This window comes from Cordyceps fumosorosea, assembly GCF_001636725.1.
Source record: "Cordyceps fumosorosea ARSEF 2679 chromosome Unknown scaffold_13, whole genome shotgun sequence".
NCBI lineage: Eukaryota > Fungi > Ascomycota > Sordariomycetes > Hypocreales > Cordycipitaceae > Cordyceps > Cordyceps fumosorosea.
Window position 1 is genome coordinate 413393 of NW_017387313.1, and position 135285 is coordinate 548677.

Below are 135285 nucleotides of genomic sequence, written 5' to 3' on the forward strand. Positions count from 1 at the left end.
GGAGGTCTGGGCAATCGGGAGAAGCGAGGTCTCTGGTGGGACTCCGAATTCCATACAGCCTTCCCCTGCGCAAGTACAGTAGTGGGGAGACGCCGTGGGTGGCAACAATGTCGCACGAAAAGAAAGATTGCTTGGGACAGAGTTGGATTATGTAGGCAGCATCGTGGCTTGCGGGGAAGGCATAGAACAGCCGTGCCCGAGCTCAGTACGGGGTGCCCGTACAGATTCGGGAGTACACAGCGGCAAGTTCAACTCCCGCTGTTGTATGGACACAGGCCAGAGAAAGTGTATAAAACAAGATCCTCAGGCCGGATCATAAGACCAAGACTGTGTCCCAGGGACTAGTCTACGATCAACACTTCACGACAACGTGCAAGGAAAATAGAATCACGAATCTTTGATAGTATTCAGATGAGTCAAGGTACACTTTGCAAATTCTTCTCGGTGCTGCTCCATCCCATCCTCTTGCCCCTAGAAGAATTTCCAGCACTCACGCCGACCGAGCCTGCCCCCAGCGCAGAAGCCGCCCGGACATGCATGCTTAATCACGGAATCCGCGGCGAAAAAATGCCTTCGACCCTCACAGTTGCTCGTGGACCTCGTCGTTCTCTTGACCGTCGGCGTCCCCTTGAACGATGTGGCGCGGAAGGCAGTAAGGCGAGCCGTTTTGCTTGTTGAACAAGCACACGGTTCCCGGCGGGCAGCGACCCGCAAACTACCGAGATTGTCAGCAAGAGGTTTGATCGTGCCGTCAACAAGATACCTACAACCCAGTCGCCGCTGGTATTGCACACGTCCCAGGCTTGCCGACTACTCTCGCAGCGATAGGTAGCGGGCTTGCACTTGTGATCGGCGGACGCTGCAGCGACAGACGTGGCGAGGACGAAGACGGAGAGGAGCTTCATGTTGGCTGATTCTGGAAAATTTGCGGGCGACTGAAGGTAGAAAGTCGATAAAACGGAGTCACGGCGTCGTTCTCTTCAGTAGACTTGTGGAAGCAAGCAATCCTGCCACGCAACCATGGAGAGGGAAGCTGGGTCCTATATACGTCAGCCGCCTTTCAACCCCGCGCGAAGCACTGTCAACCGTTTTCGGAGCTGAAAAGTCAGAGCTGAGTCCTTCTTCTTTGATCTGGGCTGCGTGGCGAGGTTGGGCAGGGCGCGTTGGCTGCAACCGGCATGCCAATGTCTCTTTCAGCTGAGGTTTAACAACGCCACCGAGGCATGCCGTAACAAAATCCTCGCCATGCTACTGCATCCGTCAAATCATCATTCCAGTGTCAAATGGGCTGACCAACACCCCGCCAGCATCGACCCAAATATTCACCTTTGCAGCAAAACGAGGGACGGCTGTGCTACTCATCCACGGTGGGCGAGTGGCCAGCACATCTCACAGCTAGCCCTCATCAGCCAGCCGAACAAGAAGGCGTGCCCGTATCTATGAAGCACATAGTGCCTTCCCGGCATGACATCAGCATCTACCAGAAACCTTTCGTTAGCAAGATATGTTGGACGGCGGAAACACTTCAGTGAGGTTCCCTTACCTGCCACCTCTCCTGGCGGCATATGCAACCGCCTCGCTTGTCGGCCGCGCATCCCAGGGTGTTCTCCGCACAGTCGCACGACAGGGCAAAGTCTTAGGGAACTAGAATTAAAAAGTTTATGTATAGGGTAATGTATTTAAAAAAAAAAAAAAAAAGAATAAGAGAGTAAACCCCTACTTCCTATAGAAACCTGCGGTAGTATCTGTTGTAGCACTCACAGTATATTAAATAATAAGCAGCGTTAGGGCGGATAAATAAGGACACTACGCTGCAGTGCCTAACTCTACTAGTTACTAATTAACCAGAGGCTCTATAGTAAGACAAGTCGCCAGTGTCTAGCTAAAAAGACAGGAGATGGGGACTTTATGGCATTAAAGAGCACATGAGAGCTACCTACATACATGGTATGTACTATTAAATTCGCTATAGTTAGTAGGCTGGGTTTATGCCTGCGTAGAATATAGAGGACAGTCCACCCTGCACGGAAGAGATGCTCAATGCCCTTGTGTCTGGTATGTTTTTTTTTTTTTGGCAAGTTTCCGAGTCAAATAAATTATGAGTCTTTGCCGAGACCAGTAACACCGATTGGGCAGTGTTGCACGTGTGGCGACGGTGTAGGCCGACAAGGCGGCAATGGTTGGGCGACACAATAGAAAAGAAGGGGTTGAGTGAGGTCCGCGGGCACCGATGTCCGTAGCTGGGAACTGTCTGGGGCGAAGAACTACCGATCAGGCTGTCACGCCGATGTGCATCCAAGACTTTCATGGCTGCTGATTTATTAAATTTTGCATACATTTCCCCAGCCAAATGGACCTAACTACTCCCAAGTGACCTAAACGATCCCTAACTAGTGCTTGCCTTGGAGGTAGGCTGGCATGTCGACGGCTGATGTTTTTTTTTTCTCGCTTCGTCCCGTCTATCCCTGTCCCTCCCCTTGCCTGTAACTGTAAACCTTGTTTTTGGAAAAAATCTTCTCTTCCTTTTTTTTTTCCTTGTCCATATATTCCGATCCCTTTGCCACGGCCACCATCGCTCTACATTTCGGGCTCGATAATGCCAACTTTTTCTTCGTCTTTTTACCTTGGGAAGCCTAGTGCAGACCAACACCGACTTCTTTAGTCAGCGCCTTCCTTGTTATTCGTCCCCGCCAAGCCAACTGGGCTTGTTTTGTTTCCGAACCCAAATCCAGACTTTTCCAAATTCAACGTCATCACTACCTGTTAAACACCCGGGGCGCCCCAGCTCCCCCAATTTCATTTTGGATTCCTTGCTTTGCCTACCGATGACCTCCTTTTGGAGTTTTGGATACAATTGGCGCCGAACATCGTGAACCACCCGCTATTACATCCATCCATCATGAGTCTTCCCAGGTCTACCGGCACCGCTAACCGGATCAGCGGTGGTGGCCTTTCCGCCTCGTTTCGAGCTTCTTCCCCGCTCGCCGAAGCTCTCGCCCGCGACATTGCAGAGTGCTCAGATGACGACGTCGAGCAGAATGCCGTCGAAGAAGGTGTCGTCGGCAGCTACGACCACACTTATGGCAGCCGCAGTAATACCATGTATCGCCGCCCCTCCGGTGTTGCCTACGGCGCGTCTCGTCCCGTCTTCGATCACCGTAGCACCGACGAGCCCGCCATGACCCCGCTAGAGCGCAAGCAATCTCGCCATGCCGAACGCAGTCTCCTCCGCGACAACCATATCCTACCACCCAAACACCAGCGTCACAGCCACGGGTTCCTCGCCCGCTTATACCGTCGACTGTTCAGCACCAAGATAGACGCCGATGGGGAGCATCCCAACGGCCCAATCGCCAGGCGCCCTGGTCAAGATGAGACCGCGCCTCTGCTACATGACCATCGTGGCGATATCACACCTACCGACAGCGACAGCGGCGACGTGGAGCAGCAATGGATAGACGCTGTTGCCAGCGGCCGCATCCGCACCACTTGGCAACGCGAGACCCAGACCGTCATAACCTACTGTATCCCCCTCATCACAACATTTGTTCTGCAGTACTCGATCAACGTTGCTAGTATCTTTGCAGTCGGCCGAATCGGCAAGATGGAGCTCGGCGCTGTTTCTTGTAAGCCTCAGCAACCCAACAGTCCCCCCCTCCCTGTCTAATGCGATAACTTGCCTGGCCCCCTTCCAGGGCTTGGCAACAAGTCTCGACACCCTCTGCGCCCAAGCTTATGGTTCTGGCCACAAGCACCTCGTCGGCCTCCAGTGCCAGCGCATGGCTCTCTTCTTGCTCTCCTTGTCCGCCCCGGTCATTGTAATCTGGTGCTTCTCAGAGGAAATCTTGGTGCACCTCGTCCCAGAAGCCGAGACGGCTCGCCTAGCTTCCCTGTATCTCAAAGTCTGTATTGCTAGCATACCCGGTGTGATCCTATTCGAGTGCGGGAAGCGCTTTACTCAGGCACAGGGGCTATTCCGTGCCACGACCTATGTCCTCCTCATCGCTGCGCCTTTCAACATCTTTATTAACTGGCTGCTCGTCTGGAAGCTGGAATATGGCTTCATTGGTGCCCCAATTGCTGTGGCCATCACGGAGAATCTACTCCCTGTGCTGCTCTTCCTCTATATACGCTTCGTGGACGGTCGTCAGTGCTGGGGTGGTTTCAGCCGTCGAGCACTTTCCAACTGGGGGGTCATGATCAAGCTTGCCCTGCCCGGCATGATTATGATTGAGGCCGAATGGCTGGCTTTTGAATTCATGACACTCTTTGCCAGTCGCTTTGGATCGGAATACCTGGCCGCTCAGAGCGTCCTCGGCACCCTCACAACCATCTCGTATCAAATCCCTTTCCCCATGTCCATTGCCGCCTCGACCCGCGTGGCCAACCTCATTGGTGCCGGCCTCGTCGACGCCGCCAAAATCACTGCTAAAGTCACGTTCTGGCTCGCCGCCTCCATTAGCATCTTCAACTTTTCCGTATTTGTTGTCTTCCGCTATCACCTCCCCCTACTCTTCACCAACGACGAAGATGTCATTGCGCTAGTTGCTCAGGTCATACCCGCAGTGGCCGTCATGCAAGTCTTTGACGGCCTCAGCGCGGGTGCCCACGGATTGCTACGCGGTATCGGTAAGCAGGCCATAGGAGGCCCCATTAACCTTGTCGCGTACTACCTCGTCTCCCTGCCGCTGTCCATTGGCCTGGCCTTTGGCGCCGGTCTAAAGCTGGAGGGTCTGTGGATCGGTGTCACCGCTGGCCTGATGATTGTCTCCTCCATTGAGTACGTCTACCTCTGGAAGACAGACTGGAGCAAGGCCGCCGATGAGGCCGCGGACAGAAACGCCACCGGGTAATGACGTACACGCAACGTCCAAAACAAGAGAATGAACCGCCCTTACGAAGCGGGAAAGTCTGCAAACAAAGAATATGAAATTCATCGCCATCATGAAGCGATTTGTTTGCCGCAAAAGCGCCCCCATAGAAGGGCGACTAATTGCATTGCACGGATACCCGTTTAATGTTGATCTTCGCTTCGACAGATCAATCCGTCATCTACTCACGACCTATCTACATCGCATGCATATACGTATCTACAGCGGATTTATTTTGGGAAACGTCACTTTTTGGTATTTTGAGAATTGAAAAGTCGGAATCAGCGGAATTGTCTAGATACACACTATTCATCGTCCATACCGACGAGGTCCTGTTACATTTGATTTTGTATTCATACAACAGTACCCTGAAACTAAAAATCTTAAAAAGAAAATATTCATAACTTCAGCAAACAGATTCCACCAGCGATTTCCGTTGTTCATAAACAGATAAAGACTAGAAGCTCCTAGAAAAGAAGCATGGAGGCATCTCTTTTATTTGGTCCAAACTCCCACTCCACAAGGCAAGACGCCGTTCCTTCTGCTCGAAAAAGCGATAGTTGTATCCATCATTCCCGCCACTGAGCCCTCACTGTATCAACCCATACGCCGCTCTAACCGAGCATGGAGTGAGTGCGGATACCCTTGGGGCCGAGATCACTGGTTTTCACGAGTTAGTCTTCGGGAACACAGGCATCCAAGGGGGTTGAGAGGGGGGGGAGAAAACTTACTTGTAGTCGACGCGACTGAGACTCATCGTGCGCTGGGCCTCGATAGATTGCGCGTCCATGTTGGAGTGCAGGCAGAAAGCGATGCGGGCGGCGACCTGCGCGCCGAGGAACATGGACTCCTCGAAGCCGGCCTTCGTCCATTCGCTAAGGTAGTTGGGCATGGCCGCGAGCTTGATCGACGTCGGCGTCTGGCTGTGGAAGTGGTGGTGGCTGGTGGGGCCGCCCGCCTCGGAGGAGCCCGGCTGCGGTGTACCGCCGAGCAGACCGGCCTGGTGCTGGTTCAGACCGGCCGTGGTGGCCGCCTGGAGCAGCGGGTTGACGCCGCCCGCGCCGGACTGCAGCTGGTGCGGGGGGGCCCCGTTAAACGAGCTCGTGGGCGTTTGGGCGCCGGTGCCTGTGGGCGTCGCCATGTTGGAGGGCAGCTCGGAGGTGAATATTGTCGCCGTGGACGGGGAGACAATATGTCGGGCGTGGAGCGTAGCTAGAATGTTCTCCTTAAGGCCACGCAGGCGTGAGCCGTTGCCAACAAATACAATGTTGTCCCAACAAGGCGGACGCATGTACATGTCGTCAATACCTTGGACTGTGCGGTAAACGGCCGTGACTATGCGGTCAATCTCGGAGCGATCAGCAAACGTAAATCGCTCCAGACCCACTTCGATATCCTTCTTGACGCGCTTCGGCCGGTATTGAGGTGCATAGTCAGACGAGTCGTTGGGCGCGGCATCCTCGCTAGGCTTGGGGGCATCTCCGTTCGTATCTGACACCTTCGGCTCCTCGGGCTTGGGCTCCTCTGGCTTAGACTCTTCCTTTACCTCGGCTGGCGCTGCGCTATCTGGAATCGCAACATTAGGAGTAGCTGTGCTTTCTGTTGTTGCGGAGGCAGCGGGCGCTGCAGGCTCTGTCGTAGCCGTCCCCTCGGCAGGCTTCGGGTCGGTACCGGCCTCACCCTCCTTGGGTGCGTTCTTGGGTAATTTCTGGGGCTCAGGAACAACCAGTTCCTGGACGATTTCCTCGTAGAAGAATGTGTTGTGGGTTCTCTTGCTGTTGGGAAGACGTGCAGGTCTGGGGGGGGCTTCCTCCTGTTGCGCCTTAGGCTTTCGTCCCGGTTTGCCCTTTCCCTCCTTTTCTTTGCGTGCCAGGAATTCTTTTGTTTGTCCACTTGTCACAATAGCAGCCACGTCCAATACACCGTCATCCTCATTTTTCTTCTCATCGCTGCCCTCCTCGTCGTTCACGGTAACATCAGGCTTTGGGGCCTCGGGCGCAGCAACGGGGGCGAGCGGCCTGTTCGCAGAAGATGCGCCGGGCGGTGCGCCAGCTGAGTTTACCACCGGAAGCTCAAAGAGTTTGTCCGCGGTTGCTACGTATGGCAGCACTTCGCAGATGGTGCTCTTCTTCAATTGCTCAGCCATGTCGTATGTGAAATTCTTTGAAGCCAGAAGCGCCTTGAGCCTTTGCGTGAAGGCTTCGCCTCCAGAAAGCTGGTCGTCTGCGATGGAGGCACCGACATCCATGTGGTTGACAACGCGACCATCGTGGATGGCGGTAACGTCAACCTTTTGATAGCCGATATCAATGACCGTCATGTTCGGCCACTTCAGTCCGTATTGGGTGGCAATACCACTGTGAATGATGCATAGTGCAGGCGTTCTTGTCTTCTCGAAGACGTACCGCACAATTGCCTCGGCGTCAGGCCTCGTCCATTGCGGCGATGCCATCAGCATAATAGGTGTGTTGTGGTATGTCGTCGTGAGGAGGCCGTGGACGTGCTCGAGGAAGGCGAGGAAGGCATCCATGTCGACAATGTGGCCGGCTGCAATGATTCCATGTTAGTATTTGCTCTGCGCCTCGCCGGCCCGCACCAATTGAAGTCGCGAGCGATAGATGGGTGACCTACCTCGGATTGGGTACACGGCGCCCTCGTCCGAGTCGACGTCCTCGACCCATTCCTCCTCCTCGACGCCGTCGACAATCTTTTTGCGGCTGTGCGTGTGATACGGGCGCCACTCGTCGCCGTCCTTGAACATGCGCGTGGGAATGCGGTGCGTCGGCAGCGTCAGCTCACTGCAACCGAGTTGCGCGAGCGTCGTTTGGCTGCCGGGGCAGATGATCAGGATCTGCTCCTCGCGCCATTTGCCCGAGCTCGACATGGTGCAATTCAGAAGCGGGGGACACTGGCTCGTCCTCCTCTCAAGTTCAGAAGGGAATTGGCGTCAGGCGCTCGATGGAGGGGGTGGACGGTCGGCAATTAAACGGTCGCTGTTTGGCGTGCGGGTTGGAAGGTGCCGCGCTTGCGTCGCGAGAAAGCAAGTCCACCAAGCAATCGCGAGGCTAGTAGGAGCAAGCTCTGACCAATGGTGGCTGTGGCTGCAAGGAGAGGTTTGTGGCGCAGGGAATATGCTACAAGTCACGTGATTCATCTCGGTACTCTGATAATCTCAACGAAACTGTACCTTCAAGCCATTCAATAAACTTGCTCGCGAAGGATTCATTATATTCACTGCTTTTAGTGAAATCTAAATACGTTGTAGTAATAGTGTGTAATCGTAGACAGCATGATATCCCCCATCCCAGCAAACAAATAACCCTTTCCATCTTTTTCCACCAAGATTTGACACGCCGATGCAGAAACGCATACAAACCCAATAAGACCCTGATATACGTCAACTAGATCATTAAAATTGTAAGCACATTCCAGCCAACAAAAGCAGGATAGCTTCTAAGAAACCAAGCGCAAAATGTGACTCGGCACATTCAAAGATGCGCCATCACCTCCAGTGATGAATGAAATGAAAAGATGATGCAAATGGAAAAAAGAACGCCGATGTATCAACATGAAAAAAAAAAGAGGTAGTTGTCCCAGAACGCCCAGGCACGGCAGAAGAAAGCCGCCAAATAGTTGTTGTTCGCCGCTCTTTTTTTAATCCGTCATTCATCATACCCAATCATATTATAGTAATACAGCTCCTAGAGCAGCGATGCAGTGGATCAGTCGGGATGTTACCATCCTGAAAATCAGCATCGGCACTTTATAAAACAGTGACCGCTGTGGGTGTAACATCTCCGTTGTGGCTGTCGACAGGCTCCAGTGGTTCGATGTGGTCAACAGGCTCCAGCTCCTTCGTTTTTCTGTGCTTCTTAGGGGTCCCTTCATCAGTGAGCCCACCTGACATTGAGCTTTGGCGGTCTGAGGTGGGTGTTGTCGGCGTGGACCCATCGTAGCTCCAGCGGTCATCGGTAGCGCCAGTGTAAATAGAGGAGCTGTGTTTCTTCTTGATGGAGGCAGAGTCGGAAGCATCCGTATGCTCGTGGTGGGGAGTGCTGGGGTGGCTATCACTGTCATCGATCTGGACCAGATTGTTGAAGGCCATCATGGCGGCGTTGAGCTGGTCGTCGGCAGATGACATGCGAGATTCGCTCGCCTTGTTATTATTGCCAGAGAAAATCTCGCGCGATCTACGGATCTCAAGTTTTTGAAGTTTTGAGTCGCTGGTGGCTGAGATTTGGGAGAGACGCATGGTTCGAACAGTAGTAGGCTCCATTATGGCAGCGTCCAGAAGCTCAGAGTCTGAAATATCAGAGACGTCTTCTTCATCACCATCCATGGCTGCGTCACTATCGTCGACAACAGCAACGGTCGGGTGTAGCTTTTTGGGGATGCTGATCTCATTTTCCTTTGCGGCAGCCGTAGCTGAAGGAGAAGGGGACTGAGACTCGGGGGCAGGAAGACGGCTTTCCAGGTCAAGAGCCGCAACAGTAGTAGCATCCACGGAAGCATTACCAGAGTCGCTAACACTCGGGCCATTTTCAACTTCCGGGTGAATGCTCTTGCGCTCGACATCAACAGCAATAGCCTCATCAACATGAGTGTCAACAGGGCGATCCTCGTCCTTGCCATGGGCGTCTTGTGAAATCTGACCCAGATCAGAAGCACGTCTCAGTCTAGATTCTTCGACATCGCTCGTGGACTTGGCCTCATCGGTGACAATATGGGCGGAGTTGTCGATAGCTTCATCACGCAAATCGGCTTCGCTGAACGCCTGGCGCAGAGGGCTCTTAACGCTAAGAGTATCGGCGGTGGTCTCACCCTTAATGAGTCGGGAGACACGCGCCGGACTTCTGCGAGGCAGAGGCGGAGGCACACGCTTAGCAATGGTCACGACGTTGCCCCTGGCCTGAATCATGCGTGAAGCAACAGCCTGGGTTCGCGCAGGCTGAACGGCGGCAACTTCGAAAACAACAGGCTCCTCGTCATCCTCATCCATGTCTTCATCGTCGAATTCTTCCTGATCGTCCTCAGGTGAGGGGGACTGTGACTTGGAGGATGTAGCAGACTTGACATCATCCTGAGGCACAGGGGTCTCCTCGAGTTCCTCGGACTCCTCGGCAATCACAGGCGTCTTGACATATTCCTGGCTAATGTGTGAGAGCGCAGACATGTCGACAGCTGTGTAGTCAACAGCCTGCTTGTCCAGCGACGGACGTTCACTTCTCTCGTCACTGTCGCGCGGAGCAGGACTGGAGGACCGGGTATTCGTTTGAGTCGCGACGTCGGTGAGCTGGCTCTTGATGGTACGATTAGACATGTACGAAGCACGGTTGCTGCGAGCCATGGATTCGATGCTCTGGCGGCTAAACTTGGAAAAGCCCGGGCTCATGGGGCCGTTTCCAAATTCGACCTGGCTACTTGACGGGCGGGGCCGGCTGCCCGCTTCTCGGATTTCGAGGCCGGCCATTTCCAGGGCCAGAATTCCAAAAGGATCGGGATCGTCGGCTTTGGGGACGCCAAATCGGGGAGATGACGGGGTAGCGGACCTTGGTGTTTCTATCACAGCGTCGCCAGGAGCAGGCTGCAAATCAGTCCGCTGGATGACGGCGGGGTCAAAGTCGGTTCTTCCCTCGGCCATCTTGATGACCTCAAAAAGCGGTTCGGTCTCTTGGACATGGCGTGAGACGTTGCCGGCGAGAACGTCCATTTGAGTAACTGGGGCGTTGTAGAAACGCTCGTTCTCGTTGGCTCTCTCAGTTAGAATGCAGCCATTCAGGTTGACGGATTGGTGCTGGCCGCGAGCTTTCATGTAAGCCAGAACGGTGTTGTCAAGATCTTTCCAGCTGATGCGCTTCTCCTGCGATTCGAGAGGTACAGAGGGGCCGTTGATGAGACTGACATCTTCACCGAGGGTAACGCGGGTGCGGGTGATGGTTTCGAGGGCGGCCAAGTTGCTAACCACGAGGACACAGTCATAAATGTCAACACCAATGATAAAACTGAGGGTAGGAGTGTGAAGCATAATGCCGGAGGGGGGAGACCAAGTGCCGTCTGACTTTCGAGCGATGAGGATGCCAGAGCCGCCAGATCCGGTCATCCAAAGGCCGCTTCGCATGCATGTAAATACTGCAATGCCAGCAGCATTCTGTATTACTCGCTTCGGGATTTTCTGAATGGCTTTGGCGGGAGAGGAGGGAGGCTCTGAGGGATCGGATGGCGGTTCGGGGGCATCGGGATCGACGGGGTGAAGGTAGCCGTCGACTAGAGGCAGGGTAAGGGTTAGCATTCAAGGGTATACTTATTGCTGGTCAGGGGTATGGCTGGGGAGGAAGCGCACCACAGAAGGACTTTAGTATTCGAGCGGCCTTGTCGCATTCCTGGTCGAGCGTGGCGGGCCAGAAGGCCTCGCGCTGAATGCGGCCATTTGCCTTGGCCGTGTTGATGGCGGCCAAGGGCTTGGAGGACGCGGGGCTCGAGACGGACCTGTTGCCCCAGCCAAAGAGTCCGCTACCTGTCCTTGGAGCACCCGAGGATGCCCTCTTGTCCCACGAGGGCAGGAAGGAAGAGACGCGCTGCATGGCGGCAGCGCAAGTAAGGGGCGTCTCTCTCTGCTGTCAGGGAGAGGCGGCGCAAACGAAGACAGTGACGAGTCTGACGTGGTGTTGAGGGGACGGTTTGTTCAAACTTGATGGGTCGACCGAGTTGTTAAAAACGAAGGACAATTTGGTTTTGAGTGCGAGAGTCGAGAAGCTGGAACGACGGGAGCAAGTGGGAGGCACGGCGATTGGGAACCATATACGGGCTCCAAGGATAAATTGCATGCGGCGAGTCGCTGGGATTCGCTGAGGGTTAGGCCATTCATACGCCCCCCTTGGCGCATGAACAGAAAAGGCGACAACAGGATATGTTGGAGAGGAAGGAAAACGAGTGATGAAGATGGTTGGTCGGAGGGGGAAAGGGGAGAGGAAGGTGGAAGTAGTTGGAAAGAATGAAGGCTTGGGGAGAGGGGAGAGCAGGGCGTGAAGCAAAAGAAATGGGTGCAGATGTCATTGAAAAGCGCGAGACTTTGCTTAATTTACTAGAGGTTCCTCTCAGCAGGCTAACTATGTATGTACCTAGTACAGGTAGCGAGGTGGTTAGCAAGTTGCTTGGGTTGGGCTGGGAAGAACCGAAGCTTGCGGGCTCTGGTCGAGAAAGGGCGACGCCACAGGCAACTATTCTCGACGCTACCAAGGAGGTAGTACATACTGTACGTACAGTACACACTGTACCTGAGCGGTTAGGTTGTTACGTTAGTACTGGTGGCAGGCCGCTACTCTGAGTGCTGTAACACGGCAATATCAGCTGCACGGGGTATTCATTATTACAAGGTGCTTTAGATATGCAGAGCCATGCCCCCGGGTTCCCTGGAAGAAGGAACGGCAGTCGAGAAGGGATCCATGGCGACAAATCTATCAGTTTCCGCAGTCCATGGCACTAGAAATAGGTACGGATACAGAGGGTATCAAGCAAGGTGGGAGCCGGGGGATTCGGGAGGCTGATTTCATGGTTCGGTGTGGCGCGGCCTCGCCGGATTTGGTAATAAATGATGGTACCAAAAAAAAAAAAAAAAAAAGAATAAAAGGATAATACTATTGCTCATATCAAGCTTATTGACTTTTTTATTTTTGTTTATAATATTCCCAGGCATCAACTGGTATTATACTGGTAGGTGACGGAGGGGACCTGGCAGTTGACGCTCACTCCAGCAGGCTCCAGCGCCACATTCGCCTGGCTCAATCCCCCTTGCAGCCTCAAGTCCCCTGTAGCCTGTAGTAGCCTGTACATACATAGTAAAAACTGCGAATTCGGCCCTCTGGCTCAATTGTTGGCACTGGTCTCAGAGACTATTCCAGACATGCACCATACACGCACACACACACACATACATAATGCTGCTAGTAATCTGCAGGTTGTTTGTTTGTTTGCCTCATTTCAATCTCCCACAATGCTCTGTCAGCCCATGGTACGGCTAGACGTCCTCACTCACCTTGATTGACCCTTATCCGCGTACCATACATTCCCGTCTCCCCTTCATACCAATTCACTTCTCCCGGCATCTCTTCCAGCACGTTAACAATGCCCGGGTTGGGGCGTGGCGGACCCTTGGCCGGGCCTTCATTTCAAGTTAGAACCAGGAACATCGGTCGCATTCCATACAGCTCTGTCGCCATCCCAGTCAGCCCGCCAAACATCTTGCACACACGCATCCCAGCCTCGCCTCGTATACCTCCATCTCTTCTCCATATCCGGTAGCTATTCATAGCTGGTTACCGGTATACTACCAGCATAGCCTCGCGGGTTCTTGCTTCATGTATAATGACGTGGGCTGGTCGTATCGATTCCGGCCCAGCCCATGCAGAGAATAACAACCAAGCAAACCATTATCATGGCTTTCCCAGTGTCTGAAATGATTTTCTCTCGATCCGCTTTTGACGTTCGAGCAACCAACCCAAACCGGTTAAATTTCGACATTAAGTTTGCGCAACCCCCCAGGCCGAACAAATGGACGCCACGTCTCCGCCTTCGAGTACCAGTATGTGGTGTGTATAGATGGGACCCTTCGAGTATGAATTTAAATGGGAACAAGAACTTGAACAAAGCCAAGAGGCGGTTGTCACCAGCTTTTGCCCACATTCTCACTGGAGGTCCATTAAACAGGAAATGCCAATTGACGCGCGTAGCTGGAATGGACCAGCGCGAGTTCCAACGTCTCTCATACCAATACGTCTATCCCACTGCCACGTTGCTGCATTATTCACCTCCCGTTTCTTGCGCCTCACGGCCCATCTAATCTACCTTTCGCATTCCTCCCGCCCACTTGTCCTTGACGAATCGCGGTGCGTTAGTACCTGACACAGCGGTCCCTTGTCCGTGTCCCATTGTAACCTACGTGATGACTTCCCTCCCTCTGAAGTGGGGAGGGAGGGGAATAAAAAAGTCCATACTCGTACGAGCGAGGCAGCACCTCCCAGCTTGGCTATTTAGATGATTTCCAGTTCATCGCAACCTCTGGCCTGGCCAGCCCTTCCCCGACTGGCTCGGCTCTGCGCCGCCTTCCAATCACGCCACAACGTGCCGCCGGGACATTTTCATTTTATTCTTCTGCGTTAGCTTCGCAAATGAACAGAGAGGGAGCTGGCGAAAACGAAAGCCCTTGGACTCGAGCCAAGGCACCAACAAAGACCAAGAGCCCGGACCAGCTGAAACAGTTTCTTCTTTGCCGTTTTCGGCCATGATCGCAGAAGCAAAAACCCGGCAGAAAAAGAAAGCAGCCAACCCCAGTTCATCTTTTAAATTTTTCTCACAATTCACATCTGCAAGCTTGTTCCCAGTCTCTGTGTCAGTGTTGGCATCCAATCAACCATCCTTCCTGGTATCCGCCTCCGTACAACTTGACCGAGATACCCTCAGACTACTCAGCACACACAAAAAGAAGCCCCCCCAAAAAGCCAACTTGTCCCCTTGTCATCTCCCAAGAAGCTTCATACCCCTGCAGTCTGCCAACCCTGCACGTCCCACCATGATCTTATTCCTGCAGCCTGAGATGGAGAGGCCCGTGCCTCGAACATCATCCTTTGCCCACGGCCGGATCGACCGCCAATCTTGGGGCCAGCGGGAAAATCAAACAAGTGCCTGCCTCGTTTTTTTTTCAAGGTCATCATGCCGCCTTTTGTGGTGGTAATGGTTTCAAGCAACCGCCCTTGTTTCCTGCACGGGTCGGATCAACTCAACATCGGGTTATTCTTCCCCCAATACTTTTAACTGTAGCTTCTGTCTGTTACTCTTGTTATGTCTCTTCTTTTTGCCCGACCTCATTAGACAACAACGGCACGATCCTCTCACCAAATGACGGAAGTGCCATCTGCATACTGGTAATCCCCGGCCAGCCAACCAGCCTTGAACCAGCCCCCTGAAGCTACCCAAGCCGCTAACTAGCCATGGGTCTTCCCCCAAACTTGACAAGATTTGCATGCCCTCTTCTACTCTCATCAAGGGTCTTTTCTCGGCAAGGGCCATGGTTCTCAGCCTGCCTGGAAGCATGTTCCGCTTTCCATCCCATAGCTCTGGTTTGGCCCCCATCACCACATGTTGCTTTGTGAACTCTATATCCGTAACGGGCAATCAGCTTTTTTTTCTTGGCAATATACAATATCACATTTCTGGAGCCTCGATTCTCTCCAGGCCGATAACTCTCGTCATTTTTGGCATCAGGTTCGAGTCCGTGCCATTGCGCCGTTGTCCAAGTCAGCAGCCGCCCTCCCATCATATATCCCTTGCAGCTTGTCCCTATTCCGCGTCAACTGCCCAATTCTGATTTAAACTTTTGCCTTGCAGCTTTCCAATTTGTCAATTTCAAGTACACCGCCTCCCTGCTTCTGCGCGTTTTCCCCGGTACTTTCTTTTCCTCTCCATGATGCTGCAACCACCCCCTGTCACTCTTTGCATGGCCACTGTGCGGCGTTGAGTGCTTGCATATTCGTACACACAACGGCCCCTCGAACACAACGAGGTTCATCCCGTGAAACCTCCCTTTTGCCGCCAGGTAGCAGCAGATTCGCAAGCGAGCCGGTCGTGGGGCTTTCGTCTCATATGTATGCAACCGCCAAGAGTTGAAACGGGCAAGTGTTGCAGCCTTCCCCTTGTCACCGTCCGCACGACATCGGTCACGATTATTTTTGATTTGCAAAGATGATCGCGAATGTGCGGCTGATAGCCCAACAGATGGAAGCGAAATTATGATTGCATGTTATAGTACGATGCCGGCTAACATGAGCAATGCAGCCCGGCTTCACACAAACGCTGCTTTGGTGCGGGGAGGATGACTCCGACTGATAACGCAAAGAATCATTCTCAAAGCTAGATCATCGAGAGGATCGCACTGATTGGGATGTTTGGGATGGTGTAGATGTTGGAACTGCGTCACGGGGGCTCCTGGGGGCGAGACAGCACACTCTCCAAGGCCAAGATGCGATACATCTTAACCTTCACACATCCAAACAGAAATTAAATATTTGCGCATAGACATTGCACAAGTGCCTAACTATATAGCGTGGTCGAACGTAATTAACTCATTGGATGAAGATGGGCCAGCATGCCTTCCATGCTCGCAATTTCGATGCAGAGCAGATATGAGATGGAGGACATTGTCCAGAATATCGCATCAGCAATGCAAAATAAACGCACAATGCACCAACTCGCCATGCAACACTCAAGCAGTAAACGACGACAACATAGTCGCCACCAACGTGGCATTCTCACCCCAACATGTGCCCCTTCCACTCCAGCATCGGGCACTCGCCGGCCACAGCGAATACTTCTGCAGCGGGCTCCGAGTCCACGGCCGGCTTGGCCAGCCGCTCGCTCCCCTTCCTCCTCATACTCTCCCCAGCGATGCTTTAGGCACCTCCAGCGAGCGAGCAGAGCAAGCAAATTATCCGCGGCATTTGTGAGCGGCTCGCCAGATACATCGTCCTCCAGGAGTGGCCTCGAGCAATTCGTAGATTCGAGAAACGAAGATTTTCGAAAGACTGTAACGAGATTCAGGCTGCTCTGAATGTTTGCAAGTTACCAACTACAGCACATAGCAGCGGTTACTTATCGAAACGACCGGCGGCAACTTCATTTTATCGCCAGTGAGCGCGCCGTCGAAGGCCCAGCGGCAAGGAGCTGGGAGCATCTGTTACCGCACTAACAGAGTTCGCCGGCCTGCTGCCGCAAACATGTTAGCAAAGGACCCGCTCCGTAAGCGCCCGCAGTGAAATTTCGACCCCGAGCCGCGAGGGGCGAAAGCTGGTTGCCGACGAAGGGTCCTCTCTTGTCTCCCTCACGTCAACGGCTGACAAAGGCCCATCATCATCACCATGCTCAAGTACGTCATTCCCGCACCCTCCGCTTCACCCCAGCCGCTAACTCTCGCCTCAGGGCGTACAAGAACCTCTCGCCCAACGCCAGGCTCGGCGTCGGCGTCGCCATCCTCGCCTGGGGCGCGGCCGGCCTGTACCTCTCGGACCGCGCCGAGGAGCGCTTCGGCCTCACACCGACGGACAGGGACCGGGAGGCGCTGCGACAGATGACGCCGCACATCGTCGCGGTCGACAGGGAGGAGAAGTGAGGGCATTCCGCAGGAAGGGAGGCGAGTTGGCCACTTGGAGCTGCGTGTCACGACAGCGCAAAGGTGACACGTCGCCGTGTATCATCATGTATCATCATCGTCATCGTACTGATTCACATCATTTCATTTATGTAATTGCCAGTGGCACAACAGATTATGTTATCAACTTTTTTTGCGTCTTTGTATTTGAATAACTGAAAATAAACTAGCATTCATTCCACTCAAAAACCAAAGCTTTTTTTGGTTGTGCAAAAGAAGCCAAGTATACTTGAACACGTTCCTCTTCTCCCTCGTAACGGTTTTTTGTCCCTCTTCTTTTTTTTTCATTCACATAAATACCACAAACAACCTCAGTGTCCTCGAACGACCAAAAGCCATATAAGCAAGCAGAGAGGTAGTAACAAAAACCAGTAAAAGTATCAATGAGCCGCCCCAAGTCACGACAGTCGCGACAGATTACCGGGAACCTTTTGCGGTCACATAAACCCTTCCCCGTCTCTATCGTGATCAAAAGAGAGCAAAAAAACAGAACAATAATGTCTAAAAAGAATTGTCAACTCCCACCCCGTCTATCGGTAGAGAAATGCGTTGTAGAACCAAACATCAACCAGGACAGCCTTGTGAGGGGCATTCAGGAGCTAGAGGTATCAAGCCAGCACATGACTTTCCAACTTCTCTGCCTATCCGATGGATGTGAAAAAAAAGCCCAACCATGAGTCTCAAAAGACTATAATATAAATCAGTAGCACATAAGACATGGAACCAAAACAAAACCAAAACAGCAGCTCGCAACGCCTCCAAATGCATCAACCTCCACGGAGCCTTGTTTCATAGCGCGATATTCCTAAGCGACGTATCTGCATGGCCAATGATCAATTCGTTCATCGTCTTGGCCTACTTCGTTTGTTTGCTCGTGATCCTGCTTCGTCGCATCGAGTTTTTGCGCCAAGTCGTACACGCTTGTCGACAGACCGCAACAGCAGTCTCTACACCGAATGACTGTAAGCTGTCCTGAGCCCGAGGCTGAGGCTTAATAGAGCCAGAGCCTGGAGGCGTGCCGCAGCAAGCTCAAACAGTGGTCGCCCAAGCTTAAGAGCGGTTTTGCGCGCCGGCGCCGGGAGGGAACATCTGAGCCCAGTCAAGGCTGGACTGAGGGGCGTTATTGGAGGAGCCATACATGGGCATGCCACTCTGGCCGGGAGGGACATTGTAGCCGTGCATGCTCTGTCCATTCATGGGGTTGACATCGCCTCCATAAGGCTGAGAACCACCCATGACAGGAGGAGCCATGCCACGACGATCGCCGTTAGCGGGGTTGTCCATACGTCCCATGCTAGAGGAGCGGGAGAGCTGGTGTTGGTGGTCGCCAGGCATGCCATTCATGCCATCCTGTACAGGAACCATGCCGAAAGGATGAACCATGCCATCACCCGGCATACCATTCATCTGGCCCATGTCGCCCTCGGGCATACCAGCAGCCTTCTGAGCCTGGGCATTCTTCTTGACATGCGCCTGAGGATGGGAAAGGTGCGAGGCTCCGGTCGGGTTACCGCGACGGATGGAGCACTTCTGGAAGTGGCGCTTGAGAATATCACTGCGAGAAAAGGTGTCGCGGCAGAGAACGCACATGTACGGACGGTCACCGGTGTGGCGCAGGAGATGACGCTTCAAGTGCTTGGCGTGGAGGTAGGTCTTGGTGCAATGAGGGCACGGGAACTTTCCGTCCGCATCCTTCACCGGGATAACCGTGTTCTTTGCGGCCGAGGTGCCGGCGGCGGGAGCAGCAGGACGTCCAGGCGCGCTGGGCAGAATTCCTCTGCGGCCCTGGGAGCCAACAACGTGGGTGGGTTGCTCGTTCTCGGTGAGAACGCCATTGCCAGGCATGAGAGAGCCGGGGCCGTAAGGCGAGCCCACGGGGTTCTGGCCCATGAGGCCGCCAGGAGGCATGGGACGCAGAACAGGAGGGCCGCGGTTACCACCAGGCGGCGCAGGCGCAATGGGCTGCGGGTGAGAGGCAGCGGTGGTGGCGCCGGGCATCATGGGCTGCGAGGTGCCGTAGCCAGTGTGCGGCGGGTAGGGATTCTGAGCCATCGAGTACATGCCGGTGCGGGCGCCGGCCTGGGTGCTCTGAGGGTAGCTTGGAGGCAGGTTGTGCGCAGAGTTTGGCGTGTTAGGCGTCCCGGTGCGCGGGGTGTGCGGGTTGCTACCGTATAGGGGCTGCATGGTGGTGGTGGATGGCTGCAACGGCGGCAACGTCTGAGGCAGAGGGGAACCTGGCTGACCCTGATGAGGCGAGAAGGACGCTGGCGAAGGGTAGCTGTGAGGGTTCGAGGTTCCGTTTATACCATTCGTGGGGTAGGGAGAGTTATCCATGCTCTTGCGCGCAAAGACGCGTCGGGAAAGACGTTCTTGGGAGTTGTTTTGGGGAAAAAGGGCGACCGGTTGTCGAAGATTATCGAAGGAGAAGCTGAGTGCGACTAGCAAAAGTACGCTGACAATGGAAGACGCGCGTGGAGGAAAAAAATGCGATTGTGGTGCGACGTGTCGACGTTTGCACGGGAAAAAGGACACGATCGGTGACCTGACGAGACACGGCTCAGAGTCGATGGCGATGGTAAAAACAACCGAGTTGGAAGATCTCGAGTTTGGTTGATTTGGATCTCCACGCGGTGATGGTAAGAGAAAAAAAGCGGCGGCGTTCCAGAAGAAGTGGATGAGGCTCGTTGAGGCACCTACGAGGTTATGTTTTTGGAGGGTTCAGAGTGGAGAAAATGGGCCCCGTCGGTTTATGTACTCTTGGGAGTTTTTCTGTTGCCCTCAGGACTTGGGGGGGCAGAGCGACGAGTACCAGTAGCCGGCAAACCAGGCAAGTGAGCGATGGGAAGAGAAAAAATATTGAAAGGAAAAATTTGGTCAAGGGAAGGGGGGAGGGTGAAGGAAAAAAAAAGGGGGGTGCAATTATTGGCAACTGAACTGACTGGGAGGTGGCCGGGTGCATTGGCGAATGGCGAGCAGTAAGAAAGGTGTGTGTGCCTGCGGTGATTGTGCTGGACGATGGCGAGTTCAGTGATGTGAATTGGTCAATTTGCTACAAGTTTAGTGTGTCTGGTTTCGTTACGTACAGGCATTTGCAGCAGCTACATGAGGTACCTAGAAGCGCCTGTTTGCAGCACATCATCCACTCGTTCTAGCGACCCCAGCGCTGGCAAAACTCCCCCTCCAGCGCTACAGTCCACTGTGGACATGCCTATCGGCCCCCGGAAGAGTTGGTCCTCCCACTGTCACGTCCACTGTCGCATCCACTGTTGCGTCCACTGTCGCTCTTGCTGGCCGGCGTGGCTTGCTCTTTCAGCCCTCTGAGTGGCAAGCAATGGATGACCCACACCCGACAGCCTGGATATTTTTTTTTTTCCGTTTTTTCTTTTTCGTTCCCTTCATTTCCTTTTTACTGCAACCAGAATAGGGTTATGGTGATGCCGAGAGCAACCACCACCGCCTCGGATCTAGCTGTGTTAGGGTGGTTTCCTGCGGTATCTGTCTGGAACTAGACTAGGAAGATGGCAAAACAGAAAATGAATATCATCGTAATTATAATAATAGTGAAATCAAAAGGGCACACGCAAGCCCGGCGCAACCAACCACCGCCGCCGCCGGCCGCCGTTCGCCATTCGCCATTCGCCGGCTACCTGCTTCGTCCAAGCCTAAAACTTTTCTGGGTCCTTCACCCCCCAGCTAAGCAATGCGAGTCGCGCGGCTGGGCTGGCACGCTGCCAGCGTGTCTGGAACCAACCAACCACCACTGGCTCGGGAAACTGAGTTTGGCCATGACGAACCGAAGGGAATGTAAATTTGAGGGAGAATCGTTTGTTTAGTAATTACTTAACAAGCGAGTGCTTCTTTTTCTTAGCCTTCCGAGGTTGTTTCTTTGTGAGGTGAACCCTGGCTTCCTACTTGATAATAAGTGCGCAGTGTTCTGCCATATCTGGTAGCAGGGGAGAGTGCAAACGGCCGCCCACTGTGACAAGAGGCAACAACTTGCTGCATAGTATATCATGATATTATTGCAAAGTAATAATACACAGATTGCCCGAAAGCATTATTTACAGAAAAAGTAACTACGCATCGCTAGTAGCAAGGGCAGCAGCATGCATGTCCCAAAAGCCGAGTGACATGTCGCCTGCTACAAAGCTGTCGAACCGCGTGCGGTACGCCTGTAGGTAGGAGATACCTTGGCAATTGCACTTCTCCGACCTTCACCGGCTGCACATCCAGGCCACACCGAGGTAATTGGGCAGGGAAGGAGGTACCTCCTACCATTAGCGGTATTACTATTCATAAGAGGGAGGTATCACTGCTCATTACACCTCTTCGAGTCAATGCGCTTCTTACGTTCCGGATTCCGAAACGGAATACGGGTACATTTTCATGTTTTTTACATGGCGTCTCACCTGCGCCTGCAAGCCAGGTCACGAGAACGCATCGCTTTTTTTGTCGACATTGACTGAGTGCGTCCATCGCCACGCCAAGCTCACCACCATCACCATCGCCTATGCCTCACTTGCAGTAGTGCTTGTGGACATTTTGATCCCAGTCCCTTTTTGTCTTTTAACATTCTTTTTTTTTTGCCACTTTCGGTTTGCTGACCATGCCCTTGTGTTCACGATGACCCTAATTGTACGTATGTACAGTGTCCGATGAGAGCGAGATTGACTCCCTCTCACCACCGTAGCAGCAAACACAAAAATACGGTCAAAAAATTCTAGGAAAAATCTTGATTGCGCTGCCCGTCGCAACAATTACACTAGACCAAACGAATGGCCCAGGATATAGGCGCGGTCTGAGCTGGGTACTGGCGGTCGTCGTCGTCGTCCACCTGCCAGATCAAGGAGCCCCGCTGGTCCTCGAAGGAGGGGGTAGAAAGAGGGGGTGGCCAGACAAAAAACTTACTCGCGTCGCCTCATCGTGCGTCGTCGGTGCCTGTCTGTGGAGCGCGCGCGCCCCGAAATGAGAGCGATGAGATTGATTGGCTAGAATGCTCCAATGCAGTTGTTGCAGTACAGCAAGAGAAAAAAAAACTTACTCGTCAGAATGACGGTGAACTAGGTGAGCTGCTGGCAGTGGTGACCTGGCCGTACAGTACATTTCGGCTCAACCGGCATATACATGACAACACAAAGAGATGAACTAACTAAATCTGTACATCCCAACAAAGAAGAAAATTCAGGAAAATTTCGATCAATCCAGATACTTGGCTCTCTCTCTGCCTGCCTGCATGACAAGTCAGTCGGCGGCCGTTGTCCTCGTCTGTTCTTACTCGTGCGCAGCACTGTCGTCACGTCACGCAAACAGGGCTGCTGGTCCGTCCGCAACGTACCAGGATGGATCCATAGGAAGCTCTGCAGGGGCCTCGCTCGCCGTCTCTGTCCAACTTGATCAAGGCCCTTGAAAATCATAAATAACCAAAAATATTCCTTAACCTTTTTTCTATGGTGGGAATTTCTTGGCCGCTTTTCTTCTCCCAGGGGACGTTTTTGGAGACAAGCTCCGGGTGGTCGGAGTGCGTGGGCTCGCATGCCATTTGTCCGGTTTGACGGCAATCCAGACAACGGTTCCCCATCCCATCCGCCTCCCCAGGAAGGGAAACCCGACAGTGGAACAAGCCAGCCACAAGGAATTCGTTCAGTTTGTTGAAACAGAAGCACCGTTTGTACGCCCACTTCCCAGCCATCACAAGAGAGGGGCCGCCAGCAGAACAAAAAAGTGCGGTGGGGGACAAGACAGGTACGACACAACTTACCCAAGCCCAGTTTCCCCGTCTGGTTAGTTAGCAGAGAACACCATGTTCCGCATAGTTGGTTCAGTGGATGACTTGGCTCTGCAACTGCTACTGTCCCATGCTGGCCGGACGTCGCGGCGGTAGTTTCTTTGGAAATCTTTATTCAGCGGGGAGCTTTTGCTCGCCCTGTCTGCCCTCACTCCAGCCGTCCTTCCAGCTGGCCCCCCCCCCTCCCCTCCCCATCTCCTCCATCTCAGCTTTTGACTGATGAGGCGAAAAAAGAGGGCACTTGGCATAATAAAGACTTGGACATCTGCCCCTCCTAGATTGTCCAACTTGAACGAAAAGGCTAACCTCTGCTGTCAGTCAAATGAGAGAGGTACAGTGTGCAACTTTCCCAGTATTCACATCACCCGCCCAGAGACATGAACCAAACCAAGAAGCAATACGAAATCACGAGCAGCTAAAAAGAAACACCCGGCAAGGTGGCGGCAGGGTAAGTCCATTACCTCATCGATGTCAGGCTCTTTTTTACGTCGCCAGTATCGCCGAGAGCCCGACACCGCCAGCGTCTTTGCCCTCCTTGCTCCCCTTCTCATTTCCTCCGAATCCGTCTGCGCTAGGCCTAGTGGGATGATGTGCTCGCTGGCCATGCCATCCTGCAACAAGGGCGTCGCGGTCTGCAGCCCAGTTGTGATAGATCGCTTATTGCCAGACCAGGGGGCCCTGGTCGTAGACTGGCACGTCTCTCGCCCCAGCAGACGCCCGCGTTGAGCCAAGCAGCCTGCCTTTTTTCTCCTTCGCCCATTCATTCATTCCACAGGCAGATCTCGCGGTATCCAGTTTGGGCGCGCTATTGATCCACCGGTGGCACGTTGTGCCAGACAGGAGCGGAGCAACAGTCAACAGGCATGAACCCGGCTGGCAGACACTGAGACTCGGAACCAAAAACAGGCCAGGACGTTTGAATTCGATGACCTTGGTGCTTTCCAGTATTGACAATTGTGCTGCCTACACACCACACCAAGGACGTCCTCGATGTATCCGTCTGCAGCCCCGTCTAACTCGGAACCTCTGGGCACCTCCGCGGAGGCAAGGGTCGTCGGCCTAGTAATAAAATAAAAAGTGACAGGCTGCGTACGATACGTCGTCGAGTTCAATGGCGCTGCAGAGGTCGGAGCAAAAGCTGTTCTTCGTCAAATAATATCTGCACCCCTGGGCATTGATTACCAGTAGAGTAATACTGTGGTCGACAAGGAGAGCAATTCGTCGTCCAAAAAATCGACAACAGCAATAGCACGTCACTTGACGATTCTGTAATCTTATTATACTCTTCCTATGCCTTCAAAAGATGTCATCTCGACGGATGGATACGTCCAAGGACTATTGCAAAGTGGCGCCTCTACACCCCAGTCAGCCAAACTTGCAAGGGGGGTAAAAATTCAAACATCACCTGAGCAGCGGCAGTGGTAATAGTTGAGCGGGCATATTGCTCAAGAGTGTCAGGTTTCGGAGCTCGCCCCCAAACTGTCGTGAGCGACAAAACACCCACGACGTAAAGCAATGTCAGGGTTCTCTCTCTGCGTTTTCATCCAGATTCCAAACCGAGGATGTCAGGTACACAACCAGCCAGTGACCTCGAAATACCCACCATGGTCGCATTCCAAGGCCCATTTGCCGGTAACTATGCCGGGGGTAAGGGTGCGTGGGTGGACGTGGGTGTGGGCGGGCTTGACTGCATTCTGCAAAGAGCCCCCAGAGTCTGTCGGCTGGGGCACGACGGCGGTCCCAGGGCAGCAATACAGGATGTAAACAGCAGGGGCGCATCGCAATCATACGAATAAACCGAATTGACCGAAGTAGAGGCCGGCCGCGTCTCGCGGATGCAGTTGAAACTCAGCCCGTGGCGGTATTTAGCGTCCAGGCTCGTCAATGGTCCCAAAGGTAGTTTCAAGGGTAAGCCGGCGAATTTCGGAGCAGTCTGGCTATGATAGATCTGCAAAGCAGCATGATAGTAACGGTTGTTTAAGTCGGAGACAGAGCAGAACAATGAGATGCATCTCACACCTCTATCTCCAGAGACCATTTTTTTTTTGTCCTTCAGTCCATCTCAGTGAGTGGTTCGGTGGTGGGGAGAGGGGCCGTCTTGCTGAAGAAAAAAACCATGAGTGAAGTGTGAGTAGTGAGTGGATTTGGTGAGTGGTGAGTGGATTTCTGGTGAATAGTGAGTGGATTGAGCACACCCACTTCCCGCCACCAACCTGGCCACCAAGCCGCCAACCACCACAGTCATCTCACACTCTGCCCGCCCAATCCCTCCCATCCGTCGTGCTCGGCTACTAGCTGAATGGGCTCACAGGCGATCCAAGGACTTTAAAGCCCCCAAAAACCATCCGTCCAGGGCAGTGGGACCCCCCAGCGTCACCCAGGTCCCGCGCGCACGCGCAAGACAACCAGATGTCAGCCAGATCACGGCTCAAGGGTGACCCTCTATCCACTAACCGATGCGCTGGAGGTCTGGGTCCATCTTGCGCCTCGCCAGCATTGATGCTGTGCGGCTCTGCTCAGCGAGGGAATCCACAGTCAACTTCACGTCGTTGGAGGGGGGTCGTTTCCGCCGCCAAATCGGTGTGGTTGGTTGAAGGACGACGCGAGAGCATCAAAATGAGCCATGGGCGAAGAGAGCTGGGCCGATCGCGCTGGCCCTTTGAGCTTGGCTGATCCGGAATCGGCATTTTCAATCCGACAATGGCCGAGAGAGAACAGGAGAGAAGGAGCGACGGGCAAGAGGCATGGAGGCCGCCAGAGCTGAAAAGCGACACCATCGATTTACCCGGCGGGAGAAAGCGCGCAAACAGACCACACAGACACACAACACCCATTCGCAATTCAAGATTGGCAACTCGAAAAAGTGCCCTGACAAGTGTGCTGATATTCCTTTACTCTTCTCTATCGACGCAAGCTTGGTTCGTCGTGTGATTGGTCACTGCCAAGATTCCATTCGACTCAGCGCAAACCTTATCAGACTCGGTCAGACCGTCCAAGAGAAGAGAATGCACGAGGTTGGCAGCGGAAATTCGCGGGCAGCCCGCCGAAGAAGAAAAGTCGACGACAATGCAACAACAGCGACCATGCATCAGTTTAACCAAGCCCTCCGTATGTCGTGATCAGTCAATCAGCTCCGACAGCGGGCGCACAACAAAGAACCGCCGTCCGCCCGTTTCGTTTACACATGCAGCCTGGACAACAATGAAGATGAAAGTAGGGGAAACAAATGGCCAGCACTACACACACAACTTTTCGGTGTGGTGTGAAGCCTGCCACCTTTGGTAAAGAAGAAAAGGTGCGTCATATGATGATGGGTACCTCGCATCAGGTCAGCTAACTTGTACCTTTGACTTTGCCTGGCCTTCTGTCCTCGTCACCATACCCCTGCATGGGCGCGCGGACTCAGCACCGAGTTTTCCCCGAGGGCTGGATATTTGGCGCCAATCACCGCTGACTCTTGAATCACGAAACTCACCGCCAGAACTCAGTCCTTTCTTCTCCGCCTTCTTATTCTCTAATAATTAATATTTCATGCAGCTGCCTATTTCATGCCCAGGTCGCGGCCCTATCAGGACCGGGGTGGTCATGCTGCTTCCCAGTGCGCAATCAAAAGCGCCGACGTCGTTCCCAGGAAATTGGAAAGACAGCAAGCGAAGCGAAGCGCCACCTCGTCCATCCCAGGGTCCCTACGTTCCTTATGTACAGGTACCGGGGCTGCGGCGAGCATACAAGTACCATCTCCCCCCTTGCCAACTGATGCATGGCGTGTGCGTCGCGCGAGTCAAAAGTTAGGTTGGCAAAAGTTGTTGGCAGTCTTCAAACTATGGCGGTCAACTTGAAGAATTAAGACTGCCAATAATCATAAGTCACGAAACTCGGCCTCGTACTCGCACGGTGGTTTTAGAATCATGAAACGTTTCTATTCACTGACTTCTCTCATTACACTGCCACGATAGGCAATTTGCACCGCGGTCCTGACTAAGGAATGACATGAGGCGTGCGTCAGAAAACTCACGCCTCCGCTAGAACGCAACGGGAAACTCATATCCGTCTTCACCCATTGGGACAAAGTACCAGCTGCTGGTCCTGTTACAAAGACTTTGGCAATAGGAAGTAGCCTTGCTCACCTACAAGCTCCCATTAATCGTATTGCTCCCTCTGCTATTCATTCATGGGTAGCCCTCTGCAGTTTGGCCATTGCACGGTATACGTTCGAAAAGATCGGTTCAACTTGGTTAGAAGTTGCAGAGTGGCGTCCCTGCGTGCGTCCTCGACACGACACCACCCAACCGCCACTAACCACCATCACACCCCCTGCAACATGCCGGCCACACCATCACAAAAGTTGGCCGAGCCGGGCAGCAGCGCGACAGCGACATGCCGGCCGGCCATCGGAGAGCGCTGTCCAGCAGAGTGCGCCCTGCAGCAGCGGTGGCAGCGGTGGGTGGTGGTGGTGTCGTCGTAGCGGCTTGGAGGAAACACCAAGAATGCGCGTCGTGGCCTACATCGGTTTGGCCAATCAGCCATCTCACGCGCGTCGCAAAAAATTACTGTGCGCGGCCCTTTGAGGATCTCGCATTCACGGCTCTTGTGAAGGGGGGGTTTTGGCGTTGTTACTCCCATGCCTTAACTCCAGCCAGGTTTCCGCTTTCATCATTCATACTGGTAATTACTTGCTCTCCCTCGGTTCGCTGACCATTTCATGTAATAGGCTTGTTGACCAACATGCCTTGGCTTCTGAAAGGGTAGTGAGTGTCACCATGGACTACCCAAAGCGGAATACCGAGAGCTCGAGGCAGTAACACGCAAACCAATTACTATACATCACCTGTGATAGCATGTCGCCTTTGATAACTTGTCCTTGGCTTGTGTCAAACAGACGAGTCTAGATTACGGGAGTTGTCGAACTCTCAGCAATCCTTCATCAATATCAATGCCTGCTGCCACATGGGTTGGGTACGCCATGAAAGGCTAGTTAAGCTCCGACCTTGGCAATTGGCCAAGTCCCTCGTACCAGGGGATAGCATTGACTCCGTTCCAAGATTCTTGACGGTCCTTTTGTTCAGCGAGCCATATCTTACGAGTAGAGCGTCTCTTTCATCAGAAACGAAACACCTGCTGCGCCTTGTTGCACCAACTCGAGCAGCGTACCGCAACCAGTCAGCTCCCGTTTCTTTCATGTCATGGTTATTACGAAGCCTCGCCCTCCCTCCCTCCCTCCCTCACTCCCTCCTAGGCCTCCCCTTACACATGCAATGATGGCTGGGCAAGTCGGCAGTTGCTACTCCAGTTGATAGCCATTCAATCACGGCATCTGATAATGTCAGGCTCGATATACATATCAATCAATGGTTTCAACGACCAGTTGAAGTGTAGTGTGGTTCCTGACAGCAGGCGGGCCAGCCGGAAGAGGAGCCCTCGAGTGGGGAGTGTTCCAAAGAAGCCCGCTGATGCCGAACGCTCCATCTGCCCCATTGCACCAGATCTCGCCGTTTTGGTGTCTTATTGTCTTGATGTGTGTGCGTTTATGTGATGTCAGGGTTTTGGTAGTGGATATGGAACACGCGCGCGTTCCTGAGCAGAAGAATACATTTATGGGAGCGCGCCCTCATAAGTATGAGGTTTGACAAGAACAGCAGTGATATACGAGTAGCATCCCGCGCTATCACGACCGTTTTGCGAAGACTATCGACGTACATGGCTGCACTGCCCTGGTCGTGGCATCACATTGCATGCTTTCCGACGGAACCCCCCCCCCGGCACGACACGAGATCATCACAGCACGACGATGGCCAGAATCTACTCGGACTTTGGTTCGGTTTATTTATTACCCTAGTAGTGTCGGTGGCAGCATTTCAGGGGGGGGGGGGCGAGCACGAACGTCGAGAATAATTTTAAAAAAAAAATATCAGCGCACGAGTCATAATCGGAAGACTAGAATGCACCTCGGCGTTTACTGTTGAAAAAGGCTGGTCGTGTCTTCGGTCGAGATCCGAGTTATTTTCTTACCTTTAGACACACACCCTGCGAAAAACAGCTGATTGAAATTTTTTCATGTAATACGAATACATGTTTAAGGTCGAGGTCTTCTTGGCCAATGGCTGAGTAGGATCGCCACGAGTCGAAATTGGCATGCCATTGTCGAGCAATGCGTCCTACTTTCGCAGAAAGCTTGTTACGTATAACGAGATTTGAAGCAAGCCCCCCATTCCCCTCCTAAAGATCGAGGAAGAGGCTGCCCTGGCCCCCAGAAAGCGGTTCAACTATAGCTAACGAAAACCCACTGCCCTGAGCGCCCTCTGCAATGTGACGGTGGCCAGAGCCCACAGTAGTTTAAAAATTTGGAGATGTTTTTTTTACGATCTTCGAGCCACGGGGAAGAGGCACGAGGAAGGCAGTGAGGCTGATCTCTCGCCCTTAGCAGACAGCTCGTCTGTTCTTCGGGGAATCTATGAAAACTCAACTGTCAGGGCCTATGTCATCGCAATTTCCACGATGCAAACAGTAAAACAATTTGCCTCGTATTTCAACGCGAAGGTAAGGAAGCAGGGGAGTTCAAGTCGCCCTGTAGAATGGTAGGTAGGCAGCTGGAAAGTTCCGTTGGCTTTCTACTGGTGCGGTAAATCATGCTTTGTTAATACTAACAACTTATTAGCCTCTGCAGGGGTGTGTGGCGAGCCAGAAACGAAGTAACTCGAATCTTCTCATTTTCTTGCCCAGATGATGTGTCTTGTCCGCGGAGTTTGCTCCGCGATACGTATACACCACGACCTACATACCTAGTTATCCGTTATTTTGCCCTTGTTCTTTTATAGCCAGGGATGTGTGTTCCCACACGGCGCGCGTAATGATACCTAGGGCGAAAGAGGACAGGTTTCTCGGCTCTACTTGCCCTCTTGCTTTGCCTTGGGTTGCATTCTTGTGATGCAAACGGGAGGAACAAGGGAATGACAAGGGAAGAGAGCCGACTGAAACCATGAGCAATAACAAATACCCCGACGGGTTTTCTATATCCGATGAATAATAATCAACAATTGTCAATATCGACGCTGATGTCCGTCCATCAGTTCAAGGACGAGAAGGAGTGCCTGCCGCCTGCTAGTTTTGCATCGTAGTGCCTACGATTATTGTTCTGGACACCGAGTACGAGCAAAGGCTATCTATGTATCTGCCTGTCAACTATGACAGTATGGGCGCGTAAGTGGCGTGCGCCAATCATTCGCCAAAGAATTGTCGAATCCTTTTTTGCATTTTGCATTTCGATATTTGGAGGGGAAAAGACGCATGTCGCACATCACACATCACATCGTTGACGTGCCGTCTCTCGGCGGCGACGCCACCTTGATGGGCTCATTCATCATGTAGGGTGATAGTTAGTAACGGGCAGCGTGATGAGGGATGGAGGATCTCGGTTCAGGGAGGTTAAGGAATGATGTGGCGGTGGTGGTGATTCCTCCCTTTTGTGCACCTCACTGCACGAATACCGTCTGCGGGTTCGTTCAAAGGCATCGTGACACTGTACTTGTTCTACGCAGGCTTATCAGCAATACCTTCAGAAAAAAGCCCACCACAAACCACCCCCTGGTCGAAAATGGCTGAAGGGACGCCCAACGAGTACAAACCCTGCACCGTGCTGTGAACGCGTGACGTGAAAAAAAAAATATTACCGAGCCAGGATGACCGGACGACTGGGTATTACCAGCTCCAGCCCAAAGAGAGCAAAAGCCGGGGATTGTGTGCTCGTTGTAACGCCGCACTTTATTTTTATTTTACTTTTATTTTACTTTTTTTTTTGTGAGATTTCCTACTTGTTTTAGGCAAGGTCTTTGCTGATGCTCTGGAAATGCATCACACGATGGTGGACGACGGCGACTTGTCTCGCAGCCTTGTTCATGCCGCTCTCTTTCGACAACTGCCGTGTGGTAACTACCAAGATATTCGTATGCACGCACGTCTCTGGTGCGATCCTCGGCGCTCGGGCCAGAGGAGAAGCTAGTCCGCTGGCTGCCAACGCCGCAATGCAGGCAATCTGGCGAGCTGAAGGATCGCTGGCCAAGCACATCCCTGTTATGATAGCACCAGCTGGTGGATGTGACCTTGCCATGGCAAATGAGCCTGTGGCGGCCTGATATATTCACCTCATCCTTCCACGTAACTTGTTTGGAAGGCGTCTGCTTTCTTGAACAAGAAGAAGCCGGCGTCGGCCACTCCAGATGCTCCATCCGTCGGGGCGAAGGCAATGTACTCTGCCAATACGAAGCTATTGCTTGTTGATTCATATTAGAGTGAAACTTTCGCAAAGTTGTTCCGTATATAGTCATCGTGTTTCTACCTCGCTAGCGTCGCGTCTCATTTTCATCACGTCCACGGCACGGCCCTAGCGTAACTAGGTCAATGATGGAAATGAAATGCCTACTCAGAGACAGGTGAGCTGACATTGTATTGCCATGTCTCATCATTCTCACCCAGCCTAGTGAAGCCCGGAAGTGAAGGAGAGCAAGCCTCGGTAACTACACATATGCTATCATTGTCATGGCACCAGTGTCCGTACATGCCCGTCTTCTCTACGTGTACGTGCATGCTTGGTGTGTGCTTCATCTTTCTTCCATTGGCTACTGCCGCCTCGTCTGTCGTCTGCCGCCCAAAGACGTGCCTACTTGCTTACCTGTACTGCTGTGACGCCTCGATCATCAGCGTCCCTCCTGTCCCGTCCCGTCCCATCCCCAGCGCCAGACGTGATGCTTTGCGGCGTGGCGTCTTTTCTTGGGTGATGCATACTCTGTCAAATCCAGGCTTAAAAAAAGCTCTCATGCAAATTACACGTAGTTTGCAGCCCGTGTCGCAGGGTGAGAATGTGAGAGGTATGTGACGTGTTACCTGGGCGCGCGGGATGCGCCTGCCAAAAAAGCAAAGTAAGCATATCACAAGGGGGTGGTGGCTGGCGTATCAGTAACAAACTGAAATCCTGCACAATCTCCTTTCTTCCTTTAATGGAATTCTTCGTCTAGTCTTGCCGTGAACTTGATTGCTCTGCGTGTGTTGTTCGTTGGCGCGTGCTTTTTTCCGTCTGGAGCCCGCGCGCCGCCCGTTGTTTCAAAAGCGTTCGTTGTCGATGCGGCATTCCGGGATCCGTATCACTGTTCCTTTGTCTGCATTTCCGCTTCTCAGTGCCGGGTACCCACGACTTTGTTACCCGACCATTCGCGTGGCGCCGCCCAATGGAGGTATCACATTTGACCCTGGCAAGGTCCTTGCTGTCAGCCAGCCTCTATGCCACCACGCCCCCAGTCAGTCGTCCGTCTCTCGACAGGGCGTGTCTCGGTAGATATTCGTCTTTTCTGAATGAAAGCTGCCAACTGAAACTGCTTGCTTGCCTCGAATATGTGGTGCTCCCAGCGCGGCATTCGCAGCAGGCGGTCGGTCGGCTTACACTGTCATGTCGTCATGTCCTCGCCAACCTTGTGAATCACAGATATGTTTTCGTGTTATGCAGTCATATAATTTTATTAGCATGTCTCATCTCTCAAAGTCACCAGAATGCAGTCGCTTCGTGGATCCAACGTCAACTACCTCTGTTATGAGGCGACCTACCTACCCGCCCTCCCTCCATTAATCGCTCTCGTAGCCGATGCAGTTAGACGCGATCCGCCATAACGGAGATATCAGATCAAGATTTAGTTACCAAGTACAGAACTACTATGGAGAACACCCATCGAAATCTAGCTGCAAAAAATGGCAAGGGAAAAGCGGCACATATCCACCCGCCTCCAAATCCAACGGCCCCAACAACAAGCCCGCCCAGGCGATCAGGCGGGGAAGACTCATGGAGACTTGTGACCACAAACCAGAAACGTCAGATCAACGGTTCATGGAACGGGGTCACAAAAAAAAAGGATCCCAGAGTCCACAAGGCTGTTGGGATTCTTACCCGTCAATCTGTCCCACAGCATCCAAGAAAGAGGGACTCCAGAATGGGGGGAGGGGGGGGTTGATCCCCGCCATGGTCTTTCTTGTCTTCGAACAAATGGATCCAGGCAAAACGGCTATGACACAATGGATACAAATTCATGTACTACCAAGTACATACATAACCTGGTGCATGGCCGTCTCAAAAACAAGGGAATAAACGCAGGAGCCAGGCGTTCCCCATCAGCACCATCAGTGCTCTTGTATAAGCCGCCTTCCCGCAATTACCAGATTAGGAAATCAACCGTGATCCTGGTATCACGAAATCAGATATAAATGGTAGCTCCCGCTCCTGTATTGAACCGAAATATCTTCCCTGCATGGTCGTCATTTATATCCTTCCCAGGGGTCGGGGGAAAATCTGTGTTTCTCCGACACCCTTCCGGGCCAGGTACAATGTTCACTCATCCGTCACTTCATCAAACACGATCGCTCAAGTAATAAAGCCGTCTGTCAGTGAGCTCGATCTCAGGGACTCCTAATTTCAGATGGAAGATCCAATTCAGGTCTATGAGTACCAATTTTCTTCATTTTCCTTCTATGGGGAGAGTCCCAGCCAATCTGTGTACTCGTACGTGATGTAACTTTCCCGCACGCCTCGGCAAAGTCATGACTTCATCGTACATAATGATTGGCCCTAGGGCTCACAGTAGCCGCCCTGTTTCCAACAAATAAGATGAATAAGATGAATAAAGATAGCGACGCAGGCCCGGCTCAATCAGAGCCGTGCAATACATTACCATTGCGCTTACACACAGAGACAGTGTCCTGCACGGACCTACGTTGGACAAGGCAAAGCTGAAGGGCAGATCATCGGTTTCTTAATAATAAATTAGCCAGTGTGCCACTTCCATTGCAATCGGAGAGCTTGCGGTACTTTGCGGCATCCTTTTCGGGACGAAAGTCTTCTGTACCTGGCAGGCGTCCCGTGAGTGAGAAGCCGGGAGACGATTGTGGGAGAGACAACCACCATATCCCAGTACGGCAGGGCCGATACTTGCTTGGTGTTTCGTTACTTGTTGGCGGAACTTCGTCCTTGTCTGATGACAAATTTACCCTCGGCGGTTGGTTGTGAGGACAAATAAGTCTCAGCCACATCATGTGCATCCCCGGACTTCACTCGATAGGAGTAGTCACAGTGCTGAGCCAGTCTCCAGCCACCAATAATAACTACAGAAGAGTGTCTGTGATTCAATCGCAGTTCTAATACGAATTACCTGGATTCTCATTTTAGCTTGTTACGTATTGTATAAAGGTAGCATTGATTGGGCCTGTTAATAGTAGGTAACGCACTGCCTAGTTGGAACTGCACGGATATCAGGAGGGCGTTGTTAATGGCTGGGCAGACTTTCAGCAGGATGCATAGCGGTGTCTAAGTTATGCGAATTTCCGCCTTCATCAGCTTTACCGTCTTTTCTGTTCCGCCATCGTCGCATAACATATGCGTTTGATGAGGTGATACTGGTTGGGTTGAATAATATCTGGCTGGGCGGAAGTATCCAACCGCTGAACACTCAATGTGTTCGGCACGAACGCCCCTAACATACAAAAAAGGTAGATTAGAATTACCAAAACTAACAACTAATAATGGCTCAGCATACCCTCCAGCGGTTCGCTTGAGGTTGCTCTTCGCAGGCCTCACGAGCACCGACAAAGCCTATAGGGTAGGTGTGGGTCTGCAGGCGGCCCCTATTGGCTGAAACAGACCAAGCCCAAAATTTATCTGGGTTCTCCAGCTCAGGGACAGCATTGGAAACCTTTCGTCTCTTGCGACCAATTGCAATCACAAACACCATGTCGGGCGCACAAAAACTACGGCCGACGATAGGCTGCGCCATGCGCCTCGGGATTTCGGGCAGGGCCTCCCTCTCAGCGCCCTCGGCGATGGCGATGGCCAGCAGCAGCCGCCGCGCCGCGCCCTTCTCCACGACCGCGCCCATGTGCAAGCGCAAGACCCGGGACAGCAACAAGAAGCGCGGCGTCAGCAGCCTGTACCGCTCCGGCCCGCGCGAGCCGCTGTCCATGTCAAACGTGCCGCTGCCGCGGCCCCGCGCCGGCTACAAGCCGAGCGTGCCCGTGGACGAGGCCCACGGGCTCTGGGGCTTCTTCCCGGAGCCCAACAAGCTGATGTGGACGCCGGCGGAGATGGAGAAGCATGGGCGGGCGTGGACGGTGGAGGAGCTGCGCCGCAAGTCGTGGGAGGACCTGCACGCGCTGTGGTGGACGTGCTGTCGGGAGCGCAACATGCTAGCGACGACGAAGGCCGAGCTGGAGAGGACTAAGCTGGGCTTTGGCGAGTCGGAGATTGAGGCTCGTGAGCTCGAGGTGGGTTTGCGGCAGCAAGCAAGACATTTACACGGGGGGGAAACGTTGGGCTGACAGTGATGATCATAGGTGAACAAGACGATGAAGGCGATCAAGCACACTCTGACCGAACGACAATACACGTGGGAGGACGCGACCGGGGTGGCCGAGTCGGACCCGGAGATTGACCTTCAGGCGGAGGACGGACAGTTCTACAAGCCATCGGCGTACGAGGAGGAGACGAGCGCGCCGGATACCTGGGCCTCCGAGGCGGCGAAGCCTGACGAGGCTGGCAAAGGCGAGCCGGCAAAGGTGCCTAGCTGAGGCATCTTTCCGGCATCATCATTCGGGGCCAGGATGGAAGGGAGAACTTAGGGCCTTCAAAATGCACATGCAGCACGAGAGAACTCTTCCCGCCGACAAGGAGCGGCTGTACACCATGTAACTACAAGTTAGCATCGCTAGAAAGCAACAATGTACGATAACGGGATACGGGCAAATTTTGATTTAATTGCAGTAATCTTAGGCGGAGCTGTGGAACGGCGAACGCGGGGAACAAAGCTGTCCCTTTTCACCTGCGGCAGAAGAACGAAGCCGGGATGACGGCAATCTGAAGAGAGACAGGTTGTCTAGGATTGTATCGTAGAATTAGATTGCGAGCTCGTTCCGGGAAGCTCAACGAGCTTGTTAGTGTAACTAGGTACTGGTACTGGTTCGTGCTGGCGCTTGATCCAGCCGGGGTGGAGATGAAAGCGGACGATCCGGCTGCGAGGGTTCTTTTATTCTGTCGATATTTTTTGTGGTCAGTATTTTAAATTAACCATCCGACCTGTATTGGACGAGGCCGGATGGGAGGAGGCAAGGCTTCAGCAGAGAGATTGAGTTGCGCCGTGGCTTGGTCTGTCCGGACCGAGTGGAGGAGGTATATCAAAGTGGAATGGCCCAAGTCCCTGCTTCGCTGACAAGGGAATGATGAAATGGTGTGAATTGGGGAAATTTGATGGGGAAATTTTAATAGCTGTAATTAATCTTGCCGCAAGGAAAGGGTTTGAGTAGTGACTAAGGTAGTTAGTAGGAGTAGGAGATCCGTACAGAGTACCGGACATAGTTGGGTATACCGCATGTACCGGTCTGATGATGATAACAAGACAGCGTAAAGAGCAGGAAAAAAGTACTCCCTAAATCAATGCGCTCTCCTCTCCAATAATTTTACAGCATCCATTAATTCATAGCTCGTCTTGCTGGCAAGCACATAATGGCGGGTTGCTTTCTCGGTACCTCATCTCAGGCCTTAAATTGGCGGGCGGCGCAGGTACCTCTCTAGTTCTTCACCTCTCTTCCCTTTTATTATTAGCGGCCTCGAGGTCCATTCAACAACCCCGCCAGAGCATCCCCAAACAGACACAGCTTTCCCCTCGAACCCGTTTTCTTGCAACCTCCTCCTCAACTTGACCACCTCTCTTTCTTTCTCTGTCCCATCCGTTTTCGATATACCCTTGAAATTCAACACACACAACATTCGCCATGGACGAGATTGCCAAGGAGTACGACGTTCTTGTCCTCGGCACCGGTACGTCGCCCTGCTCTCTCTCCCCTCCGCCGCCGCCGCCGCTGCAAGCTCGTCCGCCATCGTTAGGGTCGTCCAAGCTGCCTGCCTGCCTCTGCCCCTCATGCACCACCGCCCCAAGCTACTCGCTGAAGGATTACCACTTGCAGCTGCTCAAAACACGCATTCTTGTCATCTCGAAATCCATTTCGCTAATGCTCTCCTCTCCCCACAGGCCTGACCGAGTGCATCCTGTCTGGGTATGCTGCGCGCCCGACTCCCACCGCCAATGTCCCCCCCGCCTTTTCGATCGATCATCATACATAGCCTAAGCTAACGCCACATCCTTCTACAGTGTTCTCAGTGTCAAGGGCAAGAAGGTTCTGCACATTGACAGAAACGATCACTACGGCGGGTACGTTCTGCCGCTTTCACGTCGACGACGCCTGTATACTTGCTCGGAATCGCTAACGTTGCCCCCCCTGTTTCAGCGAGGCCGCCTCCGTCAACCTTGAGACCGTAAGCCCGCACTTGATATTCATGCTTGCTATTACTATCGCCATGCTAACCACCTCCGAAAAATAGCTCTTCAAGAAGTACGGTAATGCCGCTGGCGAGAAGCCCTGGGAGAAGTATGGCCGCCTTAACGACTGGAATATCGACTTGGTCCCCAAGCTACTCATGTCCTCGGGCGAGCTGACCAACATTCTCGTCTCCACCGACGTCACCCGTTATCTCGAGTTTAAGCAGGTCACTGGCAGCTTTGTCCAGCAGGGCGCCTCCCCCAAGGCCACTGTCGCTAAGGTTCCTTCGGATGCTGGCGAGGCCCTCAAGTCTCCCCTCATGGGCATCTTCGAGAAGCGCCGCATGAAGTCCTTCATCGAGTGGGTTGGCACCTTTAAGCTCAATGACCCCGCCACTCACAAGGGTAAGCAGACGATCTGTCGCGAAACCACAACCGCTGCAGTGCCCTGGCTGACATGTCCCCCAAGGTCTCGATATGAACAAGTGCACCATGAACGACGTCTATGACAAGTTCGGTCTCGAGGCTGGCACCAAGGATTTCATCGGCCACGCCATGGCTCTGTACCTCACCGACGACTACCTTACCGCCAAGGGTGAGGCCCCCAAAGCCATCGAGCGCATCCGCCTTTACGGAAACTCGGTTGCCCGCTACGGCAAGTCGCCTTACATCTACCCTCTTTACGGTCTTGGCGAGCTCCCCCAGGGCTTTGCCCGTCTCTCCGCCATCTACGGCGGCACTTACATGCTTAACACACAAGTCAATGAGTTCATCACCGAGGGCGACAAGACCGTCGGCATCAAGGCCACTATGACTGGCGTCGAGGAGATGAAGTTCGACACGCGTGCTAAGATGATCATTGGCGACCCATCCTACTTCCCTGGCAAGACCAAGGTTGTTGGACACGTCCTTCGTGCCATTTGCATCCTCAAGCATCCTCTTGCTGGCACCAATGATAGCGATTCCTGCCAGCTCATCATCCCTCAGTCTCAAGTAGGCCGCAAGAACGGTATGTCACCTTCGTATTGCCTCTACTCGGGTGTTTTTTTCTTAACAGCATTCAGATATCTACATCGCTTGCGTTTCTTCTGCCCACAACGTCTGCCCCAAGGGCTTCTGGGTTGCCATCGTCTCGACCATTGCCGAGACCGAGGCCAACCACCACCTTGAGCTCCAGCCCGGTCTTGACCGACTCGGTGCTATCGAGGAGCAGTTCATGGTCAGTGGCTGAATGTTGTAAACTATTCCAACGTGTAACTAACGTTTGATACCATAGGGCCCTCCTATTCCCATGTACGAGCCCAACGAGGACGGCACCAAAGACAACATCTTCATCTCCAAGAGCTACGACGCTACCAGCCACTTCGAGACCACGACCGACGATGTCAAGGATATCTACCGTCGCGCCACCGGCGAGGAGCTCAAGGTCGAGGGTCTGCGAGAGGGCATCGTCGTCGCCGACGAGCAATAAGCGAGCACATATAAAATCGTACTTAGTTAACAGCGGGAAAAGGCCGTGAATTCTTTGATAGCTATGGCGGGATTTTTTATATGATTGACGCGAAGGGGCATATATCTAAAATGAAGATGAACTGCCAACAAGAGAATCTGCCGGGCGATGATTGATTCATATTGGAACTTTGTTTAGATTCCGAATATTGTTTGACACAAAGAGGAACAAAATTTTAATGCATCTTGTTATACTCCCGTCCGTTGCGCGTCTGCGCACATGTTTCTGACTTGAGCAACAACACCTTATGACGACTCATTGATTGCTAAGGCGCCATATGTTCACGGCGTGGTAATGGATCATGTTCATAATCATCAATTTTTCAGCCTGCAAACTTGTCGATCTAGAAACAACCACCTCTTCTTCAACCATGGTCTAAATGGCGTGCCTTTTTTATATCTTCTCATTCCCACCACCGCCCCTAAACTAGTAGCCGGTGCTTCTATTGACCGACGACGCGGTCAAATAAGGTCCTACTCTCGCGAACAGATGAACGCACACACGTGGAAAACAATGAAGAAAACTCCCGAAACGCCAACGAGAGCCCGGTATAGAGAAAGCTCTCCCTTCCCCCGAATAAATAATACGACTCAAAAAGGAGATAATGCCAAACATAACAAGGGGGTAATATGCCAACATGATGCAAATATATTTGGATGTCGCGGCGGTTCTTTTCCATCTTCTGTATAGAGCGCCTCTCGAACTGTTTTTTTTTCTTCGTTTATTTCCAGTCCGTCTTGCCGATACCGCGCTTTCCGGAGAAGAGGTACTTGGGCATGGCGGTGCCAATGTGTCGATCGGCTTCACCCTGGCGGGCCATTCTGTTCATGCGGCGCTGGTTAAGCTTGGAGATGCGGTCGGCCTTGGAGCGCTTCGTCTCGTCCTCGACACCGGCATCGCGGCGGCTCGACTGGGGCGCGCGGCTGGCGGGGCGGCTCTTGGAGCGGAGGCGGGCCTTGGGGTCGTCGATCTGCATGGCGTCGGCGTCCTCGGTGGCGGCGCGGTTACGGGTCATAGAGCGACCGCGCGACTTCTCGCGGGGGCGCTCCGTCATCTCGGTGGTGTCGTGGCCGAGGATGTCGAGAGCGTCGTCAAATTCGGCCACCGACTTCTTGACCATCTTGCGCGGGATGATGGCCTGGTTCTTCAGCCTCTTCTTCATGCGGGCCTCGTTGCGGATCAGCTGCTGCTTCTCGCGGATGAGCTCGGCCTTGTGCAGCACCTCGGCCTCGTCATCGTCATCAATATCCTCGTCGGAATCGTAGAAGCCTTCCTGCTCGAGCTTCTCCTCTTCTTCCTCTAGAGCGGCTAGCTTGGCTTCGATATCGGGATCAACGAAGTCAAACACGTTCTGTCCATTGAAGATTTCAGGCATCGCATCGTACTTCCACTCAGGGTTCTTGAGCAGGTAGTCGGCCTTCATGTCGAACCTGTAGACACCAGCACCACCGTTCTCGGCTTCGATATCCTTGGCGAGCTTACGGCGCTCTGGGTCCTCCTTGTCGTACTTCTTCAGATCCTTGACAGCGTCGGGAATGAAAGTCTCGAGGGTCTGGCCGCCCATGGGCTGCGCAACGTGGATACGGGCCATGACGTCGGCGAGGCGGCCGCCAATGTTGCCACTGTTTGCGGTTCCAGCCTTGAGCTTCTGGTTAACGCGCTCGGCAATGAGACGCTCGCAGGCAGCGTTCTTGACCTCCTGGACACCCTCCTGAGTGTTGCACGAAAGCTGAAGCATCTCAACCTCGCCGGCCTTAAGAATACCCTCAAGCTCAGCCTTGAGCTCGGGCTCGAGATCCTCAGGACGGGTCACATCAATCTTGTTGATGACAACAAACACTAGTTTGTTGGAGAAGAGAGGTTTGATGCTCTTGAAGAGCTGGATCTGAGCAGAGACGGAGTAGCCACACTGCTCAGACAGATCCATGAAATAGAGAATGGCAGATCGAAGATGAGCAATAGCAGTGATACTCTGCATTTCGATAGTGTTCATTTCCTCAAGAGGGTGGTCGAGAATACCCGGGGTATCGATAGCCTGGAAGCGCAGGTATTTATAGTCGAAATGCCCAACAAAGAGACTCTTGGTGGTGAAGGCATATGGCTGAACGTCGACATCGGCGCGGGTGACACTGCGGAGGAAGCTCGACTTGCCGACGTTGGGATAGCCGCAGATGAGAAGAGTGCGCGTGTTGGGGTCGATAGAGGGCAGACGACCAAGATGCTGGCGAACCTGATCGAGGTAGAGCAGAGGGTCCTTGAGGCGCTTGACCAGGGTAGCCATGCGGCCGAGGGCGGCTCTCTTCAGCTGCTTGCATTGGAAAAGAGATTGGCCATATTTGAGAAGACGGACGTAATCTCTGGAGATGGTCTCAATCAGATGCTTGGCGGTGGAAAGCTGACCGAGAGCGATGCGGAAATGGTCGGCATCGTAAAGGGTGTTGAGAAGATCCTTGTGGAATGGGTGGATGTCCTGAAGTCGGGGGAAGCTCTCGAGGATGGAGGCAAACTTTTCGGAAAAGGTCTCCTGGGTGAACTTGACCTTTCTGGTATAGAAAGCTGAGGACAACAGTCAGTCGGCGTGCGAGGAAAGATGCTGTGCAAAGTCAGGGTGTTCTTACCTCGAATTCTGCCAATTTTGAAACCGGCACGAATCTGTGTGGGCAGTTTGCGCTGGGTTCTGCTCAGGGCAATGTCCAGAAACTCCTGCTGGGTCGGTACGGGAGGAATATCCTTCCAAGTGGTCTTCATGATGGGCGATCTGGTGGTGAACGCAGGATATCGTCAGCCCAGTGTTTGGTGGTGAGAAGATGGAGAGGATTTTCCAGATGGCTGGCCCCGAGCGGCAAGGCGGTCAATTTTTTTTCGCCTTCACAAAAAAAAGTTTGGGCAGCGGGTGGAGTAGCGAAGGCCTTATCGATAGACCTATCACGGCCTCGCGTTAGTAGAAGAGGTACCCAGACACAAGAAATACGTGGGAAAATACCTCACTAAACACCCCGCTAACGATGCCCCGCCACAAGTCATGATAACCTGGAACAACTTGGCTGGCAGACTTTTCCCATGAGCTGAATGTCTTCTTTTTATTTCTTTTTTTCCCTCTTTGGGCAACTACAGTCCTTGACGCCTTTTCTTTCTTTTTCTTATAAATTTGCATTCTCTTATCGAGGGTCTGAAGTTTGACCTCCTTGGACCACACACACATACGCGCTTGAAAAAGACCGAAGTCACCACCACCACAATGTCTCACCTGGCTCAGTACAAGAAGGACTTCCTCAAGTCTTGCCACGACGGTGGCATTCTCAAGTTTGGAAGCTTCGAGCTCAAGTCCAAGAGAATCTCTCCTTACTTCTTCAATGCCGGCGACTTCCATACTGCTCGCCTAGCTGGCGCGATTGCCAAGGCTTTTGCACTCACCATCCTCGAGGCCCAGAAGAATGGTCTTGAGTTTGACATTGTCTTCGGCCCTGCCTACAAGGGTATCCCTCTTGCTACGGCTGTCACCATCAAGATTGGCGAGCTCGAGGCTGCCAACCTGGACAAGATTTCCTACTCGTTTGACCGAAAGGAGGCCAAGGACCACGGCGAGGGTGGCAACATTGTTGGCGCCAGCCTCAAGGGCAAGCGTGTGCTCATTGTTGACGACGTCGTGACGGCTGGAACGGCCAAGAGAGAAGCTATCGAGAAGATCAGAAAGGAAGGCGGAATTGTTGCCGGTATTGTCGTGGCCCTGGACCGCATGGAGAAGCTCCCCGCGGCCGACGGTGATGACTCCAAGCCCGGCCCTAGTGCCATTGGCGAGATGAAGAAGGAATATAGCATTCCTATCTTTTCCATCGTTACACTCGACGACGTTATTGATGGCATGCGTGGTCTCATCTCGGAGGAGGACATCAAGAAGACTGAGGAGTACCGCGCCAAGTACAAGGCCAGCGACTAAGTATCTGAATGTCGAACGACGGGGGAGCAGGGCGGTGGCAAAGCAAGGGAACTCAAAGAGGAAGCAAATATATAGCAGATATCGAAGGCTCAACTCTTCGTAGCATTGGCTTAATCGGGCACGTGCAATCAAGCACAAAGCTCTTCAGTTTCTAACTAGTTTATAGCGGCATCAGCGTGGTGTTTGGCGTGTTTGGCGTATTTGGCTTTAATTGACATCTTATACCAAGTATTTTATCTCATATGTGTATGTGCATATGCATGTATGTGTGTCGTGTATCGTGTATGCATAGCTATGCATTGGCCGGCGCAAACTGCTATTTCGCGACTGGCCTGCCTTATTCGCCCGGCACAGTTCACACAAACGACAGCATGGGTAGTCCATGATCAACATGAGCATAGTTGTGCCACAATAGCACCAGATGCATGTCGCTTGCCACCTTATTGAAGCAAAAGCCACAGGACAATTGCGACTATATTCCCCACTTCGGTGAAGGACTTCATGCAGGCGACGGTTCTAGGGAAGGGACCGCACGACGCTGTGTAACGAGAGAAGATACGGTGATACGCATCAGTCTCTCAATTGGGCGTGAAGGACGTCTCATTGTGCGCTGTTTTTGTTTGCCAACCTTGCATTTGTGACGGTCATGCTTGGCTGTCTCGAGTGAGGCGCTGGACGCCCACCGCCTACCTTGTGTCGTTGTGGCTGCATGCGAAGCCTTGCCTCTTCTGATGCAGTGACGATCAGAAAGTGACATGACTTCGTTGACATGCATCTAGCCACGGTCCTCGGGCTCTTCCCTTGCCGACCTGCTCTAGATTCCAAGTAACCCCTCAATACCGCTCCTGCAAGCATTTCTAGTTGAACGCTAATGGGGCGTGTCTGTCACCCCAGCATCCCGCCACCGCCAGGTCTTGAAGCAACGAGGAATCTTTCAGGCTCTGCCCAGAGCCACGTATCATGAATGAAGATGGTGAATTATGGTCATCTCTTCATGCATTGGCTAAAAGCAAGCCGATACACAGTGACAAAGCTAAGAAGCTAATTTACCCCAAGCTCCCTCCCTTGTGTTTGTGCTTGGCCCACTTCCTCTGGTTACCAGGCTGCGACCACTGACGACTAACTATTTGACTCCGTCCCATAGGCACCTCGCTGGACTTCACTTGCAAGTTACACATCACAAACCCGGGGACGAAATTTTCTGCCAGAACTTCTTCCGCTCTCTTCCCCTGTACCTACTGACACGCCCCGACACCTGCGAAACGTTACTTTCTAGCGCGATTCTGCGTGCCCGCACATCTCAACACCGGTCAACGACCCGCTCGCTCGATAGCTCCTCCGTTTGCCACCATGTAAGCTTGGAAATATGCATTTGAGGTGATGTCCGGGCAGTCGAGGCTAACTGGCCTTTCCACAATCAAGGCGTATCACGCTCAATATATGGGACCGCAAAGCGGGGGACCAGGACACCCTCCTGACGCTCGAAATCTTCCCCGACATGCCCCTCTCTACCCTCCGCGAGTCGATCCAGGCCGAGGCCGGGGTGGCGCCTGCTGCCCAGCAAATCTACCACAACGGCCGAGCTCTGACAGAGGATACCAAGACGATGGAACAGCTGCAAATCAACGATGGTGACATGCTGGCTGTTCACGTGCGAGAGAAGCGGTCGAACCCCAACCCGCAGGCGCAGGCTTCTCGACAGGCGCCGCCTCAACCCCAAGCCCAGGCCAGTGCGGGGACAAATGACCCGGAGATGATTCGTTTGCAGGTCCTCGGTGACCCGAACTTGCGGCAGCAGCTTCAGCGCCAACACCCAGAGCTGGCGGCCGCCGTGGATGACCCTGCTCGGTTTGCGGGCATACTCCGTGACAGCCAGGACCGTGAGCGGAGAGAGCGCCTGGAAAGACAACGACAGATTGAGCAACTGAATGAGGATCCATTTAATGTCGAAAATCAGAGGAGGATTGAGGAGATGATCCGCCAAGAGCGCGTCATGGAGAACTTGCAGAATGCCATGGAACATAATCCGGAAGGTGAGCACCTCCTCGTTTTGGAGTCGATTTTCGTCGACACAGAACTAATCAGCTTCCACCTATTATAGTCTTTGGAAGGGTACACATGCTGTACGTAAATGTCGAGGTCAACGGGCACAAGGTCAAGGCGTTTGTGGACTCTGGCGCGCAGGCGACGATAATGTCGCCCTCGTGCGCCGAGGCCTGCGGCATCATGCGCCTCGTCGACACGCGCTTCGCCGGCGTTGCCCGCGGCGTCGGCACGGCCAACATCATCGGCCGCGTGCACTCGGCCCAGATCAAGATTGGTGCCATGCATCTGCCCTGCAGCTTCACTGTTATGGAAGGCAAGGGAATGGACCTTCTGCTCGGCCTCGACATGCTGAAGCGGTACCAGGCCACCATCGACCTGGCCAAGGACAAGCTGGTCATCCAGGGCGAGGAGATCCCCTTCCTTGGCGAGGCTGAGATCCCCAAGGAAGAGGATGCTAGCCAGAACGAGCCCACCATTCCCGGCCCTGCGGGGACTACCATCGGGCAGAGATCCGGCGCCATCGAGCCTCCTAGTGCAGGCCCCTCTTCTGCGCCCACCGCCGGCGGCGCTGTGCCGTCAACGAGTGTCGCAACGACGGGTGCTGCCCCTGCGCCCATCGCCCCAACACCTACCGCCCCCGAGCCAACCCCGGCGGTCGCCCAGCCAACGGCTTCGGGACCGGCCATCCTGCCGCAACACATCGAGACGCTGATGGGCATGGGCGCCACGCGGGAGCAGGCGGTCCAGGCACTGCAGGCCGCCGAGGGCAACGTGGACGTCGCTGCCGGCATCATCTTCTTCTAGATGCTGAGGGCGGCGAATGGGGGAACGATTTTCTACTCTTCCCAAGATCGCATTTACGCGGGCGCGCTCAGTATTTTTATTGCGCATTGATTGGAATTGGGGCGTTGGGAGTTTCGTTTGGAGGCCAAAAAGAGAAATATATACAGGTAACGGCACGGGCGCCGAGGAGGGCTCGTGCAACGAATAAGTTATGACGTATTGCTTTTGTTAAACCCTCAATAAACACACACAGAAGACAGAATAGGATAAAATAAATAAAAACCGTTCATAATTAGCTATGCTGTATGTGGTAGACTTCTTTTGGGAAGGAAATGAAATGAACCAACGCCGAGCTCTTGTATTGTCGCGGGGGAATAAATCATCCAGCATCTATCGAATTTTGTACACGCAAGGTTTCAGGATCGCCGTTTCATCGATACCTTTATCCCCCTCGTCCGCAATCTTTGGCGCAAACGATGGCTTTTTCCCCCTGCCAGGCTCTGGCGCCTTGGCGGCGCGGCCTTTGGTCGGCGTCGCGCCCTTGATGAAGCGCATCTTGACAAACATCTTGTTGGAGAGGTCGACGGCCTCGGAGCGCTCACCGTTGAGGACGAAGCCCCGCTTCTGAAGCGCGTCGACAAAGGCGGACACGTCAGTGGCCTTGCGGTTGTCCTCGGCGCCGTCCACCTCGACGGCGAGGTCCATAGGATCAGCCGCGTCGGCACCGCCGCCGCCGCCCTTGCCCTTCTTGCCGACCTTCTTGCGGTTGCCGACGCTGTGCTCCACAGGCGCGTGCTTGTTCCGCACGGGGCCGAAGCGGCTCTTGATCTCGGCGACCCAGAGCTCGCCCTTCCAGTGGAGGATGCGGAATGCCTCCTCGATGAAGTCGATCCAGTTGGTGCCCATGAGGGCGAGGCAGAAGATGGCGACGTTGACGGAGCCCTCCTCGAGCGGCAGGTTGGCGATGTCGGCCTTGGTCACGAGCGCGTGGGGGCTCTGCAGGTCGTAGCTCTTGACGTCGATGCGCATCTTGCCCTTGTCCGCCTCGAGGGACTGCGCGAGGGCGGCGTCGCCGCAGCCCAAGTCCGCGATGGTGCAGGTGCCTCCTGTGCGAGGAAGAGGCGAGGTGGCGAGCGATGATGGGTGAGCACCGGGCTTGCCCTTGAATGGTTGGCGGATCTTGCCACGACTGCGTATGTCTTTGAGAAAGCTGTCAACAGGGTTTTCTGGCCACACCTTGACTTGACGACGGAAGCCCTCGTGATATTCGTCGAACATTTCTGGGGAATCCTGGAACAATGAGAAGGACTCCTCCGATGGTTTGGTATATAGTGTCTCATTTAGATGTCGGAAACGAGCAGAAATAAGCTTCTCTCGCATGGCTGCTTGCAGAGGCGTGAGCTTGGGTGGTGCTGGCGGCAGTTGTGTAGGGATGGCAGCCGCCTTTTGCTCCTTAGCATCGACGGCAGCTGGTGAATCGTTATCCACACATTCAGCGACATGATTCTCATGCTTGCTCTTCTTTTTCTTCTTCTGATCTCTTGCATCCTTTGCTTTCTTACTGTCACCTTGCGGCTCCTGCTTCAGCTTAGTCCCCTTCCCCCCTTCATTATCATTCGGCTGTGCATCATCCCCTGTGGCACCGTTCTTCTTTTGACGTTTGGTTGACTTGTCTTTCTTTGGCGCATTGGGGTTCTTTCCCTCCACAACGGACTCGTAGAGCTGTGTGACATTATCTGCATTGACGGCCTCGTCTCGAGGACGGCCGGCTCTCTTGCGCTTCTTGCCAGGCGCAGCCCCGTCGCTGGGGCTCGCCGTTTCAGCTTTGAGGCTGTCGGCAGATATAGACCACCCAGGAACAGCAAACATGGTTGCTGTATCCTCGTAAAATCTGTTGACGATTGTTATTGCAGCTCAGGAACTGTTAAAAAAAGTTTAGAAGAAGTTGCACAGGTTCATTTTTTTTATGGGGTTTTCGGGTCACTTCTTGGACATTGGCCCCACTAGTTGTGGTTTATCAGGAGGCTCGCTCTAAACTTACCTCAGACAGGTAACTACCTATGTACTGTATGTACATAGTGTTGGTTATTTTATACAGCTCGAGATGCTCAACGACAAAAGTGCAAGTTGGTTGGTAAGATTCTCTTAGGGCAAAATTCCGACTGAGGCTTTATTCCTTCTGTCTAGCTTCGAACCTTCGACTTTTTCTGCAAGATTGAAGACCATAGCTAGCACAGAGTGGACTTCATCAGCGTCCAAATCGAGTGGCTCTGCTTTCAACTGCCTCGAAGCTATCTAGAAGGAGAAGACATTGAATGGCAGCCGACCATTTGCTTGCTGGCCGACGAAAGGGATACGATGTGCATTGATTCTTAGAGCCTGAGAGAGTGACACAACACCAGCGCCATGACCGGAAATATGCCTGAAAATGGCAGAGGCTGCGAAGACCTATTGCCAGTTACAGGCGTGGCCTGCTGTTGTACATACATAGGTGGATGGGTCTTTGCCATACGGGAGAATCTGGTACAACCCCACGCGTGCGTCATACAGGCCTTGCACGACAGATGGGCGTACAAGGCATGTAATGTAGCATCTGGCATGCACGGTGCGTCAACTGTGCATTACAACGACACAGTTTAGCCTTGTCGTGGCAACCAAAGATTGGCCGGGCTTGGTTGCTTATAACGAGAGAGTTGGGGCCGAAGGATGTAGGAAAGCACCACGAAATTTGGCAGACATAGTGCAACCTGTACGAATTATATCTGCGCTGGATAGCGACAGATATTCGCAGCTGTACGGAGTATACCGGAACTTACATTGGGACCGCCAAAAGTGGCCAGTAATGCCATGCCGATGCGACCTGGGGTCCAGCTAAGGTGTTCGGCCGCCATTTCGGATCTTATAATTAGATCGGACGAGGCTCTGAGAAAAAGGAACACCTTCGGAATATCTTTAATGACCGACGCCTAGGTTATGCTATGGCAAGATGGTGGCGCCTAAGAACGTAGCAAGCACGTTAAGGGCGAGGCAGTCGAAGGGGGGATTCGGCACATCGGTGATGGGAATCGAAGAAGGATAGGTGCCTTGAGGTAGGGAGGGAGGGTGCTAGTGCGATTTAGGAGAGACGCCAGAGGCTGCTGAGTATCTGATCGTACCCAAAGCTAGTCAAGTGGTTAGATGGGATGAACTTTGATTCTGACGGAAGCGTTTGCTTCTGTGAAGCGTGCTTGTGTTGTGTGATGTGGCGAGGTTGTCTTTTGGCGGATTGGATTACATGCAGGCTGCAGGTACCTTGCTTGCTTTACCAACTCCTAGACTGGGGTTTTAAGCGTTGTTTATAGTGGCGCAACGGTTAGCGCGATGGTGTCGTTGGGCCCCGTTGAAGCCCACTAAAGAACTGGACTTGCGGGCCAGGGTAAAGGTGACGGCGTTGGCTAAAAGAAAGCCTAGAACGCCGTATCGTGAACTGGGGTTCGGTGGGTGTTGCAATTTATTTCGTGTTTGCCATGCACTCGAGACTTGGCGGATAGCCTGCAACGTAGATAAGGTAGAGTGCCCACGAAGTGAGGAAGGTAGACTTAGAGTATGTAGGTATGTACAGTAGGTGCCTGTGGACGTTGAACCGAAATGGTCCCGTCTTCCAAGGCCAAGCTCTGTCCTCTCAAGTTAGGTACCTGCTTGGTACCTGCTTGCAGTACCTGCCTTCCTAAGGCAGGCAGGTACCTTTCGTATGGCGACTTGGGTACCGGGTACAGGTATCCGTACGATTGCAGTACCTCCTCATCCGCCCACCCACCCACCTACCTAAAGTACCTCATTAGGTATTGAGGGGCAGCCTCCCCATCCTACCCATCTCCCCTCGGCCCTCCTGGGACTACCAGAGCCCATCCATCTCGCAGCACTCAAGCCACCACTTCAACTTCTTCACCACTGCTACACTTGCCATTGGCACGCCTTCTCGCCGTTTCCATATTCGTCACTGCAACTCACGCATCTAACGCCGCTCACGAGACTCGAATACCCTCTTGCCGCTCATTCTCCTCCTACTACCTACTTCAACGCTCTGCGAGCTGCCTTGGAAGCTCTGCCCCCACTGACACTTGCAACCACCCGATTGCTTTCTCTGCTCGCTCTTGTGTTTTTCGCAGTAGGCCAATCTCCCAACACCAGATTGCCCTTTAGGAATTCTACTTCCTCCTGGCTCCTCCTGAAATAGGGGCTTTCTCATGAAGCTTTCAGCCTTTCCCTAACCGTCAAGTCCAACCTGGCATCCCATCCCGGAGCAAGCTTTGCATCACCAGGTAGGCTCCGCCATCAGACCTGCCTTCTGCATCCTCCCGGGCCGATGCAACCTATCTTCTCGTATCTACTTACATGTGTCCTCTAGTTACACCGTTACCGTTTCACATCCTGCTGTGCTGCTTCAAGAGCAACCGGACAGTAGGACAACGCCGCCTTTTCCTCATGCACCTATCTGTCTTTGGCTTGCTCACAACCATCCCCAACCACTCCCTAACACAAATTTCGGCACAAATTTCGGATTTCAGCGCATTTTCCCCCTCTTTCATCTCGACTATATCTACTCGGGATTGCCCTTTCCCGTCTACTCTTTCGTTTCCACCCCATCTCTTCGCCATACTGTGTCGACATTCCAAAATGCCCCTTGTCAAGTGATGCAAGACTTTATTAACCACGGACGCTGCACCATCTGAGATCACGCCACCTGAACCCAACCTTACGCAGCTGCTGCCTTAACAATCGCCACAGCGTGGAGATGGAAACCACCTCGGACCTCACGGCCCCCCACGGCTTGTCCGAAGCCTCGGGCAGACAGGACAATGACCAAAATGAGCCTCACAAGAAGCCGATCGTTAGAAAGAGAACCAAGACAGGCTGTATAAGTATATACTTCTCTCTGATACACGAAAGTATTGCTGGCGGACGCTAACGTGCCTCGCAGCGTGTCGCAAGAGACGCATAAAATGTGACGAGGGCCGACCAACTTGTGCCAATTGCACAAGATCCAAACGTGTCTGTGAAGGATATCACCCTAGAGTGGTTTTCAAGGAGCCCCTTAGCGCTGCTCAAGGACCGTTCCAACCCCCAGGCTTTGCTGGAAACAATGCAGGTGACATGGGGAATATGCATGCCCAGTTTGCTCGAGCTGGCATGCGGCCCACGCTGACTCCCATTGCCCCTCGGCCGCTTCTTCGAGGGCGTTTGGGCCGACATGGGCCTATGGGCATGGCTGAAGACGTCTTCTTTACTCGGCAACCAGGTATGCCAGCAGCGCAGCCGCAGAACTTTGACTTCAACATCAGGAATGAGGCCGGACTACCGGAGCAAGCACCAATTCTCCCAAACCCTCTCATGGCGCCTCGACATGAGCACGGAATGTCGGCTATCGCCAGTTCTTCGAAATCGACACAGGGAACAAACTGGCAGGATGGGCCTAGTGCGTCTCATGGCAGGCGTACCCAGCCAATATCAGGAGTGGACCACCACCAGGTCTCACCTTATGACGACGAGGACGACGATGCCATGTCGATATCCGATGACGACGCGATACTGGCTGGAAGCTCCCATGGTGCGCACAGCGTCTCCAGAGTATGGACTGGGACCCGAATGGATGCCCGGAGTTTCGACTATTTTGCTAATAGCGGAGCTCTCTTTTCTTATATGGATTCGCCAGCAAATTCAGAGCTACGGAATCGGGGCGAAATAACAGTATTCGCCCATTTCCTCAACGTCACCAGCCCAACTATTTCCATGTATGAGCGCATGGCCGCCTCCGATCAGATGGAGAAGCAGGACTTTTCCCAATCAAAGGGGCACAATCTTTGGAGCTGTAAGTTCTTGATCGTATCGGTGCAAAGCAATAGCGCTGACCTTCGAAATTGCAGACACGCTACCAGTGATCGCATTTCACCATCCGGGATTGCTTCATGCCATGCTTGCCTTGGCCAGCTTTCAACTTGCAAAAATAAAGGGCCAGACCCACGTCGCCGCCATAAGACATTACTCGAGGGCAATCAGACGTGTTGCAAGAAATGTCAACTCTCTTTCCCGCAGAACACATATAGCTACAATTGCAGCTACCTTGCTATTGGGCTACTTCGAAGTTTGGATGGCTGATCACAAGAATTGGTGTAAGCACCTCAATGGTGCCAGCATCTTGCTCCGAGAGATCCCGTTGCAGACGCAAGCGCGCCGCTGCTTGCCGAGGCGACGACAACTAGAGCAGCAACGTTCCCTGATAGACCCGACATTTGTACCGAAGGAGCTAGAAAAGCTTGACTATGGGTTGCTTCGGACCATTTCTGGATGTCCGGTACATGCCTGCGATTACGGGCTGGTGGAAGATGAGGCAGAGACGGTGGATTTGCTCAATGTAACAAAGCAAGACATCCAGAAGTTTGAAACTCTCTCCGACTTGTTCTGGTGGTTCTGCAAAATGGACGTTTACCAGAGTGTGCTCGGTGGCACCAAACTTTTGTGAGTTACTTTGACGAGAAAATGACAAATATTCCGCTAATAATGATGCAGCATGGACTATCAAGACTGGACGCAAATCCCCCCGAGAGCGCCAATAGCACGATTCGGACAGATGTACGTCATCACTGCTCATAGAAATCCTGAGGATGCTAACAGTTTCTTTAGCTTTGGAACGTATGACCATTTGATCTTGCTACTTGGTCGTGCCGCGAATTTTGCCGCCAAGGATTTGGCAAGAAAGCGCAAAGCGTTCAAAGCTCCGCCCGGCCCTCCCTCCGGAAATACACCGCCCCAATTCCCGGGAATCATCCCCGTTCAGGGGGGTTTTCAAACGCCCATGGGGTTTAGTCCGCCGCGCCATGTCTCCCCTCAGAGCGAACAAACGGACGAGTCAGATCCTCGCTCCACGCTTGATGTGGCCCTTGAGGAGTGGGAGAGCATCCAGAAAGCTTTTGATGCTCTAAGGGATAGCTTTGGGCCAGATTTTCGGCCACTAAGTACGGAATTTTCGGATAAACGGGAGTCCCCGTTCGGACTTGCTGTCCAGTACCGTACTTATGCCATCTCCGGTGTATGGATGAACTTCTACATGGGTTTGATTCATCTGCATAGGGCCCACCCGAATATGCCACCGGCGGCTATGCAGGCAGCAGGAATGGCTGCCAGGGAGACGGAAACATACGCGAATCAAATCGGGCGTATTGCTTCTGGACTTTGGGCAGATAGCCCCAGGTCGACTCCGGATCCCCTTCTTGTGGCGGCACTGATTGAGTGCTCCTTCTGCTTATTCGTGGCTGGCGTACAGGTAAGACTAGTGTGACGATGACTTCCTCAAGAGGTGAGAGTACGGTGGTTAATGCGACTTAGTATCATGTGGACAACCAGCGACATTGGCTCATTCAGAGAATGTCTGATGTTGCTGAATATACGGGCTGGCAATCAGCAAAGCAGATTGCTACCGGCTGCGAAGCTGTGTGGAAGAAGGCAGCCCAAATGGGCCGTGGCCCCCCATATGTCAGCAGAACTCGGACTGTTGAAGACCATGCACAGTCAGTATGGCGCACTGCCAGACGCTTGGATGAGGTCTTCGAGCAAGAAGGCGACAGGCGCATTGTGCTGGCGAGAGCGGACAGGGCGCAATTTGCCCTTGGGCTGCTTGCTGCAGAGGAGGATTTGGCTCGTCTCGAGCTACGTGACGATCGCACGTAGCGGCAAGAAGAGTTGCTTGTTTTTTGTTTGTTCTTTTTTGGTTTTGGGAATCGAAAGAAACACGATACAAAGCTGGGGGCACATCTTACAATCATAGCTGATCCCGAGCAGGAAGGCGCTGCAGCTTCAAGCAAGATGCCCATGAGTATCAACATATTCTTGTCTTTATCACAGACTTATTTATGGATGGGAGATTTATCGGCAGCTATATCGAAGTGCGCTGGTTGATGTAGATTAATACAAGCGACTGATGAGCATATTTGGGTTTCATGTTGTACGAGCAAGTATTGTTGATATGCTTTAATTCTATAAAATACAGCGCAGTTTCATTTAGTTTGCTGGTAGTCGCTCAACGACGGCGGCCATTTCCTCGTCTGTGTATATTCTGAAACCCTTTTCCTTGGTGACGCTGGCAAGCTGGACGTTTTTGGAATCGAGTTTCTCCTCCATGACTTGCTTGAGAGTTTTCAAGACGAGAGTCTCGGCATCGACAATAGTCAGGGACTGAGAGGGGGAAGGGGACAGAAAATCAGCGTCAACCTTCAAGCATGGGTCAAGAATGCACAGTAGTAAGTAGGAGGACATACCTTGTGGTATTCGTTTTGAAGTTCGGCTTGGGCGCCCTCGGAGCCCGAGCCAATGGCCTTGGCATCATATCGGTAAAACGTGCCGCTGGGCTCGGCGTGGAACAGCTGGGGCCCGTTCTCGTCGTGGCCGGCGATGAGCAGAGCGACGCCAAAGGGCCTGCTCATGATGGTCTCCTCGCCGTCGGCGCCCTCGCCGAAGCGGAGGGCGAGGTCGCAGATGGCCTGGGTGGTGCTCTCGACGCCGAGGGCCTCGTTGTAGTTGAAGTGGTGGTTCTGGCACTCGACGCGGGCGTGCTCGATCATGGAGCGGGCGTCGGCCTGGAGGCCGGACATGGCGCAGCCGATGTGGCGGTCGATCTCGACGATCTTCTCGACCGACGAGGTCTCGAGGAGGGTGGAGGTGACGCGCTTCTCGACGCCGAGGATGACGCCCTCGGAGGTGGCGACGCCAATGGCCGTGGAGCCGAGCTTGATGGCCTCGAGGGAGTACTCGACCTGGAACAGGCGGCCCTCTGGAGAGAAGGTGTTGATGCCGCGGTCTGTGAGGGAACGAGGAGGAGTTCTTGTTAGCTAGATGATGGAGAAGAGGGAGAAGAGGGGGCACGTTTGCCGGGAGGGTTGATCTGCGCCCGTTTCCGGCCGAGCGTTTGCGTGGTTGCGCAGGAAAGGTGAGGGGAGGGAGAGGGAGGGCAGCTTGCCGTATTCTGATCTTGACATGAACATGTTGGGCGGTGGTTGGGGCTATCGCCACGAGATGTAGAAGAGTATTTTGTATCGGTCGAAAAGAAACGGCGTGCAGTTCGGCGATCGCTTGAAGTCGCAGATGGAGCTATCGGGGAAGAGAATTCGCGGGTTGGAAGTGTTGTGGTCGTGGGAAACGGGCCAGGCTGAAGCTCTGTGACCGCGGCGACAGGTCGAAGTGGTGAGCTAGGCAATTGAGCCTACGCAGCCTCTGGTGCTTGGTCCACTTCTGGCTAGTGCCGACGCTGCTATAGTAAGTTTGCGCAGCGAGTAACGACGCGATGGCGAAGAGGTCGTTTTATCGCCGTGTTGTTCAAAATGTGGGGCTGGATGAATAAACACCTAAAGCATGGGAATTTTATTTATTTAAATATATCTGCGAAATATGGCGAAATCAGTTCGATGGCTGGTAATGGTCGCTTCTTACCTATACCTGTACAATTTGCAAGAGCACAAAAGCAGCACCGGCTAGCTCCCACAGTCCGGGGCCTTGGTTAATCCGCACAATCGTTTTTAGACCAAGAGCTTTGGGGGTGGGGCAGCCACTGTAGCTGTAGCAGACCAACCCCCACTAACAAACGCCTAGGCGCGTCTCGCACTTGGTGGGACGTGATGCTCATACTACCAGAACCTACATACCTATACATCACAACTGCTCGCCCCAGCTTTTTCTTGTTTTCCATTTTTAGATACCCCACGCGCGTTCATGAGCATCGCAAACCGTCCCTGCGGCGCCTAGTACGCAGCCTGCCAATTACCATCCCACGGCCGACGGTACAATGTCTGGCGCACCGCGATCGTCCACCAGTCGCGCAAACGGCTACGGCGACGAGCGGCTGCGCATGACCAGCAGTAACGTCGGCGGATACGGCAGCAGCAAGCACGAGCGACAGGAGGGCCGGAATGCCCCCACGCCGTCGGGTGGCTTCCAAGCGAGTCTGGGGCATAAGCGCTCCGCCTCGGGAAACCCGCGCCCCATTAGCATGGCCGAGGAGAGGCGCTACGAGGAGCGCAAGGTTACGGAGCGCACGTACGAGGCACAGATCGAGCGCATAGTACCGCGCACGGCCAGCCCCGAGAAGATCCAGCGCCGCAGCGCGCCGGGTGAGCGCAGGCCTGCGGATGTTCCTAGGCAGAAGCCCGCAGAGTACCGGCCGCGAGACTCGAGATCTGAGGTAGCTCAAGGTATGCTTGCACCTCCACCAAGAAGGTAAGGAGCGCGGAATATAGACTGACGCCGACATTTATATAGCACCATGGAACCCCGAGGTCACGTTGCGCCCTCACACGACAGCACCCCTCGCCTCGCGAGTGTCAATCCCGCCGCTCGCTTCCACCGTACCCAACGCTCCACAACCCGTACCCTTGGCCGAACTGTCCCTCGACGTTCAAGAGGCAGTTATTGTTGAAGATCTGCTGTTTGCCTTCATGGGCTATGAAGGACAGTACATTCGATTCGCCAAGGGCTACGATCCAACAGAGGAACGAGATCGGCTATCTGGTCCTGGATTTCGCATGCTGCCCGGCCTCGATCCGAGCCTGCACGACCTCGCGACTTCGATGCTGAAAATGGCCACTTACTATTCCGCTCTTGAAGCATTTGTTGACGTCCAGAGCCGGGAGGAATTCGGCGCTGTCAACCACGCGCTCTGCGCTGCCGTCCGCAAATATTTGCACGATTACATCGTCATGATTGCTGAACTAGAAACACAGTTCCTCACCAGCGACACGTTTACAGTACATGTACTCAACATTCACACCCTTCCAACCAGCCATTTGATGCTTCAACTCTATACACTCGCCCAAAAGCTGCTACAGAAGAACGGTTTGCTTGACGACAGTGATGATGAAGACGATGACGACAGCGTTGAGGATTACGACAAGGTCATAGAGCGACTTACGGAGGGCGGGGATCTGATGCCTGGAAACATGTCGGCTAAGAAGCTTTGCAAAGGCGGTGTCGTGCTGGGCTTGGTGACGCAGCGTTTAGAGTCAATGGCCGGAGATCCCGCCGCCCGGACGCTCCTCACATCGTTGTTGCGCGACGCCAGCAAGCCGTACATGAGCATGCTCAATGAGTGGCTGCATCACGGTGCCATCCGCGACCCGCACTCCGAGTTTCTTATCAAGGAGCAGAAGAGCATAAAACGCGAGCGACTGGAGCAAGATTACACGGACGAGTACTGGGAGCGACGATACACGATTCGCGATAAGGACGTGCCGCCTCAGCTTGAAGGTGTCAAGGAAAAGGTCTTGCTAGCAGGCAAGTACCTCAACGTCGTTCGCGAGTGCGGCGGCGTAGACGTCAGCAAGGTTGTACCTGATGTGCCGACCACGTTTGATGACAGCCGATTCCTGGAAAACGTCAACAACGCGTACGCACACGCAAACCAGTCGCTCATGCAGCTCCTCCTAACAACACACGCTCTACCCGCACGCCTGCGCTCGCTCAAGCACTACTTCTTCCTCAACCCATCAGACTACTTTTCCCACTTTATGGAGCTCGGCAACCCGGAGCTGCGCAAGCCGGTCAAGTCGGTCAACGCCGGTAAGCTGCAGTACCTGCTGGACCTCATCCTGCGGCAGCCGGGCAGCGTCGTGTCGCTCGACCCCTTCAAGGAGGATGTCAAGGTGGAGATGAACGAGGTGACGCTCATCAAGTCGCTGCAGCGTGTCGTCAACATCACGGGCATTGAGCAGGGCGAGGCGCTACAGCCGCTGTCAAGCCACCAGCCGGTCGAGGTGGACAAGAACGCGACGGGCTACACGTCGCTGCAGTTTGACTACGCCGTGCCCTTCCCCGTGTCGCTCGTCGTCAGCCGCAAGACGGTCTGGCGCTATCAGGCGCTCTTCCGCTACCTCTTCTCCCTCCGCTACCTCGAGTCCCAGCTGTCGTCGGCCTGGCACGTCCACACGCGCGGTGTCAGCTGGGCCCACCGCAGCTCCAGCCGCGAGCTCGAGCGCTGGAAGCGTCGCGTGTGGACGCTTCGCGCGCGCATGCTCACCTGGGTCCAGCAGCTGCTGTACTTTTGCACCGCAGAGGTCATCGAACCCAACTGGTCCAAGTTTATGTCGCGGCTTGACGAGCGCGCTGACAACGGCGGCGCCAGCAGCGAAGAGGCGCCGTCGGGCTCCTCCTCCAGCAGGACCGTCGACGAGCTCATGCAGGACCACGTCGACTTTCTAGACACGTGCCTCAAGGAATGCATGCTAACGAATAGCAAACTACTCAAGGTAAGGATGCTGCTCTCTACCCCTACTCTCCCCCCGCGCCATGTGCAGAAGAAAAAAGAGGCGAAGAAAACGGCACACAGAAACTAACTCGGCCCGGCGTCCGTAGATCCACGCCAAGCTGATGCTCACGTGCACCATGTTCGCCAACTACACAAAGTTCCTCTCGCAGGAACTCGACAAGATCGATCCGGACCTCGCCGTCGGCAGCCCTAAGCCGCGCGGCATGACCAACGCGCAGTGGCGGCGCTTCCAAGCGGACCGCGCCGCCGCCTCGAACCGCAGCAGCAACAAGGACGGCGGGTCCGCGGCGGCAGACGTCTCCGTCCTCTCCGCGGACGACGCCGAGGCGCGCTTCCGCAACCTCAACGACCTGATCCGCAGGTGGGAGTTCAACTTTGGCCGCCACCTGCAGATCCTGCTCGACGCGCTCAACCACTACGCGGCGACCGAGACGGTGGTGCTGCTCAGCCTCTGCGCCCGCTTGAGTACCGTCAACCAGGGCACCGAGTTCACGGGGCTCAAGGCCGACGAGGACTCCATGTCAGCGATATGATCCGGGCTGCTGGGAAGAGGGAGGGGGGGTTCATCTGATCGCATTTTCTGATGGCGTTTTAATTGTTTTGATTGCCTACGGGTTCAAATACTGAACTTCTTTCGTGGCCTTCGCTAGTTAATGGAAATGAAATGACGAAATGAGCACATGCAAAAAGACTATCAAGGCCGCGCGGCATCTTTATTCCAGACGGGAGATAATGTTGCATTAAATATCGAAAGCTAGAAAAGGTCGTAAAGCTAAGCAAGATATTGCCACCATCTGTCCAACGCCATACCAAGACCCCTTTTGTCGTGAATAGGAAGAAAGAAAAACCCAAAAGAACAACAGATAAAAATATTCTCCTTGCAGAGATGCGTGGGCATGTATATGAAGATTTAATAGCAACAGGCAGCAAAAATGAGCCGAGAAAGGGAGGTGGAAAGAACCGTAACGTGTTTATCGTGGGAGTTGGGTATAGAAGTCGTCTTGTCTTGTCATCTTGTGAGTTGAATGCGTCTTGAATAACGAAGAAGCCAGTAAAAGGAATATGAAGGAAAAGGGGAAAACAAAAAGAGGTAAACAGTGCAAATAACCAATTGGATCCCGAATTGAATTCTCCAGGCTGCCAGCATGCAGATGGTCGTAAATCTTGAGCTAAAAGAGCTCATCAATGGGTGGGAAAGGGCGTAGATGGAAAAGTATAGCAATGTGTCGTCAGAAATGAGTTACTTGAAAAGGCTGCGAATGTCCATGAGCTTCTGCCTAGCCGATTCAGCCTTGTCAAGAGACCGGTTTTGGCTGTCCATGCTGAGGTTAGCAAGCTTGGTCTTTTTATCCTGTAGCTCAACCATTTTCTCTTCGAAGCTGTTGCGCATGATGTAGCGAACCGTCTTGACTGGTCGCTTTTGACCCAGACGGTGGACGCGATCGATAGCTTGCGCTTCGGCCGCCGGGTTGAACTGTGGTTCCATAACGTATACGCTGTTGCCAGAAGTCAAGTTGAGACCAAGACCACCGGCCATAATTGATACGAGAATGACGTGGATATTGTCATCCTCGCGGAACTTGTCCATGGCTGCTGTGCGAGCCACGCGGGACATGGATCCGTCGAGCCGAGTGAAGGAGATGCCAGCAGCCTTCAACGCAAGTTCAATCAAATCCAGATGCGATGTCCAGCCAGAAAACACCACGGACTTGTAAGGTGGCTCTGAGGGGTTGGCCCTGGTGGCCGCCTCCGACTTCAGAAGATCTTCGAGAAGGGCCTTTGTCTTTGTATGTGGACCGTCGTAGCCGTCAGTCTGCTTAGGGCCACGGCTTGCTTTGTGGCTAGGACCATCATGCTCAGCTTCGACGTCTTCTCGTCGCAGCTCGACAAAGTCAAAGCGAATATGACTATTGCATACGGGGCAAGGACCAGCAGTATAACCAAGGGGAACGCTAGATTTGACGCGCTCCTTGAAGCTGCGACTGCAAGCGCGACAAATGACGTGAAAACATGGTGTCATGTAACCAAGGATATCTCCCTGTGACTCATTTTCCATAGAGTCATCATTAGCTGCAAGCTTCTTGCTACACTCAATGCAAGCATCGTTATTCGTATCTTGCATGAGAGTAAACATTTCGTGCGCCTTTTGATGGGAAAGAGCCGGCCCATCCTCATCTTCATCATCAATTGTGATGGCCATCTCAGCAGACATGCCGGCAAGAGCAGTTATATCTGATTCATTCAAAAGGTCTTTGCCGTGAGCACAAAGCAGTCGCAGTCTCAGAATGGCTTTGAGGATGTGGATATAGGTGTTGCCGCCGAGTCCCTTATCACGCGTACCGGCAAGCACTCTCACGCGATCTTGGGCGTTTCGTGCAAACATTTCGTAAACGGTGCGTTCTTCTGGCGAGAAGTCAAGCTTGACGACAAGATCTTGGCGAGGAGGCAAATCGATCTTATCCTTGAGTCTCCTGAGGGTGATCGTATCGACGAGTATACGCAGCTTTGGGACAATCTCAGGATCGCAGACCTTGAAAGGCTCCACAATAAAACGATGGAATTTGCTCCTTTCATGGAATGGATGAAGGCGCAAAAAGGCAAGCAGGGCGGCAAGATCGTCCAGCCGGTTTTGCACAGGCGTACCAGTGACAGCCCACTTTCTTTCCGACTGCAGGCGACAAATGGCTTTGAACTGAACTGTGCTTTGCTCGCGAATCATATGGGCTTCATCGAGAACGATTCGAAACCAGCCGATTTCTTCCAACGGATACTGGCCCTGCTTTCCTCTCTTCCGAGAGCTCAACTCGTTCGAGACTGAGCCATAAGTAGTGATGACAACGTCAAAGGAAGCAAGCCTTGCTGCATCTCTGATGCGGCTTGGGCCGTGATAGATGTGAACGTTCAAAGCCCCTGGCTTAATGTGCTGCTTCACTTGCTCTTCCCAATTGGTGACTGTGCTTAGAGGACACACGATCAAGGTAGCTCTTGAGTTTCTAGTCACGGTTGTCAACCCAAGTAACGGTTGGTTAACGCCTAATAGATCACTTCGGGTAACAGTTTTGGGATCCACGGGAGCAGGCTGAACTGGCGGTTTCGTCTCCCAGTGCTGAGCATCCTCTGTGGTAGTTGCCAAGAGCGACAGAATACTGAGAGTTTTGCCGAGTCCCATCATGTCGGCTAGGATGCCGCCTTTGGTTTCTGGTGGGGGCAACTTTTGCTGATGGCCCGTGATGACGTTGAAATAGAGCTTCTGGCCGTTGGGTCCGAGCTTCGTCTGCCAGAAAGACACCAGACCCCGCCTATTTTCACCTTCAGTGTCGGAGGCCTCGCGCGTCATCATGAAGTAAAGGCCCTGCCTCTGATGCCTCAGCAGCGGCGTGGTAATAATGTCGCTCGGGTCCATAATAGGTAAGTCTTCGCTCTTTGTCATTGAGTCGAAAACACCCAGCACTTCGGATCGTACTTCCTCGACAGTACGCATCGACAGGGTACTGGGGAGCGCTTGTGCATTGGCGCCGGACGAAGAATATGTTCGGGGAGCGGGTGGTCTATACTCGCTCACATGAGGATTCGAGACACGAATTCCTTTTTGGACCATGTGAGGTGCCACGAGCTGCTGGTTACTTCTCTTGAGGTGAACTCCGATGTTCTTTGCATATTTCAGCGGACCGTAGAGAACAATCTCAAAACTATATGCCCGTGATGTTGGAGCACCCGATTCCTCACCAGGCTTGCGAGGTTGGGATGGAATGCGACATTCAGTTCGGAGCCGCAGGTTGCTATCCAGTAGTGGACTCAGAGCACCAGCAGTTACCGGAACGACGTGACCGATGATTTCACGGGTGAAGTCGGAAGCTGGGATCTTGAGAGTCTGATCGCCTGCAGCTCGTTTGAGGTTAATCTTGATTGGCGGGATATAGCCGGCGCCGAAGAGACTTTGCGTTCCAGGCTTCGGTGACGGAACTCGAGTACAGTTTAGGTACGACTTAATCATGCCGTAGCAAACTTCTTCGTCCTTGGGATCACTAATTTCCTGTACTTCGTCATCGGTGCCTTGGTGATAGTGTTAGTAAGAAACAAGGGCGCAGAGGCGCAAGAGGGGGAGAAGCTCACCAGCTGTCAGGTCGACCATCATGGCCTGAGTGGCGACAATGCCATTGGACTGCTGCTGCTGGTCTCGGACATAGTCTCCGAGGCCGCCTCCACCAGCTCTAGTAGGTATGGAGGTGGGAGTTCCATCAATACCAACTTCGTCAACCTTTCTTCGCTTAGCTTGCGGGATAGCGGACCGCGCCTGGACATTGTTGACGCGTTCAATCCACGAGCCAGCGCCGGATACAGGCGTTATGCTACCAGGCGTTGAAGGGCCGCTGGGAATATCCGACGCACTGTCCGCGGGCGTAGCAAAGTGGAAGAGTGTATTACTAGCGCTGGATTCGGAATCAGCTCGATCCCGCAGTGCTGAAGGGACAGGTGACGCAGGATTTGAAGACGGTGTGCCGAGGCGACTATTATTAGGCTGACGACGACCGGGCTGCAGCAAAGCGGCCGGATTCCAGGACTGCATGATGCCTGGGCCGGGATATGGCCTGTTGAGTGTTCAGTGAGAGATCTTGCAAGAGATGAAGCTTGAGGGTGGCCGTGGCGGCTCTGGCGAGGAGGAAGGCGAGGTGTGACACAGCGTTTGTAGCCGTACCTAGTGAGAGTGAGAGCTGAGATTCACGCAAACGAGTCGCAGCAAGGCGAGTCGAATAGAAGAATTACAGCGCCTTGGAGGCGAATAGCTCAGATCTCATCGCAAAATCAAAACTGAGCGACCAAGAAAGGCTGATTGGAACGCCAAACGCGCACGGCGGTTGCCGCTACAGGGTGGCGTACTGTAAGGTATTGGCAAGAAGAACCAGTATAGTGGCCAGGCAGGGGGCGTGGAGGGAGAAGGTACAGGTTGCAGGCGCGGGCGATGGGGTATGCAGAAGAAGAGGAAGAACTGAAGATGGAACCAAAAATGCGAACAGGCCTGGGAAAGGCACGAGGGAGGGCGTGCTGAACAGAAAAAGAAGAGACGAATTAAGAAGAGGATGTCGAGATGGGCGAAACAAGTCACATTGGCATGATAAGTCAGCAGAGCAGGTGCGTGCAGTTGAGATGGAGTCGAGAAACCCGGTACCGAAGTACCTTTTAACGTTTACAGAACGTAGAGTTCGCTGAAAGATGTGCTTCTTTGGGCGGATAGGGCGCTGTAGGCTGTAGGTTGGATGCTGAAGGCCAGTGACGGCGGGTGGCCACTAGCCAGGCAGCAGTGGCGCCTTGTGCACCGCTTGTGCACTGCCTGGAGACAGCGCTGGCAGGGAGGCTGAGCCCGTAACATGAATGAGGTGATACAGTGCAATGCTAATAATGTCCAGCTTCACTCTGCTGGCTGGAGTTCGATCCAAAGGCAGGTCACCTGCTCATCTCGCTTTTTTGCCGTCCCAGCTAACACGTCAAACTGGCCAATAACCTGTTACCACCAAGCCAGTCTAGCCCGTGCCCCCCATCTAGGGCCCGCCTCCCATCGCGACGCCAGAGCCGCTTCCGATAGCACACTGAGGGCTGTCGATGACACGTGAGCGTTTTTTCGTGCCGCTAATACACCCATGCCACTTGAATCTACGTGAAACTACCAGCTGCGCCGTATTGTAAATGGCTTGTTATCGCCCCTAGCTGGCTCTTGACTGGTCCATCCATTGTCGAGTGGGCGCCAAGCTCAACGGGATGGGTGCATATCGAGGTGGTGGTGGTGTGCAATGCCACGTCTCCAAGCACGATACAACTTGGGCTCGTCATCACCAGTAGCTTTCGGAAACGCTTTCCCTTTTTACTTCTGTTTTCTCAATAATTTCACCTGAATTTTTCGAATCACATAGGTCACGTTGGTCCAGACACCAGTTTGTATTCCCGCTGCCACTTACAGCAAATGGTATTCCGGCCCTGCCGTTGCAGCCACATAAGATGAAGGAAGCTTGCGCAGAGAAAATTTTAAAGCGGAGAAAAAAAACAGCAAAACCAAAAAACAGGAAAAAAAAAATATTCAATCTGAGATGCGAAAAGAAAAAGAAAAGCATTTCAAGTCATCTTTCATATCGCCAAATCTGTGTAGTGTCCTGATGCTCCGCCTGTTCCCAGAACCCCAGATTACATAACCATCTCATCACACCAGTCTAGCTATTCAAATCCTTGCCTTCCATGCTGCACACAATTTTTGCCCCGCCATCAAGACTCCCCACCAGAATTCAATCGAAACCTCGTCAACAGCCAATTCAGGTCCCAACCACCATCGAATCGGGCCTGTCTGCGGCGAATAGCAACCATGGAAATCACCAGTTTCGTCCTCCAGGGACGTGACAACTCCCTCGTCTATGGTGACTACTCCACCTATCACAGCCAGCTGTCCAAGCGCCTGCTGAGCTCGCGCAAGAAGCTCGGCATCGCCACGCGGAACCGTGGCAAGTACCACAAGGCCGAGGCTATCACTTCTGAAAGAATTGCGGAGAACCGAGAGTACGAAATTGAACCTACAGAACCGCCATTTCTTCCTCCACTAGGTAGGCCTCTAGGCTAACTCTCATGTTAGATACATCCATCTGTTGCTGCTCACCAGCGAGCGGGCTTGGGCGCAAGCCATGTCAATAAAGGCCGCCCATGCGAAGATACGGACGAAGGGAATTTCTGGGCGTACAAAATCACACGTCATTTCTCGACTGAGCCGAGCTGCCAATACTGCCCAAAACCTCGTCAACGCTCTCTCGGAGACTGCCGTATCGGGCGCCTCGACTCACGATATTCTCGAAGCGAAAGCCTACCACGCGCTCATCGCCGGCGCTCTGCAGTTCGAGAAGCACGCCTGGGAGCTCTGCCTCCAAAGCTACGCTGTCTCTAGAGTCATTTACACAGCATTGACCACGGCCGGAAAGGGCGACATTTACAAGGATCTTCTTGTTGATACTATAGACCCGTCCCTTCGATTCGCTGCCTATCAGCTCAAGACGCCACGTACCATTCCCATCCCCACCATTGCGCACAAAGCCTTCCCCGATTCCAACACGGTGCTCGTAGAGCAGGTCAACGAGGTCGACCCTGGTGCTTTGTCTGGCGAGTCTGACGCAAAAACGAGTCTCGGGAATCCTGAAAAGGCTCCGGAAACCATTACCTGGCGATCACGCGAAGTGCGCATCGAGGACGCCCAAATCGCTCTTGCCTGGGCTTCCGTCAACGCCTCAAAGCAAAGCCTAGCTGAAAACCTAGCCAAGGTTAAAGCTCGGTCCCCTCGCGAGGCGGCCGCTGCGTACGACGACATCCTGACGACCACGCTGGACGCCGTAGATGCTACCCAGAAAGCTATCAATGAGCTCCGCGAAGAAGGCGTCGCGCAGAGCGACCCCCGCATGCAGAGCTTGCAAATCACCCGCACCGCCGTCAACTTTGAAATGACCAGCTGGAGAATCGGCCGCAACCGAGTGCTGATGGGAGAGTCTGACGGTGCTGTCGAGGAGCACGGCCGATCCAAGGCCATTAAGAAGGCAGAAGCCGAGGGCAAGGAGGGCGACGAGTCTGGCCCTACCGAGCTCCCCATCGCGCGAAAGCTTGCGAAGCTGAAGCAGAGGGTTGCGCTGTACGATGGAACTCTCCAAAACATCGAATCTATCAAGAATCTTCCCGGCGTGGCCGCCGACCAGGCACTTTCAGACAAGCTGGCTGCTTTTTCCAGCTATTTTGCTGCTCTCAAGTACGTGGAATCTGCTGCAGCACTCTGAATCCTTTTATTCGAAGCTAATTTTAACTGTTGTGCAGAGCTTTGGCCATTGCTCGCTCCCACGCCATCATTGGCAACGTCGCAAACGCGCTCGCCCTTATCCAGCACGCCTTTGACCGCTGCCAGTTCGCCACCAAACAGCTCAGCACCGCCGCCACCGCTACCGCTAACGAGACCGCCGCTGGCTCGCCCCTTAACATCGAGGTGTCGCCCGAGGCCGTCCAACGGCTCCTCGACCTCGTCCAGGGCGAGCTGCGCCGCCACCAGGCCATCGTCCACGTCGATAATCTCCGCAAAGAAGAGCTAGCCAAAAGCACAACCGCCCCAGCGCCGCTCGTGGAACGCCTGCACCAGTACCCCGCGGGCGGTGTCGACCTCGCCAACGTGGTCGAGTTCCCGCCCAAGAAGGCCTTCATCCCCGTCAAGCCCATCTTCCTCGATGTCGCCTGGAACTACATTAGCTATCCCGGCAAGGCGCCTGCCGCAGCCCAGGCGTCACCTGCCGCGGCGACCGCCGCGGCGAAGGCGAGCGAGCCGGCACAGCCGCAGAAGAGAGGATGGTTTGGCTTCGGCAGGTAAAGTGATGCGGTACAAAAGCGGATCAGATTTGTCTATAATAGCATATGAAACACCTAGTGGTGATTATCAAGACAGAATAAAAACTGTTCAAAAAATGGCATGCTTCTATTGCCAGCTTACGCGGGAGCTCTCAATGCTAGATTTCACTATGTACAACTTGACCTATTTGATAGATATCTCACCGATGCTGAATGTGTGCAACTTTGGTTCTCGTTTTGCCCCAGGCTTTGGCGCGCCGCCCAAGAGCACGGTGCAGATGAGCTCGACATGTGAGTTTTCATGAAACGATGATCCCCGATTACCAGATTACTAACTAATGCTTACTAGTTGCTCTTGATTTAAACTCTATACTGGGCTTGCTCGCATAAAGCTCTTCCCAAGCCCTCACGAAGTCTGAAACTCCCGAATGACACTTTCCGGCTCAACGTACGTCCCCAGCGGCTCATACACCACGTCCGGGCGGTCAAACGCCGCTGGGCCGCCGACCTCGAGCGCGGCCGCGTTTTCGCTCCAGGCCGGCGCGCATGTGACGCCCAGCACGTTGACCGCGACGCCGTACCTGTACTCTCCCACGCCCAGGGCCCTGCCCGTGCCCGCGTCCAGCACCGCGATCAAGTCCGGCACGCACGCCACCACGCCGCGGTCCTCGTGCGTCGCCAGGATGTTCTCGTTCTTGAACGGGATGCGCAGCGTGCCCCCAACCACCGCCGCCTCGCTCCGCATCACCTCGCCCTCCTCGTCGGCTTCCGCCTGGTGCGCGATGGTGACCTCGCCGTGCGAGTGACCCTTGTACAGGCGGCGCTCGACGTGCACAATCTTGCCACGGAAGAGCAGCTTAGCGCACGCGGGCCCGCCGAGCTGCTCGACGATGGCGTCGACGACGGTGGAGGCGGTGTTGGTGGCGGCGGCGCGGGCGATGCACCGGCCGACGCGCCAGGCCTGCGACAGGGTGCGCGGGACGGCCCAGCGGCGGACGAGCGCGCCGGTGGTCGGGCGGGGGCACCAGCCGACGTAGCAGCCCATCTCGGTGGAGGCGGCGCGGAGGGTGCGGTCGACGGAGCGGTCGGAGTCGGTGCGGGTCATGAGGAGGTTGCGGCCGTCGCCGGAGGCGATGCCGCACGGGATCAGCTGGTCGGGGACCTGCGCGGAGATGGTCGTCTGCCACATGGTAGGGTACGCGCGGCCTGTACGAGTTATTTTGTCAGTTGTGAGTTTGAATGACGGTGCAAGCAAAGCACGAGGCACTGACCCATCCAGTCTGCGTCTACGGCAGGTTTGTCAAAGTTCTTGCTCGACCCGACGGTCAAGGGCTGCAGACCATTTGCGCCGCCGATTTCGAGACCGATAAGCGCGTCAAAGTCGTCCACCTTTTCATGCTCCATCATCAGTTTGACGGCTAGGATCGTCTCGCTGGCACTCAGTCTCTCCGCGGGGACTACTGTAGAGCCCATAAATCCCGGCCCTAGCGATGGTCAGTCAAGTCAGTATGTGTTCGGTTGGCCTTTGGTAAAGCCTTGACATACAATAGAGCCGAGCATCTGGAGCCAAGTCTTCGGGATCGATGACTCGCAGAGTATGGCCCGCCTCCAGATGCGACTTGAGCTTCAACATCTCGGGATACGGCGATCCGCCGCCACCGCACCCCAGGACGTAGCAGCCATCCGACAGCCACTCCAGGTCAGTAGCGGACAGAAACCACTCCTGAACCCCCGTCGTCGCATTCTTCCGGATGCAGGGTCGGTAGCTCTCAATGTCAAACACCTCATCAGCCTCCGGCTCAGCAACAGGCAGAGTCTTCTCCCCCAACGTGACCTCCTCCTCGGCGCAGCCCATCGGCTCTGCCTCCACGACGACCCCGTTTTCCTCTCGTGCCTCCCGCGACGGCGAAAACTCACCCACCGTCTTCACGATGAGCCGGAACTGGTTGGCGACGTACGGGATCGGCAGGACCTCCTTCTCGGTGACGACGACGGTGTGCGGCTGGGCGCCGGCGGCGACCGCGCGCTCCGTCGCGAGCTGGACGGCCTGGGCCAGTGCCGCGGAGACGGACTGGTCGGCCGTGTCCTTGACCATGTCGACGACGGCGCTGACCTTGGCGACGGCGGCGCCGACCGCGTTGGCCACGTCGTGGTGGGGAGGCCGGATGACGCGGGAGACGCCGGCGAGCGTGTCGGGGGCGATGATGGAGCCGCCGCCGACGAGGATGAGGGGCACGTCGTCGGGCGACGTCTTGACCAGGTCGATGGCCCTCTCCAGCTTCTTGCGGATGACTGCCTGCGCGTCGCTGACCACCTTTTGGTCAACCTCATCGACCAGGCTCCTGTCGCCTACCTTGGCGGCGGCCCCGGCTGCCACCGCGACATCCGTAGCCGTCATGACGTCTCCCCCAAACACGAGCCCCTTCTCCTGGATGGCGTGGCCGACCGAGTCTGGCCCGACGCTCACGCCGCCGCGCGCCATCTCGCGCACGACGGACCCCCCTCCAAGCCCGATGGACTCGACGTGCGGCATGGAATAGTTCACCCGGACACGCGCCACCGTCGCCTCGGCCACGCCCTGTCTCGGGTATCCAGACGGCAGCAGCACGCCGACATCGCTCGTCGTGCCGCCAACATCACACACGATGCTCGTCGCGCCGGCCTTGCCGTCCTCGTACATGCCGCTGAGGTACGCCGCGCCGCGCATCGAGTTCGTCGGCCCCGACGAGAACGTGCGAATCGGCAGCCTCGCCGCGCTGCGCGCCTCGATCATGGTGCCGTCGTTCTGCGTCAGGTGCAGCGGGCAGCGCAAGCCCAGCCTCGCCAGCGCCTTCCGGAACTCACCGATGGTGCGCGCGGCGAACCGCAGGATCGACGCGTTCAGGATCGTCGCGTTCTCGCGCTCCAGGAACCCGAGCCCGGACACCTCGTGCGAGCACACCACCGCGACCTCGGGGAGTTGGCGGTTGACAATCGCCCGCACCGCCTCTTCCTGGTGAAGGTGGCCGCTGTCCAGGGGCGCGAAGACGCCCACGACGGCGACGCAGCGGATGCCCCGCTCGCGGATGGCCTCGCACTCCCTGCGGACCTGCTCCGCGCGGACGGGCGCCTCGAGGCTGCCGTCAATGTGCAGCCCGCCGTCGAGGAACGCGTGGTAGCCATGCATGATGCGCCGCAGGCCGGCGGGAAAGTCGGAGAAGGGCGGGACCTCGCGGGTGAAGGAGCGGGAGAGGCGCAGGACGGCGACGCGCTCGAGGTGGCGCGCGTCGTGCTCGACGATGGCGTTGATAAAGTGCGTGGTGCCGACGGCGATGGAGGAGACGCGGTCCGGGTCGACGCGGCTCTGGGACAGCACGCTCCGGACGGCGCGCTCGATGCCGGCGGTGACGTTGGGGGAGGTGGTGGGGGATTTGTGGGAGGCGATGACGGAGCGGGCGTGGTCCCCGACGGAGGTGTCGACGATGACGGCGTCGGTGTTGGTGCCGCCGACGTCGACGCCGATGCGATAGACGGGAGGGTTGATTGTCATGGCTGAGGTTGTGTGATGATGGGGGGAAGGAGATGTGTAGTGTTGATGGTCAAGGTCGAGTTGTCGCGAGTTCATGTTCCCCGTCAGGCTTTAATAGAGCTCACTTTCCAGGAGTCTCCCGATAGCGGCATGGCCGCTCCTTTCATTGTAGTAGTCTCATGCATGCACAATCGGCAGAGGGGTATGGAGTATAGATTGGGTAGTATCAGACAGAGCCCGACGTCCGGGGCGCCGTGTTGTCGACCGGCTAGGCCCCCCCCCCCTCCCCCGTTCGGACTTGTCCACAGCCACCCAACAAAAAGGCAATAAAAAAAATAAGAAAATGAAAAAAAAAAAATTTAAAGCAAGAAAAACCAGACTCCATTCGGAGAATACTTAAACTCTTGGCAAAAACAATACCGTAGAGAGGTGGTGTGATGGGAACATGTACAAGAGGGCGCAAAACATCTCCGTGCTCAAGTCCGATGGCATGTCCCGTATCTGCTTCATGTCCGAACAGACAACTCCGAGTCGCAAGATAAGTAGCATCGCCATCTTATTTATTACGTTTATCTTATGAATACACCCTCCTATCTCTTTGTTTAGCTTGTTACTATTTAGTTGGCATGGTAATCTTCCCACCACCGACCGCAACAGTAGCCTAGCTGTGGGAGGGCGCCATCATCAGATGCTGGCCTTCTAGCCTCCATACCTCTGCTCTTGCTGTTATACACAGCGTGCGTGAGGAACTTGAGGTTACGTCTCTGTAGCCGCTTTCGGACTACTCATTCACTCTTTTCTCAAAAGACATGGCGTTGAGAAACACGTTCGTATTATGGCATGTCCATGTCACTAGCGACTCGACTTGGTGGCTGGATTCATCGAAACCAACTACGCCTTGGTGACTGAAGCATCGGAGGACCGCTTCAATTCCTTCTCAGCACCCAAATCCTGCCCCTGCCCTTCAATGACCTGCTGAACGCCCAGTCTCTCGCCCTCGTACGCCGTAAACGTCCCGTAAATGTCCGTCGCATCCATCGCCCCCAAGCCCTTCGGCGGCCATGCCCAGACCAGCCCGTAATACACCAAGACGCTGATCAAGAAGCCGACAACAAAAGCCATGTCGTACAGGTGCTTCGCCCCGGCCGTCACGCGCAGGCGCGGCGCGACCGACGCCAGAAATCCCGGAAACTGCGGCGCCCAGCCAAGCACCCACGCCACCACCGTGCGCCAGTTGACGCCGTGCCAGTAGTAGTACGACCCGTCCCTGTCGGCCGTGTACAGCTGGCTCAGCTCAATCTTTCTTTTGCGGACAATCCAGTAGTCACAGATCTGGATGCCCATCATCGGCGCCAGGAAGAGCGAGTAGCTGCTCAGCACCGTCACGAACGTGGACGCCGAGGACAGCAGGTACCACGGGCACAGCGCACAGGAAACGATCAGGCCAATGTACCCGCCGCGGCGGATGTTGACGTACGTCGGGAAGATGCCGCTGAGGTCCATGCCCAGCGAGAACGCGTTGTCGACCGTGTTGATGGCCAGCTGGGAGGTGATCATCCCCGCGCCGGCGAAGAAGGCAGCCGCGCGGGACCCGGAGCTGTAGTCGGTTTGCAGCCAGCGCAGGATAATGTCCGCCGGGTTCCAGAGCGGCGTTCCGTAGATCTTGACCGTCGCCGAGGTGGTCAGGCAGCCAAACAGCGGCATGATGGTGCCGAGGCTAATGATGGCCGTCCACTGCCCGGTGACCTGGTCGCCCGGGCGGCGCGCGAACCGCGACCAGTCCGACGCGTTGGTCAGGGCCGCCGCGATGCCGCCCACCGTCGTCGTGACGCCGCGGATAATCGCCCAGGCCAGCTCCGCGTTGCTCACCGTGGCCGAGGCCGACACCAGCGGTCCCGCGCCGCCCGCCGCCACCAGCGCCCAGATCATAATGGCCACCAGCGTGACAAACGCAATCGTGTTCATCACGGCGAACGGCTTCTTGGTCTTCTCCGGCGGCAGGTACATGACCGGCAGGCTGATCAGGAGGAACACGACCCAGCCGACAAACTGCGCCGTCGTCATGTGCGTCGACGCGGGCATCGTGTTTTTCATGTAGTGGAACTGGGGGAAGACGGAGCTGAGCACGGCGGTGGTGAAGAGCCCGCCGAACCACGACTGCAGCGCGAACCAGACGAGCGACAGCAGCTGCCGCTGGGCCACGGCGAAGAAGCTGCCGTAGATGCCCCAGAGTAGCCGCGCGATAACCGGGTAGCCGACGTGCCACTCGGCGCCGATCCAGCCACCAAAGACCTGCACCGCGGCGATGATGATCTTGCCGAGGATAACGGCGACGATGGTCTGCCACACCGACAGGCCGGTCGCGACGAGCGAGGAGCCGATTTGCCAGTTGCTGATGGCAATCTGGTTGATAGCTTGGAAGGAGAAGAAGGTGAGGCTGTCCCAGGTGCGGCGTGAGGGCGGCAGCGGGCGCACATCGTCGTTGATCCAGTAGTTGCGCTCATTGCCCAGCTTGGTCGGGACTTTGAGGTAGTCTAGCACTTGCGAGAACGATGGCATTTTGAATTTGTGAGTTTTGGAAGGGTCGTGTCGGTGTGACAGTCGTGGGATCATGGAGCACTGTCATGAAGAACTGTCGTGGAGAATTTCCGGGGTGCATGAGTTGCTCAGAGTAGGATACTTATTATACAGAGGCGTCTCTCTCTGTTCACGACCGCGCCACTGTATCGCACGTATCAGCACATCGTCGTGTCAAAGCGCGCCCTCGAGTGGCGTGTAGATACATGTCAATCTGAAATCCGGGGAAGTTTGCTGGACAGGCGCCGAGTAGACTGTAGATAAGTCTTCCAAACTGCCGATTGGTGTACGTGGACTGGGCATGGCGTTACTTGGCGTTACATGGCGCAACATGGCGTTTAATATTTGAGCCACGCTCGGAGTTGTTGTTCGGACATGCCTTGACCCATCATCATCCATCCTGGGAAATATTTCACGTTGCCCGCAATCGTACTCGGCGCAAATTGCAATCAATACATGCCGACACGGCATCAATACCTGTTAAATTTTTTCATCAACGGCATGACGCGGCAAGACGCCTCGTTATAGCTTCTATCGCCTATACCCCCGGCAAATCAACTTGGCCTGGTCATCGCAGCGTTATGACATTATCCACATGCGCGGTGGCTGTCTGGACGGCGTCTTGGTGTAGTGATGTGTAGGGCGCAATGTACGTCATCCTCCCGCGTTGAGGGCGTCGGTGAGAGCACCTGTCATGTCCCAGTTTAAGAGATCCAGAGTCAGCATAGAATCCAGCGCTTGGTACCCGAAAATAGCAGTTTCTATCCCAGCCAGGCCATCCGGCGACACTGCTTCACCAGCACGTACTCCGCCGCTGGTAGTCAAAGTCGCCACGGCCGTCATGGGCGCCGGCGGCACGATTGATGAGCCTACCCTCACCGCTGAAGGGCTGTGTTCCTCCGAGTACCGACCGAGGTAGGCGCGGGTCGCCTGCTCGCCTCCCAGAATGACGCTGATGTCCGACACCAGCTTTTCTGCGTCGCGCGCCGTGTACGGCCGGTGACGCTCATAGTATGCGATCATGTTGGTCAGTACTGTTCGGCCATGCTGCGCCAGCGGTGCAAAGCAGCCTTGGTCCTCGACCTGCCTCAAGTCGCGGGCAAGATTCTGCAGCCATTCGAGGGCGTCCGGAAATGGCTGCGCCCCCTCTACGAGAATCAGGGCAGCAATGGTGACCGCAATGGAGAAGATCTGATAGCTGCAAGTAAAGAACTTTTGCCGGTACGCAGGGGCCGTCTCGAGGCGGATTTCCTTGTAGACCGTCAGGGCATCTTGCGCCGCTTCGGCACAGCTTCTCCATGATTCGTTGCCACGAATGGACAGGAACGGCTTGTGCATGCGGATGCGCTGCGTCGCGACGCACGTTCGCAGGATATGATGCTGCCACTTCACATATTCAAATCCGGCAAACGAGCCCCTTGCATTTGGCTGGAGATACCACGGGAGGGCTTGCATGAACTCTAGTAGCTCTTTCTCCATCATGACGACGTTCTCGTACGATGTGAGAAATGTGCCGTTGCCTGAACAGACTCGCTTGTTGATGAGCTGGAAGAGCTGGGCCATATGCACCTTCAGAGTCGCCTCTGTGGGTTCGTGGATTGGGCGGATGACGATGGAATCTGATGTGAGATCGACATCGTTGCAGTTGAGCGGCAGAGGGACGTTGTGAGCTTCAACTCGGATTAGAGGTGGGCGGTCTAGGCAGATGGCCTGGAAACTGTGACGAATCAGCCAAGCCCGCAAAAAGGACCTTGAATTCACTGACGTGTCTGTGTCCACCAAATCTGACCAGAGTCGGTGCTGAATCTCATCATCCAGGTTCTTGGACGGTGAGCTGTTCTTATCCAGGTTCAGGGCATGCGCATGGCGAACGGCTTGTCCAAGTCGGCTGCGAGAGAGATTCTTGTCAGTACAGGGCAGCACAGTAGGAAGAGAGCCAAGTGAAGCAGGAATGCATACGAATTTAGTATTTCAAAATTGTTGGTCGCAAACCAGTATAGTCGCGACACAATAAAAGTCTGGATTTGCACGAGCCGCGGCTTCGTTTCGTGCTCGCCCACGTGTAATGCCTGCTGCGAGGCGAGGTGCCATGATCGGGCCAGCTTGCGTATGGACGTCCTTGGTATACTCACAATTTCAATGGCTTCGAATGGGATGTACAGTGCGCTGACAGATATAATGGAAAAGAGCAACGAGAGCCACAATAGATCAGCCTCGTCAACGTGCGTGTCCCAGAAGTGTGCGTACTCCCTGCGGAAGGAAGGTGCATGGACGGGCAGCCAGAGCCAGTTATGGTGCTCGAAATAGTACGTCGTCAAAATGTCACACTGTCCACGTGTAGGCAACGCATTTACGAGCTGGTCTTTCCAGAACTTGTTGGAGCTGCCTTCAACTGGGTCAAGGAGACTCCAGATCGAGGACTGGCTCATGTAAGCAGCGAGAGGGGTTCCTGCACGATGAGCAGCAGCACAGGGTCCGCGACTGCTCTGCAGCTGCTCTGCCGCAGCCGCAATGGAGAGGCCGCCAATAGTTTGTGCCTGTCTGACCGCAGAGGGCGGTATTGACTGGACAGTTCTTTGTCGGGTGACAAGATTGGGCCTCGTGTCGGCGTCTATCCCAGCCGGCTGAGCAGCAGTTTCGCGAGCTTCGCTGGAGAGCGGAGAAATCGATGATGACGTGGACTTGTTCGCATGCCGCGGTGCCGGGTTTTCCTGGCAAAGATCCTTGCGGTCATACCGCACGCATGTTCCGCACGGAACCTGGCGATCGCAACGGAGCTTGTGATGTCTGCAAGGAAGGCAGCTCAACGGCTGACGCTTGGCGCCTCTGTGTCCCTTTCTGCTGCGCCCGCTGAACGGCAGGTCGGTGTTCGGAGATGTTGATATGTGATGCAGCATGACGGTTTTCAGATCTGATCAAGAACTCTGCTTCAGTGTTGACGCGCTCATGGTTGCATGTGAGCCGGAGATGTGCTCGATAGATGTAATTCGGAGTTGAAAGTGGCGCCTGTACTAATCTCTAGGGAAGCAGTCTGCATCTCCGACCGCGTCATCACCAAAGTGGTCGGAGAAGCACCATCAAGTCCGATTGGACGAGGGAGTCAACTGTCGGCCCACACGAATACCAGGCTGGGATTATTTCTACGCCACAGATAGGCAGCCACATTTCTACTGTACTTTGCCCGGTACTCTACCCTACATACTTACATCGTGTTACTGTAGGTGGCCTGCATCTGACTTGAAACTCCCTCCTCCACTATCAAAGGCTGATTATTGAACATTTTACTACTATGGGTGGAAGATCCTTGTTTTGTGTCCGGCTAAACAGCAATTGGAAAGAAGTCGTTTGACTTCTGAGTTGCTGCGTCTGCCGATGGTATGCAAGTGCTAGCGTCTGTGAGACATGTTCGTCATATTTTCCTACCTCAACTTCTTGATTCGAGCTAGCAATGATCCCAGACTTGATCTGGAATTTTATAGCCAGTCCGGTAAATGGATAACCAAGACAGGAGTGATTCATGATAAGTACTACATGTACCGTCCAGAGCTCGATGAATGCGCCTCAGGATGTAGTCCACAACGTCCATCATTTGCGCCCACGGACCGGATCAAGTCTGCAACACCCGCAAAGGTCCAATGAACAAGCCCTTTCCAGCCATACAATAATCAGCGACCTACAGATACTCAAGGCTTTTCTATTCCAGTACACTTATACCCTGCTTTTATTTGCCGCACGTTGGTGATGCAGCAGATGATGAGTGCACATGAGGACCAGGCGGCCACATGGCCGCCCTTCTCGTCTTGGTTCATGGCCGGGCGCGTGCACAAGCCGACGGCCTCCGTGTGCCTTGTCGCCGTTGCCGCCATCTCGCTACTCGTCCTTGCGTTTCTCACCTACACGGGCCACCATTTGAGGGAAGGCCAGTGCAACGGTGGCTGCCGCCGGCTTTTTCTTAGGCGCCGCCTCTGCCAGCGCTGTCTGGGTGACGACGGCCGAAATCGGGCGACGAGATTTGGGATGCTCCGGAGCGGCGAAGACATCGTGTTGGAGATGACTGTAGTTAAGGAATTGGAAAGGACAGCGGCGCCGTGGCACGGATCAAACACGCTCAACACGGCATGGGGATGGATGACATGACACCTTCTCCGAAGCATACAACATCAACACTAGAATGAGCATAGTCACGATTCACCGTATTTTGCATTCAGAAATATTCGTCTCGCTGGTCGTTACCAAGAAATACATTTCCGGCTCTCCATAGATCTAGAGGGGGGAGGTGCTATTATATCATCTAACTTAAACATATTGTTTTACATTCAAACCAAGAATACACGAGACCCCTCTTGCGTCCATGAAATCATCCGTAACAAACATCTCTCAATCGAGATTTTATGCTCCAACGCCGGTTCCGCAAACCATGATATTAAAAGACATGGGTGAAGTGTGTTTTTGAAGGGGTAACAGCAATGGCTGAGGGGATATGAGTACAAGAAAAAATACAAGGAGAAAATACATCTAAGTCACTCTCCGCGCTTCTCTATAATCGGGCGGTTCGCTTTTCTCGTTTTTTTGTGTTGAGAGGTTGTGTGTTGTTAACAGGGGGTGAGATCGGATTGAACATTTAAGGCTTGCTCTCATCCTTCTTCTCGCCCTCGGTCGACTGCTGCTCACCAGAAGCCTGCTCACCAGAGTTGGCCTCGTTGCGGGCCTTGTGCATCTTGTCGAAAAGATTCAGGCTGGCAACCTGGAGCTCGTCTGTCTTCTCCTTGATTTCGGTGGCAGTGGCCTCGCCCTCGCCGGACTGGCTCTTGGCGATGAACTCACGGAGGGCAGTGATCTTCTCCTTGATACCATCGGCCTCGGTCTTGTCGAGCTTGTCGGCATACTCGTTCAGGGCACGCTCAGTATCGTTGAGGACAGAGTCGGCGCGGTTGGCAGCCTCGATGGCAAGCTTGCGCTCCTTGTCAGCCTCGGCATACTTCTCCGAGTCCTCAACCATCTGCTGGATCTCGTTGTCAGAGAGACCAGAGCCAGAGGCAATGGTGATAGACTGGTCCTTGTTGGTGGACTTGTCCTTGGCGTGAACGTGGACGATAGAGTCGGCGTCAATATCGAAAGTAACCTCAACCTGGGGAACGCCACGGTGGGCAGGGGGGATACCGACGAGCTGGAAGTTGCCGAGGAGCTTGTTGTCCTTGACGAGCTCACGCTCACCCTGGTAGACCTTGATCTCGACAGCAGTCTGGAAATCAGCAGCGGTGGAGAAGACCTGGGACTTCTTGGTGGGGATGGTGGTGTTGCGGTTGATCAGACGAGTGAAGACACCGCCGAGGGTCTCAATACCGAGAGAGAGGGGAGTAACATCGAGCAGAAGAAGGTCCTTGACCTCACCAGAGAGGACAGCACCCTGGATAGCGGCACCAATGGCAACAGCCTCGTCGGGGTTGACCGACTTGGCGGGATCACGACCGAAGATGCCCTTGACGGACTCAGCAACCTTAGGCATACGGGTCATGCCACCGACGAGGATGACCTCCTGAATCTCTTTGGCCTGGAGGTTGGCATCCTTGAGAGCCTTGCGAACGGGCTCAATAGTACGGGTGATGAGAGGGTCAACCATCTTCTCCAGCTGAGCACGGCTAAGCTTCATGTTGATGTGCTTAGGACCGGAAGCGTCAGCAGTGATGAAAGGAAGGTTGATGTCGGTCTGCAGAGAGGAGGAAAGCTCGATCTTGGCCTTCTCAGCAGCCTCACGGATACGCTGGATAGCCATGCGGTCACCAGAGAGGTCGAGGCCAGAGGTCTTCTTGAAGTCGGCAACCATGTGACGGACCAGGTGAATATCGAAATCCTCACCACCAAGGTGGGTGTCACCATTGGTGGACTTGACCTCGAAGACACCGTTCTGAATCTCAAGGATAGAGATATCGAATGTACCACCACCAAGATCGTAGACAGCGACAATACGGTCAGCCTCCTTCTCAAGACCGTAGGCGAGAGCGGCGGCGGTAGGCTCGTTGACAACACGGAGGACGTTGAGGCCGGCAATCTGGCCAGCATCCTTGGTGCTCTGGCGCTGGGCATCGTTGAAGTAAGCGGGGACAGTGACGACGGCGTTCTTGATGGGCTTGGAGAGGTAGGCCTCGGCGGTCTCCTTCATCTTGTTGAGGACGAAGCCACCAATCTGAGAGGGAGAGTACTTCTGGTCGCGAGCAGAGACCCAGGCGTCGCCATTGCTGTGCTGGACAATCTTGTAAGGGACCTCCTTGATGTCGCGCTGAACCTCAGCGTCGGTGAACTTGCGACCGATCAAACGCTTGGTAGCGAAGAGAGTGTTCTCGGGGTTGACGACGGCCTGGCGCTTGGCGGCGACACCAACAAGGCGCTCACCATCCTCGGCGAAAGCGACGACGGAGGGAGTTGTGCGGGCACCTTAGTTACAAAGTTAGCGGATGCAGAAGCAGCTTGGAAAGTCAATTGGAGACCTACCTTCGGAGTTCTCAATGATGCGAGGGACTTTGCCCTCCATGATGGCGACGGCAGAGTTAGTGGTACCGAGATCGATACCAATGACGGAACCCTGAACCTTCTGTTCACCCTCGGCGGCAGTCGATTCGAAGCGGGCGAATCTGGATGCCAAAGGGGCTCTGAAGGCGGCCTGGCGAGCGGCCAAGGGGGTAGCTCGGGGAAGCTAGAAAAAAAGTTAGCGACTGAGTTTCCATCGCTGGCAACGAGTATAGTGAAAACTTACAGCTCTGGAGAGACGTGAGGCGAACATCTTAAATATTATGAGGGGTATTAAAAAAGGAAAAAAGAAGAAGCTCGCGCGACAAACAATGGCGCAAGGAGAGGATGATGAGGAAGGAGAGGTGATGGAGGTAGAATGGAGAAGGGGAAGAAGGCGAAAATTTCTGGCGCAGAAAAAAGCACTCCTAATACCTAGTCATAGAAGCCGAGAGAAAGAGGCAATGAAGGGGCCGGGTCCACCCGTTACTGGGGCTAGTGACGGCTGGAAAGGAGCGGAAAATTGAAAATTCCGAGATGAACACCGAGACATCCTTGGGGGTAGGGCACGTGACCCATTCTCAGAGTGTAAGTTAACAAGTAATCGATGAGAATGTGTGCAATTGTTCGGCCATGGCAGAGGAAAACTGAACCCAGTTCTAATAGTAAAGGCTGTGTTTCTATATAAAAGTCTGGCTAGCAGTCTTGCAAACGAGCGGTTTGTTCGGCTACACCAGCAGGTGCCAACTGAAAGTACCCCGTACTTTTACTGTATCTGGAGACATTAAATAGACGTTGCGGGTGCACCTTTCCCATGCAATCGACACAATGGGAATTGACATGGCCTTTCCACAAGGTCAAATCCCTTTGGCCCCATCCCAAAATAGATGTTACGTTTTTTGGTGACTACAGACCGGGGCTGTGTCCCTGTTTAGGTAGGTCAAGAAGTCAAGTGCGTGATAGATCTGTGATGTGGTACTGATGACTAAGGCCCAGCCCCAGCAATCCCCAGTCGAGCTTTGGCCACTGAGCATTTGGACTGCTGTTTATTGGGGGGTTAAATGGGGCCCCTTGGGCGTTTCTCGGCGCAGGCGCAGCGGCCAGATAACAGGCTCTCACGCCTAACTTTAGTGGTCAAGCGGCTGCCACATTGGCTCGCAATTTGCTTTGGGTACCTCTGCGGACAGGCAATTTGAGTATATATAGCAGGTACCTACCAACCAACCTACATCGAGTTCTGACTCCAGCTGCCCACGCGCTCACTCGCCCGCGGCCCCCCCCCAAGTTTTGGCTTTACCAAACCCGAGAGAAGGGACGTCATTTACTCCCATCGCACGAACTAATCTCAACCTTTTCCTCATCTCAGTCCCTGCACCACCTCCTCCGTTTCACCGAATCCGCTCTGCCTCATCCTCGTCTACCGCAATTCCGACTGTGAACCGTATTCCTGACCTCTCGTGTGGCGCCTTGGGTGCTCGCGCTTGTCTTCGCGACCTTCTAGCAACAAGCGGACCTCATACCCCATCTTGGCGACTCGCAATTCCGATCCTGGCTTTCGCCACCTGGTGGCACAGCACTGCCGCTGGTACATTGCTGCATATAATCTCTTCTAGTCATCATGACTGCGAAAGACGATGCAGTGTTAGTCTCAATATCGTCCCTTGCTGCCTGAAACCGTACTGACCCAAACATCCCTCCAGGTACTGCCACACAGACAGCATCGTTTCACGCGGGCGGCGGAAGCACTATCGTATCCCCGTTCGCTCACAGTAAGTCTTTCCCTATGCTTATCTCTTCCTTGCAATCAGATCATTCTGACAACGGGCTACCAGGCATTGGCAGCTCCGATCCCTGATCTCGGCCGAAAAACGTCACCTTATATACTTCCCAGGAGGGAATGGGAGCAATCATGTGCAGAGGTTGAATACCTTCACGGAAGAGTGTGAAACTATCAAGCTTCTCACTTTCGCACCTCGATGTCTTGTGGCCGAGAATGGGTGGTTATGCTGTGGAAGTGAGAGTGGCGACTTTGTCGCCATACGTCTCGACGAGGGCAACGACAGTAGTAACCCCAACACACCGCTCAATCTGGACCCTGACGCCCGCTTGTCGTTGAATCTGGAGTCTCGGGAGGAATCACTCCTCTCGCTAATAACCCAGGCCCGACGATCCAACAAGAGTCTGATAGCCAAAAGCGTCAAGCTAGCCAACGATCGAGTCAACTGCATAACCATGTGGTTTCCTGGCGCCCTCGCTTCTCCCGTGGAAGGAGCCTATACGGAACCCGTTGCTATCCTAGCCAACAATGACTGCACCGTGACCATCATCAGCCTACGCGACTTCGATCAGAGCGACAAGACAAGCCCACTAGACGTCGTCACCTACCCCGATTTTGTCAACCGTGCGACTATCTCCCCCGACGGGCGCATGATGGTCGCTATCCTGGACGATCCTTATCTCTATGTTCACGTTCGCGCGGAAAAGCCCCGCGAGTCAGGATGTGCATCAGAGTATGCGTGGGAATTTCGTCAACGACTGATGCTTAAAAGTCAGAAGAAGGGTGACAGGACAGACAGCCGCGGAAGCTTCGCGGCTTGCTTCTCGAACTCGGGCTCCTATCTTGCCGTTGGTACGCAGCATGGAGTCATATCGATATATGATGCCGAAATGCTGTTAGACGCCAATGCGCAACCTCTCATCACAACTTTCGAATCCTCCAGGCCGCGAAGTGGGCCAGGCGCAATTCGCGATATGGCTTTCTCTCCGGGCCCGTATGATATATTGGCGTGGACAGAAGATCGTGGCCATATTGGTATCGCTGACGTGCGGACCAATTTTGTGGTGCGTCAAATTGTAGATATCAGTGTCGATACCGATTTTGAGCATATTGGCATCGTTGACCGCAACACCATCGACCCGAGACTGCTTGATGGTCAGAGTTCATCAAGGAGAGACGGTAGTCAGCTGGCTAGGGGCGGTCTCCCAGCATCCAGGCGTGAAGGCAATGGTCGGATTGACACTTTGAACCAGCCTCTCACACCGAGCGAGACGATGGTGCTGGAAGCTATACAAGGAGACCGTCGCCGACGAGACAGGATACCCCAACGGACTGATGGCGGGGATACTACCATGACTGACCCATCTTGGTCGTATTTGGCAAACTTGCGGTCACCAAACATCGAGAACGATTCGTCGCGAACTCGCCAGCGCAGTAGTAGTGTCAGTCGCGGAAGTTCGGAGACACCCAGTTCGTATCGAGACCAGAGAGAAAGAGAAAGGGAGAGATTCACCGATCGAGTCCGAAACATTCAGCAGCTTGCAAGAGATCCAAGCAACAGACTTTCCGGGCGCCGAGATCAGAGATGGATCGATAGGCTAGGCGAAACTGTGGCAGCGATGCGAGAGCAGCGCGAGCGTGATGGGGACCGCCCGGATGCATCGTATCTCAACGTCCTTGATATTCTGCAGGCAAGGGAGAGAAGTGCTGGATACGCTGCAGCAACTGGGACATCAACCGCCACAGGGACTGCGACGGGAACCGCGGCGGGAACGGGAACGGGAACGGGAACTGGGTCACGTACTGTGACAACAACTGCCAGTACTCTCGCAAACGAGGCCGAACGCGATGATTCCTCGCTGCTAGTGCCCCTAGTGAATCAGGTCGTTAACCGATGGGAAGAAAGCGCGATACGAGGCACTCTTCCAACGGAACACACGGGGCTGTTCGAAGTACCCCCTTCACCGGATAACACAGCTGGGCTTGCCTGGAGCGATGATGGCCGCACCCTGTAAGACATTCCGCTTTGCATAAGCTTGACTCAATTGCTAACAATGCGCGTAGGTTTATTGGAGCACAAAACGGCATCTACGAATTCCATATCAACACGCAGGCCCGACTCTTCCACCCTAGCATGCAGATGCGGTAAACGCGAACCCGCCAATCGACGACCCTTTCAGTTCCTGTCTACTGTGAATTGTCCATTATCCTTTCATTTATAACATTAGCATGCGCTCGTTACGCGGACACGGAGTTGACTTGATTCTCATTTCTCGCACCTTTTCTATCTTCCTCGGCTTCCCCATTGCCTTCCCATTCCCAACTACAATGAGTCTCTATGCAAACGGCGTATGACGGAGATGGACGCGGCTATCTTTCGGTGGCTCTTAACTACGGTCATAAACGAACTAGGGGTGTATTCTGCCGCGTTTGATACATGGCAAAGGGCTTTTCGAGTCTGCGTCTCGGGGCAGCCTGTGTGTGTTTTTGTCCTTTGGTTCTGAGATGTTATCCTTGGATGAGATGTGAAGCGGCCGCTGCATCGGCTGAGGACTGCTAGTTGTAAAAGCTTGGCGCAGGTAGAATACCCACGAGAGCATCGTTTATAATAAACTACAGGCCCGTCTATGCAATGTGATGTATGTACTGACTCTTGTATCCCGCAGACAGGCAGACTTGCTAGAGCCGAATTCAAAGACAACAACAATCAAGCATCAAGTGGCGCCTCCACTCTAGATGACATGTTTTACCGCCGAACATGCGCATCGCTGATACACGGCCGTCCATACGAGTTACTACCCACCGCTCACGTTGCCGTACATCATCTCCTCGACCCTCTCCGCGATAGCAAGGGCGCTCGTCAGCCCGGGGCTCTCGATGCCGAGCAGGTTGACCCATCCGGGGAACCCATCCTCCTCGCGGATCACAAAGTCCACGAACCCTTTGTGGTCCGGCCCGACCAGCTTCGGCCGTATGCCCGCGTAGTCCGGCGCGAGGGAGTCCGGGTCGATGCCCGGCAAGTACGTGCGTATGGCCGCGACGGCCTCGCGCAGCCGCGATGCTCCCCGCGGCGTGTCCGTGCTCAGCGCGGCAAGGTCGTCCGGCCCGTCGACCCACTCGACGTCCGGGCCGAAGCGCATGCGGCCGGCCAGGTCGAGCGTCAAGTGCGTGCCGAGGCCGCCGAGCCCGGGCTCGGGCACCGGGTATATCAGGCGCGAGACGGCCGGTCGCGACGCCGCGTACGAGAAGTAGTTGCCCTTTGCGTAGCGCAGCGTGACCCGCCGCTCTGGGCCGACGATCATGTTGTGGACGTGCGCGGCGCCGAGCCCCGCGGCGTTGACCACCGTGTCCGCCGTGATCGTCGACGCCTCCCCCTCCGGGCCGTCCCGCACGTCCACCGCCCAGCCACCGCCTTCCGGCCGCACGCCGACGACGGGCGAGTTGAGCGCCACGATGCCGCCGTCCTCCTCGAGCAAGCCGGCGAGGCAGGCCATGAGCGCGTGGGAGTCGACGATGCCGGTGGTGGGGCTGTCGAGCGCGCCTTCGGCGGCGACAACGCCCTCGCCGTCGCGCGCGACCTCGGCGGCGGACACCCAGCGCGTGGGCACGCCGAGAGTGTCCCGGCAGGCGGCGTGGAAGCGTTCGAGGGAGGCGCGTTGGGCGGGCGTCTGCGCGACGATCCACTTGCCGGTGCGGCGGTGGCCGACGTCGTGCCGGGCGCAGAGATCGTAGAGCAGCTGCTTGCCGCGGACGCACAGCCGGGCCTTGAGGCTTCCCGGCGCGTAGTAGATGCCCGCGTGGATCACCTCGCTGTTGCGCGCGCTCGTCTCGGTGCCGAGCGCGGGGTGGCGCTCGATCAGCACGGTCGAACCCCCAGAGCGCCGCGCGAGTTGCCGGGCGACGGCGATGCCAACGACGCCGCCTCCAATGACCTAAAAAGAAAGAACCACATCAGCAAGGGACCGGTTTCATAAGTCGTTTCTGGTTGAGGGGGTTTTAAAAACAGGATAGATAGCTCGACGCGGCCTGCCTGGTTTGGCCAAGGCTCTCAGGACACAGAGTGAGCCCAAACCCGCCTCGCAGCAACGACATTTGTCACTGGAGCTGGCGATGACGTAAAGAGCCAATTCAATTTCCAATCATCCAAACGGAAAGGGCAGCCGCGGAGTAAGCATTATCGGCAGATTTCAGCAGCTGGGACTCTGAAACGCCGAGCCTTGGAAGAGACGAAATGCACGATCGGTCAAGGGTCTCCTCTCCCCACGAAGGAACCGACCGGAGGAGGGGGGGGGGCGTTTGAAACAATTCACGCCTTCCAGGACCCATCCATGATGGTGAGCCGTCTCGACGGGTGTATTGGGTTGCAGAAATAAAAAAATAACACATGGGATGACGGGGGGATTTCCTTACTGCATGCGTGAAATCGGCCCGCGGCGCCGCCGTCGCACTGAAGCACGCTCGAGCGGCCGACGGGGGAGAGCCGGACTTGAGTGGCAGCAATGCCAGCGACGGTGTCGCTCGCCTGGGCAGCATTCTCAGTGAGTTTTGCGCTGGCTTGTGTAGAGGTAGAGGCGTCGGTGATGGGAGGTGTAAGTTGACGAGCTTGGGATTGGTTGGACTTGAGCGCCAGAGAAGAGAAGCGGACTGCCGACCACAGGTTTGTGGGGAATATTGGATCCGAGTTCGACGCTCAGCAATGGTGAAATATCGATAATCCAATTGAAGAATCTCGAGTATATAAATCTCTTATTGCGAGAAATGGGGTGTTTTTTTTTTGTTTAAAAAAGAAGCATCAGCTTCGTAGGTTAAGAGGAGCCGATGTCGCCGCCCCGGGCCATATCGGACCAAGCCCGCGACAACGACGGCCGGAACCCCGATATATGTATGACCCCCCCACAAGTCTCACCCTGGTAGAGCGCACTGGACCAAATAGCAATACACAATGCATTGTGAGCGATGTAAAACTGGCAAAAACACTTGCTATCTAGTAAAGCCATTTAGCATGAGGAGCACACTGTTCGATCGTCCTGTTTATCGTACATTTGGTCGTTGCTCGCCAAAATTCCCAGTCATAAAACATACAAAACGTGTATGCATCAGCTCCTTCTTGAGCCCTTCAGCCATCCACTGCGACAAGAGTCGATTCTTCTCCGTGCAAGCTCTATGCATCTGCCTCGGCAGGTTCGCCCGCTGGATCGGCCGCGGAACTTGAGCGGACGAGGCCGGACGGGTTGGGCGGCTCGTTCGATCCCTGGCTGGCCGAGAGCTCGTTAAGCTGCTTTTCTGCGTCAAAGTTAGCATTCCATAGCCACACGAGCGCAGCCTGCTCTACATTCATTAGCCTTACGTAGATCGTTTATGCGATGCTTGAGCATCTGGTTCTCTCGCGTGAGCATCTGCGCCTCCGCCTGGTAAAAGGCGCTCTCGTCGCGTCCGCCCAAGGCCCAGTCGCCGCTCTCCGCGCTAATAGAGGTGGATCGCAGTCTCGGGGACGCTCCGCGGCTCGGTGTCCTAGACCGGCGGTGGAGGTCGGCGCGAGCCATGTCCAGGGACGGCCGGTGATGGAACACGGGCGAGCGAGGGTACGATCCGAGCGGCATGGCCGGGCTCGGGCCGTGCGAGGACGGGCCTGCCGGGCGGTCGGACACGGCGCTGCTGTCCTCGGCAGACGCGCCGTGGCCGCTGCTGTGGTTCGGGTTGTTGGCTTGGAGCCGCTGAAGCTCGAGCTGCTGCTGGCGAATCATCTGCAGCAGGCGGTTCTGTGGCGAGGGAAGTGATGCAAATCAGCAGAAGGGCCGGGCTGCGCGAGGAGGGGGTGGGGGAAGGCAAACGTACAACATGGGCCTCTTGCTCGGCCTCTAGTTCCTGGTGCAGCTCCCCCAGACTTGGAGCCCGGTGATGCTGCGGGATGCCAGACTCCGACACCATCTCGCCGGGGCCGGGGATCGAGGGGTTGTTCAGCTGCAGGTTCATCAAGACGTTGGACCGGCGCCGGCCCGCGTTGGACGACGACCGCTGACCACGAGTGAGGGAGCCCGTCGACGAGCCTGCGGGTGCTTGGTGGGTGTTACCGCGGCCGTTCAACGACAAGATACGGTGTTTGAGGAGAGTATGTGGCTTACGTGGGGAGAGCTCTCTGTTGAGGCCGGCATTGACGGTTGCGGCAGCTTGAAGGGAGGTGGTCGAGGGCCCGCGAGGCGAGCCGGTAGGAGACTCTGGCCGCTGAGGGGCCGATGTGTCAATGTTGGAGGCCATTGTCGGATACAGCCTGAGTTTATAGGACGTGGCGCGATGTATGAGTGTAGATGGGCTGGTTGGCGTTGGTCGTCGTTTGAAGCTAACCCAGGTGGCAGGTAGCAGGTGGCGGGGTAGTCGCGCGGTGTCGGGCGGCTTATTGTCAAGTTTGTAACAAGTGGCGAGTCTCACTGCTAAAGAATCAATCAAGTGAATCTGAGGCGGACAAGTGTGTCCATGACGTGGAGTGTGATAATGAGCTGCGCGTCAACCAGATAATCATATTGTTTCCGGACCAAGTCACCAGATCCGACGTCAATGGCGGGGCCGCCACTGCAGCCAGCTTGTGGCTGAGCTACTCGGGAGGGAGGCTGGAGCTTGAGCTACGCTAGCCAGCTTCTTGTAGTAGATACTGGTAGACAGTTACCTCACAAGCCAACCACGCAATACAGACAACTAACTACATATGTACGTGCTAGATACGACTTCGTTCTGGGTTTTTTCTTCTCTTACTCCTGCGTTTTTTCTCTCATGATTCGCTTCTTGGGAGCTGCTGCTAGCTGCACAAATTAGTGCTCAGTTCCGCAAGATGAATCAACCGGAAAGTCGGCCTAGATCTACCCTGACTGGCCGTTCCAGGGTAGGCACGGGTAGTGTTAACTGCAAGCAGCATCGGCCAACATGTCCAACTCGACTTGGTCATCGTTGGCAAAATAGTCACCGTCGCCCATTCTTTGTGGTATCCTATCGGTTATTGCGTGGTTGACCAACTTGAGGCCCGACTACTGTGCGATAATGATGACATCGACACAAACAGGCTGCACTGTCGAAGAACGATTCAATAAGCTTTTGGCGCGTCAGCCATAAAGAAAAGAAACATATTGTTGAAGAAAAAACAAGGAAGATAATGAGCAGCACGAAAGACATGATTAGAGTATGCCACCTACGAATTATTTTCTCGTGTTATTGGTAATTTGGGCAAGTATAGTAACCTGACGTATTGCTATAACATTTGTTCGGCATCGCCGACGTCCAACTTCCACCCAACGACGCAATAATACTTCGCATTACAAAGCAATCAAGTTTCCTGGCAACTAGTGTCCTTCTATATCTTCACGTAAATGGTCACCGTTAGGCTCCAAACAAACAAATTGACGGTAGGCGTGGCGCGTTGGGTTGGGATATGGCCTGGGATTGCTCGCAAGCGCCACCTATATTGCCATGACGAAGCTATCGATGGCGATTAAATTACCAACCAACACTCCTTGTAAGTGCCTTTTACATCTACCGCGTCTCGAATGCTAACCCTTGCCGCGGTGATGTTCATTGGGTGGTTCCCCGTCAAGACGGTCGGCCAAATGTCCCACAACCAACCAATATCGACATCCTTCCTCTTTTAGCCCGGGGTTCCTGGATATTACTCCAAAATCATCCCATTCTGCATTTATCCAGGAGATGAGGGCTTCTAATTGTAACAAACTTGTCCCATCTAGTAAACATCGTGGCCAACACGGTATCTTATCCTATTTTTCGCTGGTCTCTTCTCCCGGCGTGCGACGCTGACAAAAGGAAAGGAGAGATCTTGAGACGGAACGAGCAGAATAATAATTTTCTGAAATAACCGTCTCGGGTTCCCCATGGAGAAAGTCTACATAGGCTTGTTGTTCTTTCTTCCTCCTTGGTTATGGCCGTTGCCAAGACGAATGTACTGGCCTCGGTCACCTATAACGTAATCGCAAAAAACAAAGAATTACTGGTACGAATAGGACCATTGCAAAAGTTCTCAAGGGAGGAAATTCAACGGTCGTAATTGGGCAACAGCCGGAAGCTCAGAGAGATTATCCTAGCGCATTGCATTGACACCCATAGCATGAATGCTATGGGGGGTGCACATTTCTTAGTTCTTCTTGTGTTGATCAGTCAATAGGTACCCAGTAGGTGCGGAGCAGACTAGACTTTGGTGGCGATCGGCGCGTTTCTTTGTCCCATGAAACGCTGTGTACGTGCCTTTGTTCTGTCGGCTGTGAGGCACAGTCGTAGGAGAGAAGAACAGACTGGTCAGAGTGCAACGGCAACGGCAGCGGCAGCGGCCATGTGGCAGCTGTTGTAGTTGGGATAGTTCTTCGGCCAAGCGCAATGCCCCGGGACGTAGCGCCAGCAGTGCATAAAAGCGCAGCCTGCGACAAGCTTGTGCATGGATGCTGCTATGACATTCCTCTTCTCATCTGTCTTCATCCTAGGCTTGGGCTCGTCAGGCAAAGACAACAGGTACTTCGTAATCAGAAGACTCATAAAATGGCCGCTTGTTGAATAGAAACAGGGTCCGAGCTCTGGACGACCAGCGTCAACCTTGTTGACAGCGGGGGCCCTTCCTCTAGTTATCCGAGTATCATGTAACAAGCAAACATTCAGATAGCAGCACACGGGACCATGCCATTTGTTGTGAGTAATGTGATGTACACAGAGAAAAGCAACCCCGGCTCAGGATGAGACGAAACTTGAGTGGGCTCGTAAGGCCGAAGACAGCCTTGTACTTACCATGGTGAATGATGCGATAATTGGGGGAGGGGCGAGAGATAAGTTAAGAAATAGCCCGAAGAGAATTGAAAGCCACCACGAAGTAGATTGCTAAAGCTCTTCTCCTTTATTACAAAGCGTTAGGAGCTAGAGTCGGGCGGAAGAGCGTTGGTTCGTACTGTTTAGCGCACACTTTTCATTTTCGGTGTAGTTGAGGTAAAGCGACCATTGCGCGTCGCATCTTCTCCGAATTTTGAGCTATAGTTACGAAGTATTTCTACGAATCGACCCATTGCATCTGCCGCTGCGATGCAAAACGTGGCGTGTGTTATTAGTCGACGCACAGACATACCATTACTTCCACCTTAGTCCTCCAAGCTGGACGTATATCTACTTCAGCAACCGCGCACGCGGTGTTTGCCACGTTGGTAGCTGGATAATAAGATTGCAGATATGTTCTGCAAGAGTATATCGAAGCACTCAGGGAGAGGGGGCGGTGAGCGTGTCGAGGTGCATGAAGCTGACGATACCCACAGAGCAGGGCAGCGGTCCGGAGGATCTGATGGCAGAGGTATGAATCAGGTAAACCGATGCGGTTCGTGCGAGGGACAAGGCGGAAAAAAAGTGTTTCATCGTCAGTTGGTAGCTCGAAATTCGACGGGTACGCACAGCTCCGGTCATTGCGTGCGCTCCTGTTCTGCATATTACCAGCAAGGACAAAGGTGAGAGATGTGTCGCAACTCTGAAACACGTTTGTTGCCAGCGAACCTCCTGGGCCACAGCGACGACGGGTTCCAACCCCTGTCAGTAGACGGGACGGGACCTGAGCGTCCAGCCCGCAACGGTGGCTATTGACGAGTTCCCAAAGTGTACAGCCCCGAACATTGCCTGATCAAGTTATTTATAATAGCAAAAATCTGAAGTCGCGAGCAAAGCATCCTTGTTAGCCATGTCTCCGGTTGAGCGTTAGCACCGGCAGGGTTTTGTATGTCGTCTATGAGAAGGCAGTGGCCGAAATCGCAATTGCGGTCCACTCAGCATGCAGCCGACGACCGGTGTGTCGGTACTTGCCTGGGGCAAAGATTGAAACAAGCCCGCCGAGCTTTCAGTTTGATCGGGCTGGCTGGACCTCCTTTGGCTTGCCAGCTGTAAGAGCTTGCGCGGAACTGAATCGAGCTGAAGATTTGGCAGATGAGATTTGTTGGAGTTTATTAGTTGCGAGGAGTGGGCTCGACTCTTGCCGATTAGTTATTTGGTGTTGTTTTTGCGGACGGGCTCAGAGGTTGACTCGTAGGATCCCCAGTTGTGGCGCCAAGAGTTTAGTTACGAGGGTTGGTTGAGGCTAGGAACAGAGCCAGCGCGAGAGCTGCTAAAAGGACGACGACGAGCGATTTTGACTCAAACCAAGTTAGTCCGGGGCGGGCTCAATGATAAATGAGGAAAAACCGCGAATCAAGTCTGCCGGGTATGAGTGGGTGATCTCTACGAAGTAGAGTGAGGTGGGAAAGGTTACGAGGCAGGTGGTGGTGTAAGAGAAGGCGGAGCAGCACAGAAGGTGGGCTTCTCGAGTCATGCGATCAAGATCTGGAGCGTGCCGGCAGAGAAACAAAGCTGACTGGGCATACAACAGCTTTGTCTCGATCTAGCATGAAGGGTTGTACTCTGTTGGTAGCCAGATCGGTTCAGGAGACAACAAAGACATGGTGGACGTTGGTGCGATTTGGTGCAGACAAGTTTGCGGGTTTTCAGAAGATATGAGTTTGACCAATGAAAATTGTGATGGTGCGATCGGAAGGAGTTCGGCGATGGGTGACCGGTTTGCGAGCGATGGCCACCACTTGAGACTTGAGACTTGAGACTTGAGACTTGAGATGAGAAGCCGCAAGGCTGCATGTGTCGGATCAGTTATCGAGACCTTTGTGATGCGAGATGATGTATTTTGACCAGGAGCAACATTGTTTTGTCGGCAAGAGGGATAAGACGATGGGCAGTTGGCGTCGAATTTCGGGTTAGCGCATGTGATGAGGCATTGCGGTGGAGTTGGTGGATGCCTCCGGAAGAGCGCCCCGGGGTTGACTGGAGCAGGCCGCGAACGCGCTGGAGGATTTGCGCTTGGATCCTTGTTGATTAGTGAAAACGGCGTACTAGTAGGGGTTTGGAGCTGGGGCCGGGGGTTGAAAAAGTCAAAATGGGTGGTGCATGATGGGATGCTGAGAAATGGTTAGAAGGAAAGCCAAGAAAAGTTTGCAAGAGAAAAAGGGAGAGGAGAGGAAGAGGAAGAGGAAGAGGAGGAGGAGAAGAGAGGAGAAGGGAGAGACGCGGGGGCAGGCACTAAGGCAGGAACGGGCAGTACGAGTACATTTTGTGCATGGTCATATTTCACAATTTCCATGTGCCACAGGCACAGTACATGCATGTGCATATATTATGCACCCCTGTAGGTACGACTGTGCGGAACATGGATAAAAACAAGGTAATCCTTACTCTTGAACGCTTTTCCCTCAATTGAAAAAATCGCCAAAGCATGTCTGCATACTCCGTACGGGGTACGGATACTTGAGGTAGTACTGGGTAGCAATCGCTAGCAGTGCATTGACTGGATGCGCCGATGCCTCGATGCACCCGGTGTACTAGCATTAACGAGTACAATAATTTGGAAGAGCGCGAGCTGTGTTGGAGAAGAATATGTTACCTAGATAGGCACTCCGTAGGCTGTTCTGATTCCGGATTATTACCAGTATAAATGCCATTATCAAGTGGTTTTTTCAGAATTGATTACTCCGCACCTGGAATGTACACCATTGCAAGGCAAGGCCGAATGGTGATGGGGTTACCAAGCCATTGGGCCCTCTACACCAGCCATCTCTCGCTGTGACAGGTTGATACCCCTGTAGAAATGTGCATATACAAGCCAATTTTCAGGTAGTTATTATTCTCATGCAGCTGCAATTACCGCTGGCGTTCGTTTTTGCTTTTGTACGAACGGGTACTGTTCTTTTTTTTCCTTCTTTGGCAAACTCCGGATGTCATCGTATGTGCGTGCAACAACAGGCACCCGGAGAAAAAGAAAGCGAAGGACAAAAGAGAAAAAAATCCTACTGGCTTCTTGCGTCATCAAGCTAAGTTTGTAAATTTCGTAAAATAAGACATTCTGCTGCAAAATGAGACTGCGGCTTGTCGTATTCCGCCGAGGCTGACTGTCGCAGCGGGATCCTCGGCTGCGTCGATCCATTGTTCCAGGCACCAGATGTGGATTACAAGCGCGCAGATACAGGGCACAGGCACCTAGATTCAGGGCACATGCGCCGAAAGACCAGCGTCCTGCAGTGGCTTGAACCCCTAAAAGACTTGGTTGTTGGGTGCTGAGGTGGAGGGAGAGCCGATCCAAGACAGACACAGCAAAAAACAAAAAAAAAACACCACACCATCCATCACATCACATCACCACTCTCCATCATCATCATCACCATCACACACATCACCCACCGACCGCCCACACATCCATCTCCTCTTTGCACCACCTTACACTCACACTCACACCACACCACCTCACACCACCGCCCAACGGCCTCGTCCGCTCCCCATCATGCCATCCACCAAACCACCGCACCATCCACACAAACAACCCGGTCCTTAGGTTCCATCCAACGCCATTCAACGCACCGCGATCCACCCGCCAAACTTTGAATCCGCGATTTGCCCACATGGGCCACGACCTCGCACGCCCCCTTCCTCCGCCCCATCGACCGCTAACCAAATGAACCCTGGTCCTGGTCGCCCTGCCTGCGCTCGCTCAACGACTAGTCAGTCTCGTCAGAGTCTGGTAAACTGTTCTGGTACTGTTACGCGTTGTTGCTGATGCGAGCCCGTTCCGATTCTCTTGCGCCGTTATCCGTACCTGTCGCCCACACGCCATTCCTCATTCCTTCGCCATATCTTATTTACACCCTGTCGCCTCCATTTTACACGTTCTCCGTCGTTTTACAACTCCTTCTCACGATTCCCCGTCTTGCTCGCCATTTTGATCATCCACCTCGGCATATCCGCCCTTCCTTTTATCCTCGTCATCCATCCTCCACAACGACAAGCCGCCTCGGCACCTCGTACTACCTTGTCCTACTTCGTACATCCATACACTTCTTTTGCATCACCCCTCGCTTGCTTTCGGAGCCCGCTGCTCCCTCTCCGCCAATGAAAATCTACCCGACTGCTTAATCCTCCGCCGCCTGCTTGCATCGATTTGCCGCCTGCTTCGCATTGTTTTGCCGTCATTACCTCGCCCCCTCGCCTATATTTGAGTCACTGTCTTAGAACCTTGACCCATCACCCTGCACTTGCCCCAAGACCTGGCTGGTCATTGCTTACCTGCCCTGCCATGCTGGCAAAGGTCAACAGCCGAACCCGCCTCGTCCATTGTTGTGCTTGCACCGCCATTGCTGCCGGCAGTTTTGTTCTTTTACAACAACATTGATCCAACACTCTAATCTCCAGCCTTCATATACACGCAACATCAGCCTGCCATGCCTCCTGACGAGGCCGTCGCCGGCACTGATAATCGCGGGCCCTCGCATTACCTCTCTCTGAGATCCCGCCGTTCCAATCGCTACCTGGCCGATGCCACCAAGCAACCAGCCCAAGCCGAGCCGCCTCTACCACTGAACCAGCATGCGCCACAACAGCTACTGCAGCTACCTCACCACACGCTCGCGCCCAAGTCCTCCAAGCGAAGTCTTCGACACATCTTTAGCCGCTCAAAACTCGTCAAGGACAAGCCCGATCAGCAGACTGCTGCACACCGTCTCCGTCAATCTGATCTGCGTTTCGTAGAAACCGCCGCATCGGACAATCGCAGCGCCTCAAACGTACACATACCTCTTCCCGAATCCGACGACCTGTCTGCTTCGGCTAAGCGCGCTTCGTCCGTCCCGAGAGCCCGATCACTTCGTCGCCAAAGCCACGCCTTGCCGCCTGTAATGCCTGGCCGCAAGGCTTCTCTCCAGGACAATGCATCCCACGAGTCGCTCGCTGCTTGGGAGATGCCGCAGCTCTTCAAGGCGTTCCCGCAAACTATTCGTCAGGCGACCCTGCCTGCAGTTACCATGTCCACGGAAATGGTTTTGCGGCTTCACGAGAAGAATATTTCTGCCGCTTCAGCAGCTGAACAGCTAAGCGCGGAGGAACGCGCCTCCAAAGAAAAGACCAAGAAGAAGCATGGAAAGAACATGTCCTTGTCAAACTTGCAATGGACATCTAAGATCTATCTCTTGACCACATCGGGGCATCTACTGCAGTATTCCGGCGCGGGCAACTATGATCGCTTGCCAGAAAAAGTCCTCAAGCTAAGCCATACTTCTGCAGCCTTTGTTACAGACTCGATTCCTGGCCAGCACTGGGTTCTGCAAGTCTCATCCGAGCCAGAGGCTGCCATCCCGGCGAATGAACCGAGATCAATTCTCTCCAAGCTGTCCATCCTCGCGGGAGAAAAGCGCGAAACGACCAACATCTTAATGGTGTTCGAGAGCCCCAGTGATCTAGACAGCTGGATGGCTACCCTGCGCGGTGAAATTGAAAAGCTTGGCGGACGGCGCAAGCTGTCGGAAACCGGCGTACTTGAACGTCCTGCAGCCCCAAAGCTGGAGCCCAGAGCTATGGTCGTGCGGGACTCCAGGCGCTTCTCCCAGAGCCCTAGTCGTCGACCAGCAAGTAACGGCGATGACGAACTTACCCTCAGAGTGAGCGACTTTCAGCATAGCCGGGACCAGAGCTTGGACGAAATCTCGACAACAAACAGCATTGTATCGCAGGACGGTAGACAACTCGACAACTTGCGAGACAGCAATGGAAACCGTCTTTCCTTTGCGTCGGCCGATAGAAGGACTGCTCTAACTTCCGCTGCATCCTCACCAGAGCGCTCCCCTATTGTCGATATATTCCCCCGCGATTCATCCGAAACCTGCGAATCTCATGAGTATAGTCATAGCTCAAAAAAGGCTGATGCAAAACTTCGACCCAATGCCTCCGTCATAGCCAACAGGCGCTCTACCATGCAGGCCGCTGGACTGTTCATTGAAGTTAAAGCCAACATTCGCAACTCACAATCTGAAGAGGACCCCTTTTCCTACAAAACAAGCGAGGCACCCGAGTCGCCAACGGGCCTTGTTGCCCCCAATTTTAGTGTACCGCAGTCGTCAGCCCGTCGGTTTTCTCACATGCGCAATACCTCTTCTAACTCGCAATCTCCGCCTTCCCCAAATGCCGCCTGTTTTGCATCGCGTCTCGCTCGGTCCAAGCCACCTCCCGTGCTGCGATCATCGCGACCTCTTTCCATGGTTGCTGACCACCAAGCACCCAGAGCTGAGCTGCCCGCCCGGCCACCTACTGCCGACGGCACCCACCACAGGCTGTCTCCCGTCAAGGAGCAGGTCAGAGAACAGCGCCAGCGTTTCTCGAGGCGACACAGCCCGCGCAGCTCCGCAGACGGCAAGTCCGACATGAGCTCTCCGCGCTCTAGCTTGGCCATCAGCGACCGCATTACGTCCCCCACTTCAAGTTATCGCATAAGCCCCCGACGAAGCCGACCCCCGGTTGCCGGTCTGCGCAAGAACAGTTTCGAGTCAGATATGCGCGCCGTGCGCTCCACAAAACAACTTTCCTCCATGCCCCAAGAACAGGGGAATGCGCAGGTTTTCGCCTGGACCAGGGGTATCGCACGCCGTCAATCCACCGTGGGCTCATTTTCCTCCGAGCCGTGCACATCGCAGAAAGAGACGAGACGAGCGAGCATCAACACCGGCTCTACGCCTATCGGACACCGCCGCCACTCGTCAGATGAGATGCGAGTGGCTTCGGTTCTACCGCCTATGCCACCGCCACCGTCTGGTCCCTTGCCTGCGTTGCCAGGGTCTTCTTCTAGCCCGAAGACAGAGAAGAGCCGAGCTCTACTGAACCGTCGAAGCATGCCACAGATGATGCCCCCCCCTCTCCCACCACCACTGCGGGAGCTTCCTCCCCTTCCACCAATTGCATCCGTGCGGGTGTAATGTGACACCACACACTACTAGACCTTGACCGTCACCGGACTCAAAATCTACGTTCCAACAAATTGCTGTCTTACTATCACACATTATGACATATTATTATACTGCTCTCCAAGAGTGGAATACTGGTGCCGGCACCGGTATATTTAGAAACGAGCTTGACGACCACATCGGTCGTTTCTTCTGCACCTACAATCGTTGATGAGCTCAAAAACCCGTTTCCTTGGTGTTTCAGGCCTGCATGATATGAACTACGTACCCTCCCGATCTTTAACCACATTATCATTTACGGATGCCCTCCTGGTATACCCCAGGATGGTTGAATGACATATTATGAACTGTTTGTATGATTCGTTGTTTTCTTGGATATTGTTGGGCGATGTTAGAACCGAAGTGCGCGGATTCTTTGTGCAGAAAATATATGGTTGAGACTATTCGGACTGCATCGTTGCTATCTCTATCGCGCAGCACGTACCTCTCTATATGTCAAACTTGTATGGTGCTTGGCTTTAGATGCAAAAATACATGTTAAATTCCCATATATTCCTGGATAAGCCGGAAGTGACAGATGGATGAGCGCGTGTGTGAAGCGAGACAGAGATATGGATGGCATGACACGGCAAGTGCAGTCTTGATTCGCCTCCCCTTTGCATCGGGACCTCGTGTTTTTCTCGGCGTTTGTAGCTCGCTCGCTGATCCAAGCACTTTGCACTGTCCTCGACAAGTTCTTGCTATTACCTGGGCCATGACACTCTCGAGAATCCCTACCTTTCTCTTTTCGGCCAGCGGCGAAGCGGCGGCGACGGCGGTGGCTGTGACATGCCCTGGACCAGCACTAAGATCGCACCCTCGTGCATCTCAGCATCGTACGGGAAGGCGTACACGTCCGTCGAGGACGAGGCGAAGAGCGTCTTGCCGTCCGCCGTGAGGGAGATGCTGTGGTTCAGCTCACATGTGCGTGTCAGCAGAAAAGTAGACAATTATAGAAAGAACCGGCGCGTAAATCAACGGGTGTGGCTTATCCTCTCGTCGACCACAATCAGAGTGCTGTTCACGACGCACAGGTCCATGCCTTCGGCGTCGTCGAGTTCAAGCCGTCGGATTCCCCTTTGCTCGGCCATGAGCACGTTGCCTAGCCGATCCTGCACGAGCTGCCTGGGCTGGGCGACCTGGTTCGTGAGGACATTGCAGGTGACGCCGTCGGCGGCGGGCTTGGCCGGAGCGCCTCGCACCATCATCACGGGCATGGGCCAGACCGGTCACTCGTCACGCTCGTTGTACACTCCCCCGGCGAATCCCGGGCTGCTGCTCGTGTTGCGCGGTTCCAACGGCAACATGGACGTTGAGACGGCGGACGTTGCGTCTGGCCGCAGCCAGCTGCGCGTCTTTGACGTGCAGAGCCTTGTCAGCGGCGCGAAAGCTGTCGAGTACACAGATGGCGATGTCATGGGCTGGGGCCTGCGCAACAGCGTCGGCATCGCGCATAATCCCACCACGGGAGACATTGTATGTGTGATGCTTGATAATGAACTGAAATGCTGTGCGGGAGGGGAGCAGAAGGCAGAGCTGACAGACGTTGGTGGTAGTGGGCAGTAGACAAATCGTTGGACGACACGCATCGCTTCGGCGTGGACATTCACAACAGCAACCCGGGAGAGGGGATGAACTTTTACGGACGGACCAACGACACGGCCAACTACGGCCGGAACTTTGGCTACCCAGGCTGCCTGGCCGTCTTTGATACGACCAACGTCGAGACCTATATCCACGGCTTGCAGAAGCCGATGATTGGGGACCAGTTCGTGGGGGACCACCAGCCACAGTACTCGGACTTGTGGTGCCGGTAGCATTCGACGCCGCCACGTACCACCTTTGGCTCACACCTGGCGCCGATAGATGTCAAGTTTCTGCTTGACGGTAGTGCTGCACTCATTGCGTTTCACGGAAGCTGGTGAGTTGTTGTGCAGAGAGATTGTGTCGATGACACTCCCGCATTTCGTCTAACCAAATCCTTGTCTAGAAACCGCCAACCATCAAACGGCTACCGCCTCAGCCGCGTCTTCTTCGCGGGTGGATTTCTGGTGAAGCGGACGGATGAAGGGAATGCGGAGGAGATGCTATTATGGAACGCGGACAATTCGGACTGCAGCAGACACTGCTTTCGCCCGGCGGGCCTGTTGCTTGACAAGCAAGGCAGGTTGTTGAGGACGAGTGATGCCACAGGGGAGGTGATTCTCGTGATGGGCATTGAGAATAAGGGTGACACGGCGGATGCGTAAATGATGGGCTGCTGCTACGACTCTTGATATGTGTAGCTTTGGGGGCTGGGAAGGGCAAGAGATTATCACCATGACTAATTCGATTGAATGCTAATATGTACCCTTTGATTGCTATATGTATACATGAAATCCGGTCAAGGCCTGGGATCGGGACCTTGGTCTTGAAGCTGTCTTGCAAACTGCTCCCTATGCTCCAGCCCCCTTTAAAACTTGTCTTGGTTGGCATTCTGCATGAGCATATTCGAGTCGGGCTTGTACTCTTTGGAGAGCAGGTTGACGTCGTACTCGACCTCCAACACGGCGCCGTTGGGCTCATTCTCGACGGGCGTGAAGTGCAGCAGCAAGTCGTCCTTGACCGCGCACGCCGTGTCCGTCTCCAGATAGGGGTCATCATCCGGGTACAGCTGCGCCGTCACCCCGATATACTCGTCATGCGTCACCATCACATGAATATGCGCCGGCCGCCACGGGTGCCTCCCCATCACCGCCAGCAACTCCGCCGAGGGCCCGGACGTGTCAATCGCGTACTCGGTCGGCTTGAGACAGTAAAAGTCGAAGCGGCCGTCGGCGTCGGTGCGAAACTTGCCGCGCAGGTTGTGGCGGGACTGGTTCTCCGGGTCGTGCGCGTCGTACTTGCCGTTGGTGCTGGCCTGCCACATGTCGAAGACGGCGGAGGGGATGCCGCGGCCGGTCTCGACGTCGCGGACGACGCCGCGGAAGCGGGTGAGCTGGCCGTCGGGGGGCATGTCCTGGACGACGGAGGCGCCGAGGGCGCGGAAGGGCGTGTCGGGGGACCAGAAGGGGCCGAGGATGGAGGAGGAGGTGGGGACCTTGCCGTCGGCGGCCTGGACCTTGTGATTGATTTCATCGACGAGGCTGCGGTGGTGTCAGCGGGGGAAAACGTCGCAGACGCGCCAGGTCTCGTTGCGGTTCTTCTTGTAGGCCTGGCCGAGGGAGTTGATGTAGTTGACGCCGAGGATCCACTCGTCCTGCTGGAGCTCGACCTCGCGGCAAAAGTCGTGCATGTGGCGGATGAGGGAGGTGAGGATCTGGCGGTGGCGGGGCTTGGTCTCGGGGCTCATGAGGTCGATGACGTGCTGGGTGAAGTTGGGATCGAACTTTGGTTTCTGCTGGTCATGGGCGGTGCTGCCGTTGGCGGCGTTGGTGCCGTTGGTGATCATTGTGGCGATGGTGATGTGTGTGTGTGTGTGTGTGTGTGCTTGTATCCAGTAGAGGTAGAAGAAGGAAGAAGAAAGAGGGAAGCGGGCGAGGGGTATATAGAATGGTGGATGGGTTGATGATGGATGGCGAGGGAAAAAAAAAAAAGAAAAAAAGACTTGGGCCAGTCATGGGCAAGATATTATAAGTAGGCTGAACTGGAGTAGCACGAGAGGAGAGCTGGAAAAAGACATTGCCGGTGCAGAAGCCGGGATCGAAGCCGGGGAAAGTGGGGAAGGCGGGGCCGTGGATCACGGCGAGCGGGAGCGGCAATTCGTTTGGCTGCGGTTGGGCGAGGCACAAAAGCGGGTTGTTGGACAAGTCGGGGGAGGTAGGGGGAGGAGGAGGGAAGGGGGCGCGCGCTAGCACAAGTGGCCGGATAAATGTCAAGGCAAATGCAGATGATGGTCGCGTTTCGGCGATGAGTCGCGGTATTTCAACCGTTTCGGAATGCGGCATGCTGGTTGGGGGATGGCGGCAGCTTCGGCCATTGAATGGATACAGGGAGAACTTGGCTCGGATGGGCTCGCGGCTGATGAAGGAGACAAGTGACGTGCTGATACGTATCGGGCAGGAATTATCAACGGTCCGATGGCGATGGAAGAATGCATGTCTTGCGCGAGTGTTTTTTTTTTTTTTTTTGTTTGCTGGCGGGGTCTTGCATGCGGGGGATTGCAATACGTCACAGTCGGAAGCGAATAGGAATAAACCTAAAGGTAAGACGCAACTATTTTTAAAAGGAAGGAGAAATGCCAAAATAATCTGTACGGATTACAACAAAAAACATCCATTTCCTGCATCACTCACCACTAACAATGGCTGAAGGGCACATGCATGCTTCTGTAGTCAGCCTGCTGCAGCCAGCAGCCAGGTATGCAGTTAGCGCAAGTACACTGCTATCCAGCAAGACAAAAAGGCAACCACCCTCCTACCCATAATAACCCCCATGTTACACCCCGATTGTCATACCTTTCTCTTTTCTCTTCTTCTTCGTCTTCTTCAGCTTTAACAAACCTCTTTCTGAATCATGATTATCAACTGCTGCTTTACCCTCCTCCTCTGTTTGATTCGACTTTGCCCACGTGGTGGCTGGGATTCTCTGCCATCACCGATCGCCATGGTCGGGAATTAGGTGGCTGGGCCGACGAAACTTGCCAGGGGCCTGCCCTGCCTGCCCTGCCCTGTCTGCCTTCACGCAACAGGAGGGGGAGCGCATGGATATGTAGATAGATGGCTTGCGCATTCTTGTCTTTTGCAACCAATTCGAAATAATCGAGACATTTTGTCCATCTTTTATTTTCTAGTGGTTTAACACGTCTATTTTCTTTTCTCTTCTTCTTTTCTTCTTTTTCTCTTCTTTGGTTCTCTTTGCTACCCCCTTCGACGTGCCCCGTCTTCGCATGCCACTCCGACCCCCCCTCCACGCACGGCACCTCGTCGCGACTCGACAACGACTTGGACTTGACTGCGCTCTTTGCGCCAGGTAGTCCCGGACTCTCATCGCCGGTCGACTCTTGCGTCGCAGAAGACGCCGCGATTTACTGGTTCATTGTGCACTTTTTGCGCGCGCATTCGAACCCCCACGAGCTGATTCCCGCTCCCATTACATCATCAACCAAGTCCATCCGAGCGCGACGCGCCAGCGAGCAGGACGAAACGAACAAGGGCGCATCTTTAACCTCGACCAAAAGAACCGACCGACGTATACTACGACCTTATCACGAGAATAGATTTACCCATAGTCGCAGCCATGCCTGCCCTCCCTTCTCGACGCGCGCCGTCGCAACCCCCCGCGACGCCAGCATCAGCATCGCCAACCTCACACCCGCCGCCGGCGCCGCCGGCGCCCCGCCGGCCCCGCCACTGCCGACCATATCGAGCCCCATACCCGACACCACCACCACTACCAAGATCATCGTCCGTGCCCCTCAGAGCACCCCCGGCTTCCAAGCTATCCCCTCCACCTACCAGGGGCAGGACTCCTCCCTGCCCCCCGCCACCGTCGCCGGCATCGTCCTCGGCTCCGTCGGCGGCTTCCTCCTCCTCCTCGCCCTCCTCTACTCGTGCACCGGCTGGACCCCCGTCTTCATCCCGTGGTCCCCCTGGCGGAAGCGCACCGTCGTCGTCGAAGAACACCGCCACAAGGACCACCACCGCCGCCGCCGCCGCCGCCGACGCAGCAGCCGCGGCACCCGCACGGAGACGGAGATGTTCGAGGTCCGCCGCACGACCAGTGGTAGTGGCAGGCCACCCCACGTTCGCGGCGTGCCCGTGGCGCCGCAGCCGCCGCCCCCGCCGCACGTCATGATGCCGGGAGTACGGGTGTCCCAGTCGACGACGCGGCACGGCCCGCCGTCGCGGGGGCGTGCTGGGCGCTTTGACGATGCGACGACGGCGACGGAGACGGATATGACGGAGGAGGAGGATGAGGTTGTCGTCATCGAGGAGCACTCGCCGCCCAGACACAAGTCGTCGCGCAGGAGCTCCCGGCCGAGGAGCTACGACTCGCGGCGCGACAGCAGACGTTATGATCGCCGCTAGCAGCCCTCATGCTGTCTTTTTCCTTCTTTCTTTTCTTGGTTTTCCCCTTGTGGGGGTGCTTCCGGGTATCGATCACAGGGGGGTATTCTGTCTGCCACAAGTTCATGGTGTAATGTCACGATTAGTGTGTGGTGGGTATGGGCAGGCTTTGTTTACATTGTACGGATATACACTTGCTCAAAATTTTCATGTCGTTTCATCTACTGTCGATAACTTGAGTTATACATAATGCGAGACTAAATCTCTCTCTCCCTCGCCGTCGTCAAAACAAGATACAACGACCTGAGAAGGGTTAGCATAAGCAAGGCCCCCCTTTTTCAATCGGCGCGCTATTTACATTCACATAGATACCCTTCCCGTCACCTATTGCCCGTTGTTGTTATTAGCATTATTCCCCGCGTTCGGCTGTCCGCCGAAGAAGAACGTGTCAAACGGATTGATGTGTCCGCCCTCGCTAAAGTCGTTGTGCATCCCCTCCCAGTTGATCCCGAACCCGAGATCGAGCTGGGCCTGGTCGACGGCGGCGAAATCCCCGTTCGGCGTGGCCCCAAGTGTCTGCAGGAACTCCATCGTCTGGCTGTCCGGATACTCCATCGACCCTTGCATGCCAAACTGCTGGCCCATGAACGTATTGTTGCCTCCCTGTGTTGTCATGCGACGAGGCAGCGGAGGCGACCGAACGATCGCGTCCATGGAGCTGCCGTCATGGCTGATCGAACCGTCCGCGGGACTCGGTCCTCCGCTGTGTCGTCGTGGCTCGGACATGAGAGTATCGCTGTCAAACGTCTTTGACTTCGTCAGTGGTGGCGTGGTTTGCGTCGAGGGAGCACCTCCTGATATGCCCGGTGAGGATATGTTGTCTCCCATGGCCAAGTCGAATTGGTAGCTTTGACTATCCGACGTCTGAGATCGCTGGTGCGAAGCCGACTTCATCGACTCAGGCACAGGGGCCGTAACCCAGGTCGTCGTCTCTCTGCGTTGTCGTCGCGGTCGAGGGTTCATCGTGCCGAAACCGCCGTTTGAGCTTGCCATTTTGATTGTTGCCTTGGCTGTTCGATCAAACGCATCTCGACATGTCTCAGCCGGTGGGCACTTGTCAATCATATCCGTGAAAACAGACTTGGCTGCTAAAACTGTGAAATCAACCTCGTCCATGGACAGTCGACTCCGTACCAAGGGTGAATGCCAAATAGCGTACAGGTACGAAATGCCAGCCATGAACAGATGATGAGTCGACAAGTATGTGTAGCTGACAAGACCGCTCAGATGGAGCTGTCTGTATATGCGCAGGATCTTCTGTCCTGCCTCCGCTACCTTGAGGTAAATGTGGTCTTCGTCCTCTCGGAGCTCCGCGGTGAAGGCCGTGGGGCTATTGACCTCATTCGAAGTGTTGTATTCTCCCTCGAACATGGCTGGGACGCTCAGGCTCTGCCTGTAAAGCATAATAATAGCCTGCCAGTAGTTAAGCTCGAGGAACTCGGTTGAGAATGCAACACCAGTCTCTTGTCTCGTCGGCGCGGATGACTTCCAGTGGTAGAGACGTTTGTCAATGTCGCTTCTCCAAGACCGGAATGAATCGAATTTGACAAGGAAGGGTGACGGCGTGTGGTTGCGCATCTCAGGATAGCAAGGTACCTGGTTGCCTTGGCGTGCAAGTTGGGCTTGGTTGTATTGTAGAACCTGGAGAATTTCCGATTGGAGCATCCGAAGCCGGAAGTAGTGATGGGCGACATGCTTGTAGCTCGGCCGTTCGTCGTCTACCGGGGGGTCGATGAAGCCCGTGGGAGTAACATAGTCGTCGTCCAATACAGAAGGAAGCTCGGTAGTGATGACCTGATCACTAATACCAAATGGCCGCCCGACACATGTGCTGACCAGTCGATCGAATGAATAGGTGCACCACCATAGTCGCCGCCTCATGTCTCGTACATATTGCCGCCGTGCGCGCTCTCGAGTGCTTGATTCTTGTTCGTTTGCCGGGTCATCTGGCCCGGAGTTTTCTGCTTCACCACCCTCTTCGTAATGCAATCCAAGATCAACGGCAAGGCGAACCGCTACACCGGTGATGTACCTAGATCTTGTTAACAGTGGCGCGAATGCCAAATTGCAGCATGCTTACCATAGGCCTGGAGGAACTGGACGAAGAAGTGCAAAATTTGCGAGAAGGAGAACAGCCTGCAAGACTTCCAAGCCTCCTCCACTAAAGCTGAGGCAAGACTCGAGATGAACAATGGCGCTGGCATGGTACTCCTCAGGCTCGCACTGACGCTTTCCCGACTGGGTGTCGATTTTCGCCGTGCCGGATGCTTCTGTTTTGATAGGCTCTCCAACAATAACACCGCATCCAATTGCGAAAACCATGTTCAACATGTACAGCTCCTTGGAGGCGAGAGATTCAGGTGAATTGGCATAAGCCTGCTCGAACATCTGCATAAATTCGCCCCTGTGGAGGATTGGGATTTGCGGATTTGCATGCTCAAAGTAGAGGGTCACAAGCCGCATCCCAATGTCGCGATCTGGAAATGGGGCCGGTTGGATCGTTGGTCTCGCGTGTAGTCCAAAGAATGAGTCGCGCATCGACGTGCCAGCGTTTCCGCTTGGCCTCTCGGCAGGGCCATGTTGATCTGATACGGAGTACTGGACAGCAGCAAAAACGACTCTAGCGAATGAAACGCCAGATGCTGAAGCAAGAGACTTGGGTTTTGAATTCCCTACCAAATTCATCATGGCTGGACTCTGCCCTTCTTTTTTCGCCATCAGAGACTGATCTCGCCCACTGGCCTCGAGGCTATCGTTGGCGCCTGCATCTCGCGAGGCTGTGTCGGCGCTCGGGCGGGAGCAGAGTTCCAAGTTCTCAGCCGCTGGATATGGGATATTGTTGGAGGAAAGGAGTTTCTCGAGCTGTTCCACTCGGGTTTCCAGATAAAACACATAGCTGAGAACGAATTAGCCGCGGCGGACGAGGTTAGGGCGTGGATACTTACCTGCGCGGGATCTCTTTTTTGGTAATCGGATCGTAGCCAACGCAAGCTACACTGGCTTTGGCGCAACTCGCGCAACTGGGGAGCTTCTGATCGCAGCGATTTTTCCGCAGACGACATCTGTTGCAGGCGCTCACATTGCGAAAGTTGCTGCTCTGGGAGGGTTTGCCACCAGTGAGCGGTGCAATCGTCACAGCCTCCGGAACAGCTTCTGGGCTAATTCGGTTTATTGGAGAGCCATCCTCTGAGAAAATCTTCCGTTGGCGCTTGCTAGTGGGCTGGGAGCTGGGAGAGGGCGCCACATGCGCAGGCATATTGGCTGGGCGACAGGTGCGTATCGTGACCTGATGTCGGTTTCGTAGTAGGCTGAGGGATGATACCAGGACTAAAATTGTCAGGATAATCGAGTCCAAATATAATCTGTCTATACGAGCAGATCACGGTGCGCTGGCTAAGCTGCGTACTGGTTGGTAAAACGGCGTTTTCTGGCAGAAAGAGCCGCAGCCCATTCTCCAATGGCCGAGAACTGGCCGTCGTTGGTTATTGTAGGTGGATCAGTCACGAAGCGGGCGGTAATCACCATGCGACCAAGAAAAGGGTTGCGCGGGTACCGAGAATGAGGGCGCACCGCAGAGCGCAACGACACCTACGGCGCGACGTTTGGCGACGAAGAAAGTTGGTCGGAGTGCGTAGCGGCTGGGTAGCAAAGCCTAGGGCCGGTTGTCTCGCCTCTGTACTGAAACTTATGCACGGGGAATAGGACGAAACTTGACGATGCCGCTGTGTGCGCTTGGGTTCCGCCGATGGAGCGGCTTTTCGAACGAGAAGACGCGAAAGTGAAGGAGCAAGACTGCGACGGGATGGAGAGTGTGGAAAGGAAGCGAGCTCACGAGCGGTTTTGGGAGAAACTCGGCAGCCGTGTGGTGCTTCGTTGGGTCTGGCTTGGCTGGTAGACAAGGATAGTGGAGATGCAAGTACATGGATCGCGGCACCATGCTGAATTGCTGATAGAAGAAGCGGAGCCGGACAGAGCGCCGTTCAGGACCCCCCCCGCATCCAGAAGGACCGTACGAATAGCAGGTGAGTGCTCGTTGTTGGCGGGACGGAAGTTGTCTCATGTATCTGTATTATCGTGTCTTTTCGGCCTTTTTGGACCCTGTCCATGATTCGTCATAGTCTCGCACCCACTAGTTGCTGGTGTTTGGTAGGTCGCTACAACGGTCGGTACATACCTCTGGTTACATTGATGCGTATGCACCCTCTGAACCGCCGCGAAAGCAGCAAGGGCATACAGGTTGCCACTGAAGCTGAGGCCATGATTGCCCCGAATTTGCCCCAAAGTGCACCGAATGCGCCCCAGAATGCCCCAGCCTGCAGCAAGCCATGCAGCAGACTAGCCTTTCAGCCCACCAATCCCTAGTGGCCCAATTGACTGCCTGTCAACCTGTCAATATGTCCAGTGTCAACTGTTTTGGTCTTATGTCCAGTATGTTTCGGGGTCTAGTTGGCCGTCTAGCGCAGCCACGTCCCTGTTATTGAGAGGAAGGGTCCGCGGCACCCGGCACAGGCTGGCTGTTTGAGGCAGCTGCTCGTGGTGAATGAACGGTTGGTTGGTCGCGAGACATCGGTAATGATGTTGTTGGTGGGATTATGCTACTTCATTACGGGAAGCAAACGGACTCCGACTTTCACCTAATATTACATAATGCAAGTCGATGCTGCGTAGGCGTTTGTTGTCAGCTGCCAGCTGCCAGCTGTAAGTCGCCAGCTGTAAGTCGCCAGCTGCTAGCCTGACGAGTCAATTTGGCATCTTCCTACAGGTCCTTCAATCCTGCCAACAGCAACAAACAACAAGACAGATATGACACCAAGCGGCGAATTCACGACGATCACTTCCCCGACTTCCTCCCGCATCTCCCTCAAAGCCAATCATCCATTGTGTGCCGTCATAGTTTACGCCAACCTCCCTACAAGCGCCCGATATTCTCCGTCGCGATAGCCTGGCCGTGCCTGAATCGCTGAGTGCAAAGTGTTGACTCGATGGGAATACGTAAACAAAAGGTGTCGGTCGCTGCCACCAGCTGACTTTTGGCGCCCCCGCGATGCGAAATCGGCAATCCCCAGAGGCTAGCTAGCTTGGCAGCAAGTCCACCCAGGCTATCGCTCCTGTTGTTGATGAGTTCCCCGGTTTGCAGACCGGCCCAAGCTCAACTTCAATGATGGTCGGCGACAACCCGGACCTCAGACATTGTGCGCCGTCTATACTGCGCGTCGCATTGCCAAGAAAATACTCTGTTTTCTCGCCTACTATCGTCGAGTAGGATAGAAAGTTCCTCGTGGCGTTCTCCGCAATTCCGCGCATGCCCTGCAACTCTCTGCAGCCACATTTCTCACTCCTCCTTCAACAGGTGTGGGTGGCTAGGATCAGCGGGCGCAGGTTCGAGAAGTTCGCCGCGCATATCACTATATTAAGTCGGAGCAGCCAGAGGCCAGCCCATGCTCCGCGAAAACACGGCAAGATGGGATAAAATGGCGATTGGAGGTGGGGACCTTTGAAGAGTATGCCAATGTGCATTGCTTTGGAACAAAAGGATCTATCTAGGCTCAATTGACAAAGGCCCTCCCCGCAATCGATCGGTTTCATTCCATGGCTAGGCTGTATCAGACTTGCAAGAATTGCCCTGCTCAAGCTAAAATTGCTTAATTTAACCTTCCCACGTGAAACTGCACAGTCGATGCCGCCACTTTTAGGCCGACCATACTCGGAGAAAGTTCCGGTGTCTGAGGCAATAGTTAGCAACATGGCGACATGGCGACAACTTCTAGACGCAGCGAGGCCGAATCCATTGACTAGTACTTGCGTCACAGACTGATTTATGATCTTAGCTTTCCCCTTAAATTGACGGAAAATCTAATTGTTTTGGTGGCAAAAGGTCGAATTGCGTGCTTATTTCGTAACACCAATCTTGCACTAGAGCCGCGTCAAGGTTAAGCCGCGTCGAAGTAGAGCCGCATCGGCTAATACAAGCTCTTGTTGTCGAAAAATACCTGCAGTTTTCTAAGACCTATTCAAGTTACCCGGGACTCAAGACCAAAGACAAAATGAAGCACAGTGGCGATGGTTTCAATTTCTAGTCATATGCATAGGTAAAGGCCAAGCAAAGTATAGTATATGTCCACCAGCCACACCATACGAGGAGCTATTACGGCCTAGAGATATTGAGTGAAACTCTCATATAAAATTTTCGGTTATAAATACTCACCTAGACCTGTACTCTGCGTCTTTCTCTTTCAATTCCTCTTGCCCTCTTCCTTTCTCCTCTTTTCAACAACCGACAGAATGACCTGCTTCCCATCCGGAACAGATATTGGGGAGCCTGTCACCAAAGATGGCCCCAGTATATGCTCCATTAGTCAATGGCTTCTTCGAGACTATTCTGACATTGCTACCTGACCTCATGAGGTGATGCCTGGCCACCATGCCCTGATGAGCCACAATCCTGAGAATATGTCCATATTCTAGTGGATCTAGTCATTCCAAGGATTCTTAGGATTGCCAAGCATTCAAAGATTTGGCAGCAGGATATAATGGAGCAACACCATATTTGCTCACCCTACGCCCTCGAGCGGTGTTATAGCTTTGTCTAGGTTACCGTCGGGCTACGAGGAGTGAGCTCTTGAATCATGCTTTTTGGGGGCTGAATACCAACTATACTAGGGCGGGAACAAAATATGATTCAAGCACAAAAGGAAAGGAAAGGAAAAGAAAAGAAAAGAAAGGGGGTTCAGATAAAACAGAGTTCCGATGGGTTGGAGTCGTTGCTGCGAATTTCGCTGTTTACCCAGAAGCGGCAACGAACACTACAACAAATAACCATTACAACAAATAACCATTACAATAAATAACCATTACAACAAATAACGATTTAACACAAAAACAAAAAAAGATTGCAAAAAATCACAATAGATCTAATAAGGACTGCAGCAGCAGCAGCAGCGAAAACAGACACCATCACAAATTGTGATTCTAGCCATGACATCCATGACATGCAAAAAGAGCACAAATGTCCGAGTCACCCACGCTCCGTCCACGAGTTGGGCGTTGAGCCAGACGCGAGAGAAGGGCAGCACTACAGAATATGCTACGACCAGAAATCTTCACGAAAAACTCCAAGATTCGCACCAAAGTCGACCAACGCACATAGAATCAAGCAGCAGAGATATTTGTTCAAAGGAGATTAACTACAATGCGAGCGCCCAAACTCGACAAGTACGACGACATGCAGAAATGGACAAGTTTGGACAGAAGCGGAAAGAGAATGGACAAAGAGAAGCTAGACTTGGCTTCGCTGTGAGTAATTGAAGGGGTTGTGGGTATAATGGGAGTTGAGATCCCCAGCTGACATGGTCAAGAACCATTGAGATTCGACAACACAAGCCCCTGGCTTTCCACGTTTGGTGAGCATAGTTCAATGCTTGTATTTCTTTCATCATTTGAGGGACATGGATCATCGGTTTTACATGCCTATATATACATAGCGACCAATAGATACGTGTATATGCCCAATTCTTCGTATGCCACGCTCCGCGTGAGTCAAGCAGCTCATGTTGTAGCCAGAAGCGACAAATTTCCCATCCAGAGGCATCATGACTTGAGATGGTCCCTCGGCATCGTCTGCGCAGGTGTTTTACAAGTGAACTTTTGTACCTACTATTGGTGAGGCTTTTATGCTCTCTTTCAGGCATCAGCGACCACCGGCTGACAAACAACGGCTCTGCAGGAAGGGAGGGCTGCACCATGCCTGACCTAGAAACATACATCCAATACATCTTTGCACAAAACGAATAAATCGAATAAAAGGAAATATAGTTAAACATTTTGAAATCATCATTCAAGGCTTGGGCCTGCGATTGTATCCTCCATATGCTGTATATCCTGTATCTTGCTCCTATAAAAACCAACCAAGAAAACGCCGTGGGCCTCTCGAGTTTAGGGGTCGAAAGAGCCACTGGGCCACCAAAAGTCTATCGTGCTTTTTTCCAATGCCCGTCTTTTAACCGTTCCATGCATGCTTAACCAAAATACCCTTGTAAAACAGGGGGAGAATAATGTATACAACGCCACTTTCATCTCAAGGGGGGGGGGGGGGGGGGCAACCGCAACATCCCAGTGAGCACCCTCCAAGGTGCCATAGTGTATAAAAAAATTTGTAACGATAAGGGTCGTTTGTTGGTCTGTCGAAGAGCCAGAGAAGTGAAGTAAGTAGTGGATGCTTTTCAATGGGGGCCTCATACGCGTTGTTCCTCGTCGTATTCATCCATCATCGACTCGAGGAGAGGGTCCTCTTCTTCCTCGGGGGCCGCAGACTTGTAGCCACCTTCGGTGATTTGGGAGCTGAGGTAGGCGCCGACGAGCGTGGTGGCGCCGCTGAACCACCATGCGAGACCCGAATAGCCAGTCTGGAGGCCGAGGGCGTAGAGGAAGCCAGAGACCGTCGGGCCGAGCGCTCGGCAGAGGCTGGCCGTGGAGGCGGCGATGCCGTTGATGGTGCCTAGGACTTCCTTGGACGGCGCAGAGTTGGCAAGGAGGATGGCGTTGCTGGGATACGCCATTGTCGCAAAGGTGCACTTCCAGATGACGAGCAGATAGATGGCCGGCATCCGCATGCTCTCGGGCAGGAGTACGAGGTAGGGGGTCACCAGGTACAGCGAAAAGTAGGAGAATGCGATGAGGCGGAAGAGGCGCAGAGATCCCAGGCGGCGGGTAACCGGCGCGACGACGAGGTAGTTGGAGAAGAGAGAATAGAGACCCTGGACAGACATGATGACGCCAATGGTTTTCGTGTCGAGGCCGAATCCGTCAACGAATTTGAAGGGAAGCTGCTGAACGGGGTGGTCGGGCGGCGAGGTGCTGAGAAAGACGGGGAAGAGCTGGTCGAATGTCATGGTGTGGCTGAAAATGTTAGATGTGAGCTGGGAGCTGGGAGCTGGGAGATGGACGGGGTTGGAATTATGCAGCAAAACTACTCACAATGCGAGAATGCCGTAGGACACGATGTTCATAATCACGGGCCGAGTAAAGATGACTGGCTTTGGTTGCGGCGCGGGCTCAACTCTAGTAACGGCGACAGGCGAGTTTGGAGCCTTGCTTGGGGCGAGCCTTGGTGAGCTCTCCTGGCTCCTGTAGCTCGGGAGGGGTTCATCGTCGTCGTTGAGGAGAGAATGGGTCGAGGAGCTGACAGCGCTGTATCCAGCGGGCGTGGAATCGCAAAGCAGGCTCGCCTTTTCGGGGTGGCGGCCCTTGCAGCTGCCGGCTCGGCTGAAGAATGCAGCAATCCTGTCTCCCAGCTCGCGGCAGCGGTCTCGCTGCAACTTCTTCTTGGCGTGCGTTTCGTCGAGGAACAAGAGCCCGATGATGACACCGAAGAAAACGGTGAAGGCGCTGAACAGGTTAGGCAGCAAGTAGGGGTAACGGTCCCAGATGCTGCCTGTTGGGAATAGCTGCGGGTAGCTGATGCATGGTCGGGCCAGGGCGCCGCCAATCATTGGGCCCACGATTGATCTGTGTCGGTTAGCATCCATCGTCACCGAGCATCACATCACGGTCAATGTAACGTACCCAATGCACCAGACCATGGGCATGATGGTATAAGCCCGGGCTAGGTTTCGGTTAGTATGCTGTCTGTGTGTCAAGTCGGGCGAACGGATGGACTCACGTTGTTGTTCCTTTACGGTGACAAGCTCAGCCACCGTGGTTTGGAGGACACCAATGTTGCTACGTGAGAGTTAGCTCATGGTAATGTCGATGCATCTCCAAGTTGCGACGTACCCATTGAGAAGACCGCCCAGCGCGCGAGCAAAGAGCGCAACGGGTAGGCTGGGAGCAAAACCAAAAATCAAGACACTGAGGGCGGTACCGGCAAGACCGCTGAGAAGGACAGGCTTGCGGCCGATCCTGTCACTGAGACGTCCCCAAAAGACACCGGTAGCGAATTCGGCAAGGGTGAAGGCAGATGTAACCATGCCAGCGTAGACTGAGATTTTGCTAGGATCGTCGGTGATGTTGAAGTCCTGAATCATGTAATAGATGTAGGGAAAAATGGACATGAACGCAATTGGTTCGCATATTCTGCAGCAGGCTGAGGCCGTCGGGATAGCGAGTCAGCACTGAGGAGCTCCTGCAACTCTAGGACATGGACCGACAGGGGCAGTGACTTGGTCACAGAGGAAGGTGAGGGTGAGGCTTGGGCATACCTAAAACAAACATCTGCTGGGCAGGAAAAGGTGGAGGTTCCCTGCGCTTTCCCTCGGAGCAGCGGACGCGGCCCGATGCGGCCTCGGTAGAGGAGGAGCGCATGATGGCGGCGGGTTTTGAGTAGAGCGGTCAGGCTGTCTGTCGTTGGATTTTCTGGTGGTGTAAGCCGAGCTGAGTGGTTGCGATGGGTGAGAAGAGAGGCTCAGACGATCGACTGCGGGCAAGGCGAGATGTGCGAGGACTGGATCAAGGCAGCCGAGAAGATGGCGAGAAGGGAAGAGAAGAGATATTTAGGCTCAGCAGGGCATCAATAAGACCTTTCCTTTCCCTCTGAAATGTGCGCCTGTCGTAGGGCCACGGCATAGAAGCAAGCAAAGTTGTACGACGTGGGAAGTAGTAGGTAGGGAAGGGAGGGAGGAATGTGGTGTAAGACGTGTGGTCGCGCTGCAGGACGGTGCGGCAAGAAGTGAGGCGGACGGGACGGGACCGGATATTGGCAAGCAAGGTGTATAATATGACTTTGGAAGTAGGTTGCGTGTTCAATATATTAAAAAGGCAAGAATAGTCGACAGGCAAAGGAGGCGAGTTGAAGAGAAGTTGAGGATGAGGCAAGACGAGACGACTTTTGAGAGGAGGGTGAGTGGATGCAGCAAGATATAAGAATCAGACAGGGCTGGCCCAGGTTTCTGGGGTTTTTTTGAAGAAGAAACCAAGCAAGAGACTGGCCGAAACCAAAAGAGGCAAATTGACAGGAGAGAAGAAAAAAAAATTGAAATGAAAAAAAAAAATAATCAAATAAAAAAGGAATGCCCAAGGCCCAAGCAACAAGACGCGGGACGGGCTAGTAGAGAGAGAGGATGGGGGATCCGTCGAGGAGACAGGGGCCTGGTTAGAGCTACAAGGCAGTATACCGCTACGATGGGTGTACTGGTAGTTACTGGTACTACCACCATCGGTAAGTACTGGTAGTAGGGGAAGGTTACGTTGTACCTAAACAGTAATAACAGCCCCCCTTACCAGCTATGTACATGCTGGAACAATAGCCGGTGTGTCATGGTGGGAGGGGATGGGGGGGGGTACTTGGGACGGGCGGTGGCATGAGCCCCAGGCAGTCGGGTTACAGGAACAAGAGACGGAAAAAGTCAGGGAGAGGCAGGCCAAGGCGAAAGAGGAAGAAAAAAAACGAGAAAGAGAGGCCATGGATGATGGTTCGATTTGGCCCCAGGTCTGTGTGTGTAATGGGTAGGTGTGCGTGTCTTCCCCGGGGAAGCTAGTTAGCGCTCGTCAGGCGGCCCAAGTCAAAAAAGAAATAACCAAAGAAAAAAAAGGCCAGAAAGGCGCCGCGGGGACAGGGGGGGTGCGAGCCGCGAATTGGATGCACAACAGGGGGGAGGGGGAGGAGGGGACGGACGGGGAGTGGGAGGGTTGTACTAGTAAATAGTGGCAGTGTGTTAGAGGTTTGGCAAGAGGCGTTTTTTTCTTTTCGTCTTGTATAGGCGGGCCGGTTGATAATACCGGTGTGGTGGTAATGGGATGGTGATGCTTATTATTCTGGTGGTGAAGGATGATATAGGTGGTTACTGTATGCCCGTCGATTCGGTCCGTCCTTTCATCAGGCAGAGCGTGACAACAGTGAGTGACCTGCAGAATTGTACAAAAAAGAAGAGAAACACATCGGCCCATTTTAGATGAGCTATTTCATATGGCAGGCAGTCAGTCCGGAAGTAGACACTTGCAAAGCACAGACATAACTAGAGATTCGAGAGCAGCTCATTTCCAGGGCATGATAGGGACCAAGGTACGGATACCCTCTTCCCTGTAACCAATTCACCGGTACGGACTACTCCGTAACTACCAGTTGGCTTATACTGGGTATTCTCACTCAAGGTTAAAGCCCCCGCCCCGCCCCATGGATAATACCGGCAAGCCGGGCGTGTCATTCCGGGGGTCTTTGCACGGCCCATCCGGGCCACTCAAGGACGACCGGCCCTGATGAGCCGCCACAAGGTTTCCCTTCCTTCCCCTCTTCTCATCCATCTTCTTGGTCGGAGGAGCTCCTTGCACGGCGACTGGACACTACGGCTTCTGGCTGAGCAGGGGACAAGTGGGTGGCTTTGAGCCCGGACAGACGGGCGGTGAGCCCACAGCCGATTAGCGTCTTTTCGTGTTGATTCAAGAATCCTCTTTTCTTTCTCCTTTATTATTCATAATTCATTTTTCCTTTTTTTCCATGTGTTAATTATGAACTAGCATTGTATTTTCGAACTTGTCCTGGTGGCCGACTCGCGCTACAGACAAGGGGGGGGGGGGGCGGCTGGGAAGGCTCTCTCTCTTCCCCACTAACCAACCAACCCGTCAGCTTGGGACTCGCCAAAAAAAGCAACGTGAGTAGTAATAAGTATGGCTGGTGGTCGGAGATGTGATTTGCGAGTTTAAAAAAAAGGGAGATTTTTTTTTCTTAAAAAAAAAAGGAATAAACCGTTTTTGATACAGATCAACGAGGTTCTTTGCGCATCTCTCACACGCAGCTGCCTGTGAGCACGAGTTGAGGGGTGCTCCTTCCTCAAGAAGAGGTGACAGCTTCATTTGACGGAGCACTCGATGGCCTGGCATTTTTCTCCCTCCTCACCACACTTTTCTCTTCTTTTCCCAGTTCGTTCTCCTCATTCATCAGATACGAATAAACCACACGTCGCATTAATGAATTAATGACAGCCATCCTCGTGTAACCCCAGAAAAACGATGCGCCGCGTTCGGCGACCTCGGTGAGACCCGTTCCACGCGTCATCTTGCTTGTCGCGAGTCGGAATATACTGATAAATGTGATGAGATTTGGGAAAAAAAAAAAAAGAAAAGAAAAGCCTCGCGCCCCAAGCTCATCGAAGCACGGGCGAGACAGGTTTGTCCAACAAAGGATCAACAACCTACAAATTACCTCGGGCCGTTTTTTTTCTACAGCCCGGCCCAATCTCCCTCTGGTCGACAAAAAAACATGGGAATTTTCTGCGCCATGCTTGACGTGTACAGGAAGAAAAGAAATCCATTTCCATTGCCGTTGCCCATTCTATCCGTACTCTTCACACCCTCTAATGGAGCGTTTGCTGCACAATGACATAACTGACCAGGTGCAGCCCCTCTCATCTCGTCCTTCCATGAGTCTTCTCTGAGCCCGTCAGCCTTGTGACGTAGCTTCCATGCATTTTCACTGGCTGCCACCACAAAGCCCATCCTGCGCCGTGGCCAAGAGGACAGGCAGGCAGGTAGGCAGGGAGTGTAGCTACAGTAGTTGGGTGGCTTCTGCGCCCGATCATGCGACGACCGTGGCCCAGCCAGAGCTTCACTACTAGACGGGGGTCAACTTGGGCGCGCATACAGATGCGTGGTAACTCCGACATTTTACTTACTCACACTTTTTCGGCAAAACCAACTCCAAAAAGGGTATAAACTCGCGCCCGCCACGGTTGGCCGGTGGTACCTAGCGGTGAAGAACAAGCCCCCCCTCCCGGGGGAAGCTTGATGCCCGCATGAGCTGTCAGAGCTGTCGAGCCAGTCTTCGATTAGCGCCGCTGTCGACGGCAGATGCAAGCTAATGAATAACTAACCAGCCAACCAGCCCGCGTTTGAGCCCTGGGCAGGCAGACGTGGCATATCTGTAAATAGCGCCTTCGACGGGATGTCGGCGCGTCTACCCCCCCAAGGGGCAACCATCTGTCGTCATGTGCGGGCCGCTATGTCCTCTCCGACTTGCCCAGTACGATGACTTACACGGATGACGGCTCACGAGGTTGTAAGCATTGTCTTGGCGGGACGACGCTCTGGCTCACATTCGTACATGGAAGCCTCCCATACCCTGTTAGCCAACGCATGGGGCTGGGTAAGGTAGATTAGGCGCAGTTGTCGTTGTACGACGCGGATGATGTGATCCGTGGCTCCCCGTCCTGCATTTCCCCGGCCCTACTCTTGGACGGAGACATATCAGCATACGGGTATACAGGTACGGCACGAGTTACACAACGCAGACTGTGACACAGCGCAAGCAGCCTTGCCTGAGCCCGCCTGAACCTGCCTGACAGCTGGCGAGACCATTCATTCCACTGCATCCGCGGCATCCGCGCAGAAACGATGACAAACAAGAGTCATCCCTAAAATGCCTCGAGACAACAGAAATGCCTCGGAGAGGGGAGGGGTGCAGGCTCTGCCTCTTGCCGTCAAGTAACGTTTTCTCGGCCCCGAGTAATGTCTACACCGTCTTGATCACACGCGATTCGCACATGTGAATAGATGTATACGAATACACACGGACACACACAGCACAAGTCGGCAACTTACACCATGGGCTTTTACATACGTTGTACCGTACCATGGAAGTGGCTAACCGAGCAAGGCACCCCGTGCCGTTGTCAAATCCTCTCGGCGGCAAAGCATGGGACCGCAACGCACAACGCCGCAGCCCGCTCATGCGAATGGGAGATGGCTGATACAACGTCACCTGTTCCCATGACCTACCTTTGTGCGCGCGAAAGCCCAAGGGAAAGCAAGGGAGGAGGGGGCGGGTTCGTCCATACAGCCAGCCCCTGGGCTCCAAAAGAGGCAAAACGCCACGTCTTTTGCTGCGTTGTCAAGATGAGAAAAAAAAAAGAATTTGGGTTGAATCCACATTGGGAATCAACGCAAGCAGATGGCAAAAAACCCTCGGCGTCAACTTTTGTTTCTTTTATTTCACGCCGAGACATGGAGGAGAGCTTGGGACAGGACAGAGCCGGGCAGGGTTGTGGGAGGAGGGGATGATGGACAAGTCCGCAGGAACAAAACGGGCCAGTAAGTTAGTCACTTGTCATGCTGCAAAACAGATATTCCAAGACAACGAGGAAATTTAATGAGATTGACAGGGGGCGCAAGATCGAGACGGCAGGAAAAGGGAGGAAGAAGATCCGGAGTCCCTGGGTGGCCAGGTCTGTTGAAATCCCCTGTCTATCCTCCCTCACTATCCTCATCTCTTCATCACCGGCTCTTCTTTCATACACGGACACGGAGCATGAATTGCAGACAACATCGCGAGAAATACTCACCGTCTCAAGTTGGCCATGCCTGGTTACGTCACGCGTCCCCTTTTTCTGCTGTTTCTCATAAAACACCAAGCCCCTTGAACCCTGCGCCTGCACCTCTTTTTTTTTTTCTTCTCGATGGATGCAAAACTGGGTTTCAGCTCTCGGACCCTGTGCGGCAGCAATCTCATCATCGCAGAATGGATCGCAGTAAACAACAAGTGCGAATCGCGCCCATCGCATGATCCTGCTGCACAACAACGGATATGGGCTGACAAGCCATGTTCTGGACTCATTCGGCCGTTTCCCTCTCCTTCTCACCTTTGCTTTTTTTCTTGTGTTGTTGCGCATCTGAGATAAGTTCTTGAGCGCAGCCCCCCGACCTCCCCTCCGGAATACGGCACTTGGCAAATGTACATCGTGGGGGCATCAATCCCTGCAAAAAGCCTACCAAAAAAAGATGGGGCCAAGAAAATTATCTTCTTTTTATGCCGCAGGGCCGTCAATCCTTGATGCCCAGTAATCTGTAACAGCAATCTGTACGGACTGGTTCTACGGAGTATTCACGGGTGCATACATACAGTACATAGCCCCCAATTTCTCGGGCTGCTGCTGTAGCGATAACTATAACTGAGTTACGGAGTGAGTGTAACATGCCCGTTCTATACGGTGCTCTGTGCCGTTATCGCCCAAGCAAGGTCCTTGGTGGAAACGGCTGCAAGTCATGCAGCAAGCAGCCATCCGCATGCATGCAATAGTAGCGTCATTAACGTAGATAAGAATAATAATGAACGGCCCAAAGTTGTACTGTGAGTGGTGAAGAGCAAACCTGATCTGTTGTGAGCCAGTGAATGTGACTGTGACTGGCCGCCTTTTTTTTTTCTGTCCCAACCCGATAGAGTGGTTGCATTGGCGGCAAGATTTCCGATCCGATCCCTCTTTTCCTGTTCCTCTCTCCCCATCGACCTCTCTCTCTCTCCCATCTCTCGTCTCCCCAACTATTGCCAATCATAATAACAAAAAGGGAAAGGGGAGAAAAGGCGCCCACTCGGATCATTGCCTCTCTCCACTGCCGTGTCCTGCCCATGCAAGCAGACGGCGCACGCCGTCAACTTGCCTGCCTGTACCTTGCTACCTGCTGCTTCGGACAGGCAGTGTCTCGTCGTCCCACGATGCGGTCAGTCTGCGCCTGCTCACTGATATGGCTCGACGCCTCGCTCGCTCGTCTTGACCGCAAGGTTGGAGACTTTATGCATCCTGCCTGCCTGCCCGTCTGCCTGCCTGCCTGCGACCATGCATGTATCATGCTCGCCGGCCTAAAGTTAATCTTCACCGCCTCATCACCTCGTGATCCAGGCTGACTAGGTACCTATGTATGTATGTATGTATATAGGTAGGTACCTAGTTAGCCACCAGCAGTTACGGGGCTACAGCACCTTCCCAGTCCTCTGGAAATATGGGCGGGTGATCAGACGAGCCAATTTTATGGCGTCAACGCTGTGGGTGCCAAAACACTGGAACTGCCTAACTGTAGGCGGTACTTCGTACAGTACCTAGTGTCGCGACAGCGCACACACACACATACACACACACATACAGTACACACACACACACACACACACACACACACACACACACACACACACTCCCTCCTGTTTACTGTACTGTACTGTACTGACTTGCATGCCGCTCTGCCTGTTGAAAGAAATCGCACAAAGTTTTCACCCCCGCTCTTGCTCATTGGCAAGGCGGCGCTGTCCGCCAGCGGAGAGGCCCAACAGCCCAATGAGTGGCCTGGCCGTCCACGCCCAACGCTGCCAGTACTAACTGACTGTACCTACCGACAGGTGAATACTAACTATGTACAGTACCTACTCTGCCCAGATCCATCAATTCCCCTTCCACAGCGAGATGCTGCTGCCCCTGGACCCAAGAGGTCCAGGAGAGCGGGGACGCTACCATTGTTCGCCGGGACGCCGGTTCGCCTTCCGGAGCCACCATGGCTTAGCCTCTCCAGCACCAGAAAAAAAAAAAAAACACAGACGCCATGTGGGTGGTGTGGTGCTATGGATGGTCCGTGACACACTCTTCGCTTGCAAGAGAAAGATTCACCGGGCCGTACGAATATTCTTGGACAAACTTGTTGTTTCTCCGGAGAAGCTCGGGATCGCTGCTCCTAATTAATTGCACGATCAAGACACGGCACCAGACAGCAAGGCCTCCCCCCCTCCCAATTCGTTGCTTGGATGCATCCTACAACGAGGACGGATACTTCATTTGCCACTGAGACGACACCTTGACGCATATTAGTGAGTGTGGAGAAGCGGTCGCTTTTATAATGTTGGGATCCCATAATAAGAGTGCCCAATATGGCAGCGCTCACCAACCCACTTCACCTGGGTCCAGGTCTGGTACCAGTTGCAAGGTCCAGGTCCCGACCTCCAGGAATAGCTACCCTGCCCCGTTCGCTCTTATCACCCTCAAATATGCCATCTTGATTTGATTTACCCTGACAATTCGCAATCACCTGACAGCAAGCCTATGCGGACGGCAAGATAGCCTCGCCTTTAACTGATGGTCGGCCTGGTATGATCCCTGTACCTGGCTAGACAAGACCGTGTTTCAATTGAGGGCGGGCAACTCGTAACGGTAACTGCCATGATGAGCCTCTCCTGTGGCTGAAATCAGGAGCCCATGGAAATCAGCGACACACTGCCACGTAGCATGACATGGCAAATGGGAACTTGATAACCAAAACCTTGGACCAAGCAGAAGTTGGACGGCGAAGAAAAAAAAAATGGTCTGCAACTACCAATGCGACGAGCCAAAATGACCAAGTTTCCGGGAACCATTCCCGTACTTCCCCAAACTACGTCCCCATCCGCGTTGAAGCTCAGACTCAGGATCCTAGTCGTGCGGGTGGTCATCCGGTGGCAAACAAGTTGATTGGGATACCACACTCCGGGGCTCTGGGTCTGGCGCCCCCGAACGAATAAGACGAGCTCATCCAAGAGACACCAAGAAGAGCCCTTTTGTGCCACACCCCCTCTACTAAAGTTGTTGGCGCGCAGCAGCCCACAACCCCGTGCCAACCAACCTCGTGGCACCAATACAACTCCGAACGTTACCAGCAAGCCAGCTTGTTGCGAGTGCTACCCTGACCAATGTTTTCTTTTTGTTCCTTTTTTTTTTAAACCCCCGCCGCTTACACCGTCAATAGATCAACTAGGGTTGCAGTGTAGAGCCCTCTAGTGACATTGCATGAACTTGGCCAACGTCCAGTTGTGAGTACAGATAGGGTGGCAACCAGCCAAAAAGTGAGTTGGCCGGTTCCCAGGTGGGACAATCTGGGATGCAATCTGGCAGCATTGCTGGAGCCAGCGAAGTCCCAGCCACTTTGGATCGGCACAAGAAGGGCGTGGCTGTAATTGGCGGCGGCAAACGCCAGTCTCCGACGACCTGGTTCCTAGGCCCGGGCTCTGTCCCAAGTCCAAATTCCTTACACAGCGCCACGGATAACTTACGCGTTCAATCTTCCATTACGAGCTAGTTTAGCGTTTTTCGGGACCAAAGATGCCATGAGGGCATAATCCTGCTGAGCTTGGCAAGTTAAGGGTTGGGAGCTCTGCTACCAACAAGGCTCATCACTAAGCCTGTCATGTATCATAACTCCTTTGGATATCTAGCAGACAACGCTGACGGGCGCTAAGGAGAGGCAAGGTCCGTCGTGGTTCGATGCTAGAGATGAACTAATTATGAGGCTGTCACCGAGGCCGTGCGGCGAGACTGAAAAGCGATGTGACTCCAGACTGCGATGCGAGGCTCGTGAGACGAGATACCTCTTCTGGTCGGGGTTTTATCGAGTTGTGCTTCGGCCGGGGCGTGTGGATACGAATATCCCTAACCCATACCCAGAGAAAATTCCCCTGGTCGGCGCCATCTCGCTTCAGTCGGTCTGGTGGTGGACAAAGAAAACTGGCATTGGACTCATTTTCTGACCTGGACCGCATGCATCATCCCATGTCCAACACTCGCTGTCCACAGCGGGGGGGAGGGACGTGCATGGATTGATTCTGAATTCAATCACTTTGTCCAAAACAGGCCAAAAAGAAAACTGATTTGAGCCAGAAAAAAGCAATCTCAGTCTGTGACTAGAAGGGAAGAAAGCCTCCAGAAGAATGGCGTCATGCCGGGCGCCTCCCCTGGTCCTCAGCAGCCCCCTGTCCAGCTGGGCAGGGGACGACGACCTTTATCATCAAGGGAGCGAAAATCGGGCTTTTCCAACACAGGCGGCGGCCGCAACCCTGACCGGAAACATGGAAGTTTTGTGCAAAGCAGCAAGGTCCGACATCGTATGCTTTCCGGCTTTCCGGGAACGACTCGGGGTGGCCGACTTTGGAAACCATGCAACGGGACCCAACCAGGCCGACTGACTTGTTGCTGAGCGGGAAGAAGAAGAAGCGGTATGACGGCGGATATGGAGCAATAACTTCGTATGCTGCACGGAGCGCAAGGCATCCATCTCCATTCACACGAGACGCAGCAGGAAGATCCTGGTGGCAGAGACCGCTACTTCTTGGCATGGGAGAATATTTGGTTGGTAGTCGAGATGTTGAGAGACGCACATATCCGTATGTCGGCTTTTTTTTGACAAGCCCAAAAAATGACAGAACTGCAAGGGGTTCTCGAAATACACGGCAGCCCTGCTTTGCGAGTGTTGCACTGCAGACAGGCCCTTGGGCCTCCCTCACCGCATCCCATCCTGTCTCGGGTGGTAGATGCAGTTGCAGCAGCCAGGAAAGTCGTCGACATGGGGAGGAGCGTGCATGAAGATCAAGTATGACCATATGCAAGTTGACACCCATTGTAGCGATGACCCTCCGAGCAGCCTCATTTTCCAAAAAAAATCTTTTTTCTTTTGGGGACAGACCTGCACCCTTATCAGGGTAATGAAGAGGTCGCACAAGTGAGAGGGGTGGGTGTCGCTGATGCCCACTTCGCGGAATCCTCATCGTCGCCCAAATATATGATGGATACTTTCTCGGTCAAGCTGCGTCGTTGGCTATCAGCCGTCGAGGCTGCAGCAAAAAAAGGCTCTCGCCAGTATCCGGATGTTGCGCTGACCTTGGAGCCCTTGTCCGTCGTTGTGCAGCAGCCAAACTTCCGAATGAGTCCATGACGCTATTCGGGGTTTCTAACGAGCTGGCAGTTCCTGGAACTTGTAACAAGAAACGCCTTTTTTTTTCTCCGGCTGGAGCGTGAGAAATGCCGCTATTCATACCTTCCTGATAATGTTCTTCGGACGTTATACTTGGATTGCCTGACGTAATGCAGACACAAGAGCTGGCGGCCCGCAAAAGAACTTGCCCTGGGCAACTCGCACGTCACGCAAGAGTTAGTCACAGTCACAGTCACAGTCACACCGAGCAACTGCATCTTCACCTTGCCACCGACAGCACGGGACCGGGAACCGACGACGCACTGTGATTCCGACAAGCCCTGATTATCGACTGTCGAAGTTACCAAAGCGTCACCTTCCAACGGGCAGACCCCACCAAACAACGGCAACGGTTACTAGACAAGCCCACCGCACACAGTCGCACACAACCGCCCCGAAAATCGGTACTACAACGTCGACAGCGCGAACGAGCGATACATGAACATGGCTGGAAAAAAGGGAGAAAATACCAAAAAAGCGGCTGGGAACGCCCGCAAGGCCGACGCTGCGGCCAAGAAGAACGCCGCGCAGGATGCGCAGCGCGAGGCCGTTGAGGACGAGCAGTGGCAGAAGGGCTCCAAGAACAACTCAAAGAAGTGAGTCGCCGGCCCGCTTACGGTCTTATTCTCCTCTTCGCAGGACTACCATGTGCAACTCCCTTATAGAGGGGTGGCACGAACCGCAACCGTCATACCGCGCTGCGCCGACAACGGCAGTACGGCTGCTAACCCAGATCTCAACCCCGTAGGGAAGCCGAAGAGGCCAAGCGAGCCGAAGCCGCCCGCAAGAAGGCCGAGAAGGACGCGTTGATGAAGGAGGAGGAGGAGGCCATCGGCGGCCGCGCCGAGCCCAAGAAGTCCAAGGCGCCCGTCAAGAAGTCGCGCGGCCTGGACCTGGCGCAGCTCGACGACGACGGGCCGAGCACTCTCAACGCCAGCGGCATCGACAACGCGCTCGACGCCCTGTCGCTGACGGCCGGCGGCGGCGACACCAAGATCGACACGCACCCGGAGCGCCGCTTCCCCGCGGCCTACCGCGCCTACGAGGAGCGCCGCCTCAACGAGATGAAGGCGGACGGCAGCGGCACCGGTCTGCGCCTGGATCAGCGCAAGCAGCGCATCCGCAAGGAGTTTGACAAGAGTCCGGAGAACCCGTTCAACCAGGTGACGGCGGCGTACAACGCGACGAGGGAGGACATTCGCGAGGTGCGCGAGAGCGAGAAGAGCAAGATTGAGAAGCGCCTGGGTGCTTGAGCGGGCTTGCCTGCCTTCTTGCCTGCCGATGTTCCTTACCTTATGATTGTTGTTACTTTTACAGATATCCTATACTGGGTGGTTTGATGTGAGTTTTTGAGAGGCAAAACTACAAAATACGGCACAGGGTGTCAAACACAGGTGCCCTGCATAGAGGAGCTGTGTGCTCCGCGCACAGGATAGTCGATACAAAATAACAGAAAATTATCCCCGCAATGGACAAAATTCTAAGTTGTAAAATTCTGTTCTCGGTCTACGACAATCGCCGTCGAGCCCCTCCGACGACAAAAGCTACCCCTCCATCTGGCGATCAACCCCGCAACGCGACACGTTTCGGCAGAACGCGCCACTGCTGGCCTCACCGCCGTCCAACCTATGTACTATTGTAGACATCTAAACTTTTGACATCCGAACCTTGCTATCCAAACCTTGTTATCCAAAGCTTACTGTCCTTTCTATATTAAAGTCCTTCTTAACTCCTTTTTCTTCTCTATTTTCTACTATTCATATTTTCTACTCTCCGCCCCGAAGAACCTCATCAACGATCAGCAGCAAGACTGACCTTGCGACCTTCTGACTAGATCATCTTCGCCAATATGTCATTATTAAAATTGGCCAATCTCCCGTCGCTGCGGAGGCAGCAGCTTCTCTCCGAATTGTAGGTGGCCCCTTGATCACGAGCCGTTCGCGGAACGATTGCTAACTGGAGGGAACAGCACTGGGTTGAAGCAGGCCTGTCCTTCTGGCGTGTTTGTAACGTTGAACCCGGGGGACTCGACCGTGTGGTCTGCTGTTTTATTCATCCGCGAAGGTAAGCCTGGCCTCGCTCCGCCGCGCTTCTGTGGCTTGCGCTGACTATTCTATTTGCAGGACCCTACGCTCCCGCCGTTCTCAGGTTCCAAATCATGTTTCCCGACTCCTACCCGCGGCGGGCTCCCATGATCATCTTCACGACGGATGTGTTCCATCCCCTGGTGACGCCTCTTACGACATACACGTACACCACCGATATACAAGACAACGGAACCGTCAGCGCGACCGACGACGAACGCCTGCCGCCCGGGGGCTTCAGCCTGCGCCATGGGTTCCCCGAGTGGTTTGGCAGGGTGCGCCGCAGCGCCGAGGCCAGCCTCTCCGCGCCTACGAGCCCAATCGTCGAGCAGACGCCCGGGTTCGCGAGCCCGAACCCAGTCGGCGCTGCCAGCCCCGCCGGTCCGTCGTACATGCAGACTACCAGCAGCCGGCCCGCCTCCATGTCCATGTACCAGGTCCTCAAGTACATCAAGAACGCCTTTGACAGGCCGGAGGTGCTCGACGCGGTGCCCCTGGACGCTGCCGGGAACCCGGGCGCCTGGCACGCCTGGAGGACGTACCGGCGCAAGCAGCAGGCCACCGGCGAGAAGCAGGGCGGTGCGTCTGACGGCTCGCCCGCGACGCCGAGTCCCAAGAAGCCGACGGGCGAGAAGAAGCAAGCCGGCCAGGCCGTCACCAGAAAACCAGGCGAGTGGAACTGGGACGGTGTTTGGGAGGACAGAGTGAAGAAGGGTGTGGCAGCGAGTCTGTCAGAGCCTGTACTTTACGGCGGCACGACCATAAATGACGAAATGGTAAGCTTCATTCCCTCCAGCTTCGACAATGCGCAGGTTCAAGTAACTAACTGGCACTACTAGATCCGGTTTCTCTCTGTGGAAGACGCGGAAGCAGAATCCATCAAAGATAACTTGCTCCGCACCCTGGGCACCACTGTTTAAATCCGCACCTGCCTTTACATCACCCCGTTGGATATTCGGAAGGAAGATCTCACTACTCATACCCTTCCACGACACTACTAGCAGCATTACAAGCAAATAGATACCCCCCTACCGATAGAATTCATCTTTCATTTTCGCAACATTCACCAGCACCATCATCGTCAGGCCATTTTATCTTATTCCCCACAGCTTTGCTATTCTTTACACTTCTTGGGTCTCGTTATCTTCTATTCATCTATTTCGACCATCACTATGCCTCTTGGTCTTTCGCCATACGTTACTTCCACCTCCGTCAGTCAAGATGTTTGGTCCAGCCGCCGCGTGGAGAATGACCGCCCCAGCCCCTTGCGAATCTCGAAGCAGCCGAACTCGACCGACCGTATAAAAGACAGGTTCCATCCGCAACCTCCCGCCTACGCACCTCCAGACGCTGCACGTCCTCTGCACAAACAAAGTCCCAGCCATCTCAACATCGCGAAACGCAGAAGCCTGTGGGCTCTATCGTCGCAAGCTGTCGAGGATGAACAGCCGCAGGCCGTACCCCCGCGTCCTTACTCAGTCAGCCCAAACATGGCATTGAACCTCGATTCTACTGCCGTCGCCCCCGAGAAGAGCGAGAACATGGGTCCACGCACGGCAGAAGAGGCAGAGGAAATGCTGAGAGAAGCGAGCCGTACATATTCGGGAGCTTCCGACAACACCAACTCTTGGAACTCCTTTGTTTCTGGTGGGTGTGGCATGCGCAACCCGTCTAGCACAGAATCCAACACGAGCGTTGTTCGACACGTTTCTTCGTCAACGGATGGCCCCAGCTGCACGATAAGCATGGACAGCATTCTACCTCACGTCTTGTCCCCTCATATTTCTATTTATACAAGCGGCCATAGTCGCTACTTTGGTCAAGACTATGTCTGGGCGGCGGTTGAAGTGTCAGGCATTCTCTCACACGCATACTCGGCAGATGGGACTGGCGCCAAGCCGACTCAACCGAAAGAGAATGAACACCATTTGGGTATGTTTGAGTGTTCCCAGTCTCGTCCTTACACTAATTTGAAAAGATTTATTTTTCAAGCATGGGTGCCTGCATGATCTCAAAGTCGAAGTACTCCCTGTGCAGGGGACCGCTGTGGTACAAGTCTTTCACGAGCAGACATTTCCGACGTGAGTAAATCAAGACGAAGACAATAGCGCGATTCTAACAGTTTAGAATTCTATATGCGGGATCAAAGGTCCTTCTTCTTGCCCAGATCCGTATCGATCCCAAATCTATCACGAGACATGCCAGCCGAGCCCAAAGAGAGAGATCAGATGAGTTGATCGCGGATCTCGAAAGCCAGCTCGGAGATTCCCAGATGCCATATATGAAGGTGAAAATCACATACAGCCATTCTGCATTTTCGGACTACTTCGGTCACGAGATACTGGTTGGTGTGGCCCAACGATGCACTAGACTCGAAACCATAGCGGTCGGGGCCCTGAAGCGACACAACGTTAGGTCCGCTTGGTCACCACCGCCAATGTACTCCCTTGAGAGCATCAAGTCCGCTATGCAAAGACACTGGAAAGCGGATGTGGTTGGCGACTGGTTGCAGAGAATGGAGCATTCTGGCAGGGTTGAGAACAAGGTGAATGCTGAACGAAGTCACCACTTAGACAGACCGTTCTGGGAGGCAAAGGCGCAAGCTCCAATGCGGCTACCCGATACTTCCATACAGGATAGGTACCAACGAACGCGTGTGAGCCGCCCACCGGAGCCGCAGGTTTATGTGCAGTCGCTTATCCATGGGAATGAGAGACGCGAGCCGAGGCAGGTGCCAAACATGGACTCGCTGCGCAGCAGGCGATCTCGCAGCCGCAACACTAGTGGCACAACAGACACAACGGGATCATTGAGGAAGAAGAAATCTTTTGCGGCAGGTATCTGGAGGAGTCTAACGCCATCAATTAATGTGTCCAAGGCCGACGGAGATGGATCTGCGCAAGGCGCTTGGAACTGGAACGCATGGTTCTAGAGTTGCGTATCATCAATTAGGAAGTAGCTTCAGTCAAATCGGATTTGAATTTAATTTGAGTATGTTTTTTGAACTTTTGTTTATGTTTTATCTTCGTTTACTGTAGCTCATCCTTCCAAGGGATGGATACTTGAGCTCCTCTTCTAGAGACGGTGATGGCGGCGGCTTTGTTAGCGGCTCTGATGGCAGCATCTATGTCGAAGGTGCCAGTCGAGCTGACGACAGCCAGAGCGTACGAGCCAACAAAGGTATCGCCAGCGGCGGTGGTGTCGACAACGTTGGCCTTGAGAGCGTCAACCAGGGCACTCTTGCCGTCGTGCGTGGCGTAGTAGACGCCGCGACCACCCAAGGTGATGATGACGTTACGCACGCCGCGCTCGAGGAAGATGCCGGAAACGCGCTTCAACCCCTCTGCGGTGTCGAGCTCCGACTCATCGCAGCCGGAGAGGATGGCCGCCTCGGTCTCGTTGACCACCAGGTGGGCGAGACCCTTGTACGCGTCGACGGGAAGCTCCCTCGCGGGCGCCGGGTTGAGCAGGACGGGGATCGCGGCATCGCGGGCGGTGCGAAGCGCCTGCAGGACCGTCTCGAGGGGTACTTCGAGCTGCATGATGAGCAAATCCGGTCGCGGGCCGGGGATGGCCTGCGCGACGTGTTCCGGGAGAAGCGCGTGGTTGGCCTCGGGCGAGAGGACGATGCGGTTCTGGCCGGAGGGCTCGTCGACGACGATGAGGGCGACGCCGGTCTTGGCGTCGTCAAGGCTGCGCACGTGGGCGGTGTCGACGCCGTGGGCGCGCAGGCTGTCGAGGAGCTGGGTGCCGTGGGGGTCGGCACCGACGGCGCCGATCATGGCGACGTCGGCGGTGGCATCGGAGGAGGATGAGGACGCGGAGGAGGAGGGGCGGGAGAGCTTGCCGCAGGCGACGGCTTGGTTGGCGCCCTTGCCGCCGGGGGAGGTGGCGAAGTGGTTGGCGGTCAGGGTCTCGCCGGGGAGGGGGTGGTGAGGGACGTAGCAGACGAGGTCCATGTTGAGGGAGCCGAGGACGACGATGCGGGGACGGGCCATGGTGGGCGAGGAGGCGGCGGCCGGGTAGGCCAGAGTAATGAATGGGATATGGTTTGTTTGGACAGTTGAGGGGGGGGAACAAAATCGCGGAATGCCCACGTTGTTGTTGAGTGCAGTGAGAAAGAGAGAAGGTATCGTGGATGAGAGAATCGTGGAGAAGCGAGAGCTTGGTGTTGAAGTTCTGCGTTTTGGCGCACCCCCACCTTCATGACGTTTCTGGTTCAAGCTGCCCCTCCAAACCCATTTCTGGGGCGCAATTTTTTATTTATTTTATTTTTTATTGAATATTTTCGGGGATGGCAACTCATTTTCCCCGAAGAAAAGACGACTAGCTTTTCGAGCCATAACCGGCTCGGCTCGGATACGAGTCATGAGGGAATGCAAGCAAGCAAGCCACCATTTGGCGGGAGTGGGAGCAAACTGGAAAGCGACAGCATAGGCTGACGACGGTAATTCACCAGGGGAAAAGTGAATTGGTCCCCGCAGAGCTTGTCGCCATGTGTCCCTGCCTTGTTGTCTGTGCTTGGAGATGAATTGGGTGTAGTCGACGACCTATATGGCCGGATGCTGCTGTCGCTCTTCCGGGAGATGAGATGGTCGGGTATGGACTAGACGTGTCTTGTGCCCCATCCGTTGACTGTGCGGACTGCGAAAAAAAAAACACGTCGAGAAGGAGCCGAGCCAATTAGGATAAACAAACAACGGGACGAGATTAAAAGGGATGTGAATTCGAGTCAAAACCAAAAAGTCTGGGGCGGCAGCAGACAGACACTAGGGATGCCAAACGGAGGCAGCAGGCTGTATCATGGCGATGCTCCCTGCTGGTGTAAGTCAGGGCGGCAAGCAGGGCCTGAGCCTGAACCATGCCGAGCCAGGCCGGTAACCAGGTACGCGCCTTCTGAATTCGACCCAGCCGCTAAAATGGTGCGTATTTTACAAGTCAAGTAACTACTAGTTAGTACCAAAAAGAGGGAGTGATTGTACTCGGAAAAAGGACACAAGAATAGGATCATCCCGCCCGCGGAACTAGCGCATCATCTTACTCCATCTCCCTGCTCTTGGTCTTACTCGTAGATGTACAAGGCAACCAGCCATTGCCCATGCGACAGCCAATCCCGACAATTCCCTTGCTGCAAACCTCCGGCATCTCATGTTTATGCCGTGCCGAACGCACAGACAGGCAAACTGTAACCTTCCCGTCTGTTATTTTTAGAAGCTTTGTCCTGCCGCTGTTTCTATTACCCAGGACCGGGCGCCACCCGTTCCGTCCATCTACGCAACCCATCCGGAACAAAGAAGTCGACGGCCGAGACTAGCCAGAGCAAACAAACACGCTTGTTTACATTGATTCCTCCAAATTAGATCCTGCCAATGGCTCGTCACGATTCTTATTAGACACTCCTCCCCCAGCATCAAGTACCAATCAACCGGCCAGTCTTGCGTTGTCCAAGTCATCCCCCCCTTCGAGACAACGGCTCTGAGACGAAACGAACAAGGCCAAAAAAAAAAAAAAGTTACAATGCATCTCACCCAAGGCCTGACGCCCTTGCTGGCGCTCCTCGGCAACCTGGCCGTCGCCGATGCACGACGCTCCTCCGACGCCGCCGCGGAGCTACCGCCCAGTCGGGACCCGTGGTACACGCTCCCCGCCGGCGCCGACTGCACCGGTTCCCCAGGCAAGGTGCTACGCCTGCGCCGCGCGCCCAAGAGCACGCGCGACAGCCTGCGCGGCATCCAGGACGCCTGGAACGTGCTCTTCTGCAGCACCGACAGCCTCGGCCTGCCCACCTTCTCCGTCACCACCGTGCTCGTCCCGCGCCTCGCCGACCGCGCCTCCCTCGCCACCTACGCGCCCGCCTACGACTCCGCCAGCGTCGACAGCAGCCCCAGCTTTGCCTTTCGCGATCTCCCCTCCGCCAGCGTCGAGCAGGCGCTCTTCGCGCCGCTGCTGGTCGCCAAGCGCTGGGTGCTCAACGTGCCGGACTACGAGGGGCCGCGCGCGGCGTACCTGGCGGGCAACAACTCGGGCCACGGCGTGCTGGACTCGATGCGCGCGGTGGCGTCGCTGCGGGAGACGATCGGGTTGAGGGAGGGGTACAGGCAGGCGGTGTACGGGTACTCGGGGGGCGCGTTCGCGGCGCAGTGGGCGGCGCAGCTGCAGCCGGGGTACGCGCCGGAGCTGCAGGTCGGCGCGGCGGCGTACGGCGGGTTGCCGGTGAACGCGACGGCGGCGATCCAGAGCGTGAATGGCGGGCCGTCGGCGGGGCTGGTGGTGCTGGCGCTGCTGGGCACGACGGCGCAGGACCCGGCGGCGCGCGCGGTGCTGGTGGACAACCTGCGCAAGACGGGCCCGTTCAACGCGACCACGCTCCTGGGCGCGGCCGCGCTGGACGTCAAGGCGGGGCTCGCGCTGTTCAAGAACCAGGACATTGCCGAGTACTTTGTCGACGGCTTCAGCTTCCTGCGGGACCCGGCGTTCGTCCGCGCCTTCTACGACGACACCCTGGCGGGCCACGCGGACACGCCGACGATCCCGCTGTACGTGTTCCACGCGGTCAAGGACGAGCTCTCGCCGAGTCGTGACATGGATGAACTGGTGGAGAAGTACTGCGCGGCGGGCGCGCGCATCCGGTACCGCCGCAACACGGTCGGCGACCACACGGCCGAGGGCGTCGTCGAGGGTATCCGCGCGCTCAACTGGCTGGGCCGGTTCTTCAAGGAGCGGACGGTCGACGGCGGCGGCGGTTCCTGCTCTCAGCGCTGTATCACGCAAAACGTCGCGGTGCCGCTCGGCCCGGACACGCTGGCGCTGGTCTTTGCCGTCTTCGGCCAGCAGGGCTTAAGCATCGCGCGCTTCCTGCAGGCGCACCCGCTGCCGGGCATCCCGCCGGTGCCGCCGACGGCCACCAACGCGAACATCTTCGCCGCGCTCAACCTGACCTCGCGGGCGGCGCTCACGAAGATTGGGCTCGACGACAAGAGGCTGGCCGAGTTTTACGTCAGCGACCAGGACTTGGCGGAGCTGGGTATTCACTAATGGGAGGGCCATCTTTGTTGAAAACGGCCATGCAGAGATGATATAATTCGGATATAGTTGATGCATAATACATATACATTGCTGCTCTTTGTTTCCCTTTTTTGTGGGCGTATTGCAGTGTCTCGTCTGCTTGCGTCATGTCGTGTTATTGTGGCCGTTCAAGTCTGCCGCATAGAACAATGTCGTCGCCAAAAGGATGCCACACGACGTCACACAGCCGAGCCGCGGGTGCTGGTGATCCTGCCCGATCGTGCACGCGCGCCGGCGAGACGACCACTCCTCCTTGGCCCAGCCAGGTCGGCGCAATCGTCACGATGACCGAGCTCACCAGCCCAGCGCAGGCTGGGGCCAGCAGCGAGTTGATGACCTGCCCGCCCCCCTCCACCATGACGCTCGCGATGCCCTGCTCCTCCGCCAGCCTGGCAAATACCGTCCGCCAGTCAAGCTGCAGCCGCCCATCCGGCCCAGCCGCCGCCGACTCCAGCTGGATGTACTTGCCGCCGTGCTGCTCGAGCACGTGCGCCGCCTCCGCGGACACCCCGCTCTCCGCCGCCGTGACGACGAACGGCGCGAGGCCGGCGCCCCGCCGCTGCGCCTCCAGCACCTTGTCCGTCAGCCTCGGCGTCCAGCGCAGGTGCGGGTCGACCACGACGGGCCGGGGCTGTTGCTGCTCGGCGCCGGCGATGCGGCAGTTGAGCGCGGGGTCGTCGGCGAGCAGCGTCGAGACGCCGACGAGGATGGCGTCGTGGCGGCTGCGCAGGTGGTGCGTCATGGCCTTGGACTCGGGCCCGGACAGCCGCGTGCGCACGCCCGGCGCGAGAGACAGGCACGAGTCGAGCGACTGCGCGTACGTGAGCGTCACCCAGATGCCGGAGCCCTCCTCCTCGGGCGCCACGGTCGGGGGCAGGTGAGGCTCCAACAAAGCCGCGTGCTCTGCAGAAAAGGTGAGCTTCTCGGCCATTTTAAATGAAGATGTTTTTGCGATGACTGAAGAACCGACACCGTGTAGATGAGTGTTGGCGCCCAAGGTAGGTGGACGGTGAAAGAGTGAGAGTTTGACTGGAAACATAGATGTGGGGATCCGTTGGTAAACGGAGCCAGGCACCGTGTTTGTGCACATCTCACATCTTGCAATAAGTCAAGATAAAATTTCTTCAAGCTCTTGTATTTCTTTCTATGTCTCAAGTTACGGGAGCTTTGCTAGCTTTTTGTTGAATATGGGATTTCCATCATCGTCAAACTCTGCCCATTCGAAAAACGAGCATCCTTGTTTATCCGGGACGTTGCCCGCATGGCACATCCAAAAATACTTCCCAAAATTCTCCCGCTTGCGCTGCACGACGCGCAGGATACACGGGATCTTGCACGCGCATCGCGGTGTCTGCGACGGGTGCATTCGCGCGCGGTAGTCGCGGTATGTGATGTTGATGCGGCGGTTGCCCGCGATCGGATGCGGGTCGATGGACGGAGCCGGCGCGACGCAGTGCTTCCACTCCTCCTGCATCTCGGCGTGCATGACCAGCAGGGAGTTGTGAGGCAGGTGGATGGAAATCTGACCCTCGGCGTCGGCGTCGGTCTCGGCGGCGGCCGTGTCCTTAGGGAGCACGCGGCGTACGCGGAACTCCCGCGCGACCCCGAGCGACACGGAGCCTATGACGGCGCGCGGGCCGAGATAGGTGAGTTGGTCGCTGTGGTATCCGACGCTCTGCTGGGCGCCGTCGTAGCAGTTGACGAATGCCGAGTTGGGGACCCAGGCGTGGGGAGACTGGTGCTTGAGCTTCTTGCCGCCGGGATATCTAGTCTTGATACGATGCTGAATCTCCCCGTTGACGGCCTCCTGGACGATTGGCTTTACTTTCGATAGTTGCGGGGTAATGCGCCGAACATCCTGCAACGTCAAGTTAGGACAGCAAGACTGATTGATGGGGGGACGCGGTGACGTACGGTAAGCTGCGCGCCATTATAGTAGTATTCTGACTTTTGCGACATCATCTTTTCGTAGCTATCAACGTAGAAACTCGATGTGTGCGGGCTGGAGACGACATTGTCAAACAGCTTAAATGTAATGCGCTCAAACGTCTCCGATTCCGCCAGAAGCTCTCTGAGCAGGTCGTTGGCGACGTCGGGCGGCAGGAAGTTGTGGATGATGGTGCAGGGCGTGTGCTCGGCCACGTCTTCCGGGTCAAAGAGGTGCAGGGTGCTGCCCTTCTTGGACTTGAGCTTCTTCTTCAGCGGCGATGGCGATGACGAAGAGTTTCCCGCAGGCAGCGCATATTGCTTGAGCGACTGCTGATGGCCGACAACGCCGGACCTGGGCGCGGGAGGGCGCCCGTGGCGCAGTGCGGCCGAGGCCTCCTCGACGGAGCCGTCGTGGGCGAGCAGCACGTCCATCAAGACATCCTGCTCAATATGTGGATGCAGCGATGAGAGCAGCGCGAGCTTGACCTCAGTCGGCTCTTCATTGTCGTCGACGGGTACAGGCGTTTCCTCGGCCGATTTGCGCTTGCGGGCGCCAGCGAGAAAGGCCTTCATCGTTCAGGGCATCATCCCGGGTAGAGTGGATTGGATGGAGAGTTGGTGGGACAATGTACGGGAAGGAATTTGAAATGGTGCACCATGGCCCAGGGAAATCCTGGAGACGATTGATTTGTCCAACTTACAAAGCAACACGTTAGGGAACGCGGGGTGCGCGGGGTCCTAGTGGCTTTGGTGCACGATTAGGACGCGAAGTCATGTGATAGCTGAGCATGGATCACTGCAGACGTGAATGCCAATAAATGGCTACCGGTTTTAACAAGTATCACTACACTTGGTCCTCTTTCTTCAATCTACACCATTGGCGCATCAAATCACTGCTCAGTGCTTTCGCTCCCTTCCATGTGCCTCCCCCAGCCCGGGTGCTGGGTGACACAGTCACTCAGAGGTACAAGACTACAGGTACGCCACTGGCTGTTTCTTCAGAAATGGGAAAATCAATCAACGAAATTCAATTTAGGATAATTAACGTGCATATTTATTATCAACTTCTTGGTGTCGATGTTGTCAAGACTTCATTCAGCAACGTCCAATCAGCGTCCCCATCTTACAGCGCTATTTGCCTGTGACGTCCTCGCTGGGGAAAGCTTGTGCGGGTCCCTGTAACCGAGGCATATGCTCCCCGAAAGGCTACCACAAAGATCTTCTAGCATGCATGCCACTTCCTTCCTTATAGACTGTCTCTGCTCAGGCCAGCAGCTTAACACCGTTCCCTACGCCCAATTCCCTATATCTAGAGAATCGACACGATAAACAACGCAGTTGCTTCGAAACGAAACCCGGTTCCGGCTCCGTCAACCCCGGTCGTCACCTCCCCCGCCTCGCGATCCCCCTCACC

At 54.5% G+C, this 135285-nt stretch overlaps 36 protein-coding genes across 36 annotated transcripts; 16 read left to right on the forward strand and 20 right to left on the reverse strand.

Annotated features, from left to right (window-relative positions):
- Positions 1 to 580: 580 nt before the first annotated feature.
- On the reverse strand, positions 581 to 905 carry ISF_05517 (hypothetical protein; the record flags this gene model as incomplete). The annotated part of the gene is made up of 2 exons (XM_018849122.1): positions 581 to 715; positions 768 to 905. The coding sequence occupies 2 exons, from the start codon at positions 903 to 905 to the stop codon at positions 581 to 583; spliced, it is 273 nt and encodes a 90-aa protein (XP_018703693.1).
- A 1994-nt stretch (positions 906 to 2899) lies between these two features.
- Positions 2900 to 4853, forward strand: ISF_05518 (Multi antimicrobial extrusion protein; the record flags this gene model as incomplete). The annotated part of the gene is made up of 2 exons (XM_018849123.1): positions 2900 to 3626; positions 3733 to 4853. The coding sequence occupies 2 exons, from the start codon at positions 2900 to 2902 to the stop codon at positions 4851 to 4853; spliced, it is 1848 nt and encodes a 615-aa protein (XP_018703694.1).
- A 632-nt stretch (positions 4854 to 5485) lies between these two features.
- ISF_05519 (Actin-like protein) lies at positions 5486 to 7755 on the reverse strand (the record flags this gene model as incomplete). Its single annotated transcript, XM_018849124.1, has 3 exons — positions 5486 to 5531; positions 5603 to 7418; positions 7503 to 7755. 3 exons carry the CDS (start codon positions 7753 to 7755, stop codon positions 5486 to 5488), a joined length of 2115 nt encoding a protein of 704 aa, XP_018703695.1.
- An 879-nt stretch (positions 7756 to 8634) lies between these two features.
- Positions 8635 to 11452, reverse strand: ISF_05520 (DUF500 domain protein; the record flags this gene model as incomplete). The annotated part of the gene is made up of 2 exons (XM_018849125.1): positions 8635 to 11135; positions 11212 to 11452. 2 exons carry the CDS (start codon positions 11450 to 11452, stop codon positions 8635 to 8637), a joined length of 2742 nt encoding a protein of 913 aa, XP_018703696.1.
- Positions 11453 to 16777: 5325 nt separating this feature from the next.
- Positions 16778 to 17028, forward strand: ISF_05521 (hypothetical protein; the record flags this gene model as incomplete). The annotated part of the gene is made up of 2 exons (XM_018849126.1): positions 16778 to 16785; positions 16839 to 17028. The coding sequence occupies 2 exons, from the start codon at positions 16778 to 16780 to the stop codon at positions 17026 to 17028; spliced, it is 198 nt and encodes a 65-aa protein (XP_018703697.1).
- Positions 17029 to 18117: 1089 nt separating this feature from the next.
- Positions 18118 to 19401, reverse strand: ISF_05522 (C2H2 transcription factor RfeC; the record flags this gene model as incomplete). The annotated part of the gene is made up of 1 exon (XM_018849127.1): positions 18118 to 19401. One exon carries the CDS (start codon positions 19399 to 19401, stop codon positions 18118 to 18120), a length of 1284 nt encoding a protein of 427 aa, XP_018703698.1.
- Positions 19402 to 34612: 15211 nt separating this feature from the next.
- On the forward strand, positions 34613 to 35446 carry ISF_05523 (50S ribosomal protein L4; the record flags this gene model as incomplete). The annotated part of the gene is made up of 2 exons (XM_018849128.1): positions 34613 to 35143; positions 35213 to 35446. 2 exons carry the CDS (start codon positions 34613 to 34615, stop codon positions 35444 to 35446), a joined length of 765 nt encoding a protein of 254 aa, XP_018703699.1.
- Positions 35447 to 36646: 1200 nt separating this feature from the next.
- On the forward strand, positions 36647 to 38662 carry ISF_05524 (rab GDP-dissociation inhibitor; the record flags this gene model as incomplete). The annotated part of the gene is made up of 8 exons (XM_018849129.1): positions 36647 to 36692; positions 36904 to 36928; positions 37024 to 37083; positions 37160 to 37187; positions 37254 to 37596; positions 37661 to 38200; positions 38256 to 38410; positions 38468 to 38662. 8 exons carry the CDS (start codon positions 36647 to 36649, stop codon positions 38660 to 38662), a joined length of 1392 nt encoding a protein of 463 aa, XP_018703700.1.
- A 760-nt stretch (positions 38663 to 39422) lies between these two features.
- Positions 39423 to 41449, reverse strand: ISF_05525 (nucleolar GTP-binding protein; the record flags this gene model as incomplete). Its single annotated transcript, XM_018849130.1, has 2 exons — positions 39423 to 41257; positions 41320 to 41449. 2 exons carry the CDS (start codon positions 41447 to 41449, stop codon positions 39423 to 39425), a joined length of 1965 nt encoding a protein of 654 aa, XP_018703701.1.
- A 490-nt stretch (positions 41450 to 41939) lies between these two features.
- ISF_05526 (Orotate phosphoribosyltransferase) lies at positions 41940 to 42638 on the forward strand (the record flags this gene model as incomplete). The annotated part of the gene is made up of 1 exon (XM_018849131.1): positions 41940 to 42638. One exon carries the CDS (start codon positions 41940 to 41942, stop codon positions 42636 to 42638), a length of 699 nt encoding a protein of 232 aa, XP_018703702.1.
- Positions 42639 to 44136: 1498 nt separating this feature from the next.
- Positions 44137 to 45488, forward strand: ISF_05527 (hypothetical protein; the record flags this gene model as incomplete). The annotated part of the gene is made up of 2 exons (XM_018849132.1): positions 44137 to 44671; positions 44740 to 45488. The coding sequence occupies 2 exons, from the start codon at positions 44137 to 44139 to the stop codon at positions 45486 to 45488; spliced, it is 1284 nt and encodes a 427-aa protein (XP_018703703.1).
- Positions 45489 to 45857: 369 nt separating this feature from the next.
- Positions 45858 to 47336, reverse strand: ISF_05528 (Methyltransferase-related protein; the record flags this gene model as incomplete). Its single annotated transcript, XM_018849133.1, has 1 exon — positions 45858 to 47336. The coding sequence occupies one exon, from the start codon at positions 47334 to 47336 to the stop codon at positions 45858 to 45860; it is 1479 nt and encodes a 492-aa protein (XP_018703704.1).
- Positions 47337 to 51921: 4585 nt separating this feature from the next.
- On the forward strand, positions 51922 to 53171 carry ISF_05529 (Fungal transcriptional regulatory protein; the record flags this gene model as incomplete). The annotated part of the gene is made up of 4 exons (XM_018849134.1): positions 51922 to 51962; positions 52014 to 52076; positions 52128 to 52767; positions 52830 to 53171. 4 exons carry the CDS (start codon positions 51922 to 51924, stop codon positions 53169 to 53171), a joined length of 1086 nt encoding a protein of 361 aa, XP_018703705.1.
- A 330-nt stretch (positions 53172 to 53501) lies between these two features.
- Positions 53502 to 54481, reverse strand: ISF_05530 (proteasome component PUP2; the record flags this gene model as incomplete). Its single annotated transcript, XM_018849135.1, has 3 exons — positions 53502 to 53711; positions 53759 to 54320; positions 54363 to 54481. The coding sequence occupies 3 exons, from the start codon at positions 54479 to 54481 to the stop codon at positions 53502 to 53504; spliced, it is 891 nt and encodes a 296-aa protein (XP_018703706.1).
- Positions 54482 to 55278: 797 nt separating this feature from the next.
- On the forward strand, positions 55279 to 58286 carry ISF_05531 (Spc97/Spc98-like protein; the record flags this gene model as incomplete). Its single annotated transcript, XM_018849136.1, has 3 exons — positions 55279 to 55684; positions 55752 to 57733; positions 57840 to 58286. The coding sequence occupies 3 exons, from the start codon at positions 55279 to 55281 to the stop codon at positions 58284 to 58286; spliced, it is 2835 nt and encodes a 944-aa protein (XP_018703707.1).
- Positions 58287 to 58993: 707 nt separating this feature from the next.
- On the reverse strand, positions 58994 to 62320 carry ISF_05532 (SNF2-related protein; the record flags this gene model as incomplete). The annotated part of the gene is made up of 2 exons (XM_018849137.1): positions 58994 to 61806; positions 61867 to 62320. 2 exons carry the CDS (start codon positions 62318 to 62320, stop codon positions 58994 to 58996), a joined length of 3267 nt encoding a protein of 1088 aa, XP_018703708.1.
- Positions 62321 to 64102: 1782 nt separating this feature from the next.
- ISF_05533 (hypothetical protein) lies at positions 64103 to 66124 on the forward strand (the record flags this gene model as incomplete). The annotated part of the gene is made up of 3 exons (XM_018849138.1): positions 64103 to 64293; positions 64367 to 65518; positions 65584 to 66124. The coding sequence occupies 3 exons, from the start codon at positions 64103 to 64105 to the stop codon at positions 66122 to 66124; spliced, it is 1884 nt and encodes a 627-aa protein (XP_018703709.1).
- Positions 66125 to 66508: 384 nt separating this feature from the next.
- On the reverse strand, positions 66509 to 69631 carry ISF_05534 (hypothetical protein; the record flags this gene model as incomplete). Its single annotated transcript, XM_018849139.1, has 3 exons — positions 66509 to 67308; positions 67374 to 67586; positions 67648 to 69631. 3 exons carry the CDS (start codon positions 69629 to 69631, stop codon positions 66509 to 66511), a joined length of 2997 nt encoding a protein of 998 aa, XP_018703710.1.
- An 870-nt stretch (positions 69632 to 70501) lies between these two features.
- On the reverse strand, positions 70502 to 72169 carry ISF_05535 (Nucleobase cation symporter-1, NCS1; the record flags this gene model as incomplete). Its single annotated transcript, XM_018849140.1, has 1 exon — positions 70502 to 72169. The coding sequence occupies one exon, from the start codon at positions 72167 to 72169 to the stop codon at positions 70502 to 70504; it is 1668 nt and encodes a 555-aa protein (XP_018703711.1).
- Positions 72170 to 72841: 672 nt separating this feature from the next.
- Positions 72842 to 75084, reverse strand: ISF_05536 (Transcription factor; the record flags this gene model as incomplete). Its single annotated transcript, XM_018849141.1, has 3 exons — positions 72842 to 73904; positions 73953 to 74075; positions 74147 to 75084. The coding sequence occupies 3 exons, from the start codon at positions 75082 to 75084 to the stop codon at positions 72842 to 72844; spliced, it is 2124 nt and encodes a 707-aa protein (XP_018703712.1).
- A 1724-nt stretch (positions 75085 to 76808) lies between these two features.
- On the reverse strand, positions 76809 to 78965 carry ISF_05537 (heat shock 70 kDa protein; the record flags this gene model as incomplete). Its single annotated transcript, XM_018849142.1, has 3 exons — positions 76809 to 78619; positions 78677 to 78878; positions 78939 to 78965. The coding sequence occupies 3 exons, from the start codon at positions 78963 to 78965 to the stop codon at positions 76809 to 76811; spliced, it is 2040 nt and encodes a 679-aa protein (XP_018703713.1).
- Positions 78966 to 80309: 1344 nt separating this feature from the next.
- On the forward strand, positions 80310 to 82617 carry ISF_05538 (WD domain containing protein; the record flags this gene model as incomplete). The annotated part of the gene is made up of 4 exons (XM_018849143.1): positions 80310 to 80332; positions 80392 to 80460; positions 80524 to 82479; positions 82533 to 82617. The coding sequence occupies 4 exons, from the start codon at positions 80310 to 80312 to the stop codon at positions 82615 to 82617; spliced, it is 2133 nt and encodes a 710-aa protein (XP_018703714.1).
- A 646-nt stretch (positions 82618 to 83263) lies between these two features.
- On the reverse strand, positions 83264 to 86723 carry ISF_05539 (L-2-hydroxyglutarate dehydrogenase; the record flags this gene model as incomplete). Its single annotated transcript, XM_018849144.1, has 4 exons — positions 83264 to 84400; positions 85687 to 85751; positions 85816 to 86227; positions 86304 to 86723. 4 exons carry the CDS (start codon positions 86721 to 86723, stop codon positions 83264 to 83266), a joined length of 2034 nt encoding a protein of 677 aa, XP_018703715.1.
- A 7016-nt stretch (positions 86724 to 93739) lies between these two features.
- Positions 93740 to 96259, forward strand: ISF_05540 (Soluble quinoprotein glucose/sorbosone dehydrogenase; the record flags this gene model as incomplete). Its single annotated transcript, XM_018849145.1, has 1 exon — positions 93740 to 96259. The coding sequence occupies one exon, from the start codon at positions 93740 to 93742 to the stop codon at positions 96257 to 96259; it is 2520 nt and encodes an 839-aa protein (XP_018703716.1).
- A 761-nt stretch (positions 96260 to 97020) lies between these two features.
- Positions 97021 to 97503, reverse strand: ISF_05541 (Soluble quinoprotein glucose/sorbosone dehydrogenase; the record flags this gene model as incomplete). The annotated part of the gene is made up of 2 exons (XM_018849146.1): positions 97021 to 97192; positions 97319 to 97503. 2 exons carry the CDS (start codon positions 97501 to 97503, stop codon positions 97021 to 97023), a joined length of 357 nt encoding a protein of 118 aa, XP_018703717.1.
- Positions 97504 to 97591: 88 nt separating this feature from the next.
- Positions 97592 to 98103, forward strand: ISF_05542 (Soluble quinoprotein glucose/sorbosone dehydrogenase; the record flags this gene model as incomplete). Its single annotated transcript, XM_018849147.1, has 2 exons — positions 97592 to 97762; positions 97843 to 98103. The coding sequence occupies 2 exons, from the start codon at positions 97592 to 97594 to the stop codon at positions 98101 to 98103; spliced, it is 432 nt and encodes a 143-aa protein (XP_018703718.1).
- Positions 98104 to 98738: 635 nt separating this feature from the next.
- Positions 98739 to 99716, reverse strand: ISF_05543 (Intradiol ring-cleavage dioxygenase, core; the record flags this gene model as incomplete). The annotated part of the gene is made up of 2 exons (XM_018849148.1): positions 98739 to 99386; positions 99447 to 99716. The coding sequence occupies 2 exons, from the start codon at positions 99714 to 99716 to the stop codon at positions 98739 to 98741; spliced, it is 918 nt and encodes a 305-aa protein (XP_018703719.1).
- Positions 99717 to 100568: 852 nt separating this feature from the next.
- Positions 100569 to 102294, forward strand: ISF_05544 (hypothetical protein; the record flags this gene model as incomplete). Its single annotated transcript, XM_018849149.1, has 2 exons — positions 100569 to 100624; positions 101058 to 102294. 2 exons carry the CDS (start codon positions 100569 to 100571, stop codon positions 102292 to 102294), a joined length of 1293 nt encoding a protein of 430 aa, XP_018703720.1.
- A 363-nt stretch (positions 102295 to 102657) lies between these two features.
- Positions 102658 to 104721, reverse strand: ISF_05545 (positive regulator of purine utilization; the record flags this gene model as incomplete). Its single annotated transcript, XM_018849150.1, has 2 exons — positions 102658 to 104365; positions 104414 to 104721. 2 exons carry the CDS (start codon positions 104719 to 104721, stop codon positions 102658 to 102660), a joined length of 2016 nt encoding a protein of 671 aa, XP_018703721.1.
- A 5843-nt stretch (positions 104722 to 110564) lies between these two features.
- On the reverse strand, positions 110565 to 112382 carry ISF_05546 (Major facilitator superfamily domain, general substrate transporter; the record flags this gene model as incomplete). Its single annotated transcript, XM_018849151.1, has 5 exons — positions 110565 to 111228; positions 111307 to 111837; positions 111895 to 111934; positions 111992 to 112050; positions 112105 to 112382. 5 exons carry the CDS (start codon positions 112380 to 112382, stop codon positions 110565 to 110567), a joined length of 1572 nt encoding a protein of 523 aa, XP_018703722.1.
- A 9379-nt stretch (positions 112383 to 121761) lies between these two features.
- Positions 121762 to 124046, forward strand: ISF_05547 (DUF1014 domain protein; the record flags this gene model as incomplete). The annotated part of the gene is made up of 3 exons (XM_018849152.1): positions 121762 to 121927; positions 123173 to 123389; positions 123542 to 124046. 3 exons carry the CDS (start codon positions 121762 to 121764, stop codon positions 124044 to 124046), a joined length of 888 nt encoding a protein of 295 aa, XP_018703723.1.
- A 596-nt stretch (positions 124047 to 124642) lies between these two features.
- On the forward strand, positions 124643 to 125797 carry ISF_05548 (ubiquitin-conjugating enzyme; the record flags this gene model as incomplete). The annotated part of the gene is made up of 4 exons (XM_018849153.1): positions 124643 to 124704; positions 124763 to 124857; positions 124917 to 125653; positions 125717 to 125797. The coding sequence occupies 4 exons, from the start codon at positions 124643 to 124645 to the stop codon at positions 125795 to 125797; spliced, it is 975 nt and encodes a 324-aa protein (XP_018703724.1).
- A 2109-nt stretch (positions 125798 to 127906) lies between these two features.
- ISF_05549 (ribokinase) lies at positions 127907 to 128875 on the reverse strand (the record flags this gene model as incomplete). Its single annotated transcript, XM_018849154.1, has 1 exon — positions 127907 to 128875. One exon carries the CDS (start codon positions 128873 to 128875, stop codon positions 127907 to 127909), a length of 969 nt encoding a protein of 322 aa, XP_018703725.1.
- A 1519-nt stretch (positions 128876 to 130394) lies between these two features.
- Positions 130395 to 131912, forward strand: ISF_05550 (lipase; the record flags this gene model as incomplete). Its single annotated transcript, XM_018849155.1, has 1 exon — positions 130395 to 131912. The coding sequence occupies one exon, from the start codon at positions 130395 to 130397 to the stop codon at positions 131910 to 131912; it is 1518 nt and encodes a 505-aa protein (XP_018703726.1).
- A 145-nt stretch (positions 131913 to 132057) lies between these two features.
- ISF_05551 (Dihydrofolate reductase-like domain protein) lies at positions 132058 to 132873 on the reverse strand (the record flags this gene model as incomplete). Its single annotated transcript, XM_018849156.1, has 1 exon — positions 132058 to 132873. The coding sequence occupies one exon, from the start codon at positions 132871 to 132873 to the stop codon at positions 132058 to 132060; it is 816 nt and encodes a 271-aa protein (XP_018703727.1).
- A 225-nt stretch (positions 132874 to 133098) lies between these two features.
- Positions 133099 to 134444, reverse strand: ISF_05552 (GRF zinc finger domain containing protein; the record flags this gene model as incomplete). The annotated part of the gene is made up of 2 exons (XM_018849157.1): positions 133099 to 133800; positions 133857 to 134444. 2 exons carry the CDS (start codon positions 134442 to 134444, stop codon positions 133099 to 133101), a joined length of 1290 nt encoding a protein of 429 aa, XP_018703728.1.
- Positions 134445 to 135285: the final 841 nt, after the last annotated feature.